This window comes from Tachypleus tridentatus, chromosome 8 (assembly GCF_004210375.1).
Source record: "Tachypleus tridentatus isolate NWPU-2018 chromosome 8, ASM421037v1, whole genome shotgun sequence".
Classification (NCBI taxonomy): domain Eukaryota; kingdom Metazoa; phylum Arthropoda; class Merostomata; order Xiphosura; family Limulidae; genus Tachypleus; species Tachypleus tridentatus.
In genome coordinates, this window is record NC_134832.1 from 18,143,380 (window position 1) to 18,286,487 (window position 143,108).

General features: G+C 32.8%; 1 long non-coding RNA gene across 1 annotated transcript; it reads left to right on the top strand.

The window, feature by feature from the left end:
• Positions 1–60,557: 60,557 nt before the first annotated feature.
• On the top strand, positions 60,558–117,434 carry LOC143224106 (uncharacterized). The gene is made up of 3 exons (XR_013013214.1): positions 60,558–60,984; positions 115,442–115,546; positions 117,148–117,434. It is a non-coding gene; the product is annotated as an uncharacterized LOC143224106 (long non-coding RNA).
• Positions 117,435–143,108: the final 25,674 nt, after the last annotated feature.

Below are 143,108 nucleotides of genomic sequence, written 5' to 3' on the forward strand. Positions count from 1 at the left end.
ATCCACACCGTGTAAACCAAGTAGTTTGTTTTGTTTGTATGTGATGTTTTAAAACAAATACATCTATCTATTACACTGATTACAAGGATCCACACCGTGTAAACCAAGTAGTTTGTTTTGTTAATATGTGACGTTTTAAAACAAATACATCTATCTATTACACTGATTACAAGGATCCACACCGTGTAAACCAAGTAGTTTGTTTTGTTAATATGTGATGTTTTAAAACAAATACATCTATCTATTACACTGATTACAAGGATCCACACCGTGTAAACCAAGTAGTTTGTTTTGTTTGTATGTGACGTTTTAAAACAAATACATCTATCTATTACACTGATTACAAGGATCCACACCGTGTAAACCAAGTAGTTTGTTTTGTTTGTATGTGATGTTTTAAAACAAATACATCTATCTATTACACTGATTACAAGGATCCACACCGTGTAAACCAAGTAGTTTGTTTTGTTTGTATGTGATGTTTTAAAACAAATACATCTATCTATTACACTGATTACAAGGATCCACACCGTGTAAACCAAGTAGTTTGTTTTGTTTGTATGTGATGTTTTAAAACAAATACATCTATCTATTACACTGATTACAAGGATCCACACCGTGTAAACCAAGTAGTTTGTTTTGTTTGTATGTGATGTTTTAAAACAAATACATCTATCTATTACACTGATTACAAGGATCCACACCGTGTAAACCAAGTAGTTTGTTTTGTTTGTATGTGATGTTTTAAAACAAATACATCTATCTATTACACTGATTACAAGGATCCACACCGTGTAAACCAAGTAGTTTGTTTTGTTTGTATGTGACGTTTTAAAACAAATACATCTATCTATTACACTGATTACAAGGATCCACACCGTGTAAACCAAGTAGTTTGTTTTGTTTGTATGTGATGTTTTAAAACAAATACATCTATCTATTACACTGATTACAAGGATCCACACCGTGTAAACCAAGTAGTTTGTTTTGTTTGTATGTGACGTTTTAAAACAAATACATCTATCTATTACACTGATTACAAGGATCCACACCGTGTAAACCAAGTAGTTTGTTTTGTTTGTATGTGACGTTTTAAAACAAATACATCTATCTATTACACTGATTACAAGGATCCACACCGTGTAAACCAAGTAGTTTGTTTTGTTTGTATGTGACGTTTTAAAACAAATACATCTATCTATTACACTGATTACAAGGATCCACACCGTGTAAACCAAGTAGTTTGTTTTGTTTGTATGTGATGTTTTAAAACAAATACATCTATCTATTACACTGATTACAAGGATCCACACCGTGTAAACCAAGTAGTTTGTTTTGTTTGTATGTGACGTTTTAAAACAAATACATCTATCTATTACACTGATTACAAGGATCCACACCGTGTAAACCAAGTAGTTTGTTTTGTTTGTATGTGATGTTTTAAAACAAATACATCTATCTATTACACTGATTACAAGGATCCACACCGTGTAAACCAAGTAGTTTGTTTTGTTAATATGTGATGTTTTAAAACAAATACATCTATCTATTACACTGATTACAAGGATCCACACCGTGTAAACCAAGTAGTTTGTTTTGTTTGTATGTGACGTTTTAAAACAAATACATCTATCTATTACACTGATTACAAGGATCCACACCGTGTAAACCAAGTAGTTTGTTTTGTTTGTATGTGATGTTTTAAAACAAATACATCTATCTATTACACTGATTACAAGGATCCACACCGTGTAAACCAAGTAGTTTGTTTTGTTTGTATGTGATGTTTTAAAACAAATACATCTATCTATTACACTGATTACAAGGATCCACACCGTGTAAACCAAGTAGTTTGTTTTGTTTGTATGTGACGTTTTAAAACAAATACATCTATCTATTACACTGATTACAAGGATCCACACCGTGTAAACCAAGTAGTTTGTTTTGTTTGTATGTGATGTTTTAAAACAAATACATCTATCTATTACACTGATTACAAGGATCCACACCGTGTAAACCAAGTAGTTTGTTTTGTTAATATGTGACGTTTTAAAACAAATACATCTATCTATTACACTGATTACAAGGATCCACACCGTGTAAACCAAGTAGTTTGTTTTGTTAATATGTGATGTTTTAAAACAAATACATCTATCTATTACACTGATTACAAGGATCCACACCGTGTAAACCAAGTAGTTTGTTTTGTTTGTATGTGACGTTTTAAAACAAATACATCTATCTATTACACTGATTACAAGGATCCACACCGTGTAAACCAAGTAGTTTGTTTTGTTTGTAATATGTGATGTTTTAAAACAAATACATCTATCTATTACACTGATTACAAGGATCCACACCGTGTAAACCAAGTAGTTTGTTTTGTTTGTATGTGACGTTTTAAAACAAATACATCTATCTATTACACTGATTACAAGGATCCACACCGTGTAAACCAAGTAGTTTGTTTTGTTTGTATGTGATGTTTTAAAACAAATACATCTATCTATTACACTGATTACAAGGATCCACACCGTGTAAACCAAGTAGTTTGTTTTGTTAATATGTGATGTTTTAAAACAAATACATCTATCTATTACACTGATTACAAGGATCCACACCGTGTAAACCAAGTAGTTTGTTTTGTTTGTATGTGACGTTTTAAAACAAATACATCTATCTATTACACTGATTACAAGGATCCACACCGTGTAAACCAAGTAGTTTGTTTTGTTTGTATGTGACGTTTTAAAACAAATACATCTATCTATTACACTGATTACAAGGATCCACACCGTGTAAACCAAGTAGTTTGATTTGTTGTATGTGATGTTTTAAAACAAATACATCTATCTATTACACTGATTACAAGGATCCACACCGTGTAAACCAAGTAGTTTGTTTTGTTAATATGTGACGTTTTAAAACAAATACATCTATCTATTACACTGATTACAAGGATCCACACCGTGTAAACCAAGTAGTTTGTTTTGTTTGTATGTGATGTTTTAAAACAAATACATCTATCTATTACACTGATTACAAGGATCCACACCGTGTAAACCAAGTAGTTTGTTTTGTTTGTATGTGATGTTTTAAAACAAATACATCTATCTATTACACTGATTACAAGGATCCACACCGTGTAAACCAAGTAGTTTGTTTTGTTTGTATGTGACGTTTTAAAACAAATACATCTATCTATTACACTGATTACAAGGATCCACACCGTGTAAACCAAGTAGTTTGTTTTGTTTGTATGTGATGTTTTAAAACAAATACATCTATCTATTACACTGATTACAAGGATCCACACCGTGTAAACCAAGTAGTTTGTTTTGTTTGTATGTGACGTTTTAAAACAAATACATCTATCTATTACACTGATTACAAGGATCCACACCGTGTAAACCAAGTAGTTTGTTTTGTTTGTATGTGATGTTTTAAAACAAATACATCTATCTATTACACTGATTACAAGGATCCACACCGTGTAAACCAAGTAGTTTGTTTTGTTTGTATGTGATGTTTTAAAACAAATACATCTATCTATTACACTGATTACAAGGATCCACACCGTGTAAACCAAGTAGTTTGTTTTGTTTGTATGTGACGTTTTAAAACAAATACATCTATCTATTACACTGATTACAAGGATCCACACCGTGTAAACCAAGTAGTTTGTTTTGTTTGTATGTGATGTTTTAAAACAAATACATCTATCTATTACACTGATTACAAGGATCCACACCGTGTAAACCAAGTAGTTTGTTTTGTTAATATGTGATGTTTTAAAACAAATACATCTATCTATTACACTGATTACAAGGATCCACACCGTGTAAACCAAGTAGTTTGTTTTGTTTGTATGTGACGTTTTAAAACAAATACATCTATCTATTACACTGATTACAAGGATCCACACCGTGTAAACCAAGTAGTTTGTTTTGTTTGTATGTGACGTTTTAAAACAAATACATCTATCTATTACACTGATTACAAGGATCCACACCGTGTAAACCAAGTAGTTTGTTTTGTTTGTATGTGATGTTTTAAAACAAATACATCTATCTATTACACTGATTACAAGGATCCACACCGTGTAAACCAAGTAGTTTGTTTTGTTAATATGTGATGTTTTAAAACAAATACATCTATCTATTACACTGATTACAAGGATCCACACCGTGTAAACCAAGTAGTTTGTTTTGTTTGTATGTGACGTTTTAAAACAAATACATCTATCTATTACACTGATTACAAGGATCCACACCGTGTAAACCAAGTAGTTTGTTTTGTTTGTATGTGACGTTTTAAAACAAATACATCTATCTATTACACTGATTACAAGGATCCACACCGTGTAAACCAAGTAGTTTGTTTTGTTAATATGTGATGTTTTAAAACAAATACATCTATCTATTACACTGATTACAAGGATCCACACCGTGTAAACCAAGTAGTTTGTTTTGTTTGTATGTGACGTTTTAAAACAAATACATCTATCTATTACACTGATTACAAGGATCCACACCGTGTAAACCAAGTAGTTTGTTTTGTTTGTATGTGATGTTTTAAAACAAATACATCTATCTATTACACTGATTACAAGGATCGACACCGTGTAAACCAAGTAGTTTGTTTTGTTTGTATGTGATGTTTTAAAACAAATACATCTATCTATTACACTGATTACAAGGATCCACACCGTGTAAACCAAGTAGTTTGTTTTGTTAATATGTGACGTTTTAAAACAAATACATCTATCTATTACACTGATTACAAGGATCCACACCGTGTAAACCAAGTAGTTTGTTTTGTTTGTATGTGATGTTTTAAAACAAATACATCTATCTATTACACTGATTACAAGGATCCACACCGTGTAAACCAAGTAGTTTGTTTTGTTTGTATGTGACGTTTTAAAACAAATACATCTATCTATTACACTGATTACAAGGATCCACACCGTGTAAACCAAGTAGTTTGTTTTGTTTGTATGTGATGTTTTAAAACAAATACATCTATCTATTACACTGATTACAAGGATCCACACCGTGTAAACCAAGTAGTTTGTTTTGTTTGTATGTGACGTTTTAAAACAAATACATCTATCTATTACACTGATTACAAGGATCCACACCGTGTAAACCAAGTAGTTTGTTTTGTTTGTATGTGACGTTTTAAAACAAATACATCTATCTATTACACTGATTACAAGGATCCACACCGTGTAAACCAAGTAGTTTGTTTTGTTTGTATGTGATGTTTTAAAACAAATACATCTATCTATTACACTGATTACAAGGATCCACACCGTGTAAACCAAGTAGTTTGTTTTGTTTGTATGTGATGTTTTAAAACAAATACATCTATCTATTACACTGATTACAAGGATCCACACCGTGTAAACCAAGTAGTTTGTTTTGTTTGTATGTGATTTTTAAAACAAATACATCTATCTATTACACTGATTACAAGGATCCACACCGTGTAAACCAAGTAGTTTGTTTTGTTAATATGTGATGTTTTAAAACAAATACATCTATCTATTACACTGATTACAAGGATCCACACCGTGTAAACCAAGTAGTTTGTTTTGTTTGTATGTGACGTTTGAAAACAAATACATCTATCTATTACACTGATTACAAGGATCCACACCGTGTAAACCAAGTAGTTTGTTTTGTTTGTATGTGATGTTTTAAAACAAATACATCTATCTATTACACTGATTACAAGGATCCACACCGTGTAAACCAAGTAGTTTGTTTTGTTTGTATGTGATGTTTTAAAACAAATACATCTATCTATTACACTGATTACAAGGATCCACACCGTGTAAACCAAGTAGTTTGTTTTGTTAATATGTGACGTTTTAAAACAAATACATCTATCTATTACACTGATTACAAGGATCCACACCGTGTAAACCAAGTAGTTTGTTTTGTTTGTATGTGATGTTTTAAAACAAATACATCTATCTATTACACTGATTACAAGGATCCACACCGTGTAAACCAAGTAGTTTGTTTTGTTTGTATGTGATGTTTTAAAACAAATACATCTATCTATTACACTGATTACAAGGATCCACACCGTGTAAACCAAGTAGTTTGTTTTGTTTGTATGTGACGTTTTAAAACAAATACATCTATCTATTACACTGATTACAAGGATCCACACCGTGTAAACCAAGTAGTTTGTTTTGTTTGTATGTGACGTTTTAAAACAAATACATCTATCTATTACACTGATTACAAGGATCCACACCGTGTAAACCAAGTAGTTTGTTTTGTTTGTATGTGATGTTTTAAAACAAATACATCTATCTATTACACTGATTACAAGGATCCACACCGTGTAAACCAAGTAGTTTGTTTTGTTTGTATGTGATGTTTTAAAACAAATACATCTATCTATTACACTGATTACAAGGATCCACACCGTGTAAACCAAGTAGTTTGTTTTGTTTGTATGTGACGTTTTAAAACAAATACATCTATCTATTACACTGATTACAAGGATCCACACCGTGTAAACCAAGTAGTTTGTTTTGTTTGTATGTGATGTTTTAAAACAAATACATCTATCTATTACACTGATTACAAGGATCCACACCGTGTAAACCAAGTAGTTTGTTTTGTTTGTATGTGATGTTTTAAAACAAATACATCTATCTATTACACTGATTACAAGGATCCACACCGTGTAAACCAAGTAGTTTGTTTTGTTAATATGTGATGTTTTAAAACAAATACATCTATCTATTACACTGATTACAAGGATCCACACCGTGTAAACCAAGTAGTTTGTTTTGTTTGTATGTGATGTTTTAAAACAAATACATCTATCTATTACACTGATTACAAGGATCCACACCGTGTAAACCAAGTAGTTTGTTTTGTTTGTATGTGACGTTTTAAAACAAATACATCTATCTATTACACTGATTACAAGGATCCACACCGTGTAAACCAAGTAGTTTGTTTTGTTTGTATGTGATGTTTTAAAACAAATACATCTATCTATTACACTGATTACAAGGATCCACACCGTGTAAACCAAGTAGTTTGTTTTGTTAATATGTGACGTTTTAAAACAAATACATCTATCTATTACACTGATTACAAGGATCCACACCGTGTAAACCAAGTAGTTTGTTTTGTTTGTATGTGACGTTTTAAAACAAATACATCTATCTATTACACTGATTACAAGGATCCACACCGTGTAAACCAAGTAGTTTGTTTTGTTTGTATGTGATGTTTTAAAACAAATACATCTATCTATTACACTGATTACAAGGATCCACACCGTGTAAACCAAGTAGTTTGTTTTGTTTGTATGTGATGTTTTAAAACAAATACATCTATCTATTACACTGATTACAAGGATCCACACCGTGTAAACCAAGTAGTTTGTTTTGTTAATATGTGATGTTTTAAAACAAATACATCTATCTATTACACTGATTACAAGGATCCACACCGTGTAAACCAAGTAGTTTGTTTTGTTTGTATGTGACGTTTTAAAACAAATACATCTATCTATTACACTGATTACAAGGATCCACACCGTGTAAACCAAGTAGTTTGTTTTGTTTGTATGTGACGTTTGAAAACAAATACATCTATCTATTACACTGATTACAAGGATCCACACCGTGTAAACCAAGTAGTTTGTTTTGTTTGTATGTGATGTTTTAAAACAAATACATCTATCTATTACACTGATTACAAGGATCCACACCGTGTAAACCAAGTAGTTTGTTTTGTTAATATGTGATGTTTTAAAACAAATACATCTATCTATTACACTGATTACAAGGATCCACACCGTGTAAACCAAGTAGTTTGTTTTGTTTGTATGTGACGTTTTAAAACAAATACATCTATCTATTACACTGATTACAAGGATCCACACCGTGTAAACCAAGTAGTTTGTTTTGTTTGTATGTGATGTTTTAAAACAAATACATCTATCTATTACACTGATTACAAGGATCCACACCGTGTAAACCAAGTAGTTTGTTTTGTTTGTATGTGATGTTTTAAAACAAATACATCTATCTATTACACTGATTACAAGGATCCACACCGTGTAAACCAAGTAGTTTGTTTTGTTTTTTAAAACAAATACATCTATCTATTACACTGTATGTGACGTTTTAAAACAAATACATCTATCTATTACACTGATTACAAGGATCCACACCGTGTAAACCAAGTAGTTTGTTTTGTTTGTATGTGATGTTTTAAAACAAATACATCTATCTATTACACTGATTACAAGGATCCACACCGTGTAAACCAAGTAGTTTGTTTTGTTTGTATGTGATGTTTTAAAACAAATACATCTATCTATTACACTGATTACAAGGATCCACACCGTGTAAACCAAGTTGTTTGTTTTGTTAATATGTGATGTTTTAAAACAAATGCATCTATCTATTACACTGATTACAAGGATCCACACCGTGTAAACCAAGTAGTTTGTTTTATTTTGTATGTGACGTTTGAAAACAAATACATCTATCTATTACACTGATTACAAGGATCGACACCGTGTAAACCAAGTAGTTTGTTTTGTTTGTATGTGATGTTTTAAAACAAATACATCTATCTATTACACTGATTTTAATGATCCACACCGTGTAAACCAAGTAGTTTGTTTTGTTAATATGTGACGTTTTAAAACAAATACATCTATCTATTACACTGATTACAAGGATCCACACCGTGTAAACCAAGTAGTTTGTTTTGTTTTGTATGTGATGTTTTAAAACAAATACATCTATCTATTACACTGATTACAAGGATCCACACCGTGTAAACCAAGTAGTTTGTTTTGTTTGTATGTGATGTTTTAAAACAAATACATCTATCTATTACACTGATTTTAATGATCCACACCGTGTAAACCAAGTAGTTTGTTTTGTTAATATGTGACGTTTTAAAACAAATACATCTATCTATTACACTGATTACAAGGATCCACACCGTGTAAACCAAGTTGTTTGTTTTGTTAATATGTGATGTTTTAAAACAAATGCATCTATCTATTACACTGATTACAAGGATCCACACCGTGTAAACCAAGTAGTTTGTTTTGTTTGTATGTGACGTTTGAAAACAAATACATCTATCTATTACACTGATTACAAGGATCCACACCGTGTAAACCAAGTAGTTTGTTTTGTTTGTATGTGATGTTTTAAAACAAATACATCTATCTATTACACTGATTACAATGATCCACACCGTGTAAACCAAGTAGTTTGTTTTGTTAATATGTGATGTTTTAAAACAAATACATCTATCTATTACACTGATTACAAGGATCCACACCGTGTAAACCAAGTAGTTTGTTTTGTTTGTATGTGACGTTTTAAAACAAATACATCTATCTATTACACTGATTACAAGGATCCACACCGTGTAAACCAAGTAGTTTGTTTTGTTTGTATGTGACGTTTGAAAACAAATACATCTATCTATTACACTGATTACAAGGATCCACACCGTGTAAACCAAGTAGTTTGTTTTGTTTGTATGTGATGTTTTAAAACAAATACATCTATCTATTACACTGATTACAAGGATCCACACCGTGTAAACCAAGTAGTTTGTTTTGTTAATATGTGACGTTTTAAAACAAATACATCTATCTATTACACTGATTACAAGGATCCACACCGTGTAAACCAAGTAGTTTGTTTTGTTTGTATGTGACGTTTGAAAACAAATACATCTATCTATTACACTGATTACAAGGATCCACACCGTGTAAACCAAGTAGTTTGTTTTGTTTGTATGTGATGTTTTAAAACAAATACATCTATCTATTACACTGATTACAAGGATCCACACCGTGTAAACCAAGTAGTTTGTTTTGTTTGTATGTGATGTTTTAAAACAAATACATCTATCTATTACACTGATTTTAATGATCCACACCGTGTAAACCAAGTAGTTTGTTTTGTTAATATGTGATGTTTTAAAACAAATACATCTATCTATTACACTGATTACAAGGATCCACACCGTGTAAACCAAGTAGTTTGTTTTGTTAATATGTGATGTTTTAAAACAAATACATCTATCTATTACACTGATTACAAGGATCCACACCGTGTAAACCAAGTAGTTTGTTTTGTTTGTATGTGATCGTTTTAAAACAAATGCATCTATCTATTACACTGATTACAAGGATCCACACAGTGTAAACCAAGTAGTTTGTTTTGTTTGTATGTGACGTTTGAAAACAAATACATCTATCTATTACACTGATTACAAGGATCCACACCGTGTAAACCAAGTAGTTTGTTTTGTTTGTATGTGATGTTTTAAAACAAATACATCTATCTATTACACTGATTTTAATGATCCACACCGTGTAAACCAAGTAGTTTGTTTTGTTAATATGTGACGTTTGAAAACAAATACATCTATCTATTACACTGATTACAAGGATCCACACCGTGTAAACCAAGTAGTTTGTTTTGTTTGTATGTGAAGTTTTAATACAAACACATCTACCTGTAGGATTGATTACTAGAATCCATACTGTCTTTAACCAAGTAGGTTTTCGTTTTTATATGTGACGTTTTAAAACAAACACGTTTACCTGTAAGACTGATTACAACAATAGCCACCGTCTTATATAAAATAGTTTATTGTGATAATATGTGATGATTGAAAAGAAACACGTCTATCTATTAGATTGATGAAAATAATCCATACTGTCTTAAATTAAGTAGTTTATTGTCTTAATATGTGGCGTTTAACAGAAGCACGTTTATCTGTAAGACTGATTATAAGAATCCACTCCGTCATAAATCAAGTAGTTTCTTGTGATTATATGCGACGTTTTAAAACAAACTCGTTTATTTGTAAGACTAATTACAAGAATCCCCATCGTCTGAAATCACTTATAAGATATGAAGAAATGAACTTATGCTGAACTTTAAACTTTCTTTCTTCTGCGAGGCTTCAGATAAAAATAAACTTTATTATAATATTACAGAAATACTATTGAAATATTTATAAAATGTACAAATTATGAAGTGATTTACATGATGATTAAGTCATAATAACCAAGTTAAAAATGATCGGTAAGCAATTAGTACCAAAAAAAATAACGATAAATATTTTTAAGTCCAAAAAATCTTGAGTGAAAAGAGAATCTAGGACTAAAACTTGAGCTCCACTGGAGAGCTGTAACAGTTATGCTGTGGTTGACATATTGTTACATATTTCTATTTAGTTATATTGTGGTTGACATATTGTTACATATTTCTATATAGTTATATTGTGGTTGACATATTGTTACATATTTGTATTTAGGTATGTTGTGGTTGACATATCGTTAGATATATGTATTTAGTTATGTTGTGGTTGACATATTGTTACATATTTCTATTTAGTTATGTTGTAGTTGACATATTGTTACAGATTTGTATTTAGTTATGTTGTGGTTGACATATTGTTAGATATTTGTATTTAGTTATGTTGTGGTTGACATATTGTTACATATTTCTATCTAGCTATGTTGTGGTTGACATATTGTTACATATTTCTATTTTCCTTCACACATTGATCCCTATTATTCTTGATTTTCTACATTAAATTATGTTAAAAAAATTAAACATCACGGTAAGCCTAAAAGGAGCATGATCTACAGCTTAAATTAAAAACTTTAAAAATTGCCCTCAAATCATCTGATGACGATTTACTTACCTTTTTATCTGTCTATCAGTCCTTCTTTATGTTCCTTGTCAGTTTTATATTGTTGAACATATCGAGGAAAAATAGGCGGAGCTATCAGTTCTCAGATTTGCATATTTTTACTGTATCTTACTTTTAGTAGCTTTACTTTATTTTTGGTCTACCTTTCTGTCACGTCAATTGGTCCCTTGCGGCTATATTTAAAATTGTTATTGGACGTTAATTCTCACGCATGTAGTGACGTCATGATAACAGGAAGGGCAAGTCACCGTTGTCCTCTCCCACAGCCTCCAGACAAAAGCCGAGAGGCGTTAGCTGCTTAGATATTCCTGTCGACCATAGACACACACAATAGTCTCACCTTTATATGTTGATTAACATCCGGAGAAGTGTTCACGAGAATATAAGATTAAACCAGATTCACTCATCTCCAGCTGATTAAGCCGAACAGGACATTTAAACGAATAAGTCACACGAATAAAGGTTCAGATTAACAACCGTGGGGAACTTGTGTCTGTAAAAACGTATGTTGAAATTTTATATTAGCAAAGATAATTTGTAGGCTGAGCATAAAAGGCAATAGAATAAGGCCTATGCCAACATTCCTTACCAAACTTATAAGTGCATAATGCACGATTATTAAGCAGCACACACAACTTATACAACTACTTTTATTTTAAATTATTATTTTAAAATTAGTGCATTACTTCATCAATCACGTTCTCATTCTGTAATAGACAAAAAACCAGGACGTGGTCTGCACTTTTGTAATGAACTGACACCGTTCATCCCATCACTACAAATAACTCACGATATCTTGGTGTAAAAAAATAAACCAGAATGGCGTCTTCGGTTACATTGAAAGGCCCCGTAATTACTCATGTAAAGTTGCCTGACGAAGTGTTATAAATTATAATTGAAACACAAGAATGTAATTGTTATCGAGACATGTTAATATAAATTCAAAAATAAAAAATAGATCACTTATGAAAGATGTTTTCTTTTAAACTTAATGGATCTGGTTAAGAAAATGTTCGAAGTTGTCTTAACAAGAAAACATCTATTTTTAACAGATGAAGAGTGTTGGACAGTTAACCTGAGGTTCTGTGATCTGTGTCCCTTTATCCCACCCCCTCAATCACTCTCTACACTTAAGAGGCGTGGGTGTATTATAAGAGTAAATGTCAAATCCCACAAGTGGGTTAGAATTGAAAGTGGATGGTGATAACTATCTTCCCTTCCTCTAGCTTATTATGCCAATATTAGAGACAGCTAGTGCAAATAGGTTTGCACGAAATTTGACAACTAAACAAACAACTATTTTCAATGTATATGCGCTTAGAAATTAAATATATTTTCTCTCAGTAACTGCAATTATATTTTCTTTTTGTTTCGTTGAGGGAAATTATTTTTTTTGTATGTAGCAACACTATAACTAGTAGTTGACTTCACTGACTATTTTTCTAAATAATTTTTTTCTACCGAATTCCGTGTTTGCTGGTTATAGAGTAAATTAACTCCGTTAATTTCTACCAGACGATCTCTTTATGTTTTACATAGAAAATGTTCAATTTCAACCAATTATTTGGCCATTTCTTTGTACGGACAAAAATACAAAATTATTCAATATGATGAAATACGTGATCGTCACCAGTAAAGAACGGTGTGAAAAGAAGTCGGTAATTTAAGTTTAAAACGTCAACAAAAGGCGTAATAATTGGTTTGAAATGTATTAGGTTAACGTTTCAAATTTATAATGCTTGTGTGCGGAATTTCTTTGGACCTTGCAATTTTTGGACTCAAAAATGTAACTCAAAGAATTATAAGTTACTTATGACATTCTTAGCTCGGAGGTATGACGATACAGTCTGACAATACTTCTAAATGTCAAACGATAAAAACCTATAAACCTAACGCTTTCGAAAGATGGACCTTTCTTTTTCAGGATAAACTTGAAGAAGAAACGTCCACCTAGCAAAAGCGTTAGGTTTATAGGTTTTTATCGTTGTATATTAAGACTTCTTGAACCTACGCGTTTTCAAACATCATGTAATACTTGTAAATGATCAACCTTGTGGTGCACTTTTGTAATACGACGGACAGTTAAATACTCAAAATATGTTACCTTCTTCACTCCAGCTTACACAACTGGACAGCACCTGAATGTGTGTGTGGTCTACCATATATATTAGTATTTTACTCCGTTTTGGTAGTAGTTGTTGAGTGGGTGTAAACCGTGTTATGAGTAATTAAATAAAAATGGTGGGTATGTATTTATTCATTTCATACACAGTACACGCAAATATTCTATGTAAAAAAAAAATTGTTTATTTGTTTTTCGGATATTCATACAGATCTCTGTTAACTCTTTCTAATTTAGAAAAGTTAAGTTAGAACTCACTTCAAACTCTCGGGATACTTTTGTATGGCTGAATAACTGCATTTGATCACCTCCTTTATAATTAATCTACGCTCCAAACTGTAGTGAGCGGTTTGTTATTATCATTTTTAGCCATAACAAAATGCAATAAAATGATAGATTTGCAGATACATAGTACAGCTCGTTAAACATTCGGCCATACTCGGCTCGTAAAATGAAGTACAGATGCTGATGTTTTCGTAAACTATTTTATTTTGCTTACTGACGCAATGAGTTAAGTGTTTGGGGTACATATGGAAGTACTCTAATATAGAGCTTTCACTTGTTTATTTAAGGGTCTGTGTGTCTTCTTCACAATACGTATATACTATGCGCAAAACACGCACACACACACATATATATATTTGCGTAACTTGTCTAAAAGTGGATAGTATACACTGTAAAATTAAGTAATCCAAAACTGTCATGATAAAATGCAATGAATTAAGCAGTCCCAAACAAAGTATATGATGACAAAAGGAACTGAGCAACCGAAAAACATAAAGTATATTATGACAAAAGAAACTGAGCAACCGAAAATCTAAAATATGTAATGGTAATAGATGCATTAAAGGAAAGAACCCAAAATCCTAACTGTGTCAGAGTAGAAGATGCAGTTACCTGAATATATATTACGACAAAAGATACAAGAAACTAAGCAACTCAAAATATATAAATTATTAAAACTTCAAAATTGGAACTATGTGATGATAAAAGATACAATTAACCAAGCAAGTCAAAGTCTGAAATACTTAACAGTGAAAAAATTAATCAATCAAGCAATTCCAAAGTTAAACTATTGCAGCAGTAAAACTTGCGTCACCGAACAAACCTACAAGTTTTAAATGTTGTACAGTCGCACGTGCTGGATTGCAATGGTATGCATCATATCTAGTATCTTTAAGTCAAACACTGGTTAAGTTTTTCCAAGGGTATTAGTAAATTCATTATTAATCTAAGCTTAACTTCAGCAGCTTGTGTGCTCAGCAAAGAAAAAGTCATTTTAACGTGTTTTTTTATTTTAGTTTTGAATGTTAGCGGGTAAAAAATTGTTTTTTTTCACACAACTCACGTAAGTTCCAAGCGAGTTGTGTAAAAACGGAAACTAACTAAAACGTTACTTGATTTTCGTGTTCTTCGCTATCAAATGTTGTTACGACGAAAATTTGTGAAACTGTTATAGGGCCCGGCATGGCCAGGTGGTTAATGCACTCGACTTGTAATTCTAGGGTCGCGGATTCGAATCCCCATCACACCAGATATGCTCTCCTTTTCAGCCGTGGGGGCGTTATAATATCACGGTCAATCCCACTATTCGTTGGTAAAAGTAGCCCAAGAGTTGGTGGTGGGTGGTAATGACTAGCTGCTTTCCCTCTAGTCTTACACTGCTAAATTAGAGACGCCTAGCGCAGATAGCCCTCGTGTTGCCTTGTGCGAATTTCAAAACAAACCAAAACCACATTCTCATACATCGCACTGTACTTATATAGAATGTTGTTGATAGCACGTATCCTGAAAAGACACGTGGAGATACACTGTCTATCTGTTTTGTCATAAGCTTTGTATCATCTGAGGATAGTTTATTTGTTTTTCGTTAAGCACAAAGCTATACAATGGCTGTCTGTGCTGTGACCGCGACAGGTATCAAAGCCCAGACTTTAGCGTTATAACTTTCATTCTTACCTTTGCGCCATTGCAGAAAAGGGGACTGAAGATATGGATAAAAACACCATATATAAATGTTTGGTTACCACTAGGAACGGTGGAATATAGGTAGAACTGTTTTATTTACCATTTTAAACATTCATTACATTTTTACTTAAATATAAAAATATTTTTGTGTTATATTAATTGTAAAGTATTCAAATATCTAAGACATTGAAGTAAAGATTAATAATGTAAGTTGCTTTAAATAAAATGCTTTTGAGCCTGATAGAAATATGATTGAAGTCGATGCCAACTGTTATAAAAAAATGAAGCTATTAAAATTAAAAGAAACTCAAGTGCAATATAGTCGTTTCGAAATATTTCAAATAATTATGAAAATACGCAACGAGCTACAATGACGGTAAGAAAGAAACCTCTAATCAAGACTGGAAAAAGAACACTTTTAAAGTCATCCATCTTACAAACTCTGTTTCTGGCAAGAGGCTTAATTTGCTCTCATGTGCAATGTTAAAACTGTTTCTGGCATAGGGCTTAACTTGTCCTTATGTGCAATGTTAAAATTGTTTCTGGCTAGTAGCGTAAGTTGTTCTCATGTGCAATGTTAAAATTGTTTCTGGCTGGTGAATTATGCTGTTATAACGTGTAGTGTTAAAAATGTTTGTAACTAGTGGTTTAGGTTGTTATCATGTTAAATGTAAAACTGTTTCTGGCAAGTGATTTTAGCTGTTACTGGGTGCACTAGGTTGTTAGCATGTTAAATGTAAAATTGTTTCGGTAAGTAATTTTATCTGTCACCATATGCACTGTAAAACCTTATTTTTGTAAATGTTCTAGGTTGCTTTCATGTAAATTCTCATTTTACACAACTATCATTGTTAAAGTTGCGCTTATAAAAACATTAATTGAAACATCTATAATGCAACATAAATTATATGGTAATGGGTTGTTATATGTGCAAAAACCTTCTATGCTTAAGTTATTAGTCTGAAATAAATTAAATGTCATGTTTAAGTTGCATATTGCTGAACTCCATATGATAAGAAGTCACGAGTGAACATTTCGAATGAGAGGTAACAGAATTCGTCATAGGATGAAAAAACATGAACATTTATGTGTAATGTTGTGCAATTAACTACAGACTGATATATTTCTAGTCCCGTATTTTGAATCGTGGAAGTTAATTAAATCATGGTCTTATATCTATTTTTTAACTTCAGCTACTCAGTTCTATGTCTAAGCAACAAAAGGCTTTAAATGGTTTTAGTCCATAACATTAATTCAAAATTGCAATACTTCAAATATCTTTTAAACAGATAAAACTTGTAGAAAATAAAACATAAAACAATTACATGTAATGAAAACCTTTTTTTTCTTTTTTTGCGTGTATGTGTTATATCTTATTTTATGTATCTTACTTTAATTGTTCTCTAGTCTAGGCCTAACTCTGTTGACCGCAGTCTTCTTCTTAATAGAATATATTTAGCTAATATAGTAAATACTGATGTAGTACTCACATAAAAGCATTAAAAGGAAGTCCGTACTATGTAACGCTGGTATAAGAGTATTAACACATTTATCAATGCACGTGGAACATTTTATGAGATTATAAAAATTTACATTTTCAGAGTACAAAGTAGATAAGAGGTTGTTATGCAGCAAGTTTTCCATTATATAGGGAAGAAAGACGTCTGGGAGGATGGGGGACGAAAATTCCTACAAAGTCATTAGAGAACCGACTTTTAAACGAACTGTTTGATGGCATAATTAGGCCAGAGTTAACAGATTATCTTTTTTTTTCCTTGCCGATAAACATCCCCTTTATGGAAATAGCAAAGATAATTAACGACTAAGTCAACGCTGGGAGAGTTTTTTTCTTCAGTGTTTTAATTACTACCGTAATTAAAAGTGAGTAACATTTGATGCACAGGTTCGAAACAAGGCTGAAGCAGTAAATCGTTTTTTTTTTATTATTGGGTTTTAACACCTTGACGGCGTACAAGGATACGAGTTTAGAATCACTAATATCCCTTAAAATATTTTAATTAAGATAACTTTGAGACCGATAAAGACTAGAAAATGTCTTTCCTCCCGTAGTTAACTGTGATTATAAATAATGCACATTTCTTAAATCTTTGAAAGAATATTGTTGCTTCTTGATAAGGTAATTGTGCAAACCGACTTTAGTTGCTGAACATAAAATATTATTACAACTTTTTTACTCAACCGAAATGTTACCTTGTGTATATAGTAAGCACGTTAATACGTGAAGCACTCCAATGTAATTACTAGTTTTACGAATATTTAACCTCTATTTTTAGGTATAATACTTTTATCATCATTATCTCATAAAGGAAGAAAGCAAGAAACGTATTTCAAAGGCTTTTAAGGTTAAGACTAAATAGTGCTGTTAATGTAGTTCATAGAATTATATCAATAAATATGGTCTAGTTTAGTTTCAGTAACATAAAAACAAGTTTTAATTTAGTAATAATCAAACATTTAAATTAGAAGGGAACTAATCTCAATATGGTAATATGACATCTTTACTACACTGCAGTTTTTATTAAAAATTCATTTAAAAATTAATTTTGCAACCAAGAGTTGAAGTTCTTAGTTTTAGAAATGGAGTTCGGAAATTTTCTAATTCTTCTTTAAAACAGGTTGATTTCTTTATAGCTGGAATTTGTAATAAGTTCTAACAGTTTGTTTTTTATCGTTGTTAAGCATTGATATACAGTGAACTATCTATACTGAGCTCACTACGGGTATTGAAGCTCGATCTTTAGGGTGATAAACCTATGAAGCTGCCGATGAGTCACTGGAGACAATTTCTGATAGAACTCTACTATACCTGAATGTAATATTATAGTTTTTGGTAAACCAAGTCATTTCCGCGATTGGTAATAAGACAACACTAAGAAAGTTTTACTATAAAACTATGAAGTAAAAATGTAATAATTTTGTGTAGAAAGTATTTTCTTTACTTTTGCAATATTTCTAAATAACTTTGGAACTGTACAACGTACGATGAAATAATTTATATTTTATGAAACACCAAACAAGAATAGGTTCAACTTGAGGCTTTTCTATAATTCTGATGATTCATTGTGTACACCAACTTAATTTCAAAGAAGTGAAAAAACATATATTTAATCATTATAAAGAAGCAGAATAGAATTTTACTGGATTTTGACTACTTATTTTCAGTAAAACCAAGAAATTATTTGCTATCTTGTTGTTGTTTTTTACCTCAAAGCTATAGCTGCTTTTTTCTTTCACTGCGAGAAATCAACTTCCAAATTTTAGCTTTATAAAGCTATAGACTTGCAATTATTTCAACACAAAAATTCTTAATGCTCCTAAATGGTGAAACAACGGTAAGTCTATGTTTTATAAAGTCGTATTATTTGTAAACCACATTACTATCTATAAAGCTAAAATTAGGATAAAGCAAATTATTCCTAATTAGCGGCGGTGAAATATTTCATATATTTTTTTTAACCACACAAATCATATTATTTAAGCAGCAAAAGATTCTTAGTAGGTTGTGACTGACTAGTTTAAGTTAGCAGTTGTAAGTTAATTCATTCTTTCCTGTTGGAACCTGTTACTTTCTTCGAGTTCATGTTCATATTGAATGAGTTTTCTTTAGTAATTAATACTTTATGTCCTAAGGGAGTGTTCTGAAGAACGTGACTGATTAATTTCAATAGATAAAAGATTAATTATATCATGTAGCAGTGATGAACTATTTCATAGATTCAGCAATGAAATGTATTAGTACATTATTTAACAGCGAAGTTTTAGAAAATCAGGAAACTCACATGTATCTGCTGGAAGATTATGTGTTACTGTTTTTAATGGTTACTCATAAATATGGTGAAAAGTGTAGTTATCAACAGGAAAGTACGTATCATGGTTATATGTATTTCTATGTTGAAAAGAGCGAGCAAAATCTCCTCATGGAATTTGTTGCTGTTTGTTGATTTCGTGTAACACTCCTCGAGGATTATCTACACTAACCGTCCCATCCCTAATATGGAAATGATAAACTAAAGTGTACACAACCCATTGAAAACACTCGGGCTACTCTAATTGAACAGTGGGATTTGACTATAACTCTTATAACGCGTGCTTTTGTTGTCTTAGCAATAACAGGGCGCAAACCACGGAGCTCGGACACACTAGCTACTTGGTCACATTCTCTGATGGAATTTTGTTCAGAAACTAAACATAAACCTTGTCACTAATCATACGCGGAATGATGCAATGTGATTTATAAGACTCAATAAATTATACATAAAACACACATGTGTTTCACAAATTAGCCAACTGATGCTGGTATAAATAACACAACCATTATTAAATATATATGTAATTTTAGAACAGTTCAAATTACAAATACATCCTTTATATATTACCTAGTAAGGTATAGTACCAGCATTGGTTTGCTTTGAATTTCGCGCAGAGCTACACAAGGGCTATCTGCGCTAGCCGTTCCTAATTTAGCAGTGTAAGACTAGAGGGAAAGCAGCTAGTCATCACCACCAACACCATACTGTTGGGCTACTCTTTTACCAACGAATAGTGGGATTAAACTTCATTTTATAACGCCCCATGGCTGAAAGGACGATCATGTTTGGTGTGACGGGGATTCGAACTCGCGATCCTCGGATTACGAGTTGAGTGCCTTAACCACCTGGCTATTCCGGGCCGTACCAGTATTGTGGTATAAGCAAAGTGTAAAACTTCTTTTCATTTCCTTAGAAACATGTTATATATATATGTGTGTGTGTGTGTGTGTGTGTATTTTTCAATATTTTTCCCTAACTTTGGTTTCTACGACAACCTGATGGATTCTGATCAACAGCGACTGAAAAACCGTACAGTCCAGACAGCAGTCATTTGTATGAAACATAACGTCACAGTAAACGCCATGACTAGTGAAAACAGATGTCGAAAAGCTTTTACGTTCAGAACAAACATAGCCTGAATGTAAAGTTGAGTGAGTTTAGGTTGATTCTCTTGGTAAGATGACTTTTAACCTCACGTGCTATGTTCATTGATGACTCTTAACGAAACATCTTAATTCTCTACTCCAGATGTTTCGCAAAACAATCTTGTTTAAGATTTTTATACATCCAGCAAATTGTGTCAGTCTATGTTAATTAAATTGAGTAAGTATTGCTGACATTAAATCACAGATAAATTATTATATATAACATTTTAGAACCCTTCAAGGTGCAAATGCTTTTAAATTACAATTACGTCCAATCAAATAACTATGTTTATGGAAATACCGTGTAATTTGATTGTATTTGCACTTTCTTTGTTATACGTGATCATGACTTATTGTTAGAGACGAAACGTTATACTGAAATAAATCTATTAGTATTATACCACAAATTACCATTTCAAAATTCTTTTATGTTCAATAATTAAGAGCGTATCCCTTAAAAAGGAACCACCACTATGATCTAAGTATTTTGAACTGCAACAAAAACGTTTTGTTTAGTTGAAGATAACGACAGTCTTATTTTGTACAAAACCATCTTAAATCCAATCGTTTTTCAGATTCAAATAATTTTGGTTATAGCAAGCATTTAACCTTAGCTCCATCATACTCCCGAGTGCCTCACTTTTGCTTCATCTTTGAAATTATGTTATTTAAGGTGTAATTTGGTGAAATAAGGTGGTTATATTTCTTGTTACATCTTAACTGGACTCGTTCTAATGAAAAACTCTTATCATTATAACACTGATGCCAAAAATTGGTGTATTTCGTTACTTGAAATTGGCTTTTAAAAACATTTTGTTGTCGTTTTGTAAAATAGAATTTTTTTAAATATTTAGTCACGTGCATTATAAAACTATCATGATTAAATCTTAATGTTATACGTTGCTATACATATGGTAAATTAAGTCTTGAAAGTACACAGATGTCGTTGGTGAATATCATGCTAAATAACGAAATCAGATAAACATGAGTCACTTAAGAAGTTCTTATTTCAGAAATTTAGTTAGTTTCATGTTCAAAATATTTAACTTGCAAGAAATTTTTATGAACTTTACGTCAACAGATCAAACTAAGAACTTAATTATTTATATTTTCCTATATACAGGTATTTCAAATTTATGCAACAGCTAATGTGATTAATATATAGCATTAATTGTGCCAATGTTTAGATGACAGAATATATCACAACCATCTAATACAAATACGATATTCACTGGATTTTAGATAAAACAAAATTATGTTTGAAATGCATAATCCAACAAGAAATAAGAGATGCTTCCTTATATTTTATTTTTTCTCAGTAAAATGGAATTTGTAATTATACTCGTTTCAGAACTTCCTAAGAGAAATACAGAATCATTTCCTGGTTATACCTATGCATGTTTTGGTCCTAAGAAATATTTTTATTTGGGGTTCTGCTACAAGAATACTTATTAATACGTATGTCATTAGATCGCTTCTCTGTAAAGAACGTAGTGATTATTTTATTCGTATAATAATAATACGAACATAATAAAATGAAATGTGTAACAACAGTTGTGTTGAAAATACGTGTAACATTAATAAATCTGTAAACATTCATAGTAATGGTATGATGGAGTAAATAATCACAATTAATTAATAATAACTTCCGATCAGAGTAAACTGTGTACTTAGAGTGGGTCCCCAATGGTATAACGGCATGTCTGTGGACTTACAACGCTAGAAACCGGTAGCTTTGTGCTCAACTACGAACAAACAAATTAGTGTGAACTAAAAATCAACATGGCCGTCAGTATAAGTAATTAGATATACTTTTCTTATATTTCTGTTAATAAATATTAGAACTCCAGTTACCTACATACATCACTACTTAACATATATATACCCAATAATGAGACATATCTAACTAAATATAATTTTCAAACTGTCTTTCTTATAATGATTAATAAAATGTATTGTCTCATCAGTTAGGTTTCCTCGCTGTTAATGATATCACGGTGAAGTGACTAGAAGAAACGAAACTAAGTGATTTAATTACTGTAAAAGATCTTAACATTAGTTGATTTTGTTTTCAGAATCACATATTGGTGTTAATATTTGTTTTTTACAGTAAATGAATCACTTAGTTTTAAAACATTGATGTCGAAAACAAAGCATTTCTTGTGATTGTAGAATGTCACTGCACACTCTCATGTTGTTTAGTAGTTAGTAGTTGTTTAAAATAAATTGTAGTTAAGCCTTTATACATCTTAGTGGTGGTTGCCCTAAACAACTTCGACCCTCTAAGACTTAATTTGGGTTAGTAATCTTTCTATTCTAGGCTGCATACATCATAAACATGGAAAATATATGTTGTTTCAAAACTGATTCATTGTTGTTGTACTAATAACAGACAGATACCTTGCCTATTGAGTGAGAGACATACAGACACGTAGCTTATGTAGTTCCATATGGTACTTTTGTAAATAAATAAATAAATAAAGTCGCACATTAAAAGACAAAGTTATACACGGTTCTGTCTTTATCCTTTCGTTTCCCGATGGGATAGCGTAAATTTAGGGTCTCACAACGCTAAAACCTGTAGTTCCATTACCTACGGTAGATACAAATAACCAATCTTATCTTTGAAGAATGTTAACCTCTCGTTACGTAAAATAGTTAACATAAATTGTTCAGTTATGTAGATGCAAATCTTAAATATTCTATAATATAAACTCTGAAAATAAAAAGTTTCACTCTTTCCGACTATACTGAAAAAAAGGCATCAAAGTTTATAGTATACATTTTTTAAATTTGAGAGTTTATGAGATAGTATGTGGTAATGTTTATAAATCATTTTCTTAGACTCTTAGGTGTCCAAAATATATAATTAAATACATTTAATACAGAGGTTGTCTTGCTTTATTGCGCCTGTATTAATGGCTTTAGTGGTAATGTTTATTTTTCACTACACAAACCTATATAATGAGTTATCTGTGCTATGCCCTCAGCGATAATCGAAACCCAAATTCTAATGTTATAAACCATGAAGCTTACTGCTAAGCTACTAATGGTCCGATAATAATTTCATTAATAATAACTTAACTAATAATTAATGTAAAGTTGAAAAGATGCACAGTATTATGTACAGAATCAAAGGCACACGATCCTGCGATATATATTTTCTTTCTCGTAAGAAACAGTGCTATTTCTAAAGGGTCAATTTTTAATCTGTATAATATTTCCCCTTGGTTTTCCTTCATAACTTCTTTTTGGTATATATTTTGTTAATATTCAAACGTATATATAAGTATTTCTATGTGTTAAATTCGCTTGTTGTGAGGCTTGGATTAAATATTCAGTCTTTTAATAAATTTCGTTTATGTTTGTGAACAGTTTTGCCTTGTTTTGGTGATAATAACATTTTGAGCCTATTTTTGAGTCTTCTTAAGGTCTGGAAATTATTTTCCATGAAAATTTAGTGGAAGAATCCTTGGGGTGTGTGTTTTCTTATAGCAAAGCCACATCGAGCTATCTGCTGAGCCCACCGAGGGGAATCAAACCCCTAATTTTAGCATTGTAAATCCGGAGACATACCGCTGTACTAGCGGGGGGCGAATTCTCGGGGAATCAGAGATTAAAAAATCTCTCTGCAGTCGTTTCTTCTTCAAGTAAAGAAAAAAAGTTATGTAATCTGAATGAAGTAGGGTTAACAATCAGTTAGGTTATATGGAGGTTATAGGATGTTATTGTTTTCTCGGCAAGTATGTGATAGTTAATCCAGGATTTCAGAAATTAAACTATTTTTTCTGCCTTGCTCATAATATAGAGCATTACATAGTAATGTAAATAAAGATAACAGAGTAATTAAATGAAATAGTTTTGAAAAAGTTAAATTTCTCACAAACATACGCTTACACGTAAACATGCTTATGCGTACATATAAATATGTACTTGTTTAAAGTGACTCGAAAGGATAGGCTAGCTAACTAAACCATCAGGGATGATCAAGAGAGGCAGGACGAATATAACGTTCGATAGGTGGGTGAAAATTTGTTTGTTTTTGAATTTCGCACAAAACTACACGAGGGCTATCTACGCTAGCCATCCCTAATTTAGCAGTGTAAGGCAGTTAGTCATCACCACTCACTGCCATCTCTAGAGCTACTCTTTTACCAATGGATAGTAGAATTGACCATTATATTATAACGCCCCACGACTGAAAGGATGAGCATTTTTATGTGAGGGGGATTCGAATCTGCGACCCTCAAAGTTGAGTACCTTAACTGCCTGACCATGCCGGGCTCGTGGGTGAAGAAACAGGCCGACCTAGAAAAACACACAGATGGTGTATATCTGTAAATCCAATGCCAAAGAATGTAATGTGAGAAGAAAACTGAAGTATAACGAGAAAACTCTTTCAGACGGTGTTCAGTGGAGATTGAAATGAAAAACTTTAAAAAGAGAGTCAGAATTTGAAAAGAGAATATTGGACATAGAACTGGTATAAAAGTGCAGTGAAATAAATGAGTTGAAGTTACGCTTGAGTGAAAATTTTAAAATAACATCCGTGATGTTAGAAGAACACGCTGGTCAAGATATGTTGATAGAAATTAGTAAAATTCCAACAATCTAAGCGCTTTCGAAAGATGGATCTTTGTTTTTCATGGTTAAACTGGGATTTTCAGTCTGCACAAGTTAAAAAACAACAACATGTACAGTGGAGATCAACCTTAGAAACATCAGCATTTCAGGTGATAAGATGCTGGTTTTATTAGGTTTTAATAGTTGGATCGCCATTAAGCTGGTAGGACTTGCATCTGGTGACTTGACCACAATGTTTTTGTACAGAAAGGAAAGATTAGTGTTCTTGCATGAGTATGCTATGTTGAATGAGATGTACAACTGGAAGCTTTACCGTGTTGGCCAAATATCCAGATGAAGATCCTTCTCGCTTATACTATACACTGTTCCCTGGTGCATACGGAAGCAGACAGCTTTTGTCACTAGCCTTTTTATAACTGTTTCTTAATACGTTACTAAACAACACACTTTTGCTCATCACGGTTGGGGTATGACTTTTTGTAAGTACATTTTTCGATGGTCATCACTCCAAGTCGATCCATATTCACCTGTTTACAACGCTATTACGTTTAGGGGAGATTCCCGTTTTGGAATTCTAAATCTCCGATGCGGCCTGATTATTATGGCCTGATTGTTTAGATATTTTGATTAAGAAGAGAATTACAGTTAATAGTTTCTTATAGAAGGAAAAGGCTAAGTGATATACTTTCCCTGAAAGTGATCAATTATGTAACGACAAGTATTGTCAAAATATAGTTCTGATACAATCCATTCCACCACGACTTTACATTGCCTGTGTTTGCCACTTACTTTGTGACTTACTGATTTGCATATTTAATATCGTTTTAATATAACGTACTAAACTCTCTGTTTATATTTGTATAGATAGTGCTATTTAGGAGATATAAAGTCAAATCATATTTTTGCAAAAATTATAGTCCAGGTAAAAATAGGGTCGTAAATTTTTTCACAATAAGAAGAAAGTTGTATAGTAGTACTTCTTATAGTCATTTAGGCTTACAATTAAGTGGACTAATGTAGAATAAAGCAGATCATTTTGTATGTCAGGTAATTTTAACGTCAGTTATGTTTACCCTAATATTTGGTAAATTCACTTGAGTAGTGGAAATAATGAAGGCTTTATTTTTTCGCGGGTTCAAAAATATTCGTCTTTCACGTTTTAGTTATTTATTATTAGTTTTGTTTCTATTTTCACTAAGGTTCCGGGTCGGTTTTTAGAAATTTGTCTGACCCCATCTTTCGATTGTCCATTTGGATTTTCTATTACTCCAGAATCAAGTTTTAAATTTCCTTTTGAATTTACTCTTACGCGTAAAAATTCCCTTTCCCCAGTGGCACAGTGTAAAGTCTGCGGACTTACAATGCTAAAAATCGAATTTCGATACCCGCAGTAGGTAGAGCACAGATAGCACATTATATAGCTTTGTGCCTAATTTCTAACAATAAAATACAGATATTTCTTCGTTAACTTTAGAGCTCTAGTAATAGATTTAATGCAATGCGATTCTAAGTATTTTCTTTATAAGTTATTCACACACACTCGTATATTGTTTTACTATTTTACTATTATAAAAATGAAGTGGTTTGGCAGATTTACTTATGTTAGGTTTATATTTTTGACAAAATAGTCCTTGAACCAATGCTGTTTGTTCATTCATGACAGGCTACAAATTATTTAAAGATTCTATAAATTCTAACCTGTTTTCAAAACCTCCTGCCAAACAAAGTGATTTCCACCATTTAGCAGGCTCACATTCTAAACGAGCAGATGCTATGTCTCTCCATTATTTTCCGGTTTTTGATACAAGTAAAAATATTTTCTGCACCCTTGTATTAGATCAAAATCTATAAATTGTGATTTGCCGTTGAATTTTCTAGCAAGCAAAGGTGGATCATCGGATACTTGTACCGATTCTTCGTGACGAGTTGCTGGCGCTTGAACCATGATTAAAATCGTTGATTATCACGGTATTATCGAAGGGGAAGGTGTTGGCGTCGTTATTACCAATCATGTTAACGATTGTACTTGCTCTATAAGTGCAGCAACGTTTCCACGTGGAAAAGCAAGAATTTCTTCACAGTCAACTATACACAATACCATTTATGATGTAACAGATAATACTTGAATATTCTCGTCAGCAGGTAAACACTATACACCATTTATACCCTTCATGTTCAAGGTCCAAATCTCATAAATATTTTATTCTAACTAATAACAAATGAAACGTTACTGCCAAAATATTTTATAAAACAAATATTTATTAAAGCCTTACAAAATAACAGTAGAATATACTCACAAGTAGAAAAACATGCCCGGCGCAAACTGTTAAGTTATACATCTCAACATTCAAAAACTTAAGACTTCACCACTAAACAACCTTTACTGTATAATAGCTAAAAGAGGAAAATATTCAGAAAAAAACAACAAACTACTTAACAAATTTATCTAACACAGTAACATAAGCAAGAAATTCATACATTAACTAATTTCTTAAACTCTCGAATATTTGGCTTTTATGTTTTAATTTTCTAGTGTATAAAGCAGGCCAGAGTTTAACGTGTTAGATTGCCAATCCAAATTTCACTATTCGCGTCTTATCACCGCCAAAAAAATCGGTTTTTAAATTTTGAGACCACGGGTGTTTTTCAAAAGCGACGGTCAAATTCCACTATTTGACCTGTAACTTCAAAAATGCGGACGTCTAATGTATAGAGATAGCCTTCAAAAAAGAAACAAAATAATTATTTTCTACCAGACTACGAGAAATAGTTCAACACGTGATCACGAGATATAGTTCAACACATGATCACTACTGCTATTTTTAAAACATCTGACCAACTAGTTTACATATTGCAATAAACTGATTTACCAATATTTATGTGACAAAAACCTCAGTTCCATCGACTGTCAGTCATTTTTTTTCCCACTGCACCACACTGCACCAACTAACTAACGGAAATGAACTTAGCTCAACTAAATGATATAGGAAGAAATACATAAAATATAAATATTATAAAGAATGACACATGATGTAGCTTTTGTTGTAAAGCACAAAGTTGCACCAAAACCCGGCTTTCAGTGTCATAAATCTTCAGACGTGTCGCTGCGCAACTGTGAGGACATATTTCATAGTATTTGTTTTTGAATATTGCACAAAGCTACACGAGGGCTATCTGTGCTAACCGTCCATAATTTAGCAGTGTAAGACTAGAGGGAAGACAGCTAGTCATCACCATCCACCGCCAACTCTTAAGCTACTCTTTTACCAACGAATAGTAAGATTGACCGTTATATTATAACGCCCCCTCGGCTGAAAGGACGAGCATATTTGGTGTGACGGGGATTCGAATCGGCGAACCTAAGATTACGTGTCGAGTGCCTTAACCACCTGGCCATACCGGACCCATTTCATAGTGTTACTTCCTTTAGGATCCAAAATTTTCCAAAAGGAGAAATAAACTTTTAATTTCGGGAGTATACATTAATGTTTTCCATTATTTCTTTTTTTCTCATAATTATGTCTCCCGCTGTTACAGCTGTAAGTCTACGGATTTACAACGCTAAAATCAGGGTCTCGATTCTCTTCGATGGACTCAGCAGATAGTCCGATGTGGCTTTGCTATAAAAAAACGCACGCATACAGTACTCTACAAATAAATTGAATTATAAATCAAATATTCTATTTTGCGTGGCATCAGCCATTACCTGATGCAAGTGATGTTAAAAATAAATCGACATAAAATCATAAGCAGATAGCCCGATGTCTTTGCCGTAAGAAAACACACACTCCTCATATTACACAACATCTTGATAAATTCTATAGTTATTCACATATTACGTGAATTAGATTAAAATAAACTGTATGTGTTAAGTTTTAAAAAACCCTCAAGCAATTTTGTAAGATGTTTATTTCAAATTTTAGACCGAAGGAATATTTCTATCATTAGTATGAGGATGTTTAGGACGAACGATCGACAACTGTATGGCTTCAACGTAATTTAAAAGTGTTCCTGAAATGAAGTTATCTTCTTTTTTCCCTTTAACTTTAACCTATATTTGTGAGGTTAAAAGTATTTTTTGTGAATCGAGTATTTTTAGGAGTCTTGTTCAATCTATATTTGAAAAGTTTAAACGCATTTCTAGCGAGTTTAATATTTTTCTACTTTAAGAGTGTTGTTCAATATATTGGGACAGTGATAAGTCTACGGATTTACAACGCAAAAATTAGGGGCTCGATTCTCTTCTGTGAACACAGCAAATAGCTTGATGTAACTTTATTACAAAACACACATGCACACTTCAACCTATACTTGAGAAACTTCGAGGCATTTCTAGTGAGTTGAACATTTTAACAATTAGATTTTTTCAACCTATATTTACGCAAGTGAATCGCATTTATAGTGAGCTGAACATTTTTATTAATATATGTTTCTTCAAACTATACTGGCGAAAGTTAAACGCATTTCTAGTGAGCTGAACGTTTTTTTTTTACTTCAAGACTTGTGCAACCTATACTTGCGAAAGTTAAACGCATTTCTAGTAGCTGAAATATATCATTATGGTTCAAACTGGATCTAACTGATATGAAGAAAGACGAACTGCTTTCAGTGCTTCGGTATTCTCTGAATATATGACCTTCATACACGCCGAATAGACCACACCTGAAACTACAGAGCTCTCTTTGAAATCAAAATGGGGAGCTGTTTGAGTTTCAATGACCCATCTTCATCTGTTTAAGTCCCTGTGGTTTTCATACACAACATTCAATTCACTGTTACTAGTGTACAAACTAAGCAAGATAGACACCATATATTAATACTTGGAAGGTCGCTCTGATAGATCAACTGATAAACATCATTCTGCGGCTTGTTGCTCACACAGGAACCAAACACTGGAGTTCTGTACATTAAATAACCCCTTGTTCTGGAACAAGGCGGAAAAAAATGATAGTTCAAACTCTTTCATCATAGTACTAGATTTGATCTTAGCGCTTATTTATAAAACTCTAACATGAAAGATATTACACAATTAATTTTTATTGAGCAAACCACTGTTACAATTTACCAAACTAGTTTAGTTGAAACTTGGTAATTTACATTATAATTATCAGCATGCTTTTCAGAAGAACAAAAACAGTGTACCAGAGGTAAAGTTACCGATACTGTTACAACATTTAACTAATCTAACATAACAGACAATTAAAAAAACTAGCAATAAAAACTATAAAAGATTTAAGTGTTGTAATGTTATTCGTGTTATTTGACTGTTATGACAACTGTAGAGTTGAAACTTATTGATAAACAATTTATTTTAATTTGTATAGATGATAACATTGAAGCCATCACTGTGTGATTGCAATCGATTTGAGTGATCACAATGTGCTTGGGTGGAAACTGTAAAATAAATTTGTAATCTTTCTTAGAATACTTTGTAACATAATGATATGGAGAATATACATTCCTAATGAAAAATAGTCCAAATTAATGTAAGCGAAATCTCACGAGAATATGTTCAATATGTCTTTAAGTTGCGAAGTTGATTACCTTGTAAGCGCTGTTTTAACGAATTTGTAAGTTATATGTTGTAAACGGAAATTCAGTTTTGTTTGTTATTTTCACATTTTACACTTAAACTCCCCCTCTGTAACTCGACGGTAAGCTTGAGGATTTATAGCGCTATTCATGGGCTCTCTCTTTCTGCGATGGGCACTTCACAGACAGCCCGTTATGCAGCTTAATGAAGCTAAGTGGTTAACATATTCAGAAAATTTATGGTTTATGTCCTGTTGCGCATAAAAGTGCTTCTCACCTCGTGACCACGGTATAAATATGATGATCAAATCACACTTTTTGTGCAGACAAAATTAGCCCAAGATTTCATGGTCAGTTTATTATACTACCTGCCTTCCTCCTGGTCGGCCCGGGTTAAGGCGTTGGACTCGTATCCTGAGTGTCGTGGGTTCGAATCCCGGTCGCAGAAAACATGTTCGCCCTTTCAGCCGTGGAGGCGTTATAATGTTATGGTCAATCCCACTATTCGTTGGTAAAAGAGTAGTCCAAGAGTTGGCAGCTGGTGGTGATGACTAGCTGCCTTCCCTCTAGTCTTACACTGCTAAATTAGGAACGGCTAGCGCAGATAGCCCTTGAGTAGCGTTGCGCGAAATTAAAAAACAAACAATCCTCCAGGTCTGTAAGTTCAAAATTATGTAGTTTCGAGAGAACATTTTCTAACAAGCAAATTACACTACTGATATTACTAAGTACATCACAGTTGGTGGTTAAGAATTGTTTCAAAGAAATGCCCTCAACCTTTGGTTGATCCAAGGGTAAACTAAACACGTTCACCCTGTTTATTGTAAGGTTTTTCTTAACATCACGTTTTACTATTTCTTTTTAACCTACGTTTAGCTTCACAAAATTATATTCCTTGACCTGTTGATTATTAAATTGAGATTATAAAGACAACATTAACATTTAAAGATATAATTTGCATGCATTGCATAATATATATTTTAGAACTGACTACGGAAAATAAGGAAACATGTCTCAGTTGTAATTTCCCAGAGAACGAATGGTTGTATGTATAATTTAATGGCTGACAATAAGAAAGATGATGTAATTTATGATTGCTGAAACAGGATGTTCGTATTTCTAAAATATGAACAACACGATGTCTTTAAAACTGTATAAAGCTTCTTATGTCTGTAGAACTATTTCTAACCAATTTCTACTTCTGAAAAACACGAGTAAAATGAAATAAGCAATTTGTATTCCACAGTGCTGTTGTTACAAGAAAGGAATTTTATTGCTGATTCGAATTTTTATTGTGGTCACAACAAAATGGATTTTGTAGGATGTGAATTACAACATATATGTAAGTGTGTGATAAACTGGTCGGTACAAGGCAATGTATATATACTAAAGAAAACAGTAGAATGAATTGTACACATATTAAACAAAAAGAGAAATGGTTCTGGTAGAGCCTACGCGACTAGGAAAATAGATATAATTGCATGTAGCCTGACTGTATTTTTACAAAAGGTACAAGAACACAATATACAACTTGCAGAAAACACAAAACTAAATGGTGTATTCAATACGTATACACACACATATACATATATAATAAAGCTTTGAAACAATTGCATCGTTTACTCACTATACGAAAACTATTACGCTGCTTTTCTAATCAATTTTACGTTAAGCATTCGTATCGTTTGAATATGAATTGATCTCACATAGCTCGTAACGATTCTTAAAAGTCACGTGATATAAGACGAAGGAAATGCCTATTTAAATTCCATTTGTCTGACGCCAACTACGGTCAATACCGTCTGATGCTGACCAAATGAGTGATGGACAACGTGATAAAATAAGCATGAAAAATGAACCCTCACACGCAAGTCTTTAGCTACATCCTCAGTAATATGAATTATTGAACACGGTCCGGAAAATACTTTAAAGAAAACGTTTCTAATTGTAATCCCGGTTCGCAGCACGTCAAGTAGAAAATCTATATCTCTGTGTCATTCGCAATGCTGGCTATGAGACAGTTCACTTGTAATGAAATGCAGATATAAGTTAATCAAATTACGCAATATTATATATTCAAATATGCACACTTTGGTAACATTACAAATAGATTGGTGCGGATAAAAAAGTTTTAAAACCAAGCATTTATTGATAAATGGATCAGAAAACAAAATCACTTCGAAAAATGATGCTACTCCAAATTCCACATTCTCAAATCTAAAATTCATTGTGAGCATAAAGCACACAATAGGATTGAAAATGATTACAGAAATAAAAAAAATAGGTGCGTCTTTATATTTACATTGCTTAATGAAACCTATTGTTAATACTAGTGTATTCACCTGGTACTCGTTAATACTCTCCTATCATATACATCATATTGTTACTGTCGGTTTCGTTATTACAAGTTATCGTATATGAAGTCTATTTGGTCTATTCTTAATTTCCAAGTTAATGCCTGGAGAGAAGATACTAATTCAGTAGGTGCACTACCAACTCTTGAGCTACTCTAATCAAATAATAGAATTTGACTATCACTTAATTCCAGAGGGCGGAACGCGATTTTACAACAAAGGCACACGAATTGAGAACTTCCGGATTCCAGGTTCAGCACGCTAATCTTTAGGCTACGCCTGGCTCCAATGAGTCATTGTTCATCTTATCTCTATCAAAACTATATGAAAATTCTGGCCAGTTGAATCCGCTTAAACGTGACCTTTCTCTGGTATTTTCTTATCTCTCCATTTCATGTATTGAAAGGATTAGTAAATTTTAATTCGTGTACATTGTTAAAAAAAACTTAATGTCATCTGATGCTTTGTTAAAAAAATCTTAGTGTTATGTGATTCTAAAAGAATCATGGTCAAATACCATTAACCAAGTCGTTGTTCGGATGACATTCAAGTTTGCAATATGTTGTGGTGTACACTGACGCCATTTTGTTGATAAATACATCCTGTGAACGAACATTATTGTGAGGCGTGTGACAAAATATTAGCCACGCTCATATCTCTCAATAAAAGCTATGGGGACCGAATGTTTTTCTTTTATTTCTTGTCTTTAAAGAAGGTTTCCTCTTTATTATCAAAGTAAGACTATTGGACATTTTAGTTTTGGAAGTCGAAGTGTGATATTAAGTTCATCTTCAGATATATATATATATGTGTGTGTGTGTGTACTTGTTAAAACATATGTATATGAGTGTTTATATTTGCTGAAACACAATTGATTGAGTTGTGAGATTTCTTGTACTTATTGTCTTCAAGGCCTATTCTTGATTAATTCTTCAGGCAATTTTTAAGGTACCTAGCGACCTACTCTAATCCAGTATTTGATCATGACTCGGGTTGTATATCATATTCTTATACCAAGGATGTGAAGTGGATCAATAACATTATCCGGGCCTATGAGTCAACCAGTAAGGATGTGAAGTGGACCAACAACATTGTCGCTGCCTAAGACTCAACAAGTAAGAATGTGAAGTGGACCAACAACCTCGTCGGTGCCTATAAGTCAACAAATGAAGGGCCTGGCATGGCCAAGCGCGTAAGGCGTGCGACTCGTAATCCGAGGGTCGCGGATTCGCGCCCGCGTCGCGCTAAACATGCTCGCCCTCCCAGCCGTGGGGGTGTATAATGTTACGGTCAATCCCACTATTCGTTGGTAAAAGAGTAGCTCAAGAGTTGGCGGTGGGTGGTGATGACTAGCTGCCTTCCCTCTAGTCTTACACTGCTGAATTAGGGACGGCTAACACAGATAGCCCTCGTGTAGCTTTGTGCGAAATTCCAAAACAAACAAATCAACAAATGATAAAACTTTCCTGGCTTTAACACAGGTTAAATGTTTTCTGTTTGTGACATTCAAGGAGACATAACATATCTAAAGTATGTTTTATAAGTATGTTTGTTGAATTAGGATTTATCAATTAAACTGTAGTGTTGTATATACAATTCGGAGACTAGTGGTTCTTGAGTTTTCAATGTAGTTTCACTGGATGGATTACACATTTTTGTTATTTCCATTATGAGGATCTAGGTCAAATAAATTTTAAAAATGCTTCAATAATTGAATCCTGAACCCTTGAAGATGTTGATTCACTAGAGAAGAAGATGAATAAAAAATAAAACTGATCATCAAAGTTATCTTCATATCAAATTAAAGCAAGCTACTTATGTAAATCATAACTTACACTATATATATAAACATAATAATCCAGAAATAAGCATATCGAAGTAAATGTAATATTTAAGTTCATGTTAATTATTACGATTAGTTTGTACTGTGTCAACAGTTTCGTCTTTTTACTTGTACTAGTGTTTACAGTTGTAAATTCAAAAGTATTCCACGGGATTCGGTCAGCACAAGAAGCTTACATTAGTCTGAACTCCATATACACCATGTAAAATAATCAGCTTAACAAAATGATAAACAGAATATTATGTGTGGAATAATCAAAAATAAACGCTGATAAATTACGTATCCTAACCAACAACGTGTCGACACTGGTTAAACTTCTACTTGTTTAAGCTGATGTCGAAGTATGAAATAACACAGCTTGATAAAAGTTGTATTTAGTTCGACTGGCATAGTAGGTTTAAGTTAATCTTGAATCTGTGTGATGATATTGTGAAATAATCTTTATAATAATAAAAATGAAACTGTGTTGTAATGAATATAATAACTAATGTTGTTAATGAAACTAATCTTAAAGAAATAATAAAGTATAACTAATTAGTATTGTTGCAGGCAAAAACATATTATTCATTTCACCTAAAATCAGTTAGCATTTAGACGAAATCTTTCATAAGACATATCACAAAGTGAAACTTCCAAGCCTGTCACTGTGCGCTTCTTTCATTCTTTTGATACAAAGTTGTGATAACGTTGTATTTTGTAACAATATCTTTATCTGTATATCGCACTAAAGAACCTTTGAACTATTACTATCAGTTACTCTACTGCCATAAATTACAGTTACATCATAAATAAAGGAAACTCGTCTGTCGTTTAATTGTTGTTTTTCGTGGAGGTCTGTATTAGCTAATATTGATCTATTAGTTTTGGAAACATGGTCACATTTAACAATAAAAATTTATCTTGTCTCTTTTTATCTGTTCAAATTCTTATTTGACTTAACCATTGAATATCAGAAGAAAAACAACTTTGGACATAAGTTTAATTTTTAATTTTTATTTGATGTAGAAAGTCATTTGTTAGTTGAATTCAAAGTATGGTGGTTCAGAGCACAAGCGTAAGCTATTAGTCAGGTGATATCTTTATTATTCTACCTATTTATTTACACCATTTATTTATTTCAAAGTCACAATACTGGTATTAGTTTTAGACTGGTTATCTATGGAATTCCGCTATTGATCTCACGTTAAACGTGTAGTTTAGAAATGCGCATTTTCAAACGTTACTGTGTTTTTACTGGTCTGTTGGACCATACTTGCTGGAAGTTAGCCTTTTTCATTTGTTCGCTTGACTTTTCATGTCAATATAAAAAGGACATTTTATAATAGTTTTTATGTGATTTGTTGAGCAATAAAAAGCGACGCTTTTAGTGTTGCATGTGCGCTTTGACCTCCTACCGAGTCCAAAGCCACCGTTCATGGAGGTAAGTTACTGTGAAGAAAGCTGTGTGTTCTTACTGTCAACGTTAAAGACCTTTGGAGTTGCTTATTGCCTATTAAATCATCGAATTCCCTGTTATTAACGGAACTAAATTACTTGCGGGATTACTATAAATTAATAACACAACTAGAACTGGATACAGCGTTATAGGAAAGCACTAGCTGTAATGATGCTGAAAATAAAAGCTTTAGTTTTAACCTTAGAAACTTGTCACACAATATTAGTCTCATGAACTGTTCCAAATCCACTGTATATACGTAACAGATATTAAAATAATATAATGAAACGATACTAAAGATTAGCAATATTTTTTGCCCAGTAAGTTTACAACTGTAATGAGCTTAGCCTCCCGTCTGAAACTTTGGTGATTCAATTCTTCTTGGGAAGCCAAGGGTTGGACGTGATTTAGAGGAAACAAAGTAGGAAGACAACTGTTTGTATCTTAACATGATGTTTCTCTTCATGTAATATAAGATGTTATGATTCTCTCATAGAGCTTTTCTTCAGTTATTATCGTTGAATAAGAATAACTTGATTTATCAAAATTACCGGAAGAGCTTTATTTAATTATTATATGAATATGTAGTTTATTATAATATTATGATGATTCTTTGTTATATAATCCTGTATAGTTAAGGAAAATAACTATTCCACGTTAGAAATAGCAAAAACTCAACTTTAACAACTTAGTTATAAATGGACTTAAAATAGTACCTATTATAAATGATACAATTCCAGAACCCACACAATTTAGTGTGTAACTAAAGGGTTTTTACCACTATTTAATATTATTCGCAATATTTAATTATAAAAGTGCCTTAGCATAAAAAAAGTAACTAAATCCGTAAATTAAATAATTTTAAAACTTTCAACATGGTCTGATTTTTTTAGTATTTTAATATGCGAAATAATAAAAACATATTTGCTCGAAAGACATAGTAATTCAACAAAGTTATACAAGTCAACTTTATTTTGTAATATTGAAATTTCTACCCTCGCAATAAGTGAGAAACTTGCATTTTCTTATTAGAATGGTCACGCTTAACCTTGCGTTAATTATATACGGGCCCGTCATGGCCAGATGGGTTAAAGCATGCGACTCGTAATCTGAGGGTCGCAGGTTCGCATCCCTGTCGTACCAAACATGCTCGCCTTTTCAGCCGTGGCTGCATTATAAGGTGACGGTCAATTCCACTATTCGTTGGTAAAAGAGTAGCCCAAGAGTTGGAGGTGGGTGGTGATGACTACCTGCCTTCTCTCTAGTCTTACACTGCAAAATTAGGGACGACCAACGCAGATAGCCCTCTAGTAGCTTTGCGCGAAATTAAAAAACAAACAAACAATTATAGACGTTTGTTTTTCTTAATGTATAATAAGTAAACTGCACTCTCTCCACCGCGAGGAATCGAACCCAAACTTTTACCGTTGTAAGTTCGTAAACTTACCGCTTACATGTATCAGTAGATTAAAAACAACAAACATATGTTGAAAATCATTTTAAGTATGTGGAGATGTTACTATGGTATCATATATGAATGCCATTATAATAAAGTATATTTTCATTTTTTGTTTGGTAAAATTGCTAGTGCTGTTATCATAGTAAAATCACATAAATACGTGGGGAATAAAAATCGAGTTTATAATGCAATGTGTGAAACATTGAGTACATAGAACATAAAGTAATCAATGCATCAATGTTTTGATACAAGTACTTTTTTACTCTATTAAATAAAGGGAAACTAACTACGTAGAGTTTTTATCACAGTTTTCATTGATTGTAGTTTCTGTGCAACTTTCATAATTGTTGACTCATCCATCAGTTCCTTAGCATGTTTGTTTGTTTTTGAATTCTGCACAAAGCTACACGAGGGCTATCTGTACGGGTCTGTTGTGTTTGAATGTTCACGTAAACTTAAACAAAGAACTTTGTGACATAGCCATTCGTAATTTTGAGACAATTAACAGTGCAGACGCTATAACCAACAGGTCACTCCCTGCCTCTCAAGCAAAAATGTATTATAATTAAATGCGCATATTTGTTTGTTTGTGAATTTCGTGCAAAACCACACAAGAGCTATCTACGCTAGCTGTCCCTAATCTAGCAGTGTAAGGCTAGAGAAAAGGCAGCTAGTCAACACCACCCACCGCCAATTCTTGGGCTACTCTTTTACCAACAAATAGTGGAATTGACGGTCATATTATAACGCCCCACGGCTGAAAGGGAGAGCACGTTTGGTGTGACGAGTCCAACGAGTATCCTTTAAAATTTTATTTTAAACCAAATCAGAAATTGAGGTGATCGAATATATTTTATTGAGTTTAATATAAGAATTACTCCTTTGTGTATTATTAGATAGAGAGAAATATTGTGTAAGTCCTAAGACAACCATGGCTTTATGCTTCATTTATAATACCCCAACGGCTGAAAGGACGAGCATGTGTGGTGTGATGGGGATTCGAACCAGGGACTCTCAGATTACGCGTAGCCATGTCAGACATCCTTAGTCATCTTTATATTATTGAACACCTCTGTTACAAAAAAATATAACTTGTGTTCTGTGGACAATAAGTCTGATGCTTGAATAGCTATAACACAAAAAAAAATTCAAACAGTACGATCATTGTGGACTAACAAAGTAGAAAAAAGATATGTCAGGTGACGCACAATCTGCGTTAACGTTCATACATGTTATGTACATACGGTGATGATATTAGTATATTACTACAGTATTTCATAACAAATGAAAAATCGAACAACGTATAATAACAATATAAAGATTCCTTCAATGTAAGAGTTACTTATTTTCCTGTTTCTATGAACAACTTCTGAGCAGCTCAAACTGGAACTCGTCATAAAATTAAATACGTGTTTATAATTTTGAACTGAAAATCGTAGAATACACAAACACTTTTATGTCCATGTCGCTAGAAAAACATTGATACAGTTCACACTCTGTCTGTGTTTGGAAAACATAATTCGTACTATATAAACAATACTCGCGTTAGCTTACAATCCAACTTTTCTTTTATAGTGTAGTTTATATTAATAAATTATATACGAAAACGTTTAAGGTCTCAGTTATTTCAGCAACCCAATTTAACCGAAATATAACAGGGATGTGCAGGGAGGAAAGTGGTTCTTTTGTTGAAATGAAGCAAATTTATTACTCAAAGAAAGATATTAAATCGAAGAACTGGAAACTATTTCTTGGTAGCCATACCTAACAACTAAGTAGCCATTTTTTGTCAATAGGATGTAGGGTTTTTTCACAAAAGTTTTGGTACATTTTATTATTGTATTTATCACTAAAGGCTTGAGACGATGCATGTGAATTTTAGTAGTGAACGAAATACTTTTTCATTCATTTCCAATATAAATTCTTAAAGTAAACTCTTACAGAGTGAAATTCACAGGTAACATGGAGTTGTTTTAATACCCATTGTCAGTGTGAAAAACAAAAAACTTTCAGGGCGTGGTAAAAAAAATCAGTCTTATGGATTTGACCTCCCAAGTTCGAAACTGTAGTTAGATTTCAAATCAGTCAAGATATGACGGAGCGATGAGCTAAAAATTTGTACTTGGAGCAGATCACAGCAATTCCATGAGCCGCTTTGCTGCAGCTGAAAGTATCGTGCTCCCTACTTTCCTATTTTCTATGGAAAAAAATCAAAACCATTTCTTTGTGGTGCTTCTGTCACAATGCATGTAACTGGATAAAATGAAACGTCCATAAAAAAATAGTAATTAGAACTACATAAGTGGGACATCAGTAATCAGCCATATAGAAATCTGCTCGTGTTTCTAAACCCGGTCTATTATAAAATAGTTTCACGGTCGCACCATTCCAAGCCGTGAGTTAGGAGCAACTAAACGGCCTCTGGTGAAGGGAGGAGGTACCAGGAAGTGATATGTATGACACTATACTGATAAGATGCAGGTATAACCGGCTAGAAAAAAGGGAACATTTATATGAAAAATTAGCGAAAGAGGGGTAATTTCATGCCATTCCGGACGAGAAAAGCACAAACATAATGTCTTTATTTTGATTATTAAACGAGATATGTGGTTATTACCAATCATAGATAAATGATTCTAGAGCCTGATGAAACTTTAACTATATCTCCAAGTCTTTAATCAGGGATCGTCAATAGACTAGGACGTATCTGTTGAGATCAATGTTTTTATGTCAGAAGTCTGACAAATACTGAGACAAACAGCTTTAGAACACTTATGTTTGCACCTGGTTGAACAAATAAATTTCTCTCGAAATACGGAATGTACGTATTTTTAAGCATAATATGCGCTTTTCATGTGCCAGCACATTAATTTTTATTTTAGAATAATATATATATATCAATAATATAATAATTAATAATATACATATATTAAATCTCCTTAAAAAAATTAACATGAAATTATCTATTGTATCAAATCAAATCTTAGAATTGATCTGATCAGCCCAAACTTATTACTGATTTTGACGGTGATTTTAGTCGATCACAGATACCAGAATTCTTAACATATTTTTTATAGATTAAAGTTTTATTTTCTGCTTTATTTACGCATTCTGTTTAATAACTTAAAAATCTAAAGGAAAACAAGACTTTTTCTCATACAGTCCTCCGGCGACTCAATGGTGAGCTTGCAACGCTAAAAATCATGGTTTGATGCCCACGATGAGCACAGCACAGACAGCCAATTATGTAACTTCGCGCTTACAAACAAAAGAGTTAGTTAGTTTTGGAATTTCGCACAAAGCTACTCGAGGGCTATCTGTGCTAGCTGTCACTAATTTAGCAGTGTAAGACTAGAGGGAAGGCAGCTAGTCATCACCACCCACCGCCAACTCTTGGGCTACTCTTTTACCAACGAATAGTGGGATTGACCGTCACATTATAACGCCCCCACGGCTGGGAGGGCGAGCATGTTTGGCGCGACGCGGGCTCGAACCCGCGACCCTCGGATTGCGAGTTGCACGCCTTACGCGCTAGGCCATGCCAGGCCTACAAACAAAAGAAATCCTTATTCACTTAGCATACTCATTAATAAAATATCTCTGTAATACAAACAATCACATTAAATACCATATTTTTGAAAAGTAAATATATACAAGTATCTAAATCTCTTGAAGAAAACTCGTTTTATACGTCTACGCATATCTTATTAAAATCATTAACACGAAGTTTCAAAATAATTTATAAGTGCAACTTCCATATGAAATGAGAGGTGATTAGAAAACTCTCTACTGACATTTGTTATTTAAGATCAGATTAGATTAGTAATACCACACAGAAAAACAAAACAAGATTCCAGCTTATGATATCTTATTTTGATGTTTTCTTATGAGTGATATACTAAGTGTGGAAATCTATACTTATTTGTTCCTCGATGATCGATGACACTAATTTTTTTTATTTATTTGCAGATACATAACGAACTTTAGGTTGAAGGAAAAAGCTACCTAGAATTTCAAATATATTGTGTAGCGCTTCAGGAAAAGATAATATAAAATGTATTTTTTAGACGTTATCCTTTTAAACGGGTATTTGATATTTTTGTTTGTTGGATATTAAACACAAAGCTACACACTGGGCTATCTCTACTCTGCTCACCGCGGGTATCAAAACACGGTTTTTAGCGGTGTACATACCGCTGTGCCACTGGAAGACTATATTTGATATTTCTAGAGATGTTTATAAGAATGTTATTAAAATATTAACGTTTAGAATAAATACCAAAAGAAAATTACCACCTTTTCAGACCAATTTCTGAAAAGTTAGATTGTAATTTCTTATATCGTTCATTCTATTTTTATCCGACATATAATAATAAGATCAAAATGTGTGTAAGTCATCTTGAAATGTCAGAAAACAACAACTCGCCATTTTAAAAAATAGACACTAAGCAGTCATGACGTTTCAGGATACGAATTATGTAACAGCACACTCTTGTTTGTTTTAGTTCATTCATCCCTTTTTCTTGAAGTTCTTTTATACAAAAATGCCAGAGAAATGTCTAATAGTAGTAATAACTAGTTTTCTGTTCTTTTTTATTTCGCGCAAAGCTACACAAAGGCTATCTGCACTAGCCGTCCCTAATTTATCAGTGCAAGAGTAGAAGAAAGGCAGCTAGTCATCACCACTTGCCGCCAACTCTTGGGCTACCCTTTTACCAACCAACAGGGGGATTGACCATCACATAATAACGCCCCCGCTGCTGAAAGGGCGAACATGTTTGGTGTGACGGGATCTAAAAGTGCCGTTACCTCACAGGGGAATTCATCATTGCTGCCACCTATTCGGTTTACGACAGTATTATTGTTTTATAAATGATATTCAATAAGACATTTATCTTGTTAGTGTTAAGAACGTGAACATAAGTTCAAAAGGTGAGATTTTTAAAAAAATGCAAACTTAAAATCGTTTCGTAAATATCAAGAGAACAAAATGGTAATTAAATATTACAGTTCCAAACGATCCTTACGATTTTAAATTCCTTTAAATACCTTTGATACCGAAAACTTTGTCAGAACTGACTGGAACGTTTTTAGAAAATTTCAGCGACAACTATTCGACAGAGTAGAAGTCAATAGGCTTAGAGGAGTAAACTTCATCTTTAAAGGAATACAGATTTAGATTAATTACACGAGATTATCTCTACTATGCGCTATTTCTTACTTTGCACTGTCAGTATAACAATTAAGAGCTAGTGTAGTTGGTACAATTAATTAATACTTCTATTACTGCTATTGGTATCTAGTATTATTAGTACTATATTTAGTGATAATAAGTGAGTAAACAACGATTTATAAGCATAAGGAAAAGGTTTATTGACTAATGGTGAAACATGTTACATGTTCCGACTTAGCATAATAAATCTTTGCTTGCCTACCTATTATTATATTAGCATAATGTGCGTTCTTACTCAGCTATAATTAGTATCTAGAATATTTTGTACTGTTAGCACTGCTACTGTTATCTAGTATTGTTAATACTACTACTAGCATCTTGCTAGTATTGTTAATACTACTATTAGTATCTAGATAGTATTGTTAATACTACTATTAGCATCTAGCTAGTATTATTCATACTACTATCCCTATCTAGCTAGTATTGTTAATACTACTCTAGCATCTAGTATTGTTAATACTACTATCAGTATTTAGCTGGTATTGTTAATACTACTATTAGTATCTAGTTAGTGTTGTTAATATTACTATTAGTATCTAGCTAGTGTTGTTAATACTACTATTAGTATCTAGCTAGTGTTGTTAATACTACTCTAGCATCTAGTATTGTTAATACTACTATTAGTATCTAGCTAGTATTGTTAATACTACTATTAGCATCTAGCATATACTATCCCTATCTAGCTATTGTTAATACTATCTAGTATTGTTAGTATTTAGCTGGTATTGTTAATACTACTATTAGTATCTAGTTAGTGTTGTTAATATTACTATTAGTATCTAGCTAGTGTTGTTAATACTACTATTAGTATCTAGCTAGTGTTGTTAATACTACTATTAGTATCTAGCTAGTGTTGTTAATACTACTCTAGCATATAGTATTGTTAATACTACTATTAGTATCTAGCTAGTGTTGTTAATACTACTCTAGCATCTAGTATTTTTAATACTACTATCAGTATCTTGTAGTATTGTTAATACTACTATCAGTATCTAGCTAGTATTGTTATTATTACTATTAGTGTCTAGCTAGTATTGTTAATACTACTATTAGTGTCTATCTAGTATTGTTATTATTACTATCAGTGTTTAGTTAGTATTGTTAATACTACTATTAGTGTCTAGCTAGTATTGTTATTATTACTATTAATATCTAATTAGTATTGTTAATACTACTATCAGTATCTAGCTAGTATTGTTATTATTACTATTAGTGTCTAGCTAGTATTGTTAATACTACTATTAGTGTCTATCTAGTATTGTTATTATTACTATCAGTGTTTAGTTAGTATTGTTAATACCACTATTAGTGTCTAGCTAGTATTGTTATTATTACTATTAATATCTAATTAGTATTGTTATTATTACTATCAGTGTTTAGTTAGTATTGTTAATACCACTATTAGTGTCTAGCTAGTATTGTTATTATTACTATTAATATCTAATTAGTATTGTTAATACTACTATTAGTATCTAGCTAGTATTGTTATTATTACTATTAGTGTGTAGCTAGTATTGTTAATACTACTATTAGTGTCTATCTAGTATTGTTATTATTACTATCAGTGTTTAGTTAGTATTGTTAATACCACTATTAGTGTCTAGCTAGTATTGTTATTATTACTATTAATATCTAATTAGTATTGTTATTATTACTATCAGTGTTTGGTTAGTATTGTTAATACCACTATTAGTGTCTAGCTAGTATTGTTATTATTACTATTAATATCTAATTAGTATTGTTAATACTACTATCAGTATCTAGCTAGTATTGTTATTATTACTATTAGTGTCTAGCTAGTATTGTTAATACTACTATTAGTGTCTATCTAGTATTGTTATTATTACTATCAGTGTTTAGTTAGTATTGTTAATACTACTATTAGTGTCTATCTAGTATTGTTATTATTACTATTAATATCTAATTAGTATTGTTAATACTACTATCAGTATTTAACTAGTATTTTTATTATTACTATTACTGTCTAGCTAGTATTGTTAATACTACTATTAGTGTCTATCTAGTATTGTTATTATTACTATCAGTGTCTAGTTAGTATTGTTAATACTACTATTAGTGTCTAGCTAGTATTGTTAATGCTACTATTAGTATTTAATACGTTTAATATTGTTAACACTCCTATTGATATTTATCATTGTATTTACTACTGTTAGTACCGCTATTGGTCTCGAATGGTAATGGTATCTAGTATATTTAATATTGTTAGTACTGCCATTGGTATTTTGTATTGTTAGTACTACTGTTAGTGTCTAATATGTATGCCTAGTACTGTTAATACTGCTATTGGTATCTAGTCTAGTAATCGATGTTAGTATCTAGCATTGTTAGTGCTTAGAATCGTTTGCATCGTGATTGTTATTTAATAATTTCAGTATTAGTGTTAGTATTTATATTGGTATACAGGATTGTTAGTTCTGCTGTTAGTATGTACGATGCTCATTATATTTAGTTCCAACGCTACAGTGTTAAATGTTGTAAGTCTGTGAAGAAATAGAATAAACAGGTTCCATCATTCGTAATAAAAAACCTGTACTATGCTGTAAAATACTTTACTTTTATTTCGGTAATTTACAATTCACATCATAAGTGTACAGAAAACAGCATTTTGGATATGTCGTTTGTTTGCTATATGTCATTACCCAGGAGGTTACTTGTTGAATACCAGAACATGTCAGGTGAGTTGAATCATAACGACAGCCAAAAGCTGCTCAAACAGGTATACAACTGCTATATGTCAATTCAGTCTTGATGGATACGTGTTCTAAGACTGAATCATATCTTCGTAACTATCGCTACCGAATGCATGTCTGGATACAGAGAGTTAGCTACATATAAGACCAGTCTGCATGTCAGACGCCTACTGGCATGCATGCGTTCTGCCCTCAGCAAGACACGAAATAATTCATCCGCATTAGTAGTAAGAACACCTAATGTAGATTAAATAAATATTATTTTATAATTTGAGTCACGGTTCACTCTACAGCTAAGAAATAGCTGAATACGTATTGGAAAATACCCTGAAGTCATATTCAGTTCAATTTTCATATAGTAATACATTGGCGGTGATAAAAGTACGGATAAGAATAAACACTTGTGGATGTACTAACCCCTACATCCTGTGTCATTAATGTCACGTATTGTAAGGACTACAACAGACTTTTGATTGTCATGTGGTAACTGACTCTAGCTTCACCTTACTGGATAACAGCGCCTGCTCCAACTCTGCTGAAATAGTCAACACATTTTCTGAAAAATTAAAAAGCGAACCATAGTATTGTTAGTACTGTTAGTGCCTAGTGTTCTAAGTGCATGTATTCATATCTAGAAATGTGATTTATTTTGTATGTATTTCATACTTGTATTATTACTAATATACTATACAATGTTCTTAACATTACTAATACACTGCTATTGTCATCTATTAGCTTTAATATAACTAATGACTTTTAGTTTTGTTAGCACTGTTAATTCTCTCTACTATTCATAGTAATAGTAAACTATTATTGACGTATATTGTCTTTAGTATTTGTATTATTATTTCTTGTTATTATATTATCACTGATGCCTAATATTCCCATTATTACTAATATCATTCAGTATTATTAGGTTATTATTAATGTCTACTACTTTTGGTATACCATTACTGCCTATTATTTAGAATATTATTGACGTCTACTATTCTTAGTATTACAATTATTGTCCAGTTTTATTAAATTATTATTGTGTAGCATTATTAGACTAATATTAGTTTCTTTATTTTCATTATTACTGTTGATATTTAGTTTTTAATATTACTGGTGTTATGTAATGTTTTTTTTCATGTTACTGATGCTACCTAGTTTTATTATACCCTTATCGATGTCTAATATAATTTGCATTGCTACTGTTATCTAATAATCATAGATTATTATTGATATTTATTATTCTTATTATCACTACCATTACCTAATATTATTAGTTTATTATGGTGTTTACCACTCTTAGTATTACTGTTACTACACAGTATTATTGGACAATTATTAGTGTCTACAATTTTTATTATTACTACTATTATTCGATTATTAATCACTGTCTATTGCTGTTTCCATTATTACTGGTTTCATATTTTCGATCAATAAGAGTTGTTGTTTTCTATACTTCTTTCCAAGAAACTTTTGAGTAGTAACGAGGACTTGTATTTTGGGCGATAATATACTTTGTCTTTGTTTAAAAATTAAATATCCATTGTTAAGATCTGACATTTTTCTCAATGGATGAGCAAACGTGGCCTAATGGCTATCGTAATGGGCTGTGTATTTGAAGGTCCTTGAGAATAAACTACGCCTTCAGTCCTAGGTATGTTATAAGTGTAACAGTCGATCCCGATATTCTTTTAAGATTACAGCCATGTTGATGATGTCTGGTTGTTGTGTCTGAGCCTTGTAGGGTAGATTATTTGTTTAGTCGTTTTAACGTATTAACATACGATGGTGTAAAATTTGAATATACCAAATATATTCTCCATACAATTCTAGCATGAAATTTAGTTCTTTGCCTGATTAAGTAAGAACTAAAAGATATGACAATGTTTATTGTAAAACTGGCTTTAGTATTTAGTATTAGGAACAAATATTAAACAATGTACAAAAGAAATGTTAAGCTCTAGTGATTTGGTTTGTTTTGAATTAGGCACAAAGCTGCACAATGGGCTACCTGTGCTCTGCCCTCCATGAGTATCGAAATCTAGTTTCTAGCTATATAAGTTCGCAGACATCCCACCGTGCCACTGGGAAGAGTGCAGCTATAGTGACTAACAAAAATGATTCATTGCGCCTTTAACGAGGTAAACATATTTAGTTGAATAACAAAATTAAATTTATTGCTCCGATATCTCACCAATAAGAAGCGAATCATAATCCTTCACTAAGAAGTTTCTTTCCTAAAAGAAAGTTAGTAAAGCCACTGTATAAATATTTCGCCTGGATTCTATCCATTTATAGTTATTAGCTATACATTGCATTCGATATAAAATGTAAACAAAATTGCGTTATAAGGGTCTATTGTATGATTACATTACATAGAATCGCTCTATGGTTACAATATATAAGTATGTTGGGCAAGGCGTTGCCCAAAAGTTAGCGTAACAGACTGTAGATCTGAGTGAGAGTCTCTCGTTCATGTTCCTTTACTGCAAAAAGAAAAGAAAGGAAGAGAACTCGCACCTAGCACTTTAGGGCCACGGTGCGTCATAAAGATGGCGGTCATTTCCCACTAGTTGAATAGAAAGATAGCAGTAGAGGCTGTTTAATACTTGTCTTTTCATTAGTCTTCCAGTTTGTTAAAATTACGAACGGCTATTGCAGATAACCTGTGAATGGCTTTGCTCAAGTATCTAAAAACAAACAAACTGTCATATATCATTTTGCTCTGTTTGAAGTGTAATTTTCAAAGAATGACAATTTTAGTTAATGTCGTTTTTCACGGCACTTTTTTTAGTAATCAGGTTTCATTTCGTACGTTTTACTTGTCGATAAAAATATTCATATAATGACGTATTCCTTAAACAGACCACCCTCGAACTCAGAGTGGCTGTTCTTAAACATAAAGCCATTAAAGGATCATGAGTTTAGATACAAACAGTTGACATCTTTCCATCTATTCTCTGATAATGTTTTTTGTTAAAGTTAAGGGTACAGAAAATGACAAGGCTTTTAAACCCAGCTGTTTTATTCCAATCATTAAATTCACATCAAATGAACATTAGTTGATTCTAATCATTTAGCTGTTCGTTTGTGTGGTCTGAATTGCCTTGGGTGTTGCGTCATGGTATACTTTTTGAAATTATTCTTTCTGTATTGGAGGCAGATCTAGAATATATATATATATATGTGCGCGGTTTTAGTCGTTTAAGTTCTGGACTTTGAAAAAATTGGTTTAATAACAAAATTCATTATGACTTTATCAGTACTTTTTTGTATTAAGTAACGAACAAATAAAGCTAAAAATAGTAAAAATATGAAAGTAAAATATATTAAAAAGAAATAAAAATGAAAAAGACGATTGAGGTTTTAATAATATATACATGTTTAATTGGCTTCTGACATTATGCTGTTTGTTTTGTCACAGCGGGAACTACATATTGAATGTTCCTTTTATCAAAAGAATATTTTGTCCGACTGAGTTTTAAATATATATATGAGTGTGTTTAAGAAAGACACTCTCTGAATATAAAAGTATCTTTATATTGTCCCCGGTGTTTCATCAAAATACCTAAGGACAGGGTATGGATAGTCCACTGTGGAGTTTTGAGCTTAACAACAACAAAAAACTAATTTTAATCTTATTTCGTTCTTTCATTGCACTTCCCATTGTTATAGACTTTCAGCTAACTTTGGACTGTCATTGTTAGTTACTTGTAGTTTCGCCTAAATATGAAAGATCATTGTGTTTTTTTTTGTAATGAGAACGTAGTTTCCTATAGTTATCTGTCCTGATAATTGGACAAGTAAAAGCCAGTGACACGTCGTTTTTTAGTAACATTATGAAATTTTAATTTTGTAGCTATTTAGTTAAGTTGATACTTGGTCTCTATTAGATGGATAGGACGTTGTAAAAAAATCCTTTGGTGATTTCTATTCAAATATTAACAAAATTACGACATCAAGAAGACCAGAATATTTGAATTTCGGAATGAAATGAATGGTAAGTGGTTAATGATTTAACGTGCCAGCCTATGAATTGAAGGATATTAAGAAACAAGCACCGCAATTTCTTCTGTGGATGCGTTGTAGAAGTGACAGTTATTTACTTTATTGTATTAAAATAGCCGGACAGAGCTCGTATTTCGGCAGGTGCCGCTGACTGACTGCCATCCTTTTGATTAGTAGTCGAAAATTAAATATGGTTTAGTTGACTCTGTATAGGATATCTTTCACGCTACTGCTTAGCCCACATGTCCTTAAGGTGCCATTCAGTTTAATTCCAGTTCCGAATATAGTGTTTGTGATTTATATAGTAAGTACAGAATATTAATGTAGTGTCTTTATTCATCGTTTGTTTGTTTGAAGATAAACACAAAGTTACAAAATGGACTATCTGCACCATGTCCACTACGGATATCGAAACTCGTCTTCAAAGTTGTAAGTCCGCAGAAATACCAATGCGCCACTGGGTTCGTCTTGATTCGTATCTCCTCTCAGTGGTTTTAATTTAAATCACTACAAGGATTCTAACATAAGTTCTATCAAAACTCATTTTTTTAGTTGCAGGGTTGTTTTTGTTTTAGAAATTTCAAAACTCTTTTAAAATAAGTAAACAATAACAAATAATACTTCTTATCACCAAAATTATTTCTATATTAAAATTATCCCAACAAGTATTAAAAAATCACCTTCAAGTTACACCTCCATCCACTCCTAAGTGCCTGGCATGACCTGGTGGTTAGGGCATTCGCCCGAACTTGGTCGCCATTTTCATCTTGAGGATATCACACTATTAAATTCAACCCCACTATTCGTTAGTAAAAAAGTAGCCCAAGAGTTGATGGTGGGTGGTGTTGACTAACTGCCTTACCTTTAATCCCACGGTCCAGTACGGTCACCACTTACCGCATCTGGCGAAACGGCTGTTAACCTGTACCGAACTGGTTTTCGCTTCTACCGCCTACTTTTTAAATTAATTATATCAATAAATAATTAAAAACATTATTATGTAATTCTCTACTGTCCTACATTTGTAAAACTACAGTTGTTGTTTTCGGTTATGTGGCGAAAACGGAACACGTTTTCCACAATTTTGGCAAAAAAACTGTTGGATGTCACTGCAGTTTAGTCTATCAGTTCTAATTTAGCGAAGACAAACAAACAGAGCTAAGCTGTTGTTACAACAGAGCTGTCTTAAGTACTGTTAAGATAACCTCGTCCCCGTTAAGAAATGTAACTTATAGCATACACATCAAATTGTTCTGTAAACATTGTATTGTATATAATTATGATACTCCAGCAGAGATAAATATTTTAATTTAGAATATAGGCAAATCTTAGACTAATCACGATAGCGTTATTGCTATCCAAAAATTAATATGTAGTTATGGTTCCGTTTTTTACTCAAAATAGTAATGAAAAATACAAATCTACAATTCTCGTTGTTGTTCTATTCAGTGTTATCGACTACAAATGGATAGATTTACACTTACAGAAATGACAAAAAACACATGAAAGGAACCTGGTAAGACGTTTCACGTTTCTGTCTAACAGCTTCCACTGTTCTTATCAACATGTTTTAAAGCAATGCCGACCGCTGGAGAAAAAAACAAAAAACAAGCACTTTATAAAATCTTAGAGAAACGACACGAATGTCTTAAGGATTTTGTACTTTTTTTTTAAGTTTCCCATTTAAATAAAAGGGGAACGACTTCAACAACGACAAAACAGTTTATCAAAAGATATTCGGTTATACGGTAAAAAGAAAGGAAAGAGAAAACGGTTTTAATTACAGCATGGTTTAAGTTGTTTGTTTGTTTTGAACTTCACGCAAAGCTACACGAGGGCTATCTGCGCTAATCGTTCCTAATTTCGCAGTGTAAAACTAGAGGAAAGGCAGATAGTTATCACCACCGACTGCCAACTCTTGAGATACTATTTTACCAACGAATAGTGGGATTGACCATCACATTATAATGCCACCACGGTTGAAAATCGCGAGCATATTTGGGGTGACGGGGATGCGAACCCCCGCCCCTCAGATTACGAGCCGGGCGCCCTAACCACCTGGCCATGCCGGACCTGCAAGTCAACATCAAATATTTTGATGTTAGGATTGGTATTATTCTAATAACTTATAGCACACTTTATTAGGCCCCGGCATGGTCAGGTGATTGGAGAGCTTGACTCCTAATCTTAGTGTCGCAAGTTCAAATCCCTGTCACACCAAACGCACTTACCCTTTACGTCTTGGGGGCGTTATAATGTTACAGTCAATCCTAATAGTTGGCATTGGGTTGTGATAACTTCCACCTGGTCTTACACCCCTACATTAGGGACGGCTAGTGCAGATAGCTCTCGTGTATCTTTGCGCAAAACTTTCAAAACAAACAAACACAATATATTACAAGAATTTCGATTTTAAAACAATCTAATTAGCTCAAAAGGTTTTTATCCCAGTACATTACCAACTTAAAGTGTTAGTATTACAGTGTCGTAGACATGAGTGATTAAAAAGCCTATGTTTCGACTCTAAAATACGTTTATTTCAGCGCAAACCTAAACATTATAGTATTTGTGCCGTATTCGCCGCATGGATCTAACATCGAGTTTCAAGGATAGAAGGTCTCGAGCCAACCACCGCGCTATCTGGGGCTCCCATGGAATTCATTATATAATTTTTAGAACAATTTAGTACTATACAAATAAATTAATGTATAAAGTTAGGCTGTGGTATCGGAACGTGTGAAACAGTTCTTAAGTATCGACTTCGTTTAAATTCATCTGCGATTATAATACACTCTTAATTCGCAAACAAATGATCATTCTACATCTTCACGGTGAGACCCTAGGATAACGCTTAGAGGCGAGTAATGCATCGACAGATTTATACTCTTGAAGTCATAAGAACTACAATCTAATTCCTCCATCTCGATTTATAACTAATACAACTGACGACTCCGCATCTATATATATGTGTAGTTGGGTATTAAACTGTGTAAAAAGTAAGGTATTAAACGCATGGTGGAGACTATAACATTAGATAAATGTTTCAAAGCAGATGGTTTTCTTAACACGAGATAACATGCGACATAAAGATCCAAGGTTTAGATGAATTTTGAATATCGCTAATCTTCCCTCTTACTTTTCTATCTGATGCTATCCTTAGACTTACACAACATAATAACGTTTCATGGATGTTCATTTCTCAAACGTTTTAACATTTCTAATTGCTCTCAACGTTGAAAAACAAGCCAATTACTTGACCTTCTAGTCACAGTGACGAATGATAATCAGAACAAAATAAGTTCATTGTTATTCTGAACCATAAAATGCTTGAAGCACTGAAACAAGTCCCATAGTAGACAACCTTCATAATTCTCCATTTCTATGGGTTTTTTTTCCCTTTGTTCGCTTGTTAACAACCTAACATTTAATCGAGTAAATCTTAATTGCAAAAAGTAGAAATATTCCATAAAGGGAATGATTTTATCCCAATATATAGACAGTCCTGTGATCCCGCAGAACAATTCTCTGCTCTCTAATAGAAGTCAGTCTGTTAGAGCGATTAAATGAATGACCTGACAAGTGACAAACGATCTCTCTGGTAAATAATTTATTAAAGAGAAAAATGAGAAAAGACTGATAAATGGGATAAGACAATAATTTTACCATTGAAACTGGCTTATAATTTAGTAATAATGCCCCAATTTTCTTACTATAATAAAACTTCAGAGATTGAGTTTATTTTACAGTAGATAGAAAGTAAAAATCCAAAAGTTGTCTGTGAGTCCATTAAATGAGTAATTTTGAAAAGGATAGACCGATCTTAAAAAAACGGAATCAACATGTGTTCAGGCCCGGTATGGCCAGGTGGGTTAAGGCGTGCGACTCGTAATCTGAGGGTTGCGGTTTCGCATCCCCGTCCCACCGAAAATGCTCGCCTTTTCAGCCGGGGGGTCGTTATAATGTGACGATCAATCCCACTATTCGTTGGTCAAAGAGTAGTCCAAGAGTTGGCGGTGGGCGATGATGACTAGCTGCCTTTCCTCTAGTCTTACACTGCTAAATTAGGGACGGCTAGCGCAGATAGCCCTCGAGTAGCTTTGCGCGAAATTAAAAAACAACAATATATATCCAGGTGATAAAAATTGTCAAGAAAAATATCAATGATTTTTACCCATTCACCAAGTCGTCACCAACAATAAAAATACGTGAACAATGAAATTAAACTTGTTTATATTGTGCAAAACAATATTATCTGCAGTGAAGAGTGTTCTAAGTTGAACAAATGAATTTTGTATTAGATTAATTTTATCAATACGTAAGATACCGTTTTGTGTGCTTACAAAACCATGCACAAAGGCATTAGATTAGTATTAAATATCTGTGTACAGCACTCGAATAATACAATGAAGTCTAAATTATTAAATATGTATATCATCTTACTTTACAGATCGAAGGCACGTTGTTTTGAGGCATAAGTCTAAATTCATTTCATTCATCTAAATTTTCGCCCATTTCTAAAAATACATTCCCGATAAAAGTGAACTTTATCTGTATAGTTTACCGAAACAATACAGAAAAAAGAAAACTAGGAATTGAAGAGAAACGTTCGATCGTTGGCTTTTTCACATGATAATTACTAACACATACTTCTGACAACGAGTTTCTATGTCGTTCTCGTACTTAATTGTAATGCAACTATTGTAATAATGCTAACAGGGTTTGGATCCCAGTGGCTGGCACAGCTCACTCTACAACATGTCTCCTAATACAAACAAGAACAATATTTTTAATTATCACGAACTACGTTTGTGATAAATGATTGCGAAATGGAATCTTTAACATTAGTCGTGTCGTTTAGTCTTTACAGGTCTATTTATATTGATAAGACTATCGTTAAACAAATATTTCTGTTAAGTAGCTGCGGTTTTTTTACTACGTAATGAAATAGAAACAAAATAAAAAAATACACATTTTAAAGATAATTCATCTTAAATAATAGGATGCTGCTAATTCGAATTCCTATATGTGTTGAAGGAAACATAATGACATTCTTATTATTTGGTTTATGATGCAATTTCAATTAGATTCTGAGCTATTCTAACTATGCAAGCCGTCTCAATTTATTATATTCCTAATTAAACAAAGAAGAAAAATATACAGATTTACTTTTCTAAATTAACATAACCAGTATTTTTTTGATGCTATGAAACATCTTATATTTTGTGTTTGGCAATTACCTTCAAATTTTACTACTGTGTCTACGTTTTCGTATTAATGTTAAAGCATACTTAATTTTAGAAAATCACACAGAATTAGTCATATGTAACATTAATGTGATTATATACTTGTTTTTAAGAGTAAATAATCAATGAAAACCTGACCCATTTATACTCGGAAATAGCACTGATGTCATACATTCTGTCAGTGAGTGAACTGCCTCAGAATTTTTAGAAACAAGTCAGTGAACAACTGATAAATATACTATAACAGGGTATTGCTGAAATATCAAGAATAGCGTCGTCACTTCTGGCTTTAAAACAGTTTAATGTATATATTATTAAAATAAAAAATTATTGTATTGTATGAAAGAAAGAGCTTTAGAATAAAACAGATTAGATGGCCACAAACACATTTAATGTTGTTTTTCAGACAAAAGTTATTTCACCATATTTACTAACTGACATACACAGTGACTGCTAAAAAGAATCTAATTGTATTTGATTTTAAACGAAACTTCGTTGATTTGACCGATGAATCTACCAGAGATAAAAATCGCCCGATTAACCCGATCCAAACATATATCCCTACGTTCTGAGCCCTGAAGAATATCTCCAGAATATATCCACTCTGATACATATGTAAGATTTTATCAGTTTTATTTTCCTATTTCTTTGTAATTATTAAGATTACAAAAACTTCATTTCTGAAATAACTTAAAACGTTTCTAAAAGATAAGCAGCAGGTGGATTAGTTTTTAATCGTCAGGTCGCAGTCAAGAGTTAGATTGTAATCCTTCTTTCATTACGGAAGATTATATAACTTCACAATGGTACTTCGGTCTTTGTGAAGAATTATAGTGGTACAAGCATTAAAAGGGGGCATTCCTCACGCTGTAAGATACAATATGCACTGTTTAGGTAATAAATGCATCTGTGTGTACAAACATTAGAACAATGACCCTTTAACACTATAAAATAGTTTAACATCTGTTCATGTAAATCATCGAACTAGTAAAACTGATAAAATTACGCTTTACGATATGTATATTATCTTCACTATTAAATCGTTACAAATACACTTTTAAATGCGAGTTTTATACACTATTTACAGCGAAAAACTGTTAAAACTAGACGTTTGAATATTAAATCTGTACATTTCTTACAATGTAAAATTGTTTAAAATATACTTTATACATTATATAAAGACTTTAAACTTTTTAAAAGTCATTTTGATTTTGCTAAAACACAATGTGTGCTCTATCAGACGTAGTCCATTCATTGAACATTATATGTTACAGTACAATTCTTTTCACGACACCAGCAATGTTTCATTTCTAAAATACAACAAAAAAGTATTCCCTTCGTTATGGCCTTTCCACCACATTTCGCTGCTTTCCTAACGTATTTTTGCTAAACTTTTTAGGTTTATTTCTCTTTACGTAAATATTCACTGTTTTGTTTGCACAGTCTTGCCAAACCAGTCATGCTAATTTTTCCGTATGTAAATTTTGCTATTTTATTTTCACAATCTTACTAAACTAGTTACGCATACACCTCCTTGTACGAACATTTGCCCTTTTGCTTGCAAAGCCTGGTTTGTTTGTGTGTTTGTAGTTAAGCACAAAGGTACATAAAGGGTTATTTGCCTACCACGGATATCGAAACCCGGTTTCTAGCGATGTAAGTCACCATAAATGCTGCTGTGCCACTGAGAGGCACACATTATAGACAATATTTTCTTGCCCTTGTCTCTCTACGTAAATTTTCCTATCCATGTGGTTCAATCTTTGATATTTTGCAAGTTCTGAATGCTTAACCAAGTTCTTATACGTGAATGTTAGATTTTGTTATAGACTTGAACTGACCGCTGGCTAGGGCGTTATGACGTGACGGTAAATCCCACATTTTTTTCGTAAACTGTAGCTCCAAAATTGGTGGTAGGTTGTTATGACTAGGAGCCTTTCCTCTGAGTCTCTCTCTTCTCAATTAGAGGCGGCTAGCGCAGATAGCTTTCCAATACTTTGCACGAAATGTGGCAAACGAACAAACATAGCATTTATTTCTGAAAGTTTTTCATTTATGCTAGTTTCTTTGCAACAGATTTCGAATTATTATTTCTTTATACCTCCACTGGTATCCCCTATTTCTCAGTTGCTATTATTTATTCTAAAGACATTTTGAATTAGTTAGATGTACAAGTTTTCCAAATGGTATTGCACTCACGCCTGAAAATTCTTTCCTGACCATTCGTTCCTTTTATAACTTTCGAGTTGAATGAAAACGCTCAAATATTCTTTAAGAATTTGTCGTTAAATTTTATTTTCAACACATTATACTAATTCTTCACTGTTGAATTTTACATCTTTATTTTTTTCTCGGTTGTAGCCATATTCAAAAACAATTTTTTTAAATAGTAAAATGAGTCTTTGTTTGTCATTATTGTTATACTTAGAATATCAAGTGTAAACGCAAGTTTTACTTCCTACCTTAAAGTCAGTGCTATTCACGTAAAACATGAATATATAAAAAAAACATGTATATATATATATATATCCTTTTGACTTGACCCAAAGAGGTAAAAACGATGTTTAAAGTCATTAGTCCTTAAGGTCATAATTACCATAATTTATACCAATTACGAGTTTTGAATGTGGTAAATAAGTTGGCCCATGTATTTGTAAACCACGTATTTGCTAGACCTGATTGGAGAAAGCATATCTCATTATTTTATACACAAATTAAGATGGTTACAAAAGCGATTTTGAAAAGCTACATTTACAGTTAAAAGTATTTGGGGCCTAAGCGAGGAACTAGTGCTAAGAGAGCCTAAACTGTGAATTATGGGTTCCTGAGTCAACTTCCATTAGATTAAAACGCGCTCCGCACTTTGAGGTTGCGGGTGGTCTGTAACTTTGTATCCTACTATTTACAGAACAGTTGGTGCCGATCATTAGCGACTCTATCAGCCTCCCCGAGAACCAGCGGTAAAAGTAAATCTTATCATGCTAAAAATCTGGTTTCGATACTTGTTGTGGAGCACAGCACAGATATTCCATTGTTTAGCTGTATTCCTAACTAGACCAAATGAGACTCTTTAGTCTATCATTTAGAAACATGATGTTAGGTATAGATAACTTTAAAGGAAAATTCTAACAGAACAAAAATGAATGCTTACCATGGTGACCACTAAACCATACCTATGTAGTAGCTATAGATAGAAATCTCCCAGGTTCGAAGAGACATATAAGTAAACACTTTCAACTGTACCTTAAATGCTATTTAACGCTATTTAACTTTGGTATTATTAGGTTACTTTAAGAGTTATATAGAATTTGAATATGGTATGATATTTACAGTGGATTTTACGTGAATTCTACATATTCTAAAAATAACACTTAAGAATTAACAGTGGAATATTTTAAACTTAAATACATGCCAACCTTCTTTATGATGTAATTCTTTTATACTGATGTTTTGGTAGAATACAAAGACTTCCTTTCTTTTACATGTATTGTATGTATGATTTTCTATTGCTAAGATGTATTGTATGTATGATTTTCTATTGTTAACATGTATTGTATGTATGTTTTTCTATTGTTAACATGTATTCCATGTATGATTTTCTATTGTTAACATGTATTGTATGTATGATTTTCTATTGCTAACAAGTATTTATGTATGTTTTTCTATTGTTAACATGTATTGTATGTATGATTTTCTATTGTTAATATGTATTGTGTGTATGTTTTTATATTGTTAACATGTATTGTATGTATGTATATTTGTATTCATTAATTCCTAAACAGTCGGCGGTAAAATGAAGGTTGCTTTGGCCCTTAAGGTGTATCGTGTCTAGCCCAGCCTGTACACTAAATCTTATCCTCAGGGGGTCTTAATTGTCATAATTTGTTTATTACTGCCATTAGGCAAAGAAGCGCACGGCTGTGGGCAAGGGAAACCACCGACAAAGTAGCCGCACATGTCTTGTATCTGATCGTGACCCGAAGAAGTGTTAATGGGGCTAGGAGGCCCCATCTACAAGAAAATGAAGATTTTCCGCTGTTTGGAATATTAACAAGATTCGTGACTTTAAGACAAGGAAAAGATGCTGCGAGAAATGAACACTCATATTAAAGCCACACTACACAAGAGCTAAGTAATTCTGTTTGAATATTATAAAGTAAATTAATCTTAACAGGCTGTTAAGACCTGAAAGTTAGCTAAGGAAATCATATAACTTAGGAATGAGTTCATAACTGGATAAACAATATACCTAAGACAGGAAGGTTTGAGTTTCTGAATAAGTCATGCACACAAAACGGAAACTTCAAGTAACTGCATGAACATAAAACATGGAATATGTTTTACTGAATAATGAGTAATAGTGTAGATAAAACAGGCAGGATTGAGTCACTAAATAAATTATAAAGATAAGGCAAGTTTGAGTGAATGAGTAAAATTGTATATAAGACAGGCAGATTTGAGTGATTAAATAAATTGTGTAGTTAAGACGGGTTTGAGTGAATTTCTAAAAAAATGTGTACATGAGATAAACACGATTGAGTCACTAAATGAAATCTACAAATAAAATAGAACAGTTTGATGTTTTTGGTTTTTTTTCATAAAGTGCAAATCCCCATGATGGGCTAGATGCAATATGCTTATTACAGTTATCGAACCTTGGATCTGTCTCAAGTTGTGAAGAACCAGTTGAGTGAATTTCGACACAATCGAATAGAGGGACTTAAAAAGATATATTAAAAAAATTGTTTAAGTGCTCAAGTAAATAAAGGCCCAACCGAACAAAAAGGTCGTTAGTAACATATGTGAAGCCGATGTCAAAGGAAAGTGACGTTTAATACTACGCTTAGCATATCCATCTCTGCATCGACAAATGGTTCGTGTGCTATGGCTCAAAATAGTGAAAAGGGCGGCCCTCACACCAAGTTATAACGTTTACATTTGCTTTTGAATTATACAAATAAAGCAGGCAGGTTTCAGAGACTGAATACTCTACGCATAAAAAAAGCAAGCAAAAAACATTTGAGTGGTAAAATAAATCGTGTGAATAAGACGAGAAAGTTAAGTGACTAATGGAATATATACATTTGACAAATAGGTTAGAAACACGTTAGTATTAACCAAGATTCCTTTAAAATATTTTTTAAATTCTCAAGCATTGGAACTAAAGTCCATTAAAGCTTCTTTTAGTATATAAAGTTTAACATACACTTGCTGTCGTTGTTTTTACGCTATTTCACTGCAACACTACATTGAGCAGTTTACAAATCAGAATCATAAATGTCACTTTCTCAAAGTACTTAATGTGCAAAGCAGTGCGGTAGAGCTTAGACTTAAGGCGCAGAATCGTGTTGTTTCCTGCTGTGTCATTATCACGATGCAGATGACAGCCTACTAAACCTTTCATTTATACATTCCTTTAGAAACATGAGATTTTTTGTACTTGTTGGCACGAGCAAGTCCTACGACTTCATTCCTAAACCAGAAACCGGACCCGTTCTGTATAAACCCCCACCCCACGGGGCCTCCAGGTAAGACTAAATTGGCCGCGTTTCCTCTTGGCTAGAGAACGCTACTGTTAATGACTTCAAAGACGTGATGGATACTGTTCATGTTATTGGATGGAATTTCTCGAAAGTGAACCGTTTACGACTTGAAAAACACACATGTGCTTGATACTCAATCGAGGAAGAAGCCATTTTGGATAGTTAAACACTCGAAAAATGAACAATGCAGACAAACCCCTCAAAACCTCCACAGTTGGCGTAAATACACACGGGTGAGTATTTACTGAGACTTTTAAATTGTCTGCTCGTGAAACAGAACGAATTTAGTATAATCTAACCAAACAGTGATACTATGAGCTGTTGTTTTCTCATGTAGGTATTACGTCATAGTTTGCATTCTTAGTTTTGTTGTTGTTTCCGAGTTCGAAAATTCAAGACGATTGGTAACAAAAAAAAAAAAAAAATGTTGGGGTTAAAAATTGCTAGGCTTTTATATGATTTTGTGGAGATTGTTTGAAATGAAGAGACTTCTAATATCGACAATTTCCCCCATCAGTGTTGTAAGTCATATATTATAGGAATATGACGTTAAAAACAGTATTATATGAGGTAATTTGAAAGAAATAAGTGTGACAAAAAAGAGAAAGAAATCTGTAGTCTAGTATGCATCATTACTGTTATTGTAATACAAACAACCCATATAATTCAAGGGTAATTGAAGATCGGTAGGCTAGTGAAAATCGTTATTTGCTGTAATACAAACAGCCGATACAATTTATAGTTAAGAAAAGCTCTTTAGGCTAGTGTACATCATTATTGTTCTTATTGTAATGCAAACACCCTACATAATTCAAAGGTAAGAAAAGGTCCGTAGACTAGTGTACATCATTATTGTGTTTACTGTAATACAAACAGTCCGTATTCTATCATATTTCAGAGGTAATAGCAAGTCTGTAAGCTAGTGTGCTTCATGTATTTTTCTCAGTTTAATACAAACAAACGTCATGCTAAGAATTTTATGCAAGGTCTTGAAGAGGACAAAATTGACTCTGTTTTTTATTCTTCTTAATTTGAATACAGTTAGAAGAGGTGATATATGAAATAATTCCTTCCGTTACGTATTTTACTTAGATGTACCATAAAACACGCAACACACATTTATAAATGTTTGTGAAAATGTCAGATAATTGAAGCTATTTGTTTGTTTTCGAATTTCACGCTAAGCTACACAAGGGCTATCTGCACTACCCATCCCTAATTTAGCAGTGTAAGACTAGAGGGAAGGCAGCAAGTCATCACCACCCACCTCCAACTCTTGGGCTACTCATTTACCAACGAATAGTGGGATTGACCGTCACATTATAACGTCCCCACGGCTGAAAGGGCGCTACTCTCAGATCACGAGTCGAGTACTCTAACCACCAGGCCTAACCGTAATTGAAACTACAAAGAAATCCATATGTAGTATCTTAATGCTAACAATGGGGCGACAGGTTTTTCTCAAAATAAATTAATAAACGTTATAGTTTAGTGAATGGTAACACATCATCACACTGTAAACGTCGAGAAAATCTCACTAGAATATTGAGCATAATAAATATTGAAATTATACCAAATTTGGTGAATGAAAAAACTTTCGTTCTTCTTTGTAAAATTGGTTTATTGTTTAATAATGTAATCAAATTTCGTTAATATGTGCGTTACCGTAACTAGGCAGGATTTAAAAAGTTTTTCGGGCACAGAAGAGGCCCTGGTGAAGTAAATATTTTAATATTTACCCAATTTTCTTATAAACGCTATAAATTAACATATCTTAAATGTCACAATGTTTCAATTGTTAACTTCTAACACCAACGAATACCATCTTGTACCATTGATGAAAAGATTAGTTTTGCAAATAAATTTTATGTTTGTCTCCTGATGTTTCTTTGTAATTTTTATCGTGTGTTTTTTTTTTGAGGGAGGAATCGCTTCTTGTTTCTTGTTCAACGGTAGGCTTGAGAACTATAACCCTATAGTTCGAGGTTCAATTCCGGTGGCGGGCACTACGTAACTAGATCACTGTGAAGATTTGCACTAAAAACAAACATTTCTCCTCATGTAGTTCACGTCTTTAAATCAGCGTTTCGGTTTATAATACTCTCACCATCTTGGGAGAATCTTATATTTAAGGATATATAGTTACTCAGCGTCGAAAGCTATTTTCTGGGTTTTAAGAAAATAAAAGTTTAACACGATATGTATTTAGTTGTTGTTTTTTTTTAAATAAATGATAGTATATTCCTTATATTTAATGATAAACTCGAATAGTGAAACTAAAGAAATATCTACGTAGTAAAAATGTTCACTCAGTCTTACATACATCATAATGTTCCAAATATACACTGGACTTGCAATGGATTCATGATAGGGAAACCGAAGTTTAATAATGAAGAAGATTACGCTTGACAAAACATACATTTTGTTTATAAGTTTGAGCGTTTCGGAATCACGCATTCTATCACCAGCGAAATATGAAGATTGTGTTACAAAAATATCCATTGCTGCAATTACAATATAACATAATCATTAGTTTATTTAGTTATTAGGAAGAACAGAATTGGATGAATAAAACAATGTTTATATACATTACACGTTAGCTAAGTTACGTGTAGAAATTTAGAATAATTTCAGGTCTAAAGAGCTTTGTCGGGTGGTTTCTAGCTATGAGGAGACTTTTTTAATGTAGAGTTCAAGGTCTGAAGATCCTGTGGTGAACAGAAAAATCGTTAAATCAGATATTGTGGCCTGTGGTTTCAGGATGTGTGTGAATGGATGAGTGGTTAGATTTAAATAGTGGAAGGTTGGCTCTGTTAGATACTCCTACATGTTCACAGACTCAAGTTTTTAGTGGCGTTCTGTTTTCTCAATTTACGTGACACAGGTAACTTATTAGTTATTTTCCATAGATATTAGTGAGTTTTCTTTTAATCGAAAACCATAGCGAAGCCTTTTTTTTATATACCAATCGAAATATTTTCACGCACCTTTAGCTTACTTACTCACTGATCGATATTCCTGTTGACATTTAAGAAGGGCAATTCGATTGGAATCTTCCACAACAAGCTCACGTGCCTCCTGAAAGGTAATAAACTCTAAAAAATGGCCACCAATGTAATCCGAACATATTATTATTCTGAAACTTTAGAATTTTTTTCAGCTGTTTCTAGGGGAAGGTAAACCAGGAAATATCCGTGTTAAATAATTCATGTTGGAAAAAATTAATCATTTGGTGGGAAATACATTCGATCTAACAAGAAATAAAACCTGTGTGTCTACAGATATCAGTTGTACAACAACAGGATATGCTGAAATTAAACGTAAATCAGGCACGTTAAATATAATTAGATATTTCAAAAAGAATAAACTACATGATAATCATATAAAGTACATTAAAAAAGCGAATAAATATAAGCGTGTTTATTTACATCCATCTAAGTAAACAAATTTGCTTGTCTATTAATTTATGCAGCTCTTTTTGTTCCTGTACCATTATTTTAGTTTAAGAAAAAGAAAAGATTCCAGTGTTAATAAAGACAAACGACAATAATTTTTATTTACGTTTTCGATAATCGCAAAAAGCTAGACATGTTTTATTTTGAACTGGTGGAACATATTGTAGAAAGAACGTTAAAAGTGTCCATCACCAACTCTTATCGAGTAGAAGGATTCGACTGTCATTCTCATAATGCACCACCGACTGTAAAGTGCTGTAAATCATCTATTACACCAACCACTAGGCCACGCACGGTCTGCAAGTAGAATGATTTGTTTTGAATTTTGCGCAAAGCTAAACGAGGGCTAACTGCGCTAGCCCTCACTAATCTAGCAGTGAAATACTAGAAGAAAGGCAGCTAGTCTTGAGCTACTCTTTTACCAACGAATAGGGGGATCGACCGTAACATTATAACGCCCCCACGACTGAAAGGGCGAGCATGTTTGGTGCGACGGAGATTCGAACCGTACGCAATCCGAGGGTCGAGGGTTTGAATCCCACCACACCAAACATGCTCGCCCTTTCAGCCGTGTGGACGTTATAAAGTGACGGTCAATCTCACTATTCGTTGGTAAAATAGTAGCTCAAGACTAGCTGCCTTCCCTCTAGTGTTACACTGCTAAATTAGGGATGGCTAGCGCAGATAGTCCTCATGTAGCTTTGCACGAAAGTCAAACCCAACCAATCTTACTCGTTAACGTACAAGGGCAGACTAAAGAATACACATTTCCAAAATGTGGTGCACATGTTTATTGTGAACAGTTTAAGCATATTTTGCTAGAACAAATCTGTTTACAATACATCTAGCTATGAATCATTTCCATTTATCGCTACTGACAAACTACACACCATATATATCTTGTGGCTGTAACTGTTACGATCCGTTTATTTAAAACAAGGATCGGGTGACAGAAAACATCTTGTCCAGCAAGCCAGTTTCATGTGTGCGTGTGTGCGTGCAACAACTTGTTTTTCAAGAAAACCTTTTAAATCTCTATCTAAATCCTCTGTACTATAAGAGCTACATATTTAAGCCTGAAATTTTCTACGGTTACTCTAAGATCATAACCTTTGTTGATAAACGAAAATTTTAATTGACTTTAATTTTATCCAAGATAATACGTGCTTTCAATCAATGTAAGCTTTTATAAATCTTCCATCAGTACAGCGGTACGTCTACCGATTTACAAGGCTAAAATCAGGGGTTCGATTCCCCTCGTTGGGCTCAGCAGATAGCCTGATGTGGTTTTATTATAAGAAAAATACACATTTTTTCAACTTTTATTTTGTAGTAAATTCGAATTTTCATAAGAAATGTTATCTAAGATATGTAGCACACTTATCTTCTGAATGTCTGTGCTTAAGTCCTGGGTTAACTATCACCTTGTATTATATACTCTTATTACCTTACAATAATCACTCACGTTTTAGTGTAGATATGTTTAATCAGTTACGCGCAATAGTATTATCCACTATCTGATCCAAGTGGTTTAATATTATAATATTAAACGATTTAAGCTGTACAGTGTTATGACATAGGCTGACTTAGCTTGTTCATCTTATAATATTATTTAGATAAGTTGCTTAATCTCCACATAAGTAATATCTTTATAACCTAAAGCTGTAAATGTAATGGAAAGTTACTGAGAAAATTATATATAACATATACACTTTTATGAATCTCAAGAATTTTATGATCATCTATATGTGTCAAAAATATGTTTATTATCATAAAAACCAAACGTTAGTATAATGTAAAACAACTCAAACTCCAGAGAGTTGCACACACACATTTCTTTCCGTTTTACTGCGCAGACTCCGAGAAGCCTCAAGCTCCAGTCAGTATGTGATATAAAGCTTATTACTACTGTGACCTGGTTTCTGGCCTGCTAGTACCAAAAACAGTGATTTATTTCTAAATGGTGAACACATACCTCTCTTCCACTAGCTTCAATCGAAGTTAATTAGATAAAACGTTATTCAAACATATACTGGGTAAAATTATATTTTTCAGCAATATCAACGTGTTTGGGTGAAATTTATTTTTCTTCACATTGCTATGAAAAATGAGTTTTAACTCCACCTTAAAACATTTTGAATTAATTTTTCAGCCTTTTTTATGATATACAGTAATTAAACAGAGTACATGAACTCGCACCTTGTCAGTAAACATTTCAATTTTAAATGTGTTAATATAAACAAGTGACTGATAGTTGCAGACGAAAGTTGTCTGTTTTCAAATGTGGCTAAATTACAATTTTTAGAAACTTAAATTTCATAATAATGTTAATATAAACTTAGTGAAGAAAATTTATATATATACGGTTGAATATGTTTACCATATTAATTAATATTACCATTTTATTCCTACTTTTAGTTCTTAGGTTTGAATTTCCAAATGATGCTAGCACTCGTACAGTTAAAGACTTACAATTACAGTTAATTATTTCAATACAGTAAATAACAATTACATCATTAAATTCATGCCTATAATTATAAGCAGCTACGTGAGATTAATTAAACACGATATTCATTATTTTTTCAGCCTTGTGTACGTGTTGTAGATGAATACTAAACACGAGATTTAGCTTAAAAATCTTGTCATAAGAAGTTCTTTATGAAACAAATCTTTCGCAAGAAAGTAACGAGAAAGGCGATATGTGCTTATACTTTCATGCTAATAGGAAAAGCCCTTATAAAATTCATCTTCCATTGATTTATTTGTCATTTCGTCTTTCCATTTACATGTCCGGATGTTTACATTTTTCTTTATATATGTTGATAATCAATTTACGAATTGCACTCAATTAAATGAAATAATTAGGTATCACCGTGGGAAAATATTGATTTTGGATATAAATAGCTTCAAAAAGTTATGTTTTGTTTTAAGCACAAAGGAAGAAAAACAGGTTTGAAGTTAATCCTCTAGCAAAGATTTCCTTATCTTTATGTTACAGACGACTTAACCTACATAATTTAACCGTTTCCGCCGTCAATGAAGAGCTCTCTCGGGTCCTGATTAAAGTTATGCTTTGGTCCTTTCTGTCTACTTTTCTTGTCGTTATTCTGATGTTATCGCAAGGTTTGTCAGCCTGCCAGTCCGTTTAATTCGAGAAAGCATTCTTTCTGTTACGACTTCTTGACCTCTAATGTGAAACGTACAAGAAACATGAACGTACTGGATAGTGTGTGTTTGTATTATTACTCGATTTTTTTGTCTGAATCATATTTGACATTAAATCCTGTATGTTACACCTAGGCACTCTTTCACATATATCTTGAATGTATTCAAAGTATAATAACCAACACTCGCTTATGTTTTACAGTCTTCCTTAACAAAAGTATATACACAAGTGGAAACAGGAAGCGAAAAAAACTATAATATATCATAAAGATACAATCTCTTTAACACAAAAAATGTAGGAATTGTCTGATATGTTAAGATACAAGTGATATAATTTCAGACTATTTTGTGAGAGTAACGATTCTTATTAACCAGGTGTCGCTATTATGGATTACTTTTTCTCTTTTTGATATGTGAATAAAAAATGAAGTAAAAATAAAGCTTTTTAGGATAAAAGATAAATTTGTTTTATAATAGGATTTAAACTTCAAAAGAAATTCAGCAAAACTAACTCAGCTAACAAAGTTTTCAAGTTAGTTTCACGTGATAGTTTTTCTTGCTGTTTTAAGAATTAAAAAATGTACGATAAGAAGTCTACATTTCTCAACCGTTTTACACAATTCGTTGAGCTTGTGCCTGGCATGGCCAGGTAGTAAAGGCGCTCAATTCGCAATCTAAGGGGCACGGGTTCGAATCCCCGTCACACCAAACATGCTCGCCTTTTCAGCCGTGGGAGCGTTATAATGTGACGATCAATCCAACTATTCGTTGGTAAAGAGTAGCCCAAGTGTTGGTGATATGTGGTGACTACTAGTTGCCTTTCCTCTTGTCTTACATTGATAAATTAGGGACGGCAAGAGCAGATAGCCCTCGTATAGCTGTGCGCTGAATTGAAAAGCAACAACAACAAACAAACAATCGTTGAGCTCAATTGAGTTTGAGTCAAAATAATAACCTCTGTGTTTGTAATTCTCATGATAATCTTCACATACCTCAAAAAATAAATATATTGGGATTCGAATTATCTTATAATTTATTATATTACAGAACTGTCAAAGAACCTAGTAAAAGCGTAAATTAGATTTACTCTATAAACATCGTGTGTCATTAAATGAAGTAAATTTGTACATCTTGAAAACGTGTTTGATATCATAATGAATAATTACTTATTTGAAAACGTTTCACTCCGTAAGTTTGTTTGATATCCTTAACTGGGAGTGGATGCGTTATAAGAGAGACGGTGAAAATCCACTGCTCGATTACAACAACACAAAGGTTGGTGGTGGGTACTGTACACTAATTGGCTCCCTTCTAATCTCTTAGTTCAAACTTAGAAAAAGCTGGCTTTGCACGAATGATCGGGACAAAACACACCAAACGTCATATTTAGAATAATTTTGATAAGTTTCAACATTAGAACTCGTGTCTCCTCTTTCAGTGTTCAATGAAAAATATTTGAAAACTAAATTTTAAAACATTTAGCTTTAGTTTCAGTTTGTTGGTTTTCATTGAGCATATTACTGGAAATTATACTATATTGGTGTTGAAAAATTGTGTTCATGATTTTAATTCTTAATTTAATAAGATATAAAAATACTTTTATAATTAGACTACCTGTTGCACTAAATGCTATACACAAATTCTCCAACTGATCCAGTATATATATTAAGTTTTCTAAGTTGATTTTACTTAATGTTTTAGCAGTTTCGAAAGCTATTCCACACGATTTTTTACTAGATTTGAAACATAACTTTTACTACTTTTTTCTTTATACTAATCGAATATTTTAAACATTTTCGTAATATATTTTTAATGTCCTTTAATCGTTTTTGACAAGTACGCTATTTAGCTCTTTAATTATTTTGAATTTATTTTACCGTATTATTTAATAATATTTTGAAATTAATGTAGTCATATAAGATCTTTCAAAAATAATTATGCACAATGAATGTGGAGATTTTGTCAACTTTTTTTTTATCCAGAGCTTGTTGGGATTTGAATAATGATTTAATCAATTCTTTAATAGTTGAGAGTTTATAATAGCTTTTCCGACAATTTTAGCATATACCAACTATTAAAGTTTGCTAACAATTATATTATTGAATTAATTATTAATTTTGTAAAGTTTTTCGAACCATTAGAACGTTTTATTTCTACTCCTTATCTATTAATTTTATAATTTTTACAGTGATTTTCTTCATTTATTAAGTGTTCTTATTAAAATGTTTGGCAATAATTTTACCTAGTTTTTACCATTTTAAATAGTTATTTTATCCAGTCGTTCATATATATTTAATATAAAATTACGGTTTTGGTTTATTTGTTAAGCACTAAATTGTACAAGTGGCTATCCATGCCGTGTCCACCAGTAACAAACTTAGTTTTAAGGGACGTGAGGACCTTAGAATTAGCGTTGATCCACTGGAGGGCTACAATTTACAAATTTGATATTTATTTCTTCTAATTATCTTATAACTGTTATAATATTTTAATATATTGTTCTTTACTAAAGTTAGTAAAAATTAATCATTCAAAATTGTTTGCTTGTTTTGAATTACACGGAAAGCTACACGAGGGCTATCTGCGCTAGTCGTCCTTAATTTAGTAGTGTAATACTAGAGGAAAGGCTACTAGTCATCACCACCCACCGCCAACTCTTTGGCTACTCTTTTACCAACGGATAGTGGAATTGACTGTCACATTATAATGCCCCCACAGTTGAAAGGGCGAGCATATTTGGTTGACGGGGATTCGAATTCGCGACCCTCGGATTACAAGTCGAGTGTCTTAACCACCTGCTGGGCCTGTCATTCAAAATAGTTACAAATAGCTGTAGGTGCGTTACAAGAGTGACAAACAACTCTCATATACGTTGTAGGTGGTAGAGTGCTGCTGGATGGCTTTTTTCTCTGCGGTCAGTAGTTCAATGTTAGGGATCAATACAAAAATATTCTGTGCCTGAAGTTTATCTTACTCGTACACCATTTAAACAGCTCCAATAGAAAACAACATAATTTGGGATTTATTCCGATGTTATTTTTTTAAAAATCTGTATGGATATACAAAGGAGAGATTATGTATAATTTTAATTATCCAACATCAACAATGTTTTCGTCGTTTTGTAACACTGTATTTCTTTTCGTATTTTCATCCAGAAATTGTATTTACATAATTAGAAAAGGGGCAATGCACCCGAATGTAAAATTCTGATGTGTTACAAATGTGCTCTGAAGAAAAGTACAAAGGTATTAGCAACTTGTAAGCTGTTACTAAACCTGACTCTCCGTTAAGTTGCTTACCATGACTACATGAACTATTAACCTTTATATTGCTACATAAATTTCGCGATACATAGAAAACAAAAAAACACCTATACATTTGCGTGTTCTGTTTTCTCATAGTTTTTAAAAAGTTTTAATTTTTTTATTTGATGTTTTGTCATGTAAGAAGAATGGACTCTCAGATTTCAGTGTTGTAAGTAAGTAAACGTACCACAGGCTGATCCACTGGGGAATTTTTTGTTGGTAGAAAAAAATGTTTTACCTGTAATAAATATAAACTAATTAAAACAATGGTTTATCTTCTTAGTTATACGTATTTTATAAGCACATTTCACTCCGTACGGCTACACAACTGTTTGGTTATTATTTAAAATCATTACTCTTCCACTTGTTAAAACATTGTAAATTACGAAACGTGTAAAGATATTTGTATGTATTTCTCTCGTTTTATTTTTGATATAAATTATAAGTAAACAAGATATTCTGAAGAGTCATTGTTTCCATTATAACAGCAGGATAAATGGTGATTTATGTAAAATATCCCCTTCCCCAAAAACACAGCAACAATAAGAAATCAAAAATCGTCTTTTTGTAATTGACTTTTTATTATCGATTTCAATGAAATATATTTTCACATCGTGTACTAAAGTTGTTTTATGATTACATGTGTATGTGTATATAAAAAACAGACAATTTCGTTTATATAATAATGATCTTAAAATTGAAACGTAAGAGAATGGTATGTCACTGATAAGCTATGGAAGATCATCTACAGATATTCGTTTGGTTTGAATTTCGTGCAAAGCTACACGAGGGTTATCTGCATTAGCTGTTACTAAATTTGACAGTGGAAAACTAGAGATGGCCCGGCATGGCCAAGTGGGTTAAGACGTTCGACTCGTAATCTGAGGGTCGCGAGTTTGAATCCCCGTGACACCAAACATGCCTGCCCTTTTAGCCGTGGGAGCGTTATATATGTCGGTCAATCCCACTATTCGTTGGTAAAAGAGTAGTTCAAGAGTTGGCGGTGTGTGGTGATGACTAGCTGCCTTCCCTCTATTCTTCCACTGCTAAATTAGGGACGGTTAGCGCAGATACCCCTCGTGTAGCTTTGCGCGAAATTCAAAAACAAACAAACAAACAAGACCAGAGGAAAGACAATTAGTCATCACTACCCTGCAACAATTCTCGGTCAACTATTTTACAAACTAATAGTAGGATTGATAGCAACATTATTAAATCCCCACAGCTAAAAGGGTGGACATGTTTGATGAGACGAAGATTCAAACCCGCGACTCTCAGGTTGCGAGTCGTGCGCCAACTGCACTCTCCAAACAAAAAAAAAATTAGAAAATTCACTATCAAAGCTTTAATATATCGTTACTCCAACAAACGTAACAAAGTGTTAACAGATCAATATTCCAACAGAAGCAAAGTGGTAACAGATTATTATGTTAATAGAAAATGAATTTCATAGCAAAACGTTAACATATCTCCACCACAACACAGTTGGTTACATTCGCCAGTACTTGTTATATTTTCCCATGATGTTATCTTAAAAAAAAAGGCAAATAAGATCTGGTACGTCTTCCATGGATCCACCCCTCAATCAGTAAATATTTTTCTAACTGTTTTCTATTTTATTTGCTTTGATAATGTAGTTTAATTTAATTTTATACAGACGCATAGTCGTTTAGGTTACTTAGGAAATGAAGTTCATATCTTATTGAAAACAAAATGGCATAAGTCTACTTTTAATGATGCTTAATAGAAGTTCGATTGTTCATTCACATTTAATTAAAAACGAAATAGAACAATTCTTCTTCTAATGAGGTTTTATGGAAGTTGAGTTGTTCATTCATATTTTATTAAAACCGAAACGGCATAGGTCTGCTTCTAATGATGTTTAATAGAAGTTGGATTGTTCATTCATATTTTATTAAAAACTGAAATGGCACAGGTCTGCTTCTTATGATGTTTAATAGAAGTTGAATTGCTCTTTCATATTTTATTAAAACCGAAATGACGTAGGTCTACTTATAATGATGCTTAATAGAAGTTGGATTGTTCATTCATATTTTATTTTAAAAAACTTGCATAAGTCTACTTTTCATGACACTTAGCAGAAGCTAGATTGTTCAGGAACTGTTAAATCAGGTGTGCAATTAATGTCACAAGTTAACCTTTAAAGTGATTTAGTCATTATGTGTACATAAAGTGTTTTAAGGTTAATTTGCGACATTGATAAAACTTAGTCACGTGACTGGTCAGTTTAAAATCGTGTACTCACCTTCAATTTTCTGTGTTCCGTGACCATCTCTAGCAAATGCCATTATTATTAGTATATTTATCATACTGCTATAAGTGTATCTATCATGCTATTATTAGTTTATCTACCATATTAGTATTGTAAAATTTTGTGCTTTATATTAAACATAACGAAGAACTGTCTTCCTTGTTTCAGTTGTTAATTTTGTAGCGTGATTTCGAAATCAAATATGTTAATATTGAAGCATGGCTTATTACTTTTTTCTTTTCATTATATAGATCATAGTTATTACTTAAATCCATCAGTAACTCGATAGTTATTTAACCCAAAGTGGCAACTTGGCAAGGGATTCGGAATTATTCGTATTAGTCGAAGCTTTCTTGCAGCATCTCAAAGTTGAAGATCTAAGGATTTCCTTGTACACATTAAAATCGCAAAATATGTGTAAAACATGTCCATTAAATTCCTTTATCTAAAACCTATTACGATTGTTATTCTTTACAAAAATGTAAATATAGAGAAAATTTTAGAAAGTGGCATATACCATAAAACACGAGCAACGATAGCTGCAGTTTTATTAAGAAGCTTTTAACGTCGTCGCAAAATCTACCTCGTAATGTTCCTCGACAATCAGACACGATTTGCAGATTCTCAGGCGTTTTGGTTTTATTTATTTATTTTTTCTCCCGAACCAACTCGTTAAAAAGTTCATAAACTTGAAAGGAAACATCTATATAAAGTTTGGAAGCTACTTTTTAAACACAACAATTGCGTAACATTGTTTGGAGGCTTGTATAACTTATTAAGATAATCACTTCTAAGAAGTAGCATACTTAGAAGGTTTTATTGCTTACAAAAACAAGCTTTATTTACGTAATACAATGAAACACACTGTTTCAAAGAATGTGTAATTTGTAAAACTGATCGGCATTAAAATTTGGTCGTAAAAAATCGCATAAATCTTACTCAGAAATATTCTTTTGTTTTGATTTTGTAAACTTGATACACATATACACATATATATAGAGTGAAGGTTTATAGTTTAGTTTAAAATTAATATAATTCTTACCAGTCTGATACTTATAACTTTTCACTTTCTATATGTGATCCTTAAAAGAACATGTTTTTGTGGAACGTTTTAAATCTATATGAAAAGCTGTTACATGGTTAATTTCAATTCTTTGCTGTAGCAAAACTAAGTGGTTAGATTAATTACTCACGAATTCAATGTTCGATATTGTCTGTGAACTACAAGATAACATTATTACATATCTACTCATTTCTAGAGTTCAAAATGTAAAAATCACGACTAGTATAAAATACTTGTTGATATCCCATACAGGATAGACGTACGAAACAGTCTTTGAAACCCTCTGGTTCATAGAACGATGCTGGATTGATATTCAAGAAAAACATTTTGTCCAACGATAACTACAGTTTATCTTTTTATACAGGCCTGGGATGGCCAAGCGCGTAAGGCGTGCGACTCGTAATCCGAGGGTCGCGGGTTCGAGCCCGCGTCGCGCCAAACATGCTCGTCCTCCAAGCCGTGGGGACGTTATAATGTGACGATCAACCCCACTATTCGTTGGTACAAGAGTAGCCCAAGAGTTGGCGGTGGGTGGTGATGACTAGCTGCCTTCCTTGTAGTCTTACACTACTAAATTAGAGACGGCTCGGTGCAGTGGGCTAACAACCTACTCACTTAAATACTTGTTGAAGAATCCGTAAGCGATTGCGGCCCTATGATCCTAGATGGAATCTAATAGTGATAACTAACTAGCTATCTTTTTATACAAGTGTGCGTTATATTCAATTGTTTTATGATTTACTGTATTTGTTCCTTTACATTCTCTTGTAAACGAAGCGCTAACTCAACAGTTTACAGTCCTATAACAACTACTATTATGAGTTCCAATGGCTCTAACCAGCTACGTTGATTTTCTCATATAACCTATTGTACATAAATACGAATTGCATTTTTTTTAGTTCAGATGAGGCAAAAACAAATTGCATCCACAGACTTACTGGTTTCTAATGAGACGTACCAGAGCTTCAAGAAAAGTGTTATACCTGTTAGGCAAGTTTTCTGTTATTTCGAGCTTTAAAACTACAGTCTGATGTCTTTAGAATATCACATAGTAGGCTCATCCCAGGCTTAGAATAAAGTCAACGTTTCGTATGAGAAGCGTTCAGAAGAAGACAAATTCCACTATGAAACACAAGAAAATTCGTACAGCAGTTATAATGCGTACAACTTAGTGATCGTGACTGCCATGGCGTGTGAGACGTGGCGCTCCCTCCGGCGGAGGTCAACACGCGAAATGTCGCTTGTCCTTTAGATCTTCAACTTGGCATAAGTAGATGAACTTTACTATGTACTAACTGTATGAAAGCTAGCTGATAAGAGATGAACACTCCAGAGTCTTTGGTAAACTTGTTTATTCATAATGGCGCTAAAATGGCTTATTATTCTAATTTATTTAAATTCATGCTTTCGAAATGTGACAGGGAGTTTTAAACACTGACTGGTAACTTGGATGCTAATAGTCATGCTAATAGACCTATGATGACTTTTAGGCAGAGTATAAACAGTTTTTTTTTTTATACGTTAAGAACGAAAGTTTGTAAATATTTGTCGAGTATATTTTTGCTGTGTGATATATGAAAATTACTTTTAATCGCCTTTCCCAGGTAACGAGGTTGTGAAAACGTAGATGATATTCCTTGTGATGTAAATAATGACGTTTTAAAGAAGGCAATTGATGTCCCTTGGAAGGTAACTAATGCTGTGATTACCAGACTGATGCTATGTTGTAATGTTTATGAAAGTTATGAAACATCATTGTGGAAAAAATGGTAAAAGCTTGTATATCTCCTCTGATAACTGGAACATTGATAAATTCATGTAATATTTTGGTACAAGTGATGATGCAAAAGTTCTATGTCATAACAATACTGACGACATATTTCTGTCGTAAATAGGCATTAATATAATAAATTTAATATTAATGGTGACAAAATTCCCCTGTATCATAAGTAATACTGATATATCACTGTGGTAAATGTAATCTGATAAAATGTTGTGTTGGATGATAACCGACCTAACACTACTGTGGTAAACGTGAATCTGATAAACTGTTGTGTTAATGATGAAAAAATCTAATATCATTATGGAAAACGTGAAGCTAATAAAATATATTATTGTGTTGATGATAACAGATATCATGTTACGTGAAGTTGGTACAATCGTTTATTAAGTTGATAACAAATTTATTATCATTCCGTTAAATGTGGTACTGATATAATCTTTTGGTGTAACGACAATAACAATTCTTTGATGTCACGAATAATATCGGAATATCACCGTGACAAGAGCGATGATGACATATAAGTTCATTAATCTGTGATTCTCATTAATATGCCGTTAGAAATGCGCTACGACAGATGTAATATACGTTGTTTTCTTGCTTCAAGTAAACATATTAAATCTAAATCTTTAAAGCAACTTTCTAAAAAGTGCATGGATTTGATATAAAGCTGTCTCTAGCTGTAGGAATTATATGTAAATTCTGTCTACAACAACAATTCGTCAATGTATTTTTATTGTAACCTTTATACATTTTACTTTAACAAAACAAACTCATTCATCTGAATGTCCTTAATTTCAGCATTATATTTCATTTTACAATAATTATCTTCAAATAATACAAATAAGAAAAGTATAACTTAAGATAGAATCGGAAGTAACAATATTATTTCAAAGTAACATACGGTGTGAAGTGTAATTAAAGCTTAAATGCTTCTCCATGATATTAGAATAATTTCTCCCAGGTCCCTCGCTAGTACAGCGGTAGGTTTACGGATTTACAAAATGCTAAAATCAGGAATTCGATTCCCCTCGGTGGATTTAGCTGATAGCCCGATGTGGTTTTGCTATAACAAAACACACACAAAATTCCTCCCAGATTTGTTTACCCTGTTCTCGTTTTCACTTTGAAACAACTACACAGATATATAAGAAATTTAAATAACATGTTATTGCTAGTTAGGCCCGGCTTGGTCAGGTGGGTTAAGACGTTCGATTCGTAATCTGAGGGTCGCGAATTCGGATCCCCGTCGCACCAAATATGTTCGCCCTTTCAGCCGTGGGGACGTTATAATGTTACAGTCAATCCCAGTATTCGTTGGTAAAAAGAGTTGCCCAAGAGTTGGCGGTGGGTGGTGATGATTAATTGCTTTCCCTGTAGTCTTACGCTGCTAAATTAGGGACGGCTAGCTCAGATAGCCTTCGAGTAGCTTTGCGCGAAATTAAAAAAAATAAAATAAATATTGCTAGTTAAAAGTAAGGAATTGTGTTTAATAACACACACATCTAAATATAGTCTGTATATATGTTTATGCTACAATCAAGAATCCAAGGCTATTTTATTTCGGGTAACGTTTGATTTGTTTTTCTTCATAGTTATTTCAAAGTGTTGTATTTTATTACTTGATATACTTTTTGGGCTTAGAAAAATGTTAATATAAATCAGCATGTAATATTTAAGCACTTTTTATTGGTATTTGATAGAACTATGTGATAAAACAGGTCATTTTTACATTTTATATCAAAGCCAAAGAAAAATTATTGCCGCTGTTGCATTAACACGTTTTTGAACATGTTAGTAACGTATTACTCAGAAAAACTACTTATGTGTAAAGATATGAGCATAAGGTATATATAATATAGGCACACATTCGCTGCACATGCACGTGTGGTTAAAGTGCGAAATGTGATATTACTTCGAGATACAAATGTCGTACCATGATATGACAGATTTACTTCCAAATATATCTAATTTATATATTTTGCACACATTTGTGTGTGTGTATATATATATAATGTTAAATCTAGTAACTAATGGATAGGTTTTTTTATAACATAATAAGGTATTTTTAACCTTCTATAATACTTTAATTTGAAACCTCATTGCCAAAACAAATAGTTTCGCTGAAATAAAACAAACAAATGAAGCATACGACCCGAACCAAGCAAGAAACGACGGAATACTTCCTACTGAGAAAGATATATCTGAGGGAAAAGAGCTCACGCAGTATTACTGGGAAACGCGCCCTTTTATACAATTTAAACTATATTTGTAAGGTTCACACGTGAAAGGAAAGAATAATTGAAATTTTAAATTGGGCAACAGTAATACAAACTCAAATTCACAACGGACACTCAAGATCTACAGGGTTATAACTTGAAGCTGGATATTTCTATCTCATTGTTTGTAAGTAACATAATGAAAATTAATATGTGTAAACCTATCTCCTGAAGTTGGGTATCTATATCCTCCTTATGAACAACATAATGAAAACTAAAGAGTATAACCATTCTCTTGATGGGTATCTAGGCTCCCCTATCAAAACTAAAATGAAAACTAAGTTGTATAAATGTATTTACTGAAGTTCCCGTATTAACAACAAAATGAAACTAATACATATGTATATATATACACATTACTATTTAAAGAACGGGTGATACATTTTCTACGTATAACTATCTAATCCCGATCTAAGTTACCCACTAAGTATCCGTACCGTTGAGTATTTATTATCTCCATCTTCTATTCTCAAACATTTTCACTCTATGGTGTGTATGTTCTAATACAATTATTTTATCATAAATCTGTAAATAGTTAGGGGTGGGGGTAACTACTTCTATGATATTATTTATTGTTGTTCTAGTTGTCTGAAATAATTTCTAAACCATTATCTGATGAAAGTCTGCACGCATGTCTACTTATAACTGGCGAATCGCTGAACCGACTGTCACCAAATCACGGAGGGAAGGCATAGGGATCGGCGCTTAGATATTTTGATGTCTATATTTCACCCCCAAGAACCAATATATGTTCTTCACGGGATGAATGAATATCCAACTGATATAATAATAATATATATATATTAATTAATATATTATATATATACAATAATAATATGAAAAAAAACTCTATAACCTTGGGTTATATGGTTTTTATTTCATTTCTATCAAAGCTTCTTGAACCCACATATTTTCTAACATCATGAATAATAATAATATAATATTTTTAAATCATAGTCGTTGTGAACATACGATAGCTCTTGAGTCACATTATAACGTGACACAATACTGCAAGTCTCGTTGAATTTGTCTAGGAGGGCTGTCGCCGAACTGCCTTCTGTAAGCTGAGGAACGATGCGTGATTTTAAATCCTGTTCAATGTGTATAAAGTAAGTTAGCGAGTATGTCATGTTTCTATTTCCTTCAGTTTTGTTACATAGTATCAAGGAAACTGATCCATCAGTAATGATCGCATATAATGTGGGGGTGACGGATTAACTTCGGATTGTAAATCACATTCAATACAATTAGAAGAAAGCAAGCTGATGGGTATAAAGATGAAGGATTATGGATCTTATTTATTTTACAATAGCTGACTGAGTAAAAATTATAAATCATCTCGCTTTCTGCAAACTTGTGAGGATTTTTAAATGCTGTTTACTCTAGTATGAGAGTAAGAGATGGTAAAGTATTGTATGTTTGGTTTGCTTTGAATTGAAAATTTGCAGCAAGATTGTGACTCTTTTATTACCTCGGGCTGAAGGACTTGGAGAGAAGTTGTAAGCATACTGGGGCTGTAGAGCTAGCTAGTCATGAAGATTTGATGTACAACTGTAAGCATACTGTTCATTATAATCTGGGATTTTAGAGTTGGTCATTAAGACTTGATGAAGCGCTGTAAGCATTCTATGCATTATAATCTGGGATTGTAGAACTGGTCATTAAGACTTGATGAAGCGCTGTAAGCATTCTATGCATTATAATCTGGGATTGTAGAACTGGTCATTAAGACTTGATGAAGCGCTGTAAGTATTCTGTTCATTATAATCTAGGATTGTAGAACTGGTCGTTAAAACTTGATGAAGCGCTGTAATCATACTGTTTCTTAGAATGTGATATTATAGAACTGGTTGTTAAGACTTGATGAAGAAATGTAAGCATACTGTTCATTATAATCTGGGATTGTAGACTAGTTATTACAATTGAATGAGTCGAGACTCAACTGCAAAATGAACGATTGATCCAAGCTTCTAGGTCCTTATCTCTATTGGTTGAGTGGATTAATGTCTCTCCATTGTAAGTGGAAGCGTTATTCCAAAATACATAATTTTCTACCTTATTCATAATGAGTTGATGTAAGGTTGTGTGCCATCTGAAAAGTGGGTTATTTTGAGGTTGATGTTAATTGTTAGTATTATTAATGGTGATCAGAAGGGTGGTATCATCTGTCTGATATCTTTTATTTGTGTTGTTTTGTGTAATGCAAGGCTGTGCGAATTTGACTGATTGTGATCTGAAGAATTGAAGCTGTAAAGATGTTTGTTATTCACACTGGTGTAAAGCATGGAAGCCGTACTGTAAATCGTTTTCACTGGGTTTTGTTTTTGAATTCAAAACTGTGAGGATCTTATTCACATTGGTGTGAAGTATCGAAGCCGTATTGTAAATCGTCTTCGCTGGGTTTTGTTTTTCTAATTCAAAACTGTAAAGATCGTATTCAAGGTGATGTGAACAGTTGTCGTCAACTTATGTGTGTCCGTACCACTGCGCTTTGAACACTTAGAACAAATTCTGTACATCTTACTTACTCTAGTTTAAAAATTTGGTCAAAGTTTGAAATTCCTCTTTATTGTGGGAAGGCTAAAGTCTCCAGATATTTGCTAAAAGACAAAAATTGAGGAGTTCATTATTCTTATTATCTGAAATGTAATTAAATTTAGAATATGTAAATATGTTAGCCATACAATCTTCTTTTTTGTCTTGGTATCAAGATAAAAACATCTGTAAAATTGATATATATCTCAATTTTAAGAATGTACGAATAGGCCTAATCAACTGTTTTCTTTATAAATTGTCTTCATTGTCATGCATGCGTGTACCAAGTTGTTGACTTTCTTTCTGGTCTTTGAAAGTCAGTGACCGCTTTAATAAAAGTTCGAATGTTAAAGATTAGAATCGATGCTATGGTACTTCTTTTAACATGATAAACAGCGATGAAAGGAATGTACAATATCGAGAATAAACCATGACATTGCCTTGAGGACATGCCTAAATTTCTTTACTTTTTTTTCAAATTTTGCTATTAATAAAATAAAAACATTGAAACGTACAAAATATTATTATTATTGTTTTGTATAAGATTGTTGTTAGCCTAGCTAAAAGATCGTCATTTATTTAAACTGATAGATAAATCAAAAATACCTTTTTTCAAAAGTTTAACTACAGGTGGTGTCTCAAGAGCTTTAGCAAGTTAAGTAAGTTTCGTACCTGCTATAAATTAAAAGCATGATAAAAGTTAAGAAAAAACAACCTTTATACTGCAGAATATATTGTTATTCAAGTCAATGTTTCGCCTTTACGACTTCTTCATGGTTAATACACATAACTATGAGTTTATAACTGTAATATACATAAGTTTTATAACAGGTATATACTTTCTCCATATAACGTTACTATTTTATTGTTCATCTCTATAGATGGGCCTTTCTTTAAACTAATCACAAAAATTAATTTTTTTATTGTTTAGTACTTTACAAAATATTAATTCCTCAGTTGTCGCCGTGGAATTGGGAAAATGTTAAGGTGACGCTTAAAACGAATTACATCAAAAGCACTAATATATCTTATTGAATATTAAATGTCATTTATAAAACAATAATACTGTCGTATACCAAGTATGTGGCATCAGTGATGAATTCCCCTATGAGGTAACGGTACTTTCAGGCCCAGCATGTCCAAATGGTTAGAGTGCTCGTCTCGTAATCCGAGGGTCGCGGGTTCGAATTACCCGTCACACCAAGTATGCTCGTCCTTATAGCCATAAGGGGTGTTAATATGTGACGGTCAATCCAACTATTCGTTGTTAAAAGAGTAGCCCAAAAGTTGGCAGTGGGTGGTGATGACTAGCTGCGTTCCCTCTAGTCTTACATTGCTAAATTAGGGACGGCTAGCGGAATTCAAAGCCAAACAAACGGTATGTTTGTGACCTGAACAGTACTAATTTTCGTGGTTCGATTCTCCCTTGTGGTCACAGCAGATAGCTCAATGTTTCTTTGCTAAAAATTAAATAAAATGAATGGTGCGTGGCTGTGACGTCATTAACCAAACTTGTATCTGGCTGTACAAAAATGAGATTTCTGATTCAGTTCGAAAAATAAGGTCTTGAAGTTGTAACATTTTCATCTTGGCAAGCTATTAAGAAAAATAATACTGCCTCAGAAAATTAAATGTTTAATGCTAATGTTTTTAGTTAAGATTGTTGTTGTAGTCCTTCCTTAACACGCGTTTATTTTCTGTAAACATTTGAAGTTTTAATATTTTGATAAAGTACACGTTTTGGATGAACGTAAAAATTAAACTTAATATCGCCTGAATAACTTTCATCTTTTGCTAGGACGAATACGAGCCAGAGATTACCGAGTCTGTCTGTGGTGGGTTCCTATTGTTTGTACCGTTACCGCAACATTTAAAAAACAGAATCGCGCTTCTTACTTTCGGGTTGTGGGGCTGTTAAAAGAGTGATGGTCAAATTATACTATTCAGTCTCACAAGAGTAGCTCAAGAGGTGGCGGTAGGTTATACTGACTGGGTGTTTTCAGTCTAGTCTATAAATTGAAAATTAGGGGTAACTATCTCAGGTAACCCAGTATATCTTTATGTGAAATGTATAAAACAATGAAATAAACTAATCTGTTTGAAATTCAGCAAAGATACAAATAAACCACTTTATGTAAAATGCAGGCAAACAACAAATAAACCTCCCTTTGCCTAGTGTAATTTATTTTCACAAAACGGTTAAGTCAAAATGCTTTTGAATAAAGTTTCTATCAAAAACATTAAATAACTTGGATCTATAAAAGTGAATGTTTCTAACGATTAAGTCAAGATTATCACAGGTTTACAGTTCTGTTTTCTTCACAATAATATTCCGGTACAACTCTTTGTTGGCTTTTGTAACTATGCCAGGTCCATGACTTACGTTTCGCCAATTAAACTAATTGTAATTCAGTAAGTTTTATCACATTAAATTCAATGCCCCATTATACACGTCACAGAAAATAAAGTAAAGATTGCTAGATAGCTTCAAGCGTTTAATTTTGCATTACTTCAACAGATGCTAACAATTAAGATTACCTTTTAGCCTCTGGCAAGTCAAAATACCTTATTAAAATGAAATTAATTACAATAAAATAGCAATATTATAGCAAAAGAAATTAGGTCTATAGCTATAAAAGTTATATAAATTGAACGAAGACTGAATCTAAGTTGGTTTGTAAGGTATATATATATATAGTGTGAAAAGTATATATGCAAAAACGTTCACAAAGTGAACCTGACGATGACCGAAGAAGGTCGAAACGTTGTTCGCTCCTCTACGTAAAATATTTTCTCAACCCAAACGAGCCGTTTTTGCATATATATTTCTCTACAAGTGGGTTTTCTCGACATCACTGATAGTGTGAAATGGCTTAATTCTTTGTAGCTACAGACAGATCGTGACAAAAAAACAACAAAATTCTGGTAGAAGAACTAAGAAATTTAGAGGAGTGAACTTGTGCTAAACTCCAGATAGACGATGCACGTACATATAATTATTCTGTCAGATCGGAAGAATCTGTTAATTTTATCTTCACTGCCGCGCAAACTCATCCGTCAATGAGGGTAAAAATGTTACCCGCAACAAATACACACAAGACGCCATCGTTGTATCGCATATGCTTGAAACACACGGATACGTTCTCATAAAAAATTAGGTAACTACACATTTGTCGTTTTCGGTAATAATTATATGTATTTATGTCCATATGTTTCTTTACAGTGTTCTACTAAACATTTATTGTTTAACCTTCTGTACAATAACTAATTAAATAAAATCATGCCTATATTGTATTTTTAGTTAAAAATTTAATTAACTTGTTTGGCCTCGACATAAAAGATTATACAGAATGTTGAAATGATTTTTTTGTATAGTTTCCTTGCAGTATACTTACTAGAACTACACATTTTGAAATATGTATCCACCGATTGTTAGAAAAACTATATGCTAAACCAAAATATACGATAGTACGATACAATGGGTGTTGTAAGTCATGGTAAATTATACAGACTGAATTCTGAAACGTGATATAATCTATAGTTTCTGAGGTATGGTAAAATGTACATTACATATATCTTTATAATGTGTTTGGTATAAGCATGGTAAAGTGTACAATATGTTTTCTAAGGTATGATAAACTATACAGTGTATATGTGTTCTAAACGATGATAAAATGTACAGTGTATGTTCTAATTGGTAGTATAATTTATAATGTATTTGGTTTAAGGCATTATAAAATGTACACTATGTGTTCTAAGGTATGATAAACTATACAGTGCGTAAAGCATGTACATTATATTGTGCGTATATTCAAAATATATGAAAAATTATGTAGTGTGTGTTCAAGAGCATGTTACTTTGCATATTGTGTGCTATCAAAAATATATATAACACTTGTTCTATAATACGGCAAAGTTTAAATTAAATGTGGTGAAATACATAAAAATGCATGTTAAGTGTAATACTGGATTGTACATGTTCTAATTTGAATCATGTGTTGTTAAGCCTGCATTAATGATTGTGCACTTTCTAATGGTAAAAATATGCACATTATTTTCCGTAAATTAACTCAAATTTTTTATGAGATTGACTGTAAAGATACACGTTTCTTGTGTATTTTGGGTAGATAAATATTTGAGAGATCATAGTAGTTTGCTTTCTTAATGCAAAGCCATATCAGGCTATCTGCTGAATCCACCGAGGGGAATCGAACGCCTGATTTTAACTTTGTAAATTCGTAGACTTACCGCTGTCCCAGCGGGAGATCGTAGCAGATACAAGCTTATAAATTAATTATGATAACTGAGATAATTAATTTAGAATAGTACACATTTTATCTCTATAATGGTACCTTTTCTCAAATATCAGAATGCATTGTTTTTTAAATATGCTTTCAGCAAATACCTACTCAGAAAAAAAACAACATAAAAAGCGTTCTAACGCAATAAAAATCAACAACTATATACATACCAACAGGTTTTTCTAAAGTTGAAAGACAAGTAGATTAAGATTCCTTTAAGGAATGTGTTGCCCTTAAAACTTGTTTTATACAATCTAAAAAAAAATATATGGATCACGCTGACGTTGCTTTTATAAATTCTTTTATCATTTTAACTGAATGAAGGACATTCGTTTGGATCATTAACACGTACTCCTCTTCAAAATTACCGTTAAGACTGAATAGCACATCCATTAATCCATTAATTATAACTGAGCGGTTTGGTCGTTTTATAAGTGGAACATGAATTATCACAAAATTTAAAGGTGAGAATTAAAACACCAAATCTAAAAACCTAATTGATTCTAAAAATGATCAACAGTGTTTTGGCTGGACTTGTATCTAAAACATAAATTTGTTTGTAGATATTTAAATGACACTAATGATTAATCACTCCTCTCTGTTTAAATCGAAATTGATTCGCTTACTATGGGGTTTGGTTTCAAACTTTGATGACATGTAATATTTATCATGATTTTATGTGTTACTCTGCATTTAAGAACAAAGCTACACAATGGACTATCTGTGCTGTACCGACCACGGATGTCGAAACCTGATCTCTGGCGTTATAATCCTTCATACTTACCGCTGTGCCAATGATAGAGGTTGGGGTGGGATTTTGAATCGATCTCTTAAAGTTCAAAAGTTCTCATCAAAACATACTTAAAACACATTTTCAGCCCATCAGTATTGACTCGTCAGTGTCATGAGAGTTCGTGCAAGTTATCAACCCAAGTATAATGTTATATTTTTTCAATCGGTCACAAATTAAACAAAATATATTTTTTAAAGTTATTCCATTTTAACGTTTTCTCACACGTCGTATCTTAACAGATTTTTATTACAAAAGGAATTTTTTTACTTTTAACAAAGGTTCTTTATGCATTGTCTAAATAGTTATAAGACTAATTTGATCTCTCATTTTATAAAATTATAATTTGATGCTGCAAAACCCATCATTTGTAAATGCACATCAATAACTCCTAAATATGATGTCAAATAAAGTAGAATAATGATTTGGTTTGTTTTAAATTTCGCGTAAAGCTACAAGAGGGAAGGCAGCTATTCATCATCAGATACCGCCAACTCTTGAGCTACTCTTTTACCAACGAATAGTGGGATTGACCGACACATATAACGCCCCCACGGCTGAAAGGGCGAACATGTTTGGTGTGACGGAGATTCAAACCCGCGACCCTCAGGTTACTAGAACAATGGAGTACAGGAATTTTCCCTATTAACCATCTTATCCAATCCTCTCCAGATTGGACTGTCATTGTATTTATAGAATATTTAAAGGACTATTTAATAATGTAAACGTTTCGTTCTCTTTCGGCACATGCGTATTAAGTATATTAACTTTATATGACTTTATCCTTTTTTTTACGTTAAACAAGCATAAACTTTTGTTATTGTGGTAAATATTTTTAAGAGGCTTTAGCTAGATGTTTTTATAAAACATATATTCATTTTCTACGACGTTTTCGGAATATTCGTTTTCGTGAGGCACTTTAGTAAGTTCGTAATATAAGTTTTTTAAACACTTTAATAATACACGTTTTCATACGATTCTTTAGTAACATAGATCCTCATAGAACACTTATCAACGTAAGATTTCTAAATACTTTAAGTGATTAATATTCGTTGTTATAAGGTACTTAAGTAATACACACATATATATGTTTCTTTATAATTGTACTTCACCACATGGCTTATTACAAAAACACGCTTTTACGAGTCATTTAAATAATAAACATCTGTATAAGACATTTCAGAAATATAAGTTACGATATGGCTCCTAGTGTCTGTATAACACTGTATGTTACTTTTTGTGTATATGTATGAAACTCTTAATATAAATGAATTTAATATATCTGTTTTATGTTTCTTTTGTCTATACAATCTATAAGTTACTACTCACTTTTACTACCCCATATACTAATTGTGTATTTTCCAGCCTTTTTTTTTTAAATATCTACTCCCTTTTAAAGGCATTATTACGCTTGTGAAATATGTTTGAATGTATTTGTAGTAGGTGAGTCATTTCTCAATTTGTTTGTGATATGTTTCATCGGTTTTTAAGAGAATACACTCTTATACTTGCCTATCTGTATTTATGTAGCTCTTTGTTCTTAGAGAGTTGATGTACTTTTCAACCTAAAAAAATAGCTCTAGCTAAAAATATAGAATAAATTTAAATTTTATAGTAATAAAGCTTTTAAACGAATAGTTTATGTCCAGCTGGATATTTATACACGTATATATAAGGACCGACATATTTGTGATAGCATATTTTATAGATTTTAGGGTTAGATTTAAGCAGCGCTGTATTGGTAAGAAGTTGGAGTGGACTAATTAATTTTGGTGACTGCAAATAGTCCAGACAAGAGAGTGAAATGTTAGACATTTAGAGTTAAATGAAAAGTTGTTAAAATTGTATTTATGAAATGAGAAGTTTGTAATACCGTACTTCCAAAACGAGAATTCCGTGAACACCGTACTTTCCCACTGAGAAGTAGCCAACTAGCGTATCTCACACCGGAAAGGTGAGTAACCACCGTATATTCCAATTGATAAAGTAAACATCATATTTCCGAAACGAAACGTCGATAAATGGCATGTATGTTTCCAGAATGAAACGTTGGTAAAAGTGAATTTCCTAAAGGAAATTGAATAAACGCCATCTTTCTCAAGTGAAAAGTGGGTGAATGACATATTTCTTGAAGGATAATAAAGGTGTTTACACCATCGAATTCAAGCAACACTACTACCATCTATAAACTTCGCCTGATCAAATTAATGTGTATCTAACTATCTAAGTATGTTCTTAAATATAGTCGCATATTTCCGTAAGAGTATATTAGTTCGATCAGCGTAGTTGTAATAGCGTATTCATTACGAAAATGTTGGTTGTTATTAAACACAAAACTATTCAAAGTGATGATTGTGCTTTAACCACTACGAGTATCGAAATCAGGTTTCTAACTTTGCAAATCCGTAGATATATCGCTTTGCTATTCTGAGGGTGGAGAGGTAAAGATAAAAAAAATCGGTTTTCAATAGTAGCTTACTTTATATGCGAATTAAAATATTTGTGTCACCAACACATAAAATATTGTGGATATTCTTCTCTTGATTGATTATATTTAAAAGCACAAAAAGTTGTCATTAGAAATGAAAGGAAGGTTTCCAAAAACGTTAATCTACGTGAAACAGTTTATCTATCGTAGGATTATATATGCGTTTGTGTAGCGATAGGATTTTCTGTACTATAAAAAGAATGCTATGCGAAATAATTTCCCCCAACCTTGATGTATATAAAAGAGTGGAGTGCTACGCGACTTTCGTTTTCTTTCAGGTATTTGATTTCATATATGCACATATACATTAAATATGCATATTTGCTATATGCATATATCACTTTAACCTGAATATTGCCTATCCATCAATCATGAAAAAGGTTTAGTGTAAGAACTGGTCAAAATACATACAGAGAAAGAGAGAGTTTTACATATAGATGTCTGGCGAGTGTTAATGGCAAAAAATTGTGTAGGTTGACATGAAGGCAAATTATTGGAATAAAAATTTATAAATCATGGCTTTCTTTGTTTTATGTTTTAAAAACATACAACTGGTGTTACCCAAAACACAAAAAATATCTTATATAAATAACTATAGGATTCCATAAACTATCGCACTAGTGTTCTTATATTGAAATTCTGCATATTAAATGTCTTAGATCAGCTAAAAATATGGATGTCAAAACCAAAGATATTATCAGCCCAAAAAGATACAAATTATAGCCTGTAATTATTATGAGATTACAGTTACAAACGAACTGTGGAAATGTGCAATGTTTTCGGTACAAGGTGTGATGACAGAAAACACCTCATGTGTCTCGTCTATGAATTTACTTCGTTAGGCTTAAATTGCACATTTAATTTGAGGACTTTTTATTCAATTGTTTCAATTAATTTCTTTTTCTTTCTTAACATTCAATAACGAAAATTTGAAAAATGTTGTTTGGAAGAAAGAAAAGCTTTATTGGTCGTGTTATGGAAAATATAAATGGAAACTAGATTTATTATAACAGTTGAATGATTTGTAATTTCGTTTATAAGGTATTTAAAAATAACGTATGTTTTTATAAGAAACTTTTAAAAGTTATGCGGGGTTATAACATGCTGTAGCAATAGACATTTTTGTACTTGATTAGAGGCTAGATTAATTAGAAAAATTAATTATTCCTATACTCATTTTATAAAACTAGGTTTTTAAAGGTAATTTATTGTTATGCGTGGTATGAAACTTCACCAGTTAATGTAACATAAGTTGTCACACTCGAGGATAGCCTCATCAGAGAAAAAAGGTCATAATACTTGACACTCGAAAATCCATGTGTTCAAAATATTATTGGTAAAGTTCAACTCCAAAGTCTACTTTGCAAAAACTTTTCGTCAAAATTTCACATTCATGTACAACCTTTCTAGCACAAACATCACTCAAATAGTTAAGGGAAAATACACAAAATACTATTCTTTTCCACCTTTATGGTTTTTTTTTAAATTATAAATTACAATATAAACTGAATATTTTCTCTTACATATAAAAAACACACAAAACACCCTAACAATGCATCGATTGTGTCAAAGCATTTACTACTCAACATAACGATGTTCCAGAAAACAGTTTGCTCACATAAACCCTTTTGTGCTGGGATTAGATGCAAATAAGTATTTGAATTATAATCTTCTTAGGGTTATGGTTGTACCAATAAACTCTCCACATCTAACCAGTCTTTCCGCTGTAGAAATCTGCTATTGTGTTTGTAATAGCCTAAGCGTCTAGGTGAACTAGGCCTGTCAGTACAAAACCTTTACCAAAGCCGCGGAAGTATAAAACTTTTTTCTCCGGTCTTACTACCAATGTGCCCGCGGCGCAGTGCCCGACTTGTTTGCCGCGTGTGACTGTACGCCTCAGGCGTACTTCAAGTGTTATCGTCCTCAAATGCAAAAGGCATGAGCGTAACGACGCCCTCGAACGACGTAAGTACACATTTTTTTTCGGTACACAATTTTCAAGAATCATCCCACAAACCCTCCTGCCATTCCAAATTAGAATTAGAAGAAAAAAAGTTACTTTAAAACAACACATTTGAAAACTTCATTATAAAGTAAAGATAGAACACGTGATTAACAAATACCTCATTACAACGTTAAGGATTGTATTACGAGCGTAAATTTTTGCACAAAAGAGAATTTCTGAGCATTTTTTCCCTATACTAATATTTCATATGCATAGAGACAAAAATGTGTTGAGCTTGAATATAATGTTACATTAGATATATTCGGTAAAATAATATGCATGTATAAAAAAAAGTAAAACTGTAAAATGGAAAAATTTGTTTGGTTATCGTCTGCAAGCTGTTCAAAGGATCAAAAATCGTATCTTAGAAATATGTCAAGAGTTTAAAAACCATCACTGATAATTCTTGAAAATAATGTGTATTCAGTACACGGTTTACCACTTGTTACGCAAGTCTTGTTTCAAGATTTAGTAGTCTTTTGTTTTCACTGTAGTGTGTAACAAGACCTTGTTTCAGCATTTAATAGCTGTTTCATCTGTGTATTCTTTGTAACTAATTATTGTGTGTAACAAAAAAGTCGGATTTCGACACCCATGGTAAACAAACACAGCACAGATTGTCTAGCTTTGGACTTAGCAAGACAACTATCAACAAAACAAAAATGTTTCATAAATTAGTAGCTTTTAACTTTCACTGTACTATGTACCACAGCCTTGTTTGGCAATTCACTGATTTTTATTATTATTTTTAGTTTTTGGGACAAATTTATAATTTCTGGGATAGCGGTAAGTGTTTCTATAATTTTTATTTTATTTTCATACATAATATTTTAACCCCCCTGGTCGGTACTAAAGGTTTTGTGATGTAAATTATTTTTGTTGTTGTTTTAAGAAATAAAATTAATAGCTTTTCTTCTTACTTCTTGTTAGGGTTTCAGTGAGATCTATCTTAATTTTGTCAATCGTTTTATACCTTAAAAAGCACGTGCATTTAGTATATTGATTTACTGCTGTAGCTAAAGGACGTTCTAAATTATCTTTGAACGTTCTGACTTTCGCATCAGTTCAGAAATGTATCATAGCTTTAACTCTATCCTGAAGCGAAAACTAGATTTATTCCTGCTAGTAAATGCAGTGGGCACAGTGGTATGTCTGCGGACTTACAACACCAGAAACCGGTTTTCGATACCCGTGATGGTCAGAACACAGATAGCCCATTTTGTAGCTTTGTGTTCATCTAGAAAACCTAACCTAAAGGGCGATTATATACGCAGTAATAGTTGAGTTTACAAACGTTCTCTCTGGGGTGAATGGTTGGATCCTAAAATGATTATCAATGCAACAAATAGATAAGTAACTTAGAACCAGATCTCAAAATTACTAAAAAATAAATGTTTTAGCACAAACTACATATAAATAACTCATACAACTAATGTATGTTTTCACACCTCAATACTTTAAAAACTATAACTGATCATTCTTGAAAATAATGTGTATTCAGTACACGGTTTACTACATGTAACGCAAGCCTTGTTTCAAGATTCCGTAGCTTTTTCTTTTCACTGTAATGTATAACACGGCCTTGTTTCAATATTTAGTAACTTCTTGTTTTCACTGTAGTGTGTAACACGGCCTTGTTTCAATATTTAGTAACTTCTTGTTTTCACTGTAGCGTGTAACACGGCCTTGTTTCAATATTTAGTAACTCCTTGTTTTCACTGTAGTGTGTAACACGGCATTGTTTCAATATTTAGTAACTTCTTGTTTTCACTGTTGTGTGTAACACGGCCTTGTTTCAATATTTAGTAACTCCTTGTTTTCACTGTAGTGTGTAACACGGCCTTGTTTCAATATTTAGTAGTTCTTGTTTTCACTGTAGTGTGTAACACGGCCTTGTTTCAATATTTAGTAGCTTCTTGTTTTCACTGTAGTGTGTAACATGGCCTTGTTTCAATATTTAGTAACTTCTTGTTTTCACTGTAATGTATAACACGGCCTTGTTTCAATATTTAGTAACTTCTTGTTTTCACTGTAGCGTGTAACACGGCCTTGTTTCAATATTTAGTAACTCCTTGTTTTCACTGTAGTGTGTAACACGGCCTTGTTTCAATATTTAGTAACTTCTTGTTTTCACTGTTGTGTGTAACACGGCCTTGTTTCAATATTTAGTAACTCCTTGTTTTCACTGTAGTGTGTAACACGGCCTTGTTTCAATATTTAGTAGTTCTTGTTTTCACTGTAGTGTGTAACACGGCCTTGTTTCAATATTTAGTAACTTCTTGTTTTCACTGTTGTGTGTAACACGGCCTTGTTTCAATATTCAGTAACTCCTTGTTTTCACTGTAGTGTGTAACACGGCCTTGTTTCAATATTTAGTAGCTACCTTGATTTCACTCTTGTGTATAACACGGCCTTGTTTCAATATTTAGTAGTTCTTGTTTTCACTGTAGTGTGTAACACGGCCTTGTTTCAAGATTTAGGCAATGTTTTAAAATGTTGAGCATTCTTACAGTACGATCATTGTAAACAGTTTTCTGAAGAGCCGAACTCATATTTAAAGTTAGAGATATAAATCTTAACATGACGACTTTTAGCAGCTAAGAATGATAAACCATGAGTTAAAATTAATGTAATATATTGATTTCAGTTAAACTCCGGTAAAGCAATCGTAAATTAGCAGATTATGCTATTATTCTGAAGTCAGGTTTGATTATAATTGACTGTGTATATGTCTAAACCACTATTTAACACAAGCCTGTGTGTTCATTTAATTGATTTTTACTAAACTTAGCATGTATCTTTAGAATCTCCGGATAATGACACGAGAACATCGGAGATCCGTACGTATTTTCCGTGAGTTGTGCCCGCTTACAACTGCCAAACCTCCGATGTACTGCTTGTCTCTTAATTTAGCATGTACCCTTTCACCATACAGGTAATGTTTGTTTGTTTTTTAAATTCGCCCAAAGCTAACGAGGGCTATCTGCGCCAGCCGTCCCTAATTTAGCAGTGTAAAACTAGAGGGAAAACATCTAGTCACCACCACCCACCGCCAGTTCTTGAGCTACTCTTTTACCAACGAATAGTGGGATTGACCGTAACTTCATAACGCCCCCACGGCTGAAAGGGCAAGCATGTTTGGTGCGACCGGGATTAGAATCCGCGACCCTCAGATTACGAGTTGAACGCCTTAACCCATCTGGGTGGGCTGAGCAGATATCCCTATGTGGCTTTGCTATAAGAAAACACACACACACATAACCCATCTGGCTATGCCGGGCCTATATAAGCTAATATTTGTCATAATAATTTAGTGTTAGGCCTATTTCATTTTTAAACTATTGTATTTATTGTATCCCAACAGCTATGAAGAGCTCTAGGTTGAGTGGAATGTGCCGTTGGCAATGGGTATGGCAAACATAGTATGGCTGGAATACTATTATTGTACATTCTTTTAATTCTTGAATATTTCTAAGGAACTGGATTAAGAATGTAGTGCTGAAAATTAAAATATGCCTACCTAATACTAATATTTTATAAAGAGTATATTTTTAACCACTCTTACCAGGTTTGTAAGTTGTACACATCATAACTGTTGTTAATTTGAAATTCCATGTAGATCTAAATACATTTAGTGCTTTTAAAATACGACTCAGACAGTACTTACATTTAAGTCTAATATTAACAGGTTGCTACTATTCAGTTAAATTTTAACTAAACTAGACTCATTGAACAAACATTTCTACCTCATATTAAGCTCCGTGGATTACTATGTTCTAAGAAAATTGATAAAAAAGAAAAGTTTTTGTAGAAAGTAACCGTTGATGAAACTTTAATTTACATTAAACAATGACGAAAGTAATAAATGTCATGTGACTATGAAACAATGAACGCTGTATGAACCATTCTTACGCTGATATGTATGAAGTGGCAGAATTAACTTGTCAGAAACGGCTTTTTAAGGCCAATGTTTATGATAGATTAAACAGTATCTAGCAAAATAGTATACATAATTATTTTATGTTGAAAATTTTCATCTGAATATTTTTTATGTGAAATTGAATTTTTGCATAAGAAATGCAATGAATAGGGTTACAAAAAATAAAATAAAAATTAAAGCACATATTAATTTTTATTCCCATAAATTTCCAGGTTTTATATCTAGCCCTTACAGCTTTGTAAGTTTCGCAATATATAATTTGTATACAGGACTATTTACTGCATAAGAGTGGAGATAATTAATTATTCGACATAAAGAATATTTAGTTAATTTTGGTTTAACAGAAAACAACCCATTATTGCAATACAAAATAAAGCCATTTTCGCAACAACAAGATTTGTTAAAAATTATTTCAAAGTTATAACCCAATGTAAAATGTTTCCCAGTGAGTTAATTTTCTCACCGTGAACTTGGGAGTGGAGTTACTGAATTTAAACTGTCTCTTTACACACGTCAGATTGATTTAGTTATTTTCACTTGGAACGTTTCTATAGTTAGTAGCTTGTCTACTGTGAACTAAAGTTACTCGGGCCTATGAAAAGGTATTCGGTAATAAAATTCAGAATGTTATAAATAGCAATAAACATATTTATCTGAACGCCGCACTTACGATTTAGTACATTGTTTAAGTATTTCGAGATATATAAACACAAAATCGTATTTTTGAATTATAGCTATGTCTAATTAAATATACATATCATAAGACATTAGCATTAAGCTTATCATATTTTTAGCACTATATTTTTTATTCAGTCGTGAGAATGAATAAAGAATGTTGTGTTAAAAATATAATAGGCCTAGTACTAATGTTTTATGACAAGTATAATTAATTATAATCATGCTTCGTCAGCCTAGAAAAGGCGTTCACATCATAGAAATTATAGGTGTTTCTCTTTCTTGTTAGTTTTACGTTCGTTAAAAGCATAAACTCGGATATTTAAGCGTAGTTTGAGCATATGTAAATATCAGAGGTTACTGATAGTGTGTACTATTACTTGAAATGAAATATCCCATTCAGAAAATTCTTAAGTACAGTATTGGTTTCTTCATCATAGCTGGAAAGTTCACTCTCAAAGTTTGTCAGTGTAGGAATAAAAGAACCAGTACGCGGTCTCATGATAGTGTTACATATTTTCTACTAATATGTAATTTTCAAAAATGTTAGATAACTGTTTTCAGAAAGAAAATTCTGATTTAAGATAATTACACGACTTCGACTGGTTATACTTATTTTCATGTTCTTTAAACATAATAATATGATAAATACGTTTCCACTTATTTAATAGAATGACCTTTATCAGGTACAATGGCTTCAACAAATGACTTTCATGGGTCTTATTTCATACAATTCAAAATAATTTGATTTTAAGAGAAAAATCCGACAACTGCAAGTCTCACAAAATTTGATAACGTGGAAACTTATTATGTTTACTGAACAAAAATCACTTTTCTCTTTTTTTATTAAAATATCTTTTGGTGATACGTGAACACGTACGTGATACTACTATTTACAACCAATTGTACTTGATTGCTGATTAACAATCTGCTTAAAATTAATCTTTTACAATAACTAAATAAAAACGTGAAGTTATTAAAATGTCAGATAAAACTCTTAAACCACACGAGTGTGAAATAAAAAAAAAGTGAGACCAATTTTAATTTAAACACTAAGAAGTACTAATAAACTTAAATTACATCCTTTGTACAATAAACAATAAAGCTACTGCAGTCTTCGGATTGCATCCTTTGTACAATAAACAATAAAGCTACTGCAGTCTATGAATTACATCTTTTGTATAATAAACAGTAAAGGTACAGCAGTCTATGGATTACATCCTTTGTATAATAAACAATAAAACTACTGCAGTCTATGGATTACATCCTTTGTATAATAAACAATGGAACTACTACAGTCTATGGATTACATCCTTTGTATAATAAACAATGAAGCTACTGCAGTTTATGGATTACATCCTTTGTATAATAAACAATAAAGCTACTGCAGTCTATGGATTACATCCTTTGTATAATAAACAATGGAACTACTGCAGTCTATGGATTACATCCTTTGTATAATAAACAATGAAGCTACTGCAGTCTATGGATTACATCCTTTGTATAATAAACAATGAAGCTACTGCAGTCTATGGATTACATCCTTTGTATAATAAACAATGAAACTACTGCAGTCTATGGATTACATCCTTTGTATAATATTTCAAACTTCTTTTAGAAACATTCTCATCCACTAAGCTGGGTTGTGAATATGAAGATTAAAATGTTTATTACCCTAGTATTTGGAATCCAAAACTAACAGAAATAGCTCCGAAATTAATGAAATCAGAAGAAAATAACGTTTTCCAGTTTTGTGCTATACACGATTTAAGTATTTCCATGTAATCTCACGTTATCGCTCAACTATACGCATAGCGATATTCTTACATGATAGGCCTATATTTACAATATCAAAATATGAGCAATCACACAATATCGATTACAAACATTCACAAAGTTCTAAGTTGTGGAAACTCGTAACTCTATGACGAATGTGGTTAGTTCTACGTCAACGTGACTTTGATTCGATAATTAGAGCGATCATTTTAACTACAGCGAACTAATCGAAAATATAATCACGTAACATACATTAATGGACCCAAAAATTACAAATATCAATCTACAAATAGGTTGCGAAGCACAACAGAGACTGATATTTTACTAAAAATAATTATTTTGAAAATATGTTGCTAAAAGAAACAAGTTTTTACCAAAAACTTCGGTTTGTAACAGTTCTATGGGCACAGCAAAGTCATACCACCTCGTGCCTGTTAAACGTGAAAACACATTATCTATTTTTGTTTGTTCTCTGAAAGCATAAATGTCTGGTTTTTACCTAGGACTTCGTTAAAATATCTGTTTTAAAGAGGAGACCTGGCGTGGCCTTGTGGTTAAAATGCTCAATTCACAATCTGTGGGTCACGGGTTTATATCTCCTAAATATATAAATTATCAACACTGCTTGAACAATCAAAGCCCGTTGGTATACCTCCTATTTGTTTATAAATATGTTTATGAAAATTAATAGTTATTATATATGCAAAAATTTAACACGTTTTTGTAGCTGTTATCAGTAAAAGTTTGGTTTTTAATCTTATAGGTACTTTAATAAATTGGTTTATTCATGAAATGAAAACCATTAACAGATCTTTAAGTTTAATAATTTTAAATAAAGTAGTAACATCATCTATTGTATCTGCTGATTGGTAAAAATAGTAGTTCAAAAATTGCGCCCGGCATAGCCAGGTGGTTAAGGCATTCGACTCGTCATTCGAGGATTGCGGGTTCGAATCCCTGTCACAACAAATATTCTCACTCTTTCAGCCGTGGGGACATTATAAAATTATGGGTAATCCCACTATTTGTTGGTAAAAGAATAGCCCAAGAGTTCGCGGTGAGTGGTGATGACTAGCTGATTTCCCTCTAGTCTTACACAAGATAGCTCTCGAGTAGCTTTGTGCGAAATTCATAAACAAACTACGTTCAAGGATTGGTGGTGACGGTGTCTTCCCTCTACCCTATCACTGTTAATTTAGGGTCGGCGAGTGCAGATAGCCCACGTATAATTTTTTACGAAATTCAAATCAACCAAACTATTTTGAAAAGTTAAAAGCCTTATAATTGAGTAATTTGTAAGGTATTACCGGTAGGTTAACCACTTTCTACAAATAAAAAAATTTAAGATATTTCACCAGGTGAAAAAATTAATCCAAATGTTTCGCTTACCTGTTTTTTAACACATTTAATATTACAATTTAAAAATGTGAAAGGTATTAGTATTCAGCGAAAAAGTTTACGTGGGTGTATAGATTACTCGCTTCTTGAAATAAACAAACATAGATATTGTAACATAAAAACGTGTAAGATATTTCCACTAGCTTTTTATATAAAAAATGCTTTCAACATACCTGTTTTTTTTAACATGCTACTCCCCAGTGGCACAGCGGCATGTCTACAGACTCACACTACTAAAAACTGGGTTTCAATACCCCTAGTTGGCAGAGCACAGAGAGCCTATTGTAAAGCTTTGTGCTTAATTCTATACACACAAATTCTAAGATAAATAACGAAAAAAATTGTATAAAATAATACCATAGGTGACTAGCTTCAAAATAATGTTTCAGTCCGGAGTTAAAACATTAGTGATGAAATAGGTAAATTTAATTGTTTCGATTTGTTAATAAACAGGTGTGTGTAATACTAGAGGGGGTAAAACGTGTACGACACAATGTAAAATATGAAAAAGTTTCTATTAATAAAGAATATTCACTCAAAATGGAAAAAAAAATGATGATTATTTTATGGAAGAAGTAGTTTCCTGTTCAATGATAGCAGGGAACCATAGTAAGCTATGTACACATACACTGACAACTGGAATTCTTCCTCGGCATCTGTATTTTATCTGTCAACGTATTTGTCGAATTCAGACAAGTAGCCACTCTTACAGCACGCATGCAAGGTAAGCGGATGTTTCTTATTATTATGCACGAAACTCTACTTGTACGTGAAGATTTCTTTCATTTTTACAGGAAAAGCAACAGATGGAGCCACTTTCAATTTTTAATTCATATATCCCCAAAACACTTGTCGAAGAACGTGTATACTTGTTTCATAGGAAAGAAGAGTGAGAAATATTACATAATTTACTTAAGAATTATTTGTATTTTTTATGGGAGTGGTCACTTAACGATTAATGCCTGTTTGCGTCTTTCGTTGATACCTTATGCATTATTAAGCGAAAATTTGTTGGTTTACAGGACCGCTTACATTGTATAAAAAGATTAAGTGGCTGTACATAGCAACTATTTGGATATGTTATTGGCTTTTATATAAGTACATCAAGTATAAGTACGTTTGACTCCAGGAAGAGTCACCTTGACCTCAAAATGAAAGTTGACCTTATCAAAGCCTCTCTCTAGTGCAAGCCCTCATGACCTACTATTTTCACCCTCTATTTCTGCTAAATCAACGTAATATGTACAGTATGTATGGTAGGATAGCAACTTCGCATTATTTGAGAATAACATTTAATTAAGGATTCTTTACTTCACGTATAAGAGTTTATTATGTGAAAGAAATGGATTTTGTTACACTCATTAGCAAGAAAGAAATTTCTCGGAGAAACAAACATGATACGAAAAGACAAACCGAACAAACAGGTGCTTAGCATATTTTATTGGCTGTTCTTCCAATAATACGCCATCCAGTTTTATGTCTCCGATGGGACAACGATAAGTTTATGAACTTATAAAGCTAAAATCCTAAGTTTTATTCCAAACGGTGAACACAGCATAAAGTCCAATGCTGCTTTGCTCTAAAACAATCAAACAAAATCCAGTTTATAAAAATGTTCACGTGTGAATTGTTAGGCATATATAAGCAGTAATCGATCTTATATCAAGCATATTGTTACTATAAACGATTAATAACTTATTAATTCACAAATCGTGGAGGTAAGCTTTACAACAAATATATCAGTAGTGGTTATTAATGCAATTCCGCTATAACTAAGGATTTTCAAAGTCACTGTTAGGTACCTCGTGAGTCAACGTCTAAAGTCTGGAGATGTTCCAACAATGATTCACTACAGTCAATTAGCATGATATTTTCAGCAAGACGATGTTATCTATGTTATCATCTAAACCACTGATGTGTTTCAAGTCTTATGGCATAACTATGGGACAGAGGTTTTTTTTAAGGTGACCCGTGTGACACAGTATCTCAGGTAGACTTATAATACTTTGAAACATGTAACTCTTAACCGTCCTGGAGAATTCTTGATAGTGTGCGAAAGGTCTCATTGGCAGTGATGGTGTAACATCGGAAAAGTGTAGGATAAATGCTATTCTGTGCCCTTTTTGACTGATAATATTTGACTAGGTAGAACAAAAACATTTGAAACCATTGACAAGCTAAATATCGTGTAATATTTTTTAATTACTGCTCGGAAAGGTCTCGTTTTGCATTATTTGTTGTTAAACATAAATTAATTTGTCGTCACTCGCCCGATTGGCAGAAACAGCATTTCATCTGTGGCTCTAGAAGGGTCGTAACACAGCTATCTTTGATATTTATTCATAAAGGATAAAAATACGATTATACAGTTCTATGAAAACGCATTAAATATGCTATAACAGTTGGATTACTTGTCACTGATTGGTCTCTTAGGAATCGGTTCTTTTCCAGATGGTGTGCCATGACATCCACCGATGTCGTTTCTATTGCTGGATTCCACTGGTCTGATCTTCGTAGCCCAAGGCCAGCTTTATATCTATTCTTGCAACTGTTTTAACGTAAGCCTCGATTCCCTACATACAATATTACAGCCCTTGAAGAAGGGAGTGGTAGAAATGCAATACAACCACTGGTTCCAACATCAACGATATATAGAAGTCATTTTTATCCATTGTCACACGAAGTTGCTACCGATTCTAATTCCTAGCCCACCTTGTCCTTCCAGGGTATCGTCAACTCTTCCACAATAACAACTGTAGTAGAGCTTAAGCAGATTACAGTTTCAGGTCTTAATATGGTACCTGTAAAATAAAAACCTGTTAAACCTTCAGTTTCTGATAAAAATAAACCACTTAAGCTTATATTCTTGGGTGCTGGTCCTTTAGCACTTCTAGATTTTAATTTCAATGGTTTATGACATAAAATATATGTTAAGTTTCGCTCGCGCTTTCTGCTGTGAGATGTAATCTTAGCAACATTTCTTTATAAGAATGCATGACAAATTGTAATAATTTATCACATTTCATTATAATAATACAGGTTAAGTAATATACAAGTATATTCGTTATACAGATTTTTCTTCATATTTCACAATATCGCATGGATCTTGATAAAATTTGGCAATTTTTGTTGCTATAGAGCTTGTATTTTGTGCCAATAGAAACAAAAATAATTGTCTATGTATGTATAAACCATAGCATGTATTATCGAAGAATACACAAATATGATTGCCAAATGCTTAAGAATACGTTTTTTTTTCATCATAAGTGGTTCCACAAAGAAGCGAAAGCTAGTTAACTATATTAATTTTTTTTATAAGAAGCGTGGCCCAAAGTACATTTATTTGACAGTTTTTTATGAAATTGTGTTGTTTTTTTCTATCTTTTATTGGAATATCCTCAGAGGTTGCAATAAAAGTCCAAAGTAATTTGAAATATGAGTTAATTAACTAGAAAGTTATTGTATAAAACTAATAGTTAAATATTCAAAATTCCAGCAATGCCTTGAGAATAAGTTCGTGATGGAGGCTTCAAAATAACTTAGTGCATGTTAAGTGTTGAGAAGTCGTGCATGGTTATCAGTGATTGATTCTTAAAAAACAAACATCAATTTTATAACTAACTATCCCTCTCAGTAACACAGCGGAATGTCTGTGGACTTACAACGCCAGAAACCGGGTTTCGATAGCCGTGGTGGACAGAACAGATAGTCGAATGTAGTTTTGTGCTTAATTATAAACAAACAAAGAGGTAATCAGTTAGTTAGCGAGACGTCTCTTGTTGTGTAGTCATATGTACTAATTAATGGCAATATTTTATCAGGTACAGTTTTTTATGAAATTGTGTTGTTTTTTTCTATCTTTTATTGGAATATCCTCTTGCGTCTCAGTAATATGGCCAAGCCATAATTGTTGTGTCATTAGTATTTACACGTTGATTTTAATTTAGTTATTTTCAATAAAAGTTTTATTTATAAAAGACACTGGTGAAATTCAATAAAAAGGACAATTTTACCATCGACGGCAAAAATCAACATTCTTTCATATTTGTTAACTGTGCCTTTCTTACTATGGTTTATAATAAAAATCTATTATTGAATATAACAATTTTTTAACTTTACACAGTTAAGGTAAATATCCTGAAACAATATAATTATATCTTATGCAACTAGAAGTTCTTTCTGAACAGGTTATCACAGTTTGAGCTGAACACAATTAAAACATTTTTCAGGAGTTTTCTTTCTTTAGTTTTTCTTGTGTTTGCCCATGATTTACAGAGAACAGAATTATACAGTAATTTAGTGGTAGAGACAGTTTCATTACTTATCACCGAAGATATAATTAGATAAATAAATCAATTATTTCATTCAGCTGCTGTTTAATAATTTGCAGTATCTACTATTTTGCTGTACATTTCATACAAAATTCAGTATGTATGGTCCAGTTTATGAAAAACACACTTTATCTTATAATTTTGTATTTCATTCAAAATTCAGTATGGTTCAGTCTGCAATAAACACACCTGATTGGTCTTGTGTGTTTCACATGAATTTTGTAGTTAGTCTACAATAAACATACTTGTTTGATCTTGACGAATTTAGTATTCAATATACGATAAACATGTTTGTTTGTTTATTTTACAAAGTTATGGCATTCAAGTTTACCAAAAAGTTCCCTTTTATGTTTCATTTCTCCAATGTCTATTCATTTCTAATACATAGACAGGTCCGGCATGGCCAGGTGAGTTAAGGCGTTAGACTCGTAATCTGAGGGTCGCGGGTTCGAATCCCGGTCGCACCAAACATGCTCGCCCTTTCAGCCGTTATAATATTACAGTCAATCCCACTATTCATTGGTAAAAGAGTAGCTCAAGAATTAGCGGTCTTACACTGCTAAATTAGGGACGGCTAGCACAGATAGCTCTCGAGTAACTTTGTGCGAAATTCACAAACAAACAATACATAGACATTTTGAATACCAGAATGTTTTAACAGTTCATTCTTTCGTTGTTTGCTTCATAAAATCTAAATTTATTCATGGATATAAAATAAAAAAGTCCCCTGATATTATTTCACTTTGTAAATTTGTCTGTAGGTTAGCAGAACCAAAGTTGGTACATGCACTCCTGTGTATCCTAACGAATTTTTGTTTGGGCACGGACTCTCTTGGGGTACCTATATACAAGAGTAATTGTGATTTAGTGAAAGTGTAATCGGTACATTGTGGCTTCTGTGAATTGTGAGGTGGTATTTGAGCATCGTGAATCTTATGCTAGTTCCTATGAGTTAGACTGGCAGTAATTGTTCGTCATGACATTACAAATATATCATAAAATCCAATAAATATGTATTCAAAATGAACGATTGACGCTTTTAGAACCTAATGAACAATTTTATACATATTTAATCCCATAATAATCCATTCAATTGTTACTTTATATACAGTTCTATAAAAGGACAAAATTGCTACTTTTCATAGAATAAAAAGCTAAAATAAAAAATCTTTGTGTTTGTTTTGAAAACATCTATATAGCTTTTGTTACGTTGGAAAAATCATGTTCTACTCTAAAGTTTAATTCTAATTTTCAGGTTTAGAAGCGACAACATTACATAACTTTTAAAAGCAGTTAATTCTAGTTTTTAGTTGTGCAGGAGCGAATCTGTTACTAAACACAACACTTCAAATGAATACACTTGTTTTCTTTTTGACACAATAGGTCTTTGCGCCCTGTTTACCACAGGAAATCAACTTCAGAGTTTAGTGTTCTGAATTTGTAAACTTACGACTGACCCACTAGAGAACTGTACTGGTTGTATCAGTTGTTCAAAAAATAATAAATATTTAAACTGTTTCTAACTAATGCTATAATAAATGATTATGAATGTATGTGTGTTTAAATAATATAATCAGGCATATGCTAACCCAAAAAGTTTTAAAACATATTCTGGTACAAAGAAAGAAGTTAAACTCATTTATCGCTAATTTAGCGTTACGATTTAATGTACGTTTAATGGACACACTCTAAGGTGACGCAAAATGTAATATAATATATCTGTGGGCGAAATGAATTACAAAAAATTAAATAAAAAACAACAGTTCCACACATCCTGGTTCAGGTAAACTCCTAAGGCTGAGTGGAATAAAGAAGAACAGCGTAATGGTATAGATATCTGACATTGATTGATTACCAGCTGGTCGTTATACATTCATTAATATATGGAGTGATGGTAGCAACAGAGAAAACTTGACACTAGCAATCTAGCAAACATTTTGTCAGCTGTTGAGTTTTTGTGTGTTGGTTATTATGTTAAGAATATCAGTAATTTCACAAGAGATTATTCTAACAATGTTACTTTTAATTCATGATAAATTAAGAGGGGATATTATTGGAAATAAAAGATACACATTGTAGTATAAGTTACTTTGAACGACAAAGCTCCGTTTCAATTACATATAATATTATACAAGTGATTTTTTAATTGTTTCCAACGAATATGACCCTATGAATTCCTTTCCCTTTACAAGTTATAGTTCCTAATAATTCCATTTACTATTATTCGTTTGTTTTAGAGCAAAACTGCGTTGGGTTACCTGTTAGCTCCACTTTGGGAATCAAACCTCGTATTTTAGCCACTGCAAGTCCGTAAACTTACCGCTGTCCTTTTGGGGTGGGGCGTTCGATTTATGATAGATTATGTTTATAACTGCCGCAGATACTTTACTTTTTATGAGAAAGAAGCGTAAAAGCAACTTACGTAATTCGGAAAAAAGAGTTGTGTATTTTGAATGATACTGAAAACGTAACAACCAAGCCAGAGAAATTGCAAAACGTTATCAGTTAATTAAACCTGTTCTATCTAGCTACACATTGGATAAGGCAGTTCAAATAGAAAAAAAGAACACTTCTAAGACAAATTTAAATAAAATTTGTAAGAATAATAATTAAAGAATTATATCTTAGCCGAGATAAACATCTTGTTAGGTTGTTGAAACTGATCTTAACACAGATTGCCGAATCCTATCGTGTAAAGTTATGGTGGTCAGACATCAGCTATTGTCGTGGTTAGTAGTTATGCAGCCATTTTAGTCTAATTATTGATTAGCTGCTTTTATTTAACAAGATACTAACTACTAACAAGTTTTAACTTATGCTTTGACTGCTACCCTGCTGCCACCTTCCCCGAGAATGGTTATTTTTGTGTTGTTAGTTACAGGGATTTGAACTTTGGTCGTCCTCATGGAATTCTAGTGCGTTATTCACTCGACTTGATCTTAAAAAGCATATTGTAAAACAAGTATCCAGTACTTCAGGTGTGGTCTAGTGATTAATTTGCTGAGTTGCTGAACTAAGGTTCGGATGTTCGAGACTTGAAACTGTTGAATACATTTCACAATTTCAGCTATAAACGCGTCATAAAAGTAACAGTTATGCCATCATTCGATCCAAAGAGTCAGACGAAGCTCCTGTGGCGGCTGGTGTAGCTACCTGGCTGCTTTCCTTCGGGTTATTAATTCAATATTAATGGTGAATATCACTGAACGTTTCAGTTCTATGACTCAACTGTTTAGCTCACAAGCGCATAAGATGACTTTCATGTTAAAAATTCGAATCTTAATTAATTATTGAAACTGACTGCCATGTTTGACTAACAGATTTTTACATAGCCCTAGTGTTGTTTGACATTGTTTACGTACGATATAAGCGTTGATTAAACCTCGAATATTCAATGTACGTCAAGATGAATTTAGATTTTGACAATTTTTAGAAAGCATAAGAACGTTTGTATAAATGGGAAGTTGTTATTACGGAGTAAGTAAAATTTAGACAAGATTTAGTGTATTCTTATACACCTATAAGAATGTCAATTATTATTTCTAATAATGTCAAATAAAAGAGTGGAGATTGGAAATTTTAATTTGTAGAAATTTTGGCGTTTAATTTTAGTCTATCTTAAAACTTCTTCCAGGTATTAAGGGTAATTGCTTTCCTACAACTGTCTGTAAACATGGTAAGGCAGTTGGAGTTGAGACGTTGTTGGATCAACCACTCAACTCCTAACCCTAAACTAATTCTCATTAATTGCCGCCGAGCTTTAAAGCATAGTTTGGAAATTTTCTTATTTGCATTTTGCTCATTATTGTTTTATAATGCTGATTTTAATAGCTAAGAATAATTAATGTATTGCATAACATGTAGAGCGCCTATATAACTACTAATATTACGTCTGTCGCAATCCAGCCAGCATGATGAGTCCTGGCGTAACACGAAGGGCCTCCTCGGCACTTGATATCACATATGTAGGGGGGGTTGACACATTATAGCATATTCTCCTTTGCTTTTACTCTTGGATTCTTGGTATGATGTATCGTATTTTATAGCAATACTTGACCTCTTTTGGCGTCTGATTTAGTGGTTTAACTCACGTGTCGCCGGAATGTCGTTTTTGTGGTACAAAATTTGTTTATATAGTAACGTTGCAGATTGCTCGGTAATGTATGAATTTTCAAAAGTTATTCTTGATGATAACTAGTTTTGTTTTTTTTACTAGTGGCTGGTAATCAACAAGTTAAACATATATATTCAGTAGAGTTTTTCATGCAACAAATAAAAACGGTCAGGTCAAACAGTCGCTCAACTGTACACATGCAGCCGGCTTTTCTCAAAACTTATAGTTCATATTAAGGAAAAATTTCAGCTGCCATCAGTATCAAATTTCCTAAAATATACATATAGTAGATTTAGTGAGACACGAACCTAATCTACACCATCAGTCTTATATATTGTTAGAACAATAAAACTAGTAAATAATAAAAGATCAATTCAGAGCATTTTTTCTCGCATATAAATGATTGTTTTGTTTATTTTTGGAATTAAACATAGTTACACAATGGGCTACCTTTAGTGTGCATTCGCAGACATTCTGCTGTGCCACTGGGGGACTGCCTAAAAGAACCTTTTAGACAGGGAATATAAATGACTTACCCACGTTTCTCGTACTCAGCTGATTCCTCTTTAAATTCTATTATCTAATCGTCAAATGATCTCCTTTTTTGACGCAGAATAATCTTATAATTATTGCATTGCAATAAATCTTATATTAAATATCCCGCAACTGGCGGGATCCTTATTCTATTTTACCCGCTGTACTAAAGACGTTATGCTTGCTAAAGCGAGACACGCCACTTATGGAAAGAATTAAAAACAATTTAAAATATTTCAAGCAGTTAAAAGCGTTACGGTTTATCATATTATTATCATTGATTCTTATAGCACATAAATATCCTTATACTAGAAGTACTTTCAGGCCCGGAATAGCCAGTTGGTTAGAAAGCTCGACTGGTAATTTGAAGGTCGGGAATTCAAATTCCCGTCCTACCAAACTTGTTCTCCTTTTCAGCCGTAGGGACATTATAATGTTACGTTCAATTTCACTATTCGTTGATAAAAAGAGTATCTCAATATTAGGCTGTAGGTAGTGATGAGTAGCTGTCTTCCCTCTAATCTTACTCTGCAAAATTATGGACGGGTAGAACAGATAACACTCGTGCATCTTTGGCCGAAATTACAAAACACACAAAAACATATGTACTTCTACAGGGTGTCTGAAACTTTTCTGTCTGAAGAGCAGATAAAACAGAAGAGTAACAAAAATTTTCATATCTTGCTTTTGAAATTCGTATGTCATGTTATGTAGTAACCTACAAGAGTGCATAATTTTTCTCATGATTCATGGCATGTGCACGTTTCACTGACGTTACAACAATACGAATTGCAACATTAAGCGTCCCTTACTTGACGTTATTGTAATGCATACTGACACTACTGTATACTGGTGCGTATGGTTAAAATAGGTGACTCCTTCTAGGAGGTCTTTGGCTCCATTTCTGGGAGGGCCCGGCATGGCCAGGTGGTTAGAACACCAGATTCGTAATCCGAGGGTCACGGGTTCGAATCCCTGTCACACCAAACATGCTCGCCCTTTCAGCCGTGGGGGCGTTATTAAGTGATGGTCATTTCCACTATTCGTTGGTAAAAGGGTAGCCCAAGCGTTGGCGGTGGGTGGTGATGACTAGCTACCTTCCCTTTAGTCTTACACTGCTAAATTAGAGATGGCTTGCGCAGATAGCCCTCGTGTAGCTTTGCGCGAAATTTAAAACAAACCATACTATACCTTTTTGCGAAATGAAGTTATGCAATAGCTTAAACTATTAATCATATGGATACATAATCATATATGCATATCTGCCAAATTAGTGAGCGGAATTTATGGTCAGAACTGAGAACATACAAGGTATCTCTAAATTATGTTAACATATTTTTTGTGACATTTATCTCTGCATTTGATGAATGGTTTCTTTTGTCAAAATTCTTGCAAAGCTACTCGAAGGTTATCTAGGTTACCTATTCCTAATTTACAAGAAAAAGACAAGAGGGGAAGCAGCTGGCCAACACCAGCCATTCTACAGTTATTATTTACGAAAAAAGTGTGATTGATAGTTACATTATAATGCCTCCATGTTTCGCAGGTTGCGAATAATGTGGGACAAGTGATACGCTACCATGATATGTTATACATATTCCCGTGTATTTCCATTGGTCTAATGCTATTCTATTAGCCATTTTTATACATATCTAAGAGGCTCTTGTTTCCGAAAAAAAGGTAAATAATTTTGTTAATATAATTTCTGTGCATAACGACTGACTGGCATCATTATTTCATTAACTTCTTTACCCAGCGGAAATGTGCTTAGTTGGTAAAATTTAAAATATGTGCATCATTAAGTTACTATTATCGTTCTATTACTCCTGAATTAATGAATTAAAGATTAAATTGGGGAATCATTTATGACGCCATAAAATTTCGCATACATAACGTTACTTCATCTCAGTACCACTGGTCCTTCTTGCCTCAACTTTCAACCTCCTATATAAGAAAAAAAAAACACATATCTAATCAGATATGATGTAGAGAAGAAAATTACATTATGATGAAACATACAGAGGTGGCTCTGTACTTTGCCATTCTCTATATATTTTGACAACGTTTTTTTATCATTATAATGTTTTTCAACTGTTTAATTGTGTGCTTTTAGCTTCATCTCTCATGTCGCAAGGTGCTAAAGAGATATATAATATAGTAATAATTAGCAAAGAATGTTACAAGATATCAATTAATAAAAAAGAGCTTGGGATTCTATCATTTCCTGTCTGATGGTGTCTCTATTAATCAATTTCTTTGCCAAAAATCTTAGAGAAAAACATGATCAGCACTTCAGGACAGAATCAGCCACTCGCGCGTGAATCATAACAAAGCAGCATAGCTTTTCTAGTTTATTGTAGTTGTTGTTTTGAATTAAGCACAAAGCTACACACAATGGACTATTTGTGCTCTGCCCACCACGGGTATCGAAACTCGGTTTTTAGCGTTGTAAGTACGTAGACATACCGCTGACCCACTGGGGGGGGGCCTTTTCTAGCTCATAAAATATATACTTGGTAAAAACATAAACCAAAAGAACTATGTCTTTCGTCTTAAGTCACATATTGAAAAATAAACTTTTTTTTTCAGTCCCTATAACATGGCAGAACATGCAACCCCTCTTTTATAAATTACTTTTAATTCGGTTATACAGGAAAATGGCTGTATATTTTGTACAAAAACCTTCAGTAGAATATATAATCACTGGATAATTAAATCAATAATTACATATTTAAATAAATTTAATCGTTAGAATCAGGTAATTAAAACATTTTTATACGTACAGTATACCGTTTTCTTTTTTTATTGTTTTAAATATTTTACCTTTTTTTCATTTTTCAAAGTCGAGAGTTGTTGACTAAAATTGCGAGAGTTCTATCTTGAGTGTCGTTGATATACTCTTACGTCTGAGCTGTCAGGATTTGTCAGTTATCTTTTGGAAGAGATTGATTGATAACTGTCTGATGTGTTTTTTGGTGTTGTCGTTTTTCATTGTTTTATTACAGATATCAAGTTTTCATACTAAGATAGGAAGATAGGAAACAGAAATCGACAGTTTAAAATAATGCGATAGGTACGTACGTAGTATTTATGAATGATTTATATTTGATAATACTGAACATATAAAAGAGGGTCTGAGGAAAATTAAGCTTACTAAGCAGATGTTTTTCTCAGCAATAACTAAATTACGGAGAAAATAGGTGGATATAACAAAGACCTTAAAGCTCGATGTACCACAACTGAAGACTCGACCTTTCCCAATTAAGTCTCTTGTTCCAAACAGACTGTCTGAATTGTGAATTATTCGTCCAGAACTTGTAACGGCTGGTGAATCAGTGACCAACAAGTAAATGGCAAATCTGTTATTCTTACTTATTGCACCTCAATTCGTTGCTTCCTATTGTTAGTTAGTTAGTTTTGAACCTGGGGAATTTCGTTGTCAACTGAGTTGACAATATGATAACTAAGCTGTCTTTGACTGTGTTTGTAGGGGAGTTCTCTTTGTTTGCGGTCTGCATCTGTTCATTACCAACCTACTCACTTTCATTCTTAAAATTGGATCTCGACGATACGCAGCAGAAACAAATATTGATATTTAAACTTTTATAATATGTTTACATCATTACATCAATTAAATACATGTTTTTGAGGGCATTTGAAGATCTCTGAAATCATAAATTCAGAGCAGATTGCAATATGAAGCAAAAGAAATGTCGGCATTTTTGGTTTATACCTTCTTTATTGTAAACATTTAAATCTCCATTGTGGGATTTCGTTGTTGGACATTAACTTAAGTATTATTATGGACTATATTGTTTGTCTTTAATGTGTACGTTAACCCTATCACTTTTGAAAGGTAAATTCCTTTAATTTACATATATATATTCTTTATTGTATAATGATCCGTGTTACTTAAAAGGAAATGACAGACAACACTTAATTTTAGACGTAATTAATCGCGCTGATGCATTTAGTTTAGTGCATAAAAACAGAATAATACGATTCACGAACTTTTATATTGTTAAAAAAACGTATTTTAGCTGTTTTCTAAGGTATTATACTAAATTACAAATTATAGTAGATTATGTGGAGGATGAAAACAAAAGAAATTATGTCGTATTTTATTAATATAACAGTAGCTATGACCATCTATAGAGTTAATATAAAAATACTGAATACACCTTTATGAAAAATGTTTGCTATAGAATAAACAAGTCAAAATCACAGACATGTGATATTCTAGGAGACATCGTATTTAGTGCGAGAAGAGCGCAGTCCAGTGGCTAATGTGATTGTCTTTGGAACTGATATTTCATCGTTCGCATCCCATTAAAAAGGAGGAGTATTTAGGTAGCAGATTGATAAAACAAAACAGAGCCAAATGGCACAACATTCCGAAGAAGGAAGCCTTCCGTGTTTTTCGAAAAAATATCAAAACTCATATAGCAGAATATGTGCGACACCAAGATGCTCCAAAACTACATCGCAAGCCAATTCAAAGCAACCCTCTCAACTGCAAAATAAAGAGTGTGGTTACGAAAGAGAATCTCTGACCCCAAAAAGGCTTTATGATGAATCTTTTTGTATTTACTGGTATTTAAAGTTTACAAACTATTTGAACCTCACAAGTTCCCACCACAACTTTTTTCTTGATTAAAGATGCTCGAAGAAACTCGAATAAGATCAATCCTAACTCGTTGGACCACTTATCAGTAAAATACCCAGATGCGTACTTATGCAGAGACTTTTACAGTGTACATTTTGTCAGACAAGAATGCACAGAATGGCACTATTAACGATAGAAGAACTAGTTTAAAAGCCAGTAAAGACTTTAAATTTTATTTCTATGAACACAAATACGAAATCACAGTCAAATCAAGAATAGAACGCCACTTAAATTATATATGTGTTTTATAAGCTTCCTTGATTATGCAATCGAAACCACTTTACAGCCAAAGTAGGTCGTAAGTTAATAACCGATTAGACCAAAAATTTAATTCAAGTAGCGTTTTGAATACAATTTTTATGTAACGTGAAATAATAAGTTTATTCCCGTTGACTTAAATAAATAAAGTGTATGCTATTCGTTTAACTGTTGTTACTTAGCCACAGGGTGTTGCTAATTACTATGAACAGAACAAAATTTTTTATTCGATTATTTTATTACAAGTCACGGCTTTTATACTGAGGAAGATTGTGCTTAGAAAAGGTAAGACGCACACTGTTGCCCGATCAAGGCTCCAGAAGGGAAGCAGAAAGCTTGCAAATAGAAAAGTGTTTCATTGAAAAAAAAAAACACCCTTGGATAATTCTTAATACAGAGTTATTATTTATGGTTATGACATAATTAACGTTCCTCTAGTGCAAGAACACTGCTAAATTATGGATAACTAGTGCTGATAGTCCTCGCGTAGCTTTGTGCGAAGTTCAAAACAGATTCACTGTACATGTTTTTGTGTAGCTTATCTGTTCAGTAAGTTCCTACAAGCATATCTGCACTGTAACATAGCTAGCACAATGTTTAACATTTAATTAGTAAATTTACAATAACTGGCCAAAAGTAATTTTATGGTGATGCGTGCGGTCTGTATAACAAAGTATTTTAAGGTAACAAAAGAAAGTTAAAAAACAAAACGTTCCACAGTAATATACCTTATTGGATAGTTGTAGTTTTAAGTAGCAAATGTAGATAACATTTCCTTTGCACAGTTATCTTAAACGATAATCAATAGGTTCGTTTTCTCACTGATGGTAAGATAAAAGTCTAAAAAAATATTAACAACAAACCCTTGGCTAACTTCGCAAAGGCACATCATTTTGATAATCAGAAAATACTGGTCACAAAACTAACTGATCACGCTGGTATTGATTGATTTAAACCTATAGCTTTCAGTTCAGGAACTAAATCTAAGAATTAATTATATAACCTATTATTCGAAGAGCTTGATGTCTAATCTTTGCTATGTGAGCCTGAATCTTGATGAGGATTGGGAAATCTGTTACATGGTGATTTCAGAGATGAGTTGGTCTTTGTAAAACTAGTTGGTAAGTTAGCCACGAAAACTAATGACAGATATAATTCAATAAGTAATTGAGTTCAACAGCTGCATATCTAACTAAAAATATTGATGACAAATAAAGACGTATTTTAGAAAAAAAGTAAAAATGAGATTGGAAGAAGAAACGAAAGGTGTTATGAGATATCTAACCTGTTCAGCTGCGTTATTGTACCCGTAAGCTAGGCCTGCGCTCAAATAAGACTGCTCAATGTTTAAAATTAGCAGTTAAAGAATGGTCCTTCAAATTATTCTTCTACGTCAACAATGACCACTTGAGAAATAGACATCGATAGCACGTGTTCGCGTGAGTAACATGGCCATTAACACATATGTGGTCCAGGTGGAAGACTAAAGAGGAAGGAAAAAATACGAAAAGATGTCATTAATATTCGACCTCAGAAATAGATCTTTTAGATTATTATTTGTTCACAAAGAAACGTATAGATTCTGATAGAGACATGTGATTAGTTAGTCCACTATATATACATGCTGTCGTTTACTTCTTGCTTACTCATTTCTAAGATCATAGATATATGTGAGTGACGTTTCATAAACGTTTAAATATAAATTGATATCAAAAACGATGGTAGAAGTCCAGATGTTTCTCAAGCCGCGGGAGTCAGATATATTCAAAACGGTGTCAATTTCCCAAGGTTTTGCAAGCAGCTGGGATTTATAGATTATCCTAATATGAGTTTATCATCCTTCACTAATAACAAAACCATTTGGCAATTCTCAGAAGAATAAAAAAACACATCAAAATATGAAGTTTTGTCTAATTTTCCGGTACAGTAGAACAATCGACTGAACTCAGAGGTATTTTTTATCATGGTTAAAACAATTGTCTCTTTTACCTGATAATGTCCATCATGCTTCGCAAGACTTGTACGGTTATTTTAAATTATCTTCGCGGTCCACTTATCCCTGTCTTTGTTTCATTGTCAAAAAGGTAAATAAATTAAAATAATTGAATAACTATAATGATAAAAAATAAATTGTAAAAGAACCACCAAGAAGCATTGATACCGAAAATGAGAACAAAAAATTAGTCATATATATAGTGTGTGTGTATAACATCTACTTTTTTAATTAATGTTGGTTTCTGCCTAGTGGTTGGCCTTCCCGCAATTTGAGTTCAGAGGCACGGGGTTTCGCATCCCGTTACAAAGAAAACTCATTCCGCACTTTGAAAACGTGGATGCGTTTTATGAGTAACAGTCAATTTCCATTGTTTCGTCACACTAGAGTCGTCCAAAAGTTGGTGGTATTTGGAGTTGACTATCTGCATTCCCTCTAGTCTCTCAGCTCAAAACTAGAGACATCTATGTGCAAATATTTCTTGCGTAAATTTCCACAAAAATTATAAATAAACACACTGACAAAGCCTTCCCGACGTGTATGTTCCCTTGGGTTAAATTATTTGAATTTTCAAAATTATTTTATCAAAATATTCATGACTCAAGAGCGTTTTTTCAGTGCTGCTCCAGATTTTGGAAATATAAGTATACTGATTCGTTGTGAGTTTAGTGGCCCTAACTTTCGTTAAATAGAGGGAGAGATGAAAGAAAGATTTCGTTACTTGAAGACTGAAGAAGACAAACAGTGCAGTTCAAAAAACTTCTTTTTTCATCTCCAACTTCACAAATACGTGCTCTGGAAAAGTCAGAAGTTTTATACAATGCTGTTGTTTATTTTAAACATTTTTCTCCTCCACAAATATATATATTAACATTAAGTTTCTACTGGTCTGTATTTTTGAATTACAATTAAGGGTCAATGATTTTGTATTTGTATATATTACCATTAAAGCTCTGCAGTTCCGTATTTTTATATATTACTATTGATGTTACATGGTTCTGTACTTTTTATATATTAACGATAAGATTCTGTTATTCAGTATTTTTATATATTACTGCTAAAGTTCATTGGTTCTATATTTTTGTATACTGCCAGCAAGATTCTCTATTTTTATATGTTACTGTCAAATTTTATGGTTATGCATTTTTATGTATTATAATTAAGGTTCTGTTTCTTTATATATTATCATTGCACTTCTATGGTTAAGTACTTTTTATATTACCATTGAGGATCTACGATTCTGTATTTTTATATATTACCATTAAGGTTTTATGGCTCTGTTTTTTTATACGCAATTTTTTATATATGTAATATGTCCGTGATTTTGGCTGTGCAGAAAAACTCTGTGCTGTAGATTATCTATTAATTTTTGTATATCTTATCTTATTAATTGAATATGAATGATTTAGGAATACTATAAATGCCTTATTTCGAGGTTAATACCGTAGTATGCAGATATATTAATTCTGAAAAAAGCTATTGAAGAGATAATAAAATGTTCTTATTTAAATTTAATTATCTGGCAAACACACAAAAAATAGCATCATTGTTGTTATTTTATCTTCAGGTGGTGAGGTTTACTCTAGAGTCATAAAAGGAATTGAGGTGGAGGTCATTCAATGTTAAGTTGAATGAGAATTAAGATTAAAGAACCAGAAAATTTCATACTTGGGTATGTATAACCTTAATAATAATAATATTTATTGTAACATTTTTTATCCTTTGTTTCATGCTTAACAAATTTTAAAAGCTGTTTAGAAACAAAATAAAACAAACAGTATATACACGTATATATATATATACAGGGTAGTGGTAGTGTAATATACTCATGGGAATGGATATATTGTTCATTAAACACCATAAAAAGGGATTTGGATGTTAAGAAGAAAAGAAATGTTTTAAATATGGAAGGCTCACTAAGCGGACAGAACTGTTTGTGAAAAATAAAAAATGTAGGTTTGAAGATAGTTAAATCGATAATGAGACGCAAAGGTATCTCACAATTGGGAAAAAGATAGTAAATGAAATCTGGATGAGACAGTTTTTCACACAAAAAAAAATACCAAACTTTTTATCACGATTCAATAAGCATGTTGACTTGTCTCCAAACTTTTCCTATCAGAAAAGTTACGTTTGTACTGGAGTCGCTTCATTTCAAATATACAATTAAGAAATTCTATGTTATTAGTTTACTTAAAAAGCAAACATTCTACTAAGCCTATCACAATCGGTTTGGTCTTTTAAAGGATAAAAGCAGTTTTACTTCTCGAAATATTAGGCAAAATAGTCTCTTGTGATCAATTTACTCTATAGCTTAATTCATAGGTGTCAGAGTGGAGGGAGGAGGGAACTATGGGGTGACTGCTATTAGAGACTTCAAAATAGAGGTTGAGTGTCTTTCTTCTTCTGTAATTTTAGGGTAAAATCTGGGTAACGACTCCATTAAAGTATTTAATTACAAGCAGTAATTTATTCTCCCAAAGATAGCCCAGCTGAAAACAAACGATTGAAAGAAACTGTTTATATGATGTAAGTAAACATAAAATTAAAAAAAAACAACATAAATACGTTATGTTAAAAATCCTTTGAATTCTAAACAGTGCAAAATTTCAATAAAGCAACAAATACACTATCTGTCAGTTCCTTTGAATTTTAAGCAACATAAAGTTTCAAGGAAAAATACGCTATGCACCTGTTCCTTTGAATTTTAAGCAATGCAAAATTTCAAGAAAAACAAAGACGCTATATGTTAGTTCCTTTAAATTTCATGCAGTGCAAAAGTTCAGGAGAAAAACAAATACGCTATATGCTAGTTCATTTAAATTTTAAGCAGTGCGAAATTTCAGGAAGAAAACAACAAATACGCTATGTATCGGTTTCTTTAAGTTAGCAGTACAAGATTTCAAGAATAAAAAAAAATATCGGATCCTTGTTATTGGAGGGGATGTGGGATTTTAAAGATAACAACTTAAACATTATTGAGGATATTATTAGGAAATGATACTAACAGTACCAATCAAATATAAGTTAATAATATAAACGAGGCACTCTTAACATTATTTATAGTGTTTTTACTTTCTGATTGAAAACAAAACAAAACAAAGTAGATTTCTGATCTCAGATCTGGAGAGATTCGACAAAAATCAGTTACTGTTTTTTTTAAAGCTATAGGTCAACGAAACGTATGACATTTAGTATAGTTTTAAAGTTACCTAATAGTTTAGAATATTACGATATAAATAATTATTTTATTGTCATCTTCTCTTCTTTTAGGTATTGACAACTCGATTGGGCACGTGACCTTTAACCTATACAATGACGTAACTAAAAAAATATTGCACCATCTACCTTTGAATTGCTTATACAGTTTGTTTATTTATATATATAACTTAATTTTCCATTAATTTTCAAGGATGTTTATAGTTTTTTTCTGGTGTTGTAAATGTTATTATTTATATCATACAAAACTTGTAAAGTATGCAAATTACAAGAAAATGCTTAATAACTGAGAATGTTTTTTATATATATATACCTTATCTTATTTCTTTTTGTTTTGAAAGTTGTACCTTAATGAATATATAAAATTAACTTTTGTAATCATATCTGTATCATCTCCAGAGTATTTTTTATCTGCCTTTTTTTCTTTAGATTTCTTTGTTGTTGAAGCCTTTTCTTCCGAAAAAAATGGCTTATCTTCTGAATGGCGAAATCTGCAGTTCAGCTAACGTAAATAACTTCTGGCAAACAATGTATCTGTGTATATGTGTGTGTGTGTGTAAACACAAAGTAACTCACGCAGCCATTACTTAACCAGAATTGCGGATGTGCTTATTTTATGACTTCTGGGTCGATTTTTGTGTTGTTGTCGCTTTCATTGAAAGTAATCAATTTCATAGGAAGTTAATGGTCCTCCACTTATCTGTAGGCAGCATTGTATTAACAACTGTGGCTACTTGTAGGGGCCCAGGAAGTTTGGGGCCACCTGAAATTACCCATTGATATGGCTGACGAGAAAACAGTCGGTGGCCACAAGGTGACGAGGTTGGACCCAACCAACTTTAAGATTAACACCAGTGTCGTTGTTACACTACCGAATTTTATAATTTTTGAATGGTTATTTAGAAATACCTTGTGATCTATCTATCATTTTACACCTAAGTTATTGTTATTTTGTTATTTAGTATTATTTTGAGCTCTCATATTTTTGAAGAGTTTGTCGAAAGTATTTCATAAGCAGAATGTACACCAAACGGATGCAACCATTTAGAAAATTTGTTTGTCATTTAGCACGAAACTGCACAGTGAACTATATGTCCTGTGCCCTTCGCGGACATCGAAACCCGATTCATAGCGTTATAAGCCCTCAGAGTTACCGCTGAGTCACCAGGGAAGTCAAACACAAGTAGTTAGCTTAATATATTTGTAGAAGCAGTTTTCTATTGAGAGCAAGAAGGCAATAATTCTTTCCTCTTAAAATTTAAACTTACTGGTGTTTAAAAATATGAAAATTACTTTTCTAAGCAATGATGTTTTCGTTAACACATTTCAGCTCTTACTTCCTTTTCAAAAAATATAATCACAAAATATTCCAACAATATTTACGTTTTTAATCTTTTTATCGGTAATATATTTCAAAATGTTTATATTTTTAATCATGTTCAGTGTTCTCTGAAATATGAAACTTTTGATCTACCTTTTCAAAGAATATTATGATAACACATTTCAACATTAGGTTTTTCAATGTTGTAATCACTTACACGTTACAACTCTAATGTTTAATTTTTTTAAACAACACATTTACTAACATGTTTAAGCTTTATTTAATTTTATTAACAATATAATCATTTACATGTCTCAATTCTTACTTTTTATTTTGGGAACTAAGTTATAAAAACATTTACTTTCCATATAATAAAACACCTCTCGATTTCTGCCATCAAGATCCAATGGCAGAAACAAATAGTTCTCTTTTTATTATCTAGAGAGTGAAGTTCGTTTTTTATTTTAACTTTATTGCCTAAGAGTCCAAATTCCTTCAGCATGCACTACAAACTTTGAAAAACGACAAATATTTTTACTCTTTTCGGTATTCAAAGATTCTAATAAATAATTCATTTCAAAGTTTTCCCTTTGTATTGCTTAATTATTAATATGTTTCTACAATATTAACGGTTTGTTTTTTAACAATACATTAGTTTTGTATTCTATTTATATTTTAACAAAGTAATCGATAACCTAGCTTAATTTTTGAGTTTTCCCACGATAAATATTTGAAGAAGTCACATTGGTTTCTTTTCATTTTGTCTTCATTTATACTATATAATCACTAATGCTTTCAAAGTTTATTTATATATATATAATAATTACTGTGAGTACGTCTTTTACAAGTTGGCGGATAATGGTTAGAATTACAGTTGTCATAAAACATTAGTATTAAGCCTGTTACATTTTTAAATACTACATTTTTAATCTAGTGTCTTTGAGGTTTTCAAAAATATGAGAGTGTATTATAATAATAATAATATTCCAACCACCAGTGATTTGTTTCATCCAATCCTGGCGGAAGGAAGTGTTGTCGGCAATGGATAAGACAAATATAGCGTGGCTGGAATACTATTATTATATACTTTTCTAATTCTTGAAAATCACTAATTAAACCAAATAAGCAATGTGGTGTGGAAAAAATGTTATGTCTAATACTATTGTCTTATGATAAATATTTAATCACTCTACTTTGCAATTCAAAGTTTTAAAACAATGTAATTAATCACTAATACATTTTTACTGTATCTTAAATAATATAATTGCTAATAACTTTACACTATCTATATATTGAATAATATAATCACTAACATATTTTACTAAATTTTAAACAATTAAGCACTAACATATTTTACTAAATTTTAAACAATTAAGCACTAACACATTTCTACAATATTTTAAAATCACAAACATGCACTCATTGCATGTACTAAGTATATAATCATCATTCTTTATCATTATTAAGATTTACTGATTTAATCAAGAATATTCTAACAACGTTGTACAAGTACAGCTGTTCTATGATTGTGAAAATAGAGCGTAATCTCAGTCAAAAGTTAAAGATAGGGATTGCCTTGAAAAATATAACAGTCTCTTCTAAAACAAAGCACCAGATCAAGTTGATGGGTGTTGATACCCATCAAATACAAGAAAAGTCATCATATTTGACAGCATGGGATCTGTTGGCCATCAACATCTAGAAAAACTTCCTGAAAATTTGCGGAAGATGAAACTTTAGGAACTTGATATCTCAACCAAAAATATTTACTTTGGAATGAATTCAACTCTATTTAATATGTTGTAGGATTTGATATAAAGTCCTTTGCACATCTCTAGTAATCTCAAATCGTTAAAAGCTTGAATAACACATCACTATAATGTCACAATTAATTAATTATTATTATCCCGCAAACTTCGTGGTAACTTCTTTTACGACCTTCATGGATTGTTTCTTTCCTTCGCTGAAAGTATGCGTGTCGTTGAAGTAAAGAAAAATTCAGATATTTGTTTAATGTCATTCCAAATTAAATTATATAGTGTGGGGTCAGCCAAAAAAAACACGAAAGGTTCTGTTGTATGATGAAAATACAGTATGTGGGTAGTCACATTAAAAGTTGAAAGATTCAAAACTTATTTTCAACCAATAAGTGATCAATTATTTACAAATTTGTAATGGATAAACAGAGTAAGCTTGAAACTTATTACAATACCCAACAGAAGAAGGTCACTATAATGAGTAAAACGTAAGTTCAACTGGTGGGAGGTGAAGGGGATATATTGAAGTCATGTAGATTAATGTACTTTTTAATTGTCTTAAAAAAAACATTACCTTGAAGAGTTATACAGCTTAAGCCTGGCCGGTGAATGTAAAAACAGAACATCTTTCAAAGTTTTAAAAAAACATAATCCATCTCAAGTCATGCATATAGCAAAAATATATCTTAAGTAAGAGGTGGGTGGTCTTAGAAAACTTTACCTCCCTCCCTCCCTTTCCGTTTATATTCGCAGAAATATCAGCAGAAGAAGGTTTGCAAATTTAGGGACGATATTAACGAGACTCAATCGGTGGTTGGAAAATCAAAGGATCGGTTCTATTCAAAGACACGATTATATCTCAATGTAGTCGAAGAGATAGGTGACTGTTGTGGCGTGAGAGGTACATGTTTGTATTTACCTATATACGTAAATGCAATTTCATCCTACAAGCATTTCTATCTCAAACCAGCTTATAATTTACAACAAAAATATCGTGAAAAATAATTTAAATCGTTTTTATCATTATAGAATCATTAACTTTAAAATAATAATAACAATAAAATACCCATTGTATTTATACCCTCATTAAAGTTTCAGGGCTAGAAGTAATATGCTGCGGATGTAATGATCCAGGGTTCGAGCCGCAATACCCTTGAACACGATTCGCACTTCCACCTGTGAGTTCAATTTAAAAGTGATAGTTGTACCCCGCTGGTACAGCGGTATGTCTACGTACTTACAACGCTAAAATCAGGGGTCGATTCCCCTCGGTGGGCTCAGCAGATAGCCCAATGTGGCTTTGCTATAAGAAAACATAAAAGTGGTAGTCAGTACTTCTCTTCAGCTCAAAGCGCTTGTAGCCTGGCATGGCCGCCAGGTGGTAGGCACTCATCTCGTAATCCGAGGGTCACGGTTTCAAATTCCAGTCACATCAAACATGCTCGCCCTTTCAGCCGTGAGGACGTTATAATGTACAGTCAATCCCACTATTCGTTGGTAAAAGAGTAGCCCAAGAGTTGGCGGTGGGTGGTGATGACCAGCTGCCCTCCCTCTAGTCTTACACTGCTAAATTAGGGACGGCTAGCACAAATGGCCCTCGAGCAGCTTTGTGCGAAATTCAAAACAAACCAAAGTCTTTGTAACGGCGGATGTTTCTATCTAGTTGCTTTCCTTTTGGTCAAAAGCTAAATGCAATGAATGGCTGTATTTGGGATTGCCGGCCTGGTCATTCAATTCAGGTGGCATATAAGGTGTTTTACAGTTCAAAAATTTCGCTTTCAGTTATATAGTGCTACAGCATTATTTTGATGGATAAAATAAATTAGAATTTAAAGGTTTAGCTAAATAAAATTAATACATGATAAGTTAAACATGGGCTTTGACGATATTAAGATTTATAGCAATAAAGATCACATAATTACTATATAAAATAATTGTTTAGAAAATAAATGTTTTCGAAATTGATGTCCTTTCGGCACAATCGTATCTATCTGTCACTTACTCTCTCTGTTCATTTCGTCTTAGGCCAGGTGGGTTAAGGCGTTCGACTCGTAATCCGAGGGTCGCGGGTTCGCGCCAAACATGCTCGCCCTCCCAGCCGTGGGGGCGTTATAATGTGACGGTCAATTCCACTATTCGTTGGTAAAAGAGTAGCCCAAGAGTTGGCGGTGGGTGGTGATGACTAGCTGTCTTCTCTCTAGTTTTACACTACTAAATTAGGGACGGCTAGCTTAGATAGCCCTCAAGTAGCTATGCGCGAAATAAAAAAAAACAACAAACAAACATTTCTTTTTTGCCACGTAATTGTTTTTGTTGCTTCGGTAAATATAGTTTTCTTCAGGTTTGTCTCCCGCTGAGACAGCGGTAAGTCTACGGATTTACAACGCTAAAAGTAAGGGTTCGATTCACCTCGGTAGACACAGCAGATAGCCCGATGTGCCTTTGTTATAAGAAACACACAAACACTCTTTAGGTTTATATACAAAACATAAGATAATTATGAACTCATATGTATGCTACTCTGATGTGATCGTAATAACCTTTTCGTGTGTGTTTTTTTCTACTGCTTTGCTGTCTCATCGAGTATACAAATAGTTTGTTCGCCGCTTGCACTTGTGCATTTAAACTGGTGGAGTTCATGGGGACCATTAAAGTACTGAACTGTGCTAAGTGAATGTGCACATAATTACGGCTCGCTTTTTTTTTTGTTACACAACACAGGAAATGAAAGCATGTCTAAATTTTTTTGGCTGATCTAAACACTGATATAATGGTAATGGGCCAGCTGTAAGCGAGTGCTGGTTTACTATTAGCGCTCGATTTTATTCCGCAAACTACACATCAGTGCTCATTTTCAGTTCACTATCACAATGTTGGTGTTTACTTTCTACCAAGCTGTCTGTGTTCTCTTTTAACCCAGTCCCATTATTTCAGTTATCAGTATCAGTCCTTTTTCATTGTGTTAATATTAGGTTTCACTTCACCACCATTACATCAGTGCTAACTTTTATTACATTACCGCTATATCAAGTTTCATATTTCGTCAATTATCAATAAACCAGTGTCTTTTGTCAACTCATTAACATTTATATTAGTGCTCACTTTCAGTCCGTGATTATTAATTGGAGTAGGTCAATTACATATCTCCCTGACAACGATCACTCTGAGTCCACAATTACTACATCAGTCCTTGCTTTTAGTTTAGTATTGGTCAGTTTCAGTTCATTTTATCAGCACCCACATTTCCTTCAGATTTGTGACAACTAATTTGTAGAATCGAAATTAATTCGCTCTTGAAGCAAATGCCAACGAGCACTGCGACTTTCTAATTTTATTTTCCTTTTAATTTGATATGTTTTATTTTTTTTTGTCATTGGTGACTCAGCGGTAAGTCCTAAAGCAACGAACTGATAGTCCACTGTGCAGCGTTGCACTCAACGACAAAGAGACAAACCAAACCAAACGCCTTATGAACGTTAGGTATATGGATATTACCGTGTATAGTGCTTTCTGTCGTTTTCTCGCTAAAGCAGTATCAATGTTTGACTGTTTTCATTGACTGATATTTGATGTTTGTCCCATTTAGGTTGCCTTTACTTGTGTATTTGTCTCTTTTGTGAGAATGAAATTTGTAAGCCTTGTTTTGCTGTTATGATTCCAAACATAAGAGTACAGTATCACTAATTTATCAAAATTTTCGTAGTCTAACACGATTACATTTTATTTTTGTTACTCTGTCAGTGAGCTGAAATCTCACACTTCAGTGATTTGTTTGGCTCTAGTGAAACAGATACTAGCTGTCGTTTAGGGTTGATAGTGTGTGAGTAAAACCGGAAGTGTGAGGGGCTGGTGTTTATGAACTGAGACAACGGTCAGTATTCATGGAGAACAAATAGTTTCCAAGCTGGGTGAAATAATTATATTAAAACATCTTTATGTTACCACTTCTTATTCATATGGTGCTATCTCTTAAAATACTTTATTATGTGCTATTGATGTGTTCTATCTTACGATGTTTCCCTTATAAATCTATTGTTAATAAGCTTAGGTTGGTTTGGCTTGTTTTGAATCTCGCGCAAAGCTACACAAGGGCTTTCTGCACGAGCCGTCCTTAATTTTGCAGTGTAAGACTAGAAGGAAAGCAGTTAGTACATCACCACCGACCACCAACTTTTGGGCTACTATTTTACCAGTAAATAGTGGGATTGACCGTAACAATATAAAGCCCCCACGGCTGAGAGGGCGAGCATGTTTGGTGTGACAGAAATTCGAACCCGTGACACTCGGATTACGAGTCGAGTGCCTTAACCACCTGGTTATGCAGAACCTAATAAGCTTAGGGTAAGAGCAATGGTTAAAGAGAATTAAAATACTTACAATTATGAATAAATGAAACGGCGCGAACTCTAGAGAATCTTCAGAAGTAATTTTTATTTGTATATTTAAAAAATAAAAGTTTATTATTTGCCTCAATATTGTATTTGTAAATTCCACGAGAGGACACACTGTATGGTTGACATCACTAATGATATATATATATATATATAGTTCACACCTCCGACTGGTAATGGAAAATAATTTAAACATTTCGGAAGTTATATCATAAAATATTCAACATAATATAGTATTTTTTATTTCCTGTGTTATAAAAATTACCTGAAATACCTCAATTGTTATTCAGTCTGTGTAATCTGCTAGCAAAGATATGTTGATTATGAGTTAAATTATACAAGCATATAAATTATTAGTAAAATAAAATAAAATTTCCATGACTGAAACGTAACTTGTGAGATCGCTATTTAATATATTGTAGAAAAGTTATTAAATATTTTCAAATAAATCTTTCAATTCCTTCAGCAATCGGTGAAACTGTATCTCGGATTTTCTAAACTAACTTTTGTTCATATGTAAGAAAAAATGATTGTATTACTAAAGTTAACCTAACAAAAGAGTCGATTAATCTTTTATCAAAATAATAATTATCGACCGACATTATTCAGACGTTGGTAGAGAAAAGTTCAAGTCTAAGCCTAACTGTTTGAAATTTCTTTAACCGTCTTTTATTAGATTTATTTAATCGTTTTGTACAGAATTATTCTCTTGTTTCCTTTTAGAATACCTTAAAACTTGGTAGAAACTTAAAATATAATATATGGTAACTGGTGTAGGATATTATCCAGGGAAGGTATGTCATTCTTATCTACCAGTTAAAGAAATTAAAAAATAATAATAATTCCAGACCTATCAGCTGAATGGTAGTCAATAATGTTAGCCGTTTAGAATAATAATTCATTTTGACCTATTCATTTCTGAGACTGGTGGAACTTATTGTTTTATATTTTTTTATCAAATCCGGCAAATATTAATTGATTATAAGGTGAGTAGAGATAGCCATAGAATCTATTGTGTTAACTCAGTTTCGATCTAATTGATTGGAATAATATCAGAGAATGATTATTCCAATGAAAACGATCAAATTAGTCAAATATTTTAGAGTGTGTATGTGCGTGTGTTTCTTATAGCAAAGCCTCATCGGGCTATCTGCTGAGTCCACTGAGGGGAAACGAACTACTTTTAGAGGTGGGTTAACACTGTTACTTAATAGCCACTGGATAAGGTTGTCTACAGCCAGACAATCAGTAATTTATGAAACGGCCCCGGCATGGCCAGGTGGTTAAGGCACTCGACTCGTAATCTGAGGGTCACGGGTTCGAATCCCTGTCACACCAAACATGCTCGCTCTTTCAGCCGTGGGGGCGTTATAATGTGAAGTCAATCCCACTATTTGTTGGTAAAAGAGTAGCCCAAGAGTTGGCCGTGGGTGGTGATGACTAGCTGCCTTCCCTCTAGCCTTTCAGTGCTAAGTTAGGGGCGGCTGGAGCAGATAGCCCTTATGTGGCTTTGCGCGATATGTAAAAACAAGCAAACAAACTTCATACCTTTCTTAGTGGCATTTGTATATTATCACAGGGCTCTAGAAACTTCAAGACTGTAAAAGCTTCCGCACGCAAATGCAATCACGTCATCTCTGGAAAGTTTGATTCCACTAAGTTCGTTGACCTCCAATGTGCATCCCAGAAGGTTTCGACATTTTATAAATTTATTGGTCTAAGTCGCTAGCGTTTCAGAATACACAATAACTTTTCTGTAGTTCAGAAATATTCGGTGAGAATTAATCACATTAATTACGTGAATGATTCTGACCAGGTTTGTTTAGCTTTTAAATTCTAACCAGGTGTTAAGTTAAATGTTAAAACAGCAAGATTTACGTTTAACCAGTATTACTGTTTATTATTAACATTACTACATGAAATGTGTATATTCAATGATAAAGGATAATAATGACCATTTAATGGCTTCGAACATAAATTTAGTTGAGTTCAATAAAATAGAGACTACATCGGACACGGAGACAATTCTTTTCTCGTATACAATAGACTACATCAGACATGGAAAAACATCCTTTCTAGTACCAGAGACCAAAATAACATGGAGACAAATTCTCACTGGAATCAGATACCACATTTAACATGAAGACACATATGCTGATGCTCTTCAGACATTTCCAGGTCCTTGAAGGTAGTTACCTGGGGTTTGATCCCCACTTCTGACCTTATTTGCCAAATGCTTGAAAATTTCAGTAACGTTACGTCACTGTTTAAGGATTGTAAGCATAGTCATAGAACAATGAAGTATAATTCGTCACAAGCATATATGTGTATACGTAGATAGAAACACTATGTACTTTTGGACTAGTCGTTAGGAGAATCACATACAATGATGGTTCGTTGGATACGATCAGTTCCGTCAAATATAATACTTGAGTTAAGGAGAGCACAAACACAAAACAAATGAAGGATCTACTGAGTAAAATTACTTTCGATCTGATAATTTCAATTAATTCCTGAAGACTGATGAATTCCATCAGGTACTATGCGAGTTAAGTAAATACGGGCACAACAACAACATAAAGCACGCACAATCTATTAAGTCAACATGAGAATCAAGGAGAAAAGACATTTTTAGAGTGTAATAAAATCTGTCAAATACAGTAGTTACTATTTGAGGTAAGGTGAATATAGATATATAAACATGCAGAGTGAAATATTATAGCAAGAGTACTTATGTTGGGCTTATTTTGATAGCTGATATAAGTCTATACGAATATTAAACATTAATAGATCAATACCTGGAGGGAGAATAAATGTATGAAGTTCAAATTAACACAAATAAATGTGATCCCTGACTTTGAAACTATATGGAGGTCAAAGACAAAAATCCTTTTTTTATTTATGAGATAATGTCTATAAAATGTCACCTTAAAGAAGTTCATCAAAAAAATCCACATATATGAGCGAAGATGTCTCTTTCTTTATGGGTCTGTTTTTTTATGTACAGTCACATAGCCCAGACTACTTTCCACACAAAGGTTAAAGTTTTACTATAAAGATGTAACCAATAGAGCAATTTTTGCAAACAGAACGACCAATTAAAACAGTGTAGTGGCGAACTACACTGCTCAAGATACAGTTTACTGTCAGATCGACCTTTGCCATGACCATCGACAAAGCACAAGGTCAAAGCCCCAGGGTGGTAGGACTTTACGTAAATCATGACCGGTTAGTTCTATGTTGGCTGCTCTAGAGTTGGAGCTGGAAAAAATTACCTCTTCTTTGGTCCTGATTGCAAGACAAAAATATTATGTTCAAAGAAACTTTACAGTAGATCAATAGATTAGAATGTAAATAAAGAACTAAATGAGTTGAAGAGCTATCTTCATCCGAGCAATGCATGGTACTCTGTTAGTAATTACATAAACCTACAGTTCTATCTAATATCTGTTAATGGTCGTGGTTTGATAGACACAGACACGTATTCATAACACTGACGTAGACGGATAATTCTGTCTCTAAACATAACCCTTGGAATCGATGGTAATTACGAACCAAATAAGTAACCTGCACGATCATTATGATAAAGTGCTTTTACCTGTGCAGATAATAAATTTTATGTGCTAATATAGTCAGTTTCTCAAGTCCAAGTCAAGTATTCTTCTTCAAGACTACAGTTACTTTTTCTGTATGTGTTAACTAAAAAACCATATCTGATAATAATATATTAACATGTAAGGCCAGACACTAGAGACATCTTACAACAAAATGAAGATTTGAAATATTGGAACAGAAAGGAACTGTGTGATACCAGAGTATTAAATAAAATGTTGTGACATCAACAATAATTATAAAAATTAAAGACAGATTTTTTTAACGACACGAATACTATTTGGAATAGATATAATTGATTATTAAACTTAAAACTATACAATCAGTGATGACGAAAAAACCCACTTGTAGAGAAAAATATATATGTAAAAAGGCTCGTTTGGGTTAAGAAAATTTTTATGTAGAGGAGCGAACAATGTTTCGACCTTCTTCAGTCATCGTCAGGTTCACAAAGAAAGAAAAGGTAACTGACTGATCCACATGTTTGAAGAAGGTTGTATAACTAAGTTTAGGAATGTAGAGGGCGTGCTTAGATGTTTGATTATATTTATTAATATAGGTATAAAGGTGTTCTAAAATAAACCAATACAAAGGAACACCTTTATACCTATATTAATAAATATAATCAAACATCTAAGCACGCCCTCTACATTCTAAACTTAGTTATACAACCTTCTTCAAACATGTGGATGTCCTTTGTGAACCTGTATTGAGTTTACATATATTTTTTTCTACAAGGGGTTTTTCGTCATCACTGATTGTATAGTTTTAAGTTTAATAATCAATTATATCTATTCCAAATAGTATTCGTGTCGTTAAAAAAATCTTTAATTTTGCGTTTGTTTATGTTTGTTTATTTAGTATTTGGATGTTTTCTATGGTTATGTTGTGTTTATTTGATTTGCAGAGTTCGTAAACGTGTGAAGGTGACTTTTTGTGTTCTTTGAATCTGGTTTCCATTTTTCTACTTGTTTCTTCAATATAGAAGTTGTGGCAGTTATCACGTTGTATTTTATAAATAATGTTGGTGTGGTGTTTGTCAGTGTAGTTTTTACACAGTATAGACCTTAGTTTTGTGCCTGGTTTTTGAATAAATTTGGTATTAACTGGATGTCATATTTTGTTACTAGTTTTTGCCAAATGTTGGTTATATTTCTGCTGATGTCGCGAATAAATGGTATGCAGGAGTATATGGCTTCGTGATTTTTTAATTCGTGGGATATATTTACTTTTGTTAGTTGATTTTGCTTTCTGTCTATATGTGTGCGTATAATGTTTTCTACGGTTTGTGGAGGAAACTTATTGATGTTGATAAAGTATTGTTTTATTTTGTCTAATTCGTCGTTAATTTTATCTGGTGAGCATAGTTTTATGGCTATGTTTATTTGGTTTCTTAATATGTTGAGTTTTTGTTTTGTTTCTTGTGCTGAGTCCCAAGGAATGTATAGTCCAGTATGGGTGATTTTTCGGTGGATTTCTGTTTTAAATTGTGTATCGGTTCTTGTAATTTTGAGGTTAAGAAATGATATTTGATTGCTTTCTTCCTGTTCACATGTGAAGTTAATATTGAAATGTATAGAGTTAATGTGATTGAAAAAATTAAGTGGGGGCGTTATAAGGTGACGGTTCATCCCAGTATTCGTTGGTAAAAAATTAGCCCAAGGGTTGGTGGTGGGTGGTGATGACTAGTTACCTTCCCTCTAGTGTTACACTGATAAATTAGGGACGGCTAGCGAAGATAGCCCTCGTATAGCTTTGCGCGAAATTCAAATCAAGACCTGAGGTAATTTTAACTTAAAAATAAACTAAAAATCTCAAACAGTAAATTTTCCGTAAATAATAGTAAGTTATTTGGATGTTTTTAGTATCATTCATCAATTTATCTGCAATAAGCTCTAATGACAGGGAATATTAGTATAGACAAGTCTTAGCAATTTTAAGTTTTTTAACCTCTCCCAAAATAATGTAACTGTGTATAATACTGTATTTTTCACTTTCTATAATGTTTTATCATAACATACGTAACCGAAACTATGATTATATTTAGCACCACACTTGAAGTATATTACATTTAATTATTGTCTCGTATCAATGATCACAACAAAGATTATGCAAATGAGTTTTAATAAAAACAGTTGACTATTCGAAGAAGTTTCAAACAGTGGTTTTTTTTTATAGACACCATAAAATTATTTCTAGTAAATTAACTCAGTACAAAAGAAATCGGCTATACATTACAGTGAGACAGAAAAAAAACAAAGACACACGAACACTTTATATCTTATCAGATGAGAAATCCTTCCATAATTAACCTACCTTCTCACTAAAAAATATCTAATTGAGGTTAGTTTCACAGATCCAATGAGTATAAGACCAATAGATCTAAAAACACAAATAATGTCAGAAGCTGTTGTGTTATTACCATTTAAAACAATTACTATTCAGAGAAGCACTCTTTCTGGGATACTAATTAACCCTTCGCGAGTTGTTTTCAGCTGCTCCTAGCAGAGCTACACTGCTTCGAGAGTACCGATAACATCGAATCGGATAACAAACCTTCTGTAGAACGTGACATTAGAGGTTGAGCTCACATCCCACACACAGAACAGGGAAGTGTGTTTTCTACCCAACCTGACGACAGAAATAGTTTTGGAGATGCATCTGTAAGGATGAAGTGTTGTTGGTTGCTGTGTTTCATTTTTCTGCCGCTATTTGGAAAATAAATTTTAATATAAGAGAGAGAAATTATAGACGAGTTAAGACTTGCCTCAAGCTGGGAACAGCTATAATTTGAAAGCTGAAATAAATGTTGAAATATAGAAAGAAAGTAACACGACATCTTTTGCTTTAACTCTGGTATACAGATAATTCTGAATAGTCTCCAATTTTCTTTGGAAAAGTTTTATACGTTAGCAGTTATTTATTCAGATTGATGTGTATGAATAATTTTGGTAAATAAGTTAATGACTTCCAACATATGGCCCTGCATCACCAGATGGTTAAGCTACTCAACTCGTAATTTGAGAGTCGCGGGTTGGAATCCCCATCGCACCAAACATGGTGTCGTGGGGGCGTTATAATGTTATGGTCAATCCCACTATTCGTTGGTAAAAGAATAGCCCAAACATTGGCGATGGCGTATGATAACTAGCTGCCTTCCCTCTTATCTTACAATCCTAATTTAGGGAGGGCTAGCGCAGATAGCCCTCCTATAGCTTTGCGCGAAATTCAAAACAAACTAAACAAACCAATCTATTAGACCTATCCAATTAAAAGATTGATTATGCATCTAAGTGTGTGTGTGTCCGCATGTATACTCCTATAACTCGATTAAGAATTACTAAAATGAACATCACTTTTGTTTTTTAACACTTATTGTTATCTCGTGTTTGTAAAATTTGATATTCAAAAGACTTTAACACATACCAAGGATATTAATTACTTTTTACTACATTCATCTTAACACATTTTAGAAGTAATTGATTATGTTTTATATCACTTAAATAACATATTATATAATCATTTTTTGCTTTGGTTTGAAATTCGCGCAAAAATACACGAGAACTATCTGTACTAGCCGTCCCTAATATAGTAGTGAAAAACTAGAGCGATTCATTACCACCCCCTACCAACTCTTGGGCTACTCTCCAACGAATAGTGGTATTGCCTGACACGTTATAACGCTCTCACGGTTGAAAGGGCGAGCACGTTTGATGGAAAGGGGATTCGAACCCGCGACCTTGAGATTTCACTTGTTGGAATATTAGTTAAATAATAAATGATTGACGCTTTCAGTATTACCGGTTTTGATGAATTTATCAATCTTTGAGCCAGGACAGATATTTTTCAATATAATAGATAATCCATCCGTTTTAGAAACGAAACCCTTTCGAAATGATGAACTATGGTGTATTTAAAAGCTGAGACAAAACTATACCAACATTTAATTTGAATGGATTAATAATAAAGCATTTGCCCTTTGGATAACACAGGACTAACATTTGTTCAATGTATTGAAAATGGTATACCTATCAATTATTATAATATCATCCTGCCACTTTCTTTGATGGAGGAATACCTGTTATAGATATTTGTATATACAAGTCAGAGAATTTTTCTGAACGTCAGAATGATAATGTGTTTATCAGATATATATATATATATATACAAGTAAATTCGTCACTTTCTATGAATCTATGAGTGTTGAAGTAATTACTTCAAACATGAATGGATGGATGATGGTGTTTTTACTCTTTATATAATATAATTTGCGCTTGCATATAAAATGATTTACTTGTTGTATTAATAAATACTGGTGTTTATGTCAGCGGATGTAAGATAATGTGTTTACAAAACTGGAACTTGTTTCAGGGGAAACATAATGATGTATTTATTAGTTATATAACACAAGGCTGGCGTTTGTTATTTGATATATGATGATGTATGTATGCCGTTATACAATGTAAGGCTGCGGCTGCTTTCAGCAAATAAATGATTATATATTCATTACTTAAATAATACAAGAATGTCATTTTCTCTGAATGAATGTGTGATCACATATTAATCGGTTATACAACACACACACATATAAATATATACAACATACAAAGACAAATATATATACAACACGCACACACACACATATATATATATACAAACAACACATACATATACAATACACACATGTGTATACTACACACACGCACGCACATACATATGTATATATGTACAACACACACGCACGCACGCACACATATGTATATATGTACAACACACACACACATCATCAATACGTGTATATATATGTATAACACACAATAATATATATATATATACAAACACAATCAATACGTATACACAAAACACACAATAATATAATATATACAAACACATACATATACATACAATACACAATACGTATATACTACACACACACGCACATATATATGTATATATACAACACACACATGTATATACAACACAATAATAATATATATATATACACAACACGCAACATATATATATATATACAAACAATACACACATACAATACATAATACACAATACGTATATACTCACACACACGCACACACACACATGTATATACTACACACACGCACACACACACATATTTGTATATACACACAACACACACATATATATGTATATATATACAACACACACATGTATATACAACACGCACATATATATAGATACACAACACATGTATACACACACAGACACATATATACAACACACGCACGCGCACACACACATACATACATACGTACAACACACACATATGTATATATATAACACCCACACATATGTATATATGTACAACAGACACGCACATATATATATATACACAACACACACACACATATACAACACGCACACGCACACACATATGTATATACATACAACACACACACACAATTTAAGCAAACGGTCTTCTTAATTGCAGACAGCAAATAACTCCTGTAGTTCAGATACTTTTATAACATTTTTAGTGGTAACCCGTAATGGACCAATAAAGAGCAATGTGATTTAAATTAGTTCCACTCTATCAATATAAGCAGATGTTTCGTGATGTATTTATAAAGTACGTAAACAAAAGTGGAAATATTCTGAAATGGTATAGTGGTGATATATTGAACAATTACGTAATACAATACTGTTTCCTCGGACGAACTAAAATATATTTCAGTTACACAAAAACACAACTGGTACAGCTACTCTGAAAGCGTGACGTGCCGTTTGTAAGAAACGTAAAGGACATCTGAGATCAATCTTCATATAAAGATGTATGACATGGTGTTTCATACTGGTTTGGTTTGAATTTCGCACAAAGGTACACGAGGGCTAACTGCATTAGCCGTTTCTAATATAGCAGTGTAAAACTAAAGGGAAGGCAGCCATTCATCAACACCCACCGTCAACTCTTGGGCTACTCTTTTACCAACGACTAGTGGAATTGACCGTCACATTATAACTCCTCCACGGCTGAAAGAGCGAGCATGTTTGGTGTGACGGGGACTCGAACTCGCGATACTCAAATTACGATTCGAGTGCCTTAACCATCTGGCCATGCCGGGCCTTGCTATAGGTATGGAGCGGTAGTGCCACTTGAAGGATTTACAGAGAACGATTTAGTACCGATGAAATGGTAAAATAAAATATCCAAAGAAACATACCACACATTTTTACTAGTCTATAATGGTTTCCTTATTAATTTATGAACACTCTATTACTCAAAGTTTTCAGTCTTTACAATATTTTTGCGGTTATTGAAATATCAAAATAAGGTGGCTTGTGTAAAGCGATCTTTAGGAACGATTTGTTTTGATTTATTAAACATCAATCTTTGGACTAAGTAAAGTTTTATGTGTAATGAAAATCCTCCTTTCTCTCTTTTCTATTCAAAAATGGCCAATAATCATGAGCATCGATCGATTACAATGTTATTCTCATATACAATACAACACTGGATGTGCTGTTTCTAACATCGATTTTAAAATTAGGTACTCCTTCAGCTCTAAGTGAAAATCGATCTAAGATATTACCCTGGTTTGGACAAGTAAATTAATGCCACTTTTTTGTTACCTAAAAGAACAAATATTTTAGAATATTGAAAAAAATCAGTGGAGGATTTTATCAAACTGTGTGTGTGGTGAACACAGTGTTCCCTCTAGGGAAAATATTGAGATAATTCTGTGTGTGTGGTGAACACAGTGTTCCCTCTAGGGAAAATGTTGAGATAATTCTGTGTATGTGGTGAACACGGTGTTCCCTCTAGAGAAAATGTTGAGACAGTTCTGTGTGTGTGGTAAACACGGTGTTCCCTCTAGAGAAAATGTTGAGATAATTCTGTGTATGTGGTGAACACGGTGTTCCCTCTAGGGAAAATATTGAGATAATTCTGTGTGTGTGGTGAACACAGTGTTCCCTCTAGAGAAAATGTTGAGACAGTTCTGTGTGTGTGGTGAACACAGTGTTCCCTCTAGATAAAATGTTGAGACAGTTCTGTGTGTGTGGTGAACACAGTGTTCCCTCTAGGGAAAATGTTGAGACAATTCTGTGTGTGTGGTGAACACAGTGTTCCCTCTAGAGAAAATGTTGAGACAGTTCTGTGTGTGTGGTGAACACAGTGTTCCCTCTAGAGAAAATGTTGAGACAGTTCTGTGTGTGTGGTGAACACAGTGTTCCCTCTAGAGAAAATGTTGAGACAGTTCTGTGTGTGTGGTGAACACAGTGTTCCCTCTAGGGAAAATGTTGAGACAATTCTGTGTGTGTGGTGAACACAGTGTTCCCTCTAGGGAAAATGTTGAGACAGTTCTGTGTGTGTGGTGAACACAGTGTTCCCTCTAGGGAAAATGTTGAGACAATTCTGTGTGTGTGGTGAACACAGTGTTCCCTCTAGGGAAAATGTTGAGACAGTTCTGTGTTTGTGGTGAACACAGTGTTCCCTCTAGGGAAAATGTTGAGACAATTTAATCAAAAATAATCATTTCCCCTACCAGTAATTTCGTTTGATTTATAAAATATATTGCTTGAAACCATTTAATTATTTGGAAACTGCACTGAAATTCATTAAAATATGTCCTTTCATATATCTGTAACTGTATCTCGTGTTCAGATATCTTAGAGCGAATGAGTAACAGAGAATGTAGCGGCTAATACTGTTGTGTTAAGTACACTTGTTTGAACAAGATAGAACGGTTACGTTTGTTCTGAAAAGACAGTAAAAATATTAGTTTTAAAATAAAGTACAGCAATCACGAATCAGACTTATAAGTAGTTTGACAAAGTAGGAGCTATAGCAGTCAAGGATCGAACTTAAAAGTAGTTTAACGAGGTACAATGTATAGCAAACAAGGAAGAAACTTACAAGCCGTTTGACAAGGGAGAATATAATAATAGTTTATTAAATGTTTCGATAAGATATGGATAGCAATGAAAAATTAGATTAAAATTAACATCATAAAAGTCAACTGATGAATAAATGATAAGTGTTAATTACCTTAATTAACAAATAAATTGGTTTAAGCTCAGATATTATGTTAGACTCACCAAGTAAAATATAAATAATAAAGCAGTAATTTTATTTTGATGTATTAGAGATAACCAATAAATGTTTACGTTGACTTTTACAAATAGGTGGTTTTAAGCTTAAATATTATAGAAAACTTAGCACGTAAAAATATCAGTAATAAAGAAGGATTTTTTTTCCTGATCATCGGTGGAAGGATACACTTATTTCTAGACGAAAAATGTAAAACATTAAGGTTTATTATCTTAATCGTAACACAAAGCGCATAGAAAAATAAAAGGAATAACTTCAATTCGCTACTATAGAAGTCAGATATGAAGAACAGAGCTTATTATTATGTTAATGAAACATCAAAGGTCCAATTGAGTGAGCTGTTAGATTAAGGTGTCTATTCCAACACCGCAAAAACGACAAATTGAGGTGATTTTTAGATTGAAATGATTAAATCTAGAACCATTACTAGGAAACTATGATAAGTCACCAGGCGACTGGTAGATAAGTGTTTACTGGGCAACATTCAAAATTATTCAAAGATTTTCTCACGATCGTTTTGATGTACTGAACAACATTTGTAAACCCACAGCTTCCAAGCACCATGATCAAAGATACAGAAAGTTGAAAAGTACTATTGTACATTTACAAAACCTCCCATGATTCTCCTCGTTTTTACGGTGTCGACAGACCAATTTTGTTCCCTAACAGCGGTTGACTCATCTGGCTTATATAATACTAATAAGCAGGCTAGTTGTATCGTGAAATGGTCTCTGGATGATATAATGACTAATCAATATTAAAAGCATACAATCACTATCGTACCTGTAGAACATTTGCATTTAAAGCGTGTCGCTGAAGAGCAAAATGATCTCTAGTCACCATATTGTAGAAGTTCCTGTAAGGTAACTAAATTCTTTGTATAGCTTTCACCTCGGTGGTGCCAATTGCTCTGGTATGAAGTACATTTATATTAAAGAAGACGCTAGCCCATACGATATTATAGTAAAACTAAGTGGTAGAAATTGCGGAGCAGCATATAAAACATGATTTAGCTGTATATATTAACATATATATATACATATTAATATTTTTATGTTAAATAATAATTAACATATTTTTGCTATTTTATCAGTTTGGTTTTTGAACCTTTCTTATCGTTGTGCTTATCTTTGGATTTGTTTCCAAAATTACTTAGATATCGGTAATATCATTTAAATTAACTGAAAACACCTTATACACAAAAACACTAAAAAGTTTATTTAGTAAACACAGAACTGATCTACTATATTTTTACGTATTACTCGTTTATTCGTAATGTTTGCTTGAAGTGACTGTTGACAGTTCAGTATGACCTTCTCTCATACCTTGAATAGTGGTAAATAACGAAAGTAAACGCTCACAAACAAAAATTTAGTGGTTGGGATGTTTTCCAGTGGGCAGCTTGTCGGACTCCAAATCAAACAAAGACTTCCAGTCTCGAGACATGAGCCCCCAAGTGGCACAGTGGCATATCTGCGGATTTACACACTAAAAACCGGGTTTCGATACCCGTGGTGGGCAGAGTACAGATAGCACATTTTGTAGCTTTGTGCTTAATGCATGCCTGAAGCAGCTGGTCAATGAACCGAATATTCACGTTCTTCCATTTGTAGCGCCTTTGGATTTCTGTGCGATCGGACTTTTAAACAGGCATTGAGTTTCCGTCATCCTCGTACGCAAGATAGATAACGCGAAGTCAACAGTAGTGATGCACTTGGGCACGATAGCCTTGCGACAGACAAGTTTGCAATAGAAATTACGCAAAAGAGCTATTGTCAAGATAGACGGTTATTAGGTAGAGCTTGACCAGACGTGACGACATAAACTGTTATGATGTGGTGAACCCTCAAAATAGTTTTATTTTAATTCACTTAACCTCTGCAAATAAGAAAGGTGTAACTTTATTACATCTGTGAACTGAAACGTTGAGACGAAATAAGATAAATACGGAAGTACAGTAGGACATACACTATTTCTTTTAATATGTCCAAATATCTATGATAAACACTCGTTTTTAAAAACTAAGTAAATGATTTACTTTCTTTGTACGAATTCCACTGTCACACAGCAAGAATAAAGTTTCAGACAAAATCTATGAGATTTTGAAACATACATAAAATTATAATTAATAGTAAAATTAATCATTTGCCACTAAAACAAGGCCCCGGCATGGCCAGGTGGTTAAGGCATCGACTCGTAATCTGACGGTCGCGGGTTCGAATCCCCGTCACACCAAACATGCTCGCCCTTTCAGCCGTGAGGGCATTATAATGTGATGGTCAATCAAATTTTTCGTTGGTAAAAGAGTAGCCCAAGAGTCGGCGGTGGGTGATGATGACTATCTGCCTTTTCTCTAGTCTTACACTGTTAAATTAGGGACGACTAGCACAGATAGCTCTCGTGTAGTTTTGCGCGACATTCAAAAACAAAAAAAGAAACAAGCGTCTAGCTATGCACAGTGATAACCCAAGCGTTATAAAACTTAGCTGAGGTTATGATTGTCTTACTTACAGAATTATAAATTGTTACAGAATCATCCAGGATATATGAATGTAGAGTTTCATAAAGTAAATTACTAGCAAGTTTAAAGTGACAAAAACTACTTGCCAAGTTTGTTTGTGGCAACTACACCGAAACAACAAAAGCGCAATAAAATGCTTCATGTTTCATCAAGGTTACTTTGATTAAAAACAACCACAACTATTGTTCGTGACCAAGTGATAAACGTTTGTTTATACATTACATGATAATTGCATATTCCTAGTACCTAATACTCAGGCGTAAAATTAAAGTCACTTTGTTTAACAGAGGGAATACACTTCAGATAGAAAAAAAATATGGGCACAAAAAGGGCCCAGAATGTTTGTTTGTTATTCTTCACAAGGCTACACAAAGGGCTGTCTGTGCTATGCGCACCACGGGTATCGAAACCCGGTTTCTAGCATTATAAGCTTTCAGAGATACAACTGTGCCACTAGGGTGGGGTAGGCAAGAATGAAAGATGGATTAAATTAAAGCAATAAAAAAGCATTACGTAAAAAACATCAGGACAAAAATTACTAGAAAAACAATGTAAATTAGACAAGGTTTCTTTTGAATTTCGCGCAAGCTACACGAGGGTATCTGCGCTAAATTAGACAAGTTCATATCAATATAAAGGACGAAGAATTATCTAGATAAAGATAGAAAGACAAAAATTACAAAAAAAATAAAAATCAACAAGTAATTCATCAAACAAACTTAAAAATTCACAAGAAACGAAACGAGGTTTATGAACTTCAGAGAAATAAAGGGACGAAAAACAGGACGTAACAAAGATTGAATAAATAATAAAAGAAAACCATCAAAGGATTAAATAAAAACCAGTAAAAAAAAAAGAAAATGAACAAAGTGAAGACCAACAAATGGTTTATTTGAGGTATTGTTAAGCACAGCTACACAATGTGATATTTGGGTTCTGACTACCACAGATGCCGAGACCGGATTTTAATGTCGTTACCTTCGAGAGTTGCTGATGAGGAGAGGGGAACCAATAAATGGAATAAATAGGAAATGCAATTTTCAATCTGACCAGTAGCTTTTACAGTGATGTCGAGAAAACCCACTTGTAGAGAAATATATATGTAAAAACGGCTCGTTTGGGTTGAGAAAATTGTTTACGTAGAGGAGCGAACGACGTTTCGACCTTCTTCGGTCATCGTCAGGTTCACAAAGAAAGAAACACGTGGTCAGCTTCCGTTCAGTTACCTCCTTCTTTCTTTGTGAACCTGACGATGACCGAAGAAGGTCGAAACGTCGTTCGCTCCTCTACGTAAGATATTTTCTCAACCCAAACGAGCCGTTTTTACATATATAGTAGCTTTTACAGCCTATGAGGTAAACGTTCAGGTCAAAGATCCCTAGAGCTCAGCTATAAACTCCTCTGATTTTTAAATCTTGACCAGTGGTAGGGCACTCAGTCAGAAATACCCGCCGCCACAGAATGTTCGACTTTCTAATCTGATAACAGAATTGAATGGGATGTCATTTTCATAACACTTCTAGAGTGCGCAGAGTATTTAGTGTAATCACGTCTCGAACTTCAAACCCTTCGTTTCGCACCCTGGCTCGCTAACCACTAAGCCAACCAATGTCCATAAAGAACCAATGAAGAAAAGTAAAGAAAAAAGAGATTGTGTGTATTTGTCTTACAGCAAAACCATATCGAGCTATTTGCTGTGCTCGTCGAGGGAAATCGAACTCCTGATTTCAGCGTTGTAAATCCGGAGACTTGCCGCTGTCCCAGCGAGGGACAAATAAAGAAGGAAAAAAGTGAGAATCTATAAAAAGAAAAATAAATTAGTTCACAGAATAATCTAATAACGACCAACAAATGACGATGCAGTCCTCTTTAGAGCTCTATAATAGACGAAAATGAAGAGAGAGAAAACAAAAAGAACAATAAAATTATCAAACTAAACAACATAAGTTGAACATAGACCACAAGCAAACCAAAAACAGAAATCTTGAAAATGACAGTAGAAATTAATCCAAGTGAAGGTGAAAACGTTTATGAAAATAGAAAGGAACAACACCAAACAAAGTGCTTAAATAAGCAGTCACTTTGAAGAGATAAATAAAACGTAAGGCTCGACAAAATAATGATCAATATAAAATTGTGAACGGAATCCGTAAATGCCCACAAATATGAAGCAGCTGATACTTGCATTTTGTTAGAACATTCTGTCTCTCCCTTATTGTGCAAGTTGTATATGTGAACATTTATTAGATAACAGGTACCAATATACAAACTAACTATTGAATATAATTTATTATATTTACACACCTGTACAACAACTATTATGTTATTCATGTTAAGAAAAAAAGCAAACTTTTTATTGCAAGACTGAATGAACTTTATAACCTGAAACGTTGCTTATTAACAATGATATATATATATGTATATTCAGTAGACACTGGATTGCCAGAGGTTGAGGGAGATACTGTATAATTATGTCCCAGGTGCAAGATACACGATCAGGACTACAATGGATACAAGAAAAACAATTCGTGGCATGTTTCACGAAGTGCTTGTTGAGCTTTATATTTAATCTTATTTTCAATGCTTTGAAAAGTTGAAATACACTATGAGACGAAATAATACCTCTGACCCTAATCCAACTTATAATTCTACGTATTACCACATATGCTTCCTGGTGTTTCTGAGGTAAGTATGAGGGCTTATAACACTAAAAATTGAGGTTTGTAACCTGCGGTGTCCAGTGCACAGACATCCATCCTAACAAATTGCATGTACTATTATACACAAGTTTAACCGTAAGGTAACAAACTTGCTTGTTTCAACTCATTGTTTCATTTATAAAAGGTATTCAAAAAAGCAGTTTCATTCACAGCTGTTATGCTATATTTCTAAAAACATGAGGCAAAATTTGTTAAAAATACAAAACAGACCGAAAAGTAGCTCCCATCAGATAACAAAACCATATTTTAACCAGATGGCAACTAAGGAACAGAACAACAGGCAATGAGATATTGTAATACAGCATATACCACAACGTTAGATCCTATACACTGTACTACCAAGTGTATCTATACATCAAAAGACATTAAAAACAGGTCCTCACTGAACTTATTTGTAAATTCCATGGTGTGCTGACGCACAGAGGTTATAACATCAGCAATTGTTATGTACAGCCGATTGAAGTTATTATGAAATGAGAAACGGTAATTGGATACAAGTATTTGTTAGTATGTGAGTCCAGCAGCCAACTTTATTGTATGCAATGCACTGAATAAAAGTAAAATTATCGTACGTAACAATGGAGAATAACTAACTGTTCTCCATGCAAAAATAACCACAGAGCTCCTTCGATTCAAGATAACCTTGGAATATTTTATCAAACGAAACTAACTATGTAGCGTTAAGCCACAGCGTCGGACCTTACTAATTATTCTGGACTGTAATCCAACGAGTACACCCAGTGTAGTAAGCCCCATGCTACTAACTCTAAAGTACGGATTGCATTCCATAAACCGCTAATTACAGAGGTTGATGTAAAAGGTTAACTTTCATGTTTCTTTGAATGTAAGAATTAGCATGAACAGCAACATAAAGTGAGTGATACAAACCCCACTGCTCATTGCATGATTTTGGTGAATATGCGTGGGTTTCATAGCAGTCTAATAAACGTTCTGAATACGACCGTCTTGTTCTAACCACGACCAGTGTTGAAGAATTATCTGATGTGATCGTGTTTAAATTCTGTTCACAATTAATAGTTAATGAAATAATCAATGTATGACAGTATTGTGTTGCTTGCATTAATAGAATTCTTTAGAAAAGCCCTACATCTCTCTCTCTCATATATCAGACTATTTTTCATGGTGTATTTATCAGTAGTTTGAAACAAACAACTCACAAAATCTGCTATGGACATCCTAGATACAATATGCGAATCTGAATTAACTGCTCTGAAATGTTATGTAAGTCCGCTTATGGATAAAAGAAAAGTAGTTCTTGAAATAGTCTTATACGGGACCAATTTGCACAGTTATTGACATTCTATTCCAATAACTATTAAGGGTTAGTGAAAAGTATAAGTAACAAAGAACTGGACTAAACTATTACGGCAAACTCTAAAGTTGTGTCTCTTCGTTATTAATACTGAGCTCCTGCTGCTAAACAAAACAATTCTTTTTGTTCTTTTAACCATTTTGATAACTTAGAATGTGAGTTTTTATTAATGTTGTATTCTGAAGAATTACAAAACAACCACACTATTAAACCAATAGTTCTCAACAAACGATAACACTCTCCATTAAATGTATTCCCTATCATCAATATATTC